The sequence below is a fragment of the Phyllobates terribilis genome, unplaced genomic scaffold (assembly GCF_046119375.1).
Source record: "Phyllobates terribilis strain yellow unplaced genomic scaffold, ASM4611937v1 Scaffold_2__4_contigs__length_985480577, whole genome shotgun sequence".
Taxonomy (NCBI): Eukaryota; Metazoa; Chordata; class Amphibia; order Anura; family Dendrobatidae; genus Phyllobates; species Phyllobates terribilis.
In genome coordinates, this window is record NW_027362762.1 from 896,390,768 (window position 1) to 896,534,946 (window position 144,179).

At 45.6% G+C, this 144,179-nt stretch overlaps 1 long non-coding RNA gene across 2 annotated transcripts; it reads right to left on the bottom strand.

The window, feature by feature from the left end:
• Positions 1 to 13,894: 13,894 nt before the first annotated feature.
• Positions 13,895 to 97,126, bottom strand: LOC141253047 (uncharacterized). Of its 2 annotated transcripts, XR_012314202.1 has the most exons (5): positions 96,917 to 97,126; positions 96,784 to 96,834; positions 94,647 to 94,774; positions 14,794 to 14,861; positions 13,895 to 14,101 (listed from the first exon to the last, which is right to left on the bottom strand). It is a non-coding gene; the product is annotated as an uncharacterized lncRNA (long non-coding RNA). The 2 variants fall into 2 exon arrangements; XR_012314203.1 differs by lacking the exon at positions 96,784 to 96,834 and having other exon boundaries at positions 13,943 to 14,101.
• Between the last annotated feature and the right edge of the window lie 47,053 nt (positions 97,127 to 144,179).

Here is a 144,179-nt window from a genome sequence, read left to right on the forward strand (position 1 = left end):
GGGTTGTGTACTTTTTTCCTTGTATGACAGTGACTAATCATAAGCATGCAGCAAAATACAAGGGGAACAAAGGAACACAACCCCAGTAAAGCTTAGAACAGACTTTCACCTGTGTGATACTTATAATGTCGGGCAGTCTGTTCTCCCCAATTATCTCACTGCAGAGTGATTACAAATGGTGGAAGCAGAGCAGAGATGAGTTTGATTACTAACACTTCTTCATTCAGTGTGGAGGGAGGGGAGTACTACTGCACTGAAAGAACTATGTGAGGATAGCTGCAGCTGCAGGTGTGTTTGTAATGAGACAAAACTCAGCTCTACTGTACTACCTGTCCTCCACACTTACTGCTATGAGATGAAAACTTAAGGATGAAAGGTATATGTAATCACACTCATCACTCCTCTGCTCCTGGATAGAGATGAGCAAACCTTTCAATGTTCGGGTTCGTTGACTTTACCCGAAAATCAAAAAAATTTTCATATTCAGGCACCCGGGAAAACAGGGACTTTGATAGGCGGTAACATTGTTACTGCATGTCAGAGCACTGCGGGATCATGCTGTCAGATCTCAGCACGCTCCCACAGCTGTGACTGTGACCCGCGGTAAAAAGCTTATCATGGGTTACAAGCGTCAGTTGACGAGACTACTACCCCCATCAGCTGATGCCTGCTATCAATATAAACAGCGAGCACATGCGCCACTGATTGGAGGACTAGTCTCTCATCAGCCGGCGCCTGTGCTCCAAGTAAAAAAAAGTTAAACTTAATAAATAAATATTCAATTAAAAAAACACATTATACTCACCTACACCTAGTACCCAATGCCCTTGTCCCCTATTAAAAATAAAAAAAAACATATCTATAACACCATCTATAAGATACTCCATTACTAACCCCATAGTAGAATTTGTGACACAGCGAGAAAAAAATCCTTCATTTGAAATAAAAAAAACACACTTTACTTTTTTATTTAAATGTAACAAACACAGTTATACTCAACTAACGCCCATTCCATTTGAAGCCATTGTCACCTATAAAAAATAAAAAATAAAAAGCAACCATATCCCTCAACTGTTCGACGTGATTAAATAATCCATGCTGTCCCATGAAGGAAGATCTGGGTCAGTTGTAGAACAGTCATATCAGAAATCACTGATATGACTGTTCTACAGGACAGCCAGCTATAATATACACTAACAGGAGTGTAACCACTCCTGTGTAAGTGCATAGTGCTGAGCTGTCGTGAGTGAGGTCATATGAGTTCAATCAGATGATGAGCTCCGGTGACCTAATTTACAGCACCACCGCTGCGACAGAGCTTTCTCACGCAGCGGCAGTGCAGTAAATGAGGTCACCGGAGCTCATCAGCTGATTGAACTCCATTGACCTCTCTCCTGACAGCTCAGCGATAACACTCCTGTGAGTGTGTAACCAGCTGTTGGATAGAACAGTCACATCTCTCGATGTGACTATTCTACAAGTGAGATCGCTGTGGCACACTCGGGATTACATAGATTATGGTGGATAGGTGAGGATTATGGTGATTTATTATTTTTTCTTTTTTTACAGGGGACATGGGCATCAGGGATTAGGTGTAGGTCAGTATAATCTATTTTTTATTTTTAATTAAATTTGTATTTTTTTGTCTTGGAGCAAAGGCGCTGGCTGATGAAAGACTACTCTTCCCATCAGCGGCACTTGTGCTTGCTGTTTAAAGTGACAGAAAGCATCGGCTTATGGGGGTAGTATTCTCATCAGCTGATACCTGTGACCAGCGGTAAGCTTTTTACCAGCGGGTAACACAGCTGCAGGATCACGCTGACATCTGACATGATCCTGCAGCACTTTGACCCGCGGTAACAATGTTACCAACGACCAGAGCCCTGTTTCGAGCGCTGTCACACAGATGACAGGGTGGGAAACAACTGATGTATGGGTTCGGGCTCGGCTGACTTTTAAGCAAAAATGCTCGGGAATCCGAACATGAATCTGAATGTGCAGTGTTCGTGCAGACTTTGAGATTGGAAAACGTTTTATGAACATGTTCACTCATCTCTACTCCTGGAACTTTATAATCATACACAGTTCTGCAATGAGATCAGTGAGGAGATAAGATTGTCGGTCATTGCATGTTTCATACTGCGCTAACTGTTCTAAGCTTTTCTAGGGGTGTATTCTTTTTTCCTGCTTTACTGCTTATGATTGATGATCAACATGAACAGGAAGAAGTGCATGTCCCATAGACAAATCTCTGGTAAATCCCCCTTGAACTTAATATACAGTGCTGTGAAAAGGTGTTTGCCCCTTTCCTGATTCCTTTGCATGTTTGTCACACTTAAATGTTTCAGATCACTAAACAAATTTAAATATAAGACAAAGATAACACAAGTAAACACAGAATGCAGTTTTAAATGAAGGTCTTTATTATTAAGAAAGAAGAAATCCAAACCTACAGGGCCCTGTGTGAAAAAGTGATTACCCCCTAAACCTAATTACTGGTTGGGCCACATTTATCAGCAACAACTGCAATCAAGCTTTTGCGATGACTGGCAATGAGTCTTTTGCAATGCTCTGGAGGAATTTTGGCCCACTCATCTTTGCAAAATTGTTGTAATTCAGCCACATTGGAGGGTTTCCGAGCATGAACCGCCATTTTTAAGGTCATGCCACAGCATCTCAATCGGATTAAGGTCAGAAGTTTGACTAGGTCACACCAAAGTCTTTGAAAGCCAAACCAGAATTTCAATTCACAGACACAGTGTTTCAGGAAGTTGCTCCTTGTCTGTGCAAAGTATGAGATATGATTTCGCTAGGTGAGCGGCTTAAGGTTATGTGCCCACGATCAGGAAATAGCAGCAATTTGGTCGATAAACCATGAACAATGCAGATTTACTGCATCTAATGAATGGCTATGGGTGAAACCACGCAGCTGAGACTAGCGTTTCAGCTGCAGATAATTAACATGTTGCGGCTCGTAAACCTGCACCGCCGGTGAGGTTACGCAGTGGTAAATAGATGCACAGTGGGTATGGGATTTCTATAAATCCCATTCATTGTGCTTGTAATGTAGAATGCAGCATTTTGGATGCAGTGCAGGTGATCTGCGTCCAAAACACTGCTCTTTCTGATGGTGGGCACATACCCTAAAACTTGAATCTAAGGGGTAACATTTCTCCTTGTGGAGAGTGACATGCCAGGACTGGTATGTCATAGTGAGAAGACTTATACACCATGCATGCTCCACTGTGAAATTAAATATGCAAATTTCCTCTTGAGAGGAAGAGGACTTGAACTCTAGTGCCACCTATTGGAAGTAGCAATCCTACAAGTCAATATTGACCCTTTAACAAGCCTTGCGATATGGCTTAAAAGCCAAGCCTACTTTCAATAGGTGGCACTAGAGTTCAAGTTCTCTTCCACTCTGAAGAAGCAATTTGCATATTTAACTTCCCAGTGTAGCATGCATGTCGTACTACTCTGACATGCCAAGCCTGGCATGGCACTCTCCACAAGGAGACAAGTTACCCCTTAGATCCCAGGTAAGAACCTCCCATTTATAAGAATAGTCTAAATGCACAACAGTAGTGCAACTCATAATTTATATATTCAATTTTTGCATATATCTTAGCACTGATCTGCAGGGATCCTGCTTTCATTCCCCCATAATCAAACCAAAAGATAGCCTGTTAACAATAGTAAAGTCCTAGAAAACCTCATTACTATCTTTAATATCACATAGTGGTTTATAAAATATCATGGTTTATAAAATATGACTATAACCTATAATAAGACGATTTTATACTATAATTATCACTAACATAATTTTTTCGGTGTGTATGAACGTTTTTTGAGCAGTAAGTATATATACTATATTTTTAAATGTGTATATATGTATGATATCTCTGTACTTTTGTGCTGAAATAAATGAACATCCATAGTTGTAGTTACGACAGCTAATAAAGCCATGTACACTATGCACCACTGCAATACTGACCTCATCTGTTTACATGCAGTATACAACAAAGCAAATATGTGTCTGGCTTTGTGTTTTCGTGTCCTTACAATAAATCATGCTGTCTGAATATTAATTACAGCATAGGACAAATGAAAAATGTTATACACAGCTGTTTCTCGCCATTAGTACACTCTCTATTGGCTTGTAACACAAAGGAATCTTTCATGGTGCTTTATGCATTGCTGTCTAGTTACACATAGGAATATACTCAGTTTATTCTAACTTTAGTATGTTTGATCATTGCAAACAACAACATTTGCATTTATATGCAAACAGGAACCTTCAAAGCCAACATTTTGCTGAGCATGGGTATGGAAAACGGCTGCTCCCAAAGGATCGGTAATGTTTTTCATTTTACATTTTCTTGTACAAATGTTTTCATTGTTTTATTCTCATGTATTTATTCCATGTCATTGTGTATTTTTATTTTCATTGCCGTTAGAATCTCTCTCAGACAGCGCTCTCCATTGGTAGGATATGGGTTTACACGTTTTTTCCAACCGATCATAGTGTGTGAGACATTAACTTCTACTGTATTTCTTTTCAGGTCATTGACCAGGTTCTCCCATATAGTTCTGGGCTGATTCCTGACCTTTCTCAAAATCATACTTACCCCATGAGGCGAGATCTTGCATGAAGCCCCAGACCGAGGAAGATTGACAGTCATCTTGTGTTTCTTCCATTTTGACAGTCATCTTGTGTTTATTCCATTTTCTAATAATTGTGCCAACAGTTGTTGCCTTCTCACTGAGCTGCTTGCCTATTGTCTTGTAGCCCATCCCAGCTTTGTGCAGGTCTACAATTTTGTCCCTGGTGTCTTCAGATGGCTTTTTGGTCTTGGCTATGGTGGAGAGGTTGGAGTGTGATTGATTGAGTGTGTGGACAGGTGTCTTTTATACAGGTAACGAGTTCAAACAGGTGGAATTAATACAGGTAATAAGTGCAGAGTAGGAGGGCTTCTTAAAGAAAAACTAACAGGTCTTAAGGGGCCAGAATTCTTGCTGGTTGGTATTTCATCAAATACTTATTTCATGTAATAAAATGCAATTTAATTATTTAGAAACCATATAATGTGATTTTCTGTCTTTTCTTTTTAGATTCTGTCTCTCATAGTTGACGTGTGCCTACGATAAAAATTACAGACCTCTCCATTCTTTGTAGGTGGGAAAACTTGCAAAATCGGCAGTGTATCAAATAGTTATTTTCCCCACTGTAGATAGATATCCTGCAGATATATAATTTCACAAGCCTCCTACATATTATAAACTTGCACCCTTTAGTGCCTTTCATGTGGAGTTTATTGTTCAGCTTTTAAGGCTTTGTTAACCTAATAAATAATTAAATAAATGTAAAAAACAATGTGGAGTCCCCACCTATTTTATGTAACCAGCAAAGGTACAGCAGACAGCTGTGATCTGATATTATCAGGCTGGGAAGGTCCTTGGTTATTGGGCCCTATTCATCTTACCAGCCTGCAGCCGCCTCAGAAGTGACGGATCACATTAGATGCAACAATTCTGGCGCTTTGCCTTTCCTCTTCCCGATAACCCTGGTGAGTTGACAATTGGGGTAATGGGGCTTAGGGTTGATGTCAGCTGTGAATTGTCCAAAAACACAGCTGACATCAAGTCCTGGTGTTAATAATGGAGAGGTGTCTATCATACACCCCCATTACTAACCCAGTAACAAAAAGTAAAAAACACACACACAAAAATACTTTAAAAAAAACACTCCGACACTTTCCCTGTTTCACCATATCTATTCTATCTATTCTATCCATCCATCTATCTATTCTTAGGGTTCTAGCTGTGAACTTACTGTACTTTGCTGATGCAATTTCTTCGTTCCTTTGAGATGTGTGCGTAAAAATCGGATGGCATACACAAGGTCCATATGCCGTCCGTTTTTTTTCTCGCACCCATTGATGAGTTTCATCCGATATACACTGCCACTCGCACCATGCTGAGATTTTTCCTCAGCCCAATTCCAGCTGAGGAAAAACTCACAGATGAACACTGCCAAAATTTTGCTCTTTCACAGGAAGCAAGGGACAAAAATTGCAGAGTAATGAGTAAAGAGACTAAAAGGGGTGAAAATTACTCTGGAGAGTGTAATTTTGCAATGATGGTGAAAGTACCGTATTTTTCAGACTATAAGACACACTTTTTTCCTCCAAAAATGTGTAGCACTGAATATTCATTCTCCTTAATAGCGTGCACAGTGTCACCCATCCGCCGGCTTCCTGCAGATGCTCAGCGGTCACGTGTGCCCGCTATTAAAGCGCACAAATATTTACTACTCCCCACTCTCATGGCATGGGGAGTAGTGAATATTCATGCTCTTTAATAGTGGGCACACGTGATCGCCCGGCTGCTGCAGGAGCCGCGACTGGGCTGACGCTGTGTGCGCTATTAAAGAGAGTGAATAGTCACTGCTCCCATGTCCATAGTCCCGGCGTGAGGAGCAGTGACTATTCCAGCAGCTGATCTCAGCATCTGAGGGCACATGGCAGTGACATCATGCGTGGCTTATTTTTTTGTGCACGGTGATGGGGATGGGGGTGCCATGCATACCAGTATGGGGGTGTCATGCATACCAGGCTGGGAATGCCATGCATACCAATATGGGGGTGCCATGCATACCAGGATGGGGGTGCCATGCATACTAGGATGGGGATGAGGGTGCAATGCATACCAGGATGAGGGACAATGTATACCAGAATGGGAATGGAGGCCACATATGACAGGAAGGGAGGGGCCATATATATCAGGATGGGGGGCCCTGCATACCAGGATTATGGATACTAGTACAGAATTGGGGGACATTACCCCATAACAATGTCAGCAGCAGACTCCCTCCCCCATAACAGTGCATCATGACCACATTTTTTGCTTTAATTTTTTTTTCTATTTTTTTCTACTTTGCGTTTTATAGTCTGAAAAATACACTAATAATGTGCCAATCTTTTTGTTTTTTTCATCTCGTGAAATAAGGGGGTGTGACCTGTGCTACCATACTCATTGTTCAAACTGGAGGGAAGGCCAGCAATGGCCTTGTGACTGCCATAAATTTTGCTATTAAGGCCACATTCACAATTTCAGTACTTGGTCAGTATTTTATCTCAGTATTTGCGAGCCAAAACAATGAGTGTGTCCGAAAAATGCAGAAGTTATGCACGTGTTTCTATTATACTTTTCATGTGACTGTTCCACTCCTGACTTTGAATTACAAATATTAATGTAAAATACTGATCAAATACTGAACGTGTGAATGTGGCATAATACTAAGGCATCTCTTCTCTCTTCTCCCACTTCCGGCTGCTTTTGGGTCTTCTCTCTCTACTGCGCACTAGACCCCATATGGTTACATGGCACACAATGCATGGCATTGATGTTAAAGACGTATGTTGTTGCCTGTGTGACTGGGTAGTGCCTTGTCAACAGCAGTGCCAGAAACAGGAAGACTGAAAAGTGGCCAGAAGAAAAAGATAGCCGAAGAGCAGCTGATTGGAGGACAAAACAGCAGCAGGACAAGTATGGGGAGGACCGTGAAGAGGTGAATATTATAATTTAATGTTTTTTTAACCAATTGCCGTCTTCCGAATGTAGCAAAATAGCAGCTAGGTGGCTCTCAATTTGCTGTATTCACACCAATTGAATCCCCAAAATAAGGATTTGTTAGAATCTGAATTTTTGTTGAAATTTATAGCAAGATAAATGTAATCAAAGCATAAGGATCTGAGAAAATCCACTCCAAACAGCATGGAGGAATACAAGAAAAAAAGGAGTTTTCAGGATGGGAGTATAAAACTATATACTTTATTAAATGCATATGGTATAATTTATACATACATCATATAAAAGACAGACGTGTGCAAAAGTATGAAGATTCTGAAGCAGATGGGGTGCCAGATAACTGGGGAGCAAAACAAGCCGAGTAAGTACTAACAGCTAGATTGAGAACAACGGGTGCAGTATATAGAGAGTCATATACAGGAAATACTTGTTGGTAAATAACCATATAGACCACTTGATTGATTTGAATCAGTATATGATATATTCAAAAGGGTAAGTAGCCAGTAAAAGGACCTGAGAGGCTAGTGTCAGCAATGCATAAAAGTTAGATGTAAATAAGGACTGCACCGTTTATCCAGAGATAGACAGGCACCAAAGGGGTATCTGATGGGTGGCTGAAGTCCAACCACGTGGTATACCACATGGTCGATCACCTGGCCTTTTTAAACTTCCTAGAAGCACACCCTTTTACCTTTCCTTGAGAATGCCTGCCTGAAACACTCCACGCGAAACGTGCATCGGTAAGCGAGGTACATCCACACAGATACCCCTTTGGCGCCTGTACATCTCTGCGTAAGCAGTGCAGTCATGACTTGCATCTAACTTTTACGCATTGCTGACACTAGCCTCTCAGGTCCTTTTACTGGCTATTTACCCCTTTGAGTATATCACATACTGATTCAAATCAACCGCTTGGTCTATATGGTTATTTACCAACCAGTATTTCCTGTGTATGACTCTCTTTATACCGCACCCACTGTTCTCAATCTAGCTGTTAGTACTTACTGAGCTTGTTTTGCTCCCCAGTTATCTGGTGCCCCATCTGCTTCTGCATTTTCATACTTTTGCACACGTCTGTCTTTTATATGATGCATGTATAAATTATACCATATGTATTTAATAAAGTATCATTTTATACTCTCAACCAGAAAACTCATTTTTTTCTTGTTTTCCTCCCTGTATTTCTGAACAGTAGCTGCAGAGATCATTGAGGAGAGGAGTGCATGTTCTTTTCTCCCCTGTATGAAGCTGCCTTCTTATGATTTGTCAACCTTATGCAGGGGAAGAAGTGCACACACCTCTAGAGACAAATCTCTGTTAACACAGAGTTGAACTTTAGCATAAATTATAACCTAAATTTTACAAACTAATATCTATTCAATGTGGAGAATAAGTTAAAAATAAAAACGAGGTTTTCGTTAGCTCTGCAGCCACTATTCCATCATGTGGGCAGCTTAATCATAGAATAGAATGGTAGAGTTGGAAGGGACCTCCTGGGTCATCTGGTCCAACCCCCTGCTCAAAGCAGGATTCACTAGATCATCTCAGACAGATGTCTGTCCAGCCTCTGTTTGAAGACGTCCATTGAAGGGGAACTCACCACCTCTCGTGGAAGCCTGTTCCACTCATTAATCACCCTAACTGTCAAAAAGTTTTTTCTAATATCTAATCTGTGTCTCCTCCCATTTAGTTTCATCCCATTGCTTCTAGTCTTTCCTTGTGCAAATGAGAATAAAGATGATCCTTCTACAATGTGACAGCCCTTGACATATTTGTAGACAGCTATTAAGTCTCCTCTCAGTCTTCTTTTTTGCAAGCTAAACATTCCCAAATCCTGCAACCGTTCCTCATAGGACATGGTTTGCAGACCAATCACCATTCTGGTCGCTCTTCTCTGAACTTGCTCCAGTTTGTCTATGTCTTTTTTAAAATGTGGTGCCCAAAACTGTACACAGTATTCCAGATGAGGTCTGACCAAAGAGGAGTAAAGACCGATAATGACTTCACGTGATCTAGACTGTATGCTTCTGTTAATACATCCCAGAATTGTATTTGCCTTTTTTGCTGCTGCATCACACTGTTGACTCATGTTCAGTCTATGATCTATTAGTATACCTAAGTCTTTTTCACATGTACTGTTGCTTAGCTCTATTCCTCCCATTCTGTATATGCTTTTTTCATTTTTATTGCCCAGATGTAGTACTTTGCATTTTTCCCTGTTAAAAAACATTCTGTTGTTTGCTGCCCACTGCTCCAGTTTATTTAGGTCTTTTTGAATCCTCTCTCTCTCTTCTCTAGTATTAGCTATCCCTCCTAGCTTTGTGTCATCAGCAAATTTAATCAGTTTACCCTCAATTCCTTCATCTAAATCATTGATAAAGATGTTGAACAATACAGGTCCCAGGACGGAGCCCTGTGGTACCCCACTTGAGACATTCATCCAGCTGGATGTGAAGCCATTTACAACCACCCTTTGAGTCCGATCACTAAGCCAGTTATGAATCCACCTAACAGTTGCCTGGTCCATTGCATACTTGGTCATTTTTTCAATAAGGATGGTGTGAGATACTTTGTCAAATGCTTTGCTGAAGTCAAGATATACTATATCTACAGCATTTCCCTGATCCACCCAGTCAGTGATTCTGTCATAGAAGGAAATTAAGTTAGTCTGACATGACTTGTTAGTTACAAACCCATGCTGACTCTGGTTAATCACTTCATTCTTATCCATGTACTTACATACATGTTGTTTAATAATTTGTTCAAAGATCTTTCCTGGTATAGAAGTCAGACTCACCGGCCTATAGTTCCCTGGGTCCACCTTCTTCCCCTTTTTGAAGATAGGAACAACATTTGCTCTTCTCCAGTCTTCTGGGACTTCTCCTGTTCTCCAAGAATTTTCAAAGATTATGGAGAGTGGTTCTAAAATTTCTTCTACGATCTCCTTCAGTACTCTGGGGTGTAATTCATCTGGACCTGGAGACTTGAACTCATTGATGTTAGCTAAATATTCCCTCACAATCTTTCTGTTTACAGATAACTTGGATTCCTCTATTCCTTTAAAAGGACAGTGAAGATCAGTTGATGTTACATTTTCTTTCTGAGAGAAAACAGATGCAAAATAGGAATTAAAAAGTTCGGCCTTCTCAACATCCTCTCTTACCATTTCTCCATTTTCATCCTGTAAAAATCCTATAGCATCTTTGACTTTTCTTTTACTTTTGACATACCCCCAAAATCCTTTTTTATTGCTTTTGACATCTCTTGCAAGCCTTAATTCATTGTCAGCTTTAGCTAACCTGATACGTGCCCTACAGGATCTGCAGACTGCATTATAATCTTCTTTAGATATGCCTCCCTCTTTCCATTTAATAAACATTTCTTTCTTTCTTTTTAGCATGTGTTTAAGTTCTGTGTTCAGCCATCCTGGTTTCCTTAAATGCTTCCCATTCTTCCTACTTTTCGGGATTGTTAATGATTGTGCTTTGAGAATCTCATTTTTAAAAATTTCCCATCCTTCCTGGACATTTTTGTCCTTAAGGACATCCAGCCATTGGATCCCTCCTATTCTCTTTCTGAGTCTCTTAAAATCTGCCTTTCTAAAATCTAACCTTGAAGTTTGAGTCTTCACATGTCTTCCTCCTCTAGTTATCCAAAATTCTATAATAGCATGATCGCTGCCTCCTAGGGTCCCAGCCACCTTTACCTCCTCAACCATTTCCTCCCTGTTTATAAGGATTAGATCCAAAGTAGCAGATCCCCTTGTTTTCTCCCCTACCTTTTGGAAGATAAAGTTGTCAGCAAGAGAGGATAAGAATTTGCTTGACCTGTTAGTTTTACTTGAGAGAGATTCCCAACAAATGTCTGGATAGTTGAAATCTCCCATGACCACTACGTCATATTTTTTGGAGAACTTGGTCATTTGATACATAAAGAGTTCATCCATATCTTCAGCTTGCCCAGGTGGCCTGTAGTAAATGCCTACAATGGTGTCCTTTCCGTTGTTCTCTCCTTGTATTCTTACCCAAACAGTTTCCACAGAACTCCCAGTCTCTGAAGCTTCAATCTCTGTGCAGATATACGCTTTTCTAACATACAATGCAACACCTCCTCCTCGTTTATCAAGTCTGTTTCTTGCAAATAAGTTGTATCCTTTTAGCCTTTTATTCCAATCATGTGTATCGTCCCACCAAGTTTCCGTGATTCCAATGACATCATATTCCTTTTCCTGCATTAGTAGTTCCAATTCTCCTTGTTTGTTGCCCATGCTTTGTGCATTTGTATAAAAACATTTTAGTTTGTGATTGGTTTCTCTTCCTCCCATATTTTTATTATTTAAATTGTTTTGTCTTTGTTCTTCCTTTCCACTTCCAGTAGCAGAGATCTCAATAGTATTTGTCAGCTGTATGGCTTTTTCTGGCCTTTTGCTTCCCTTCCCACATTGTTCTAGTTTAAAGCTCTTCTGATGAGTGTAGCAAGGCAACTTCCAAATACATGTTTTCCAGTCTTCGTAAGGTGCACCCCATCTCTAGCAAGTAGTCCATCGTATAGGTAATTCATTCCGTGATCCAGAAATCCAAATCCTTGTTGATGGCACCATCGACGTAGCCAGTTGTTCACCTGTAGAATCTTATTCCACCTCATTGTTCCATGGCCATCCACTGGGAGGATGGATGAGAAGACCACCTGTGCTCCCAATTCTTTCACTTTCTTGCCTAAGTCTTCAAAGTCACTGCAGATGGTTTCCAGGTCCTTTCTTGCGGTGTCATTTGTCCCCACATGTATTAGCAGGAATGGGTAGTGATCTGTAGGTCTGAAGAGTCTTGATATCCTGTCAGACACATCTTTAATTTTTGCTCCTGGAAGACAGCACATTTCTCTTGAGGTTATGTCTGGTCTGCAGATAGCGGCCTCTGTTCCTCTTAACAGGGAATCCCCCATGACCACCACTCTCCGTTTTTTCTTCACAACATTCTTCTTTCTGCATCCAGGAGGATTCTGAGGGCTTACAAGGTTATTCATTGCTGGCAAAGTCTTATTTTGCTGTATTTCTTCATGGTTCTCCTGCGTGAGAGCCTGGTACTGGTTCCTGAGCAGTATGGGTGCTGACTGCCTCTCGATCCTCCTGCTTCTGTGGGTCACATGCTTCCATTCCTCTGTTTCGTCAGGTGCAGTTCGAATTTCTTCTCTTTCTGAATCATAAAGAGATAATTCTGCTTTGTCTAAGAACTCTTCACCTTCCTTAATGATTTTCAAGGTAGTTAACCTCTCTTCTAGATTTCGCAACTTTTCCTCCAACAGGGACACAAGCTTGCATTTCTGGCATGTGAAGTTTAGCTTTTCCACTGGCAAGTGTGTGAACATGTAGCAGGATATGCAGCTCACCAAATGGCTCCTGGACTCTTCCATGTTCTTATTGTTAATGTTCTGAAAACAGTGAAAAAAGCTTAAAAAAAAAGCTTCAAAATGGTTTACCGATGTCCTTTTTTTAGCTCCAACAGCCAAAATCCAGTGTTCTTTGAGCTCGCGGAGACTCTTCACTTACCCAAAATGCAGTGGGAATATGCAAATTATATCCTCAGGACTCCTCCCCTGGTTTACCGATGTCCTCTTTTCAGCTCCAACAGCCAAAATCCAGTGTTCTTTGAGCTCGCGGAGACTCTTCACTTACCCCAAAATGCAGTGGGAATATGCAAATTATCTCCTCAGTACTCCTCCCCTGGTGTTCTCAAACTGGTGAAAGGTCCTCTTTAAAGGGAACCATCAGCAGGTTCTTGTGCCCCAAACTGATATAATCTATGCTAGGTCACTGTAATGCAGCATGTATACCTATGTTTTATCAATCCTTAACTTAATTGCGGAGAAATCTCTATTGCAATATTTATGCTAATGAGATGGAAGTGCAGATAGCTTAGCCTTGCACTTACAGCTCTCCAGCCTCTGTCCCGCCTTCTCCACCTACCGCTGGCCTCCTATCACTGATTAACTAATCTTTGGAAAGATTCTTAAAGGATCTGTTTAGGTATTGGGGCAGGTGTCGCAGGACACTGGGGGCTTCCATGCCCTGATTGATCAAATCTGCTTTTGAGGTACATAGTGAGCCTACAAAGTATTAGTGTAGGTCCTAATATTATGACTGATCATTGTATTTAGTATGTCGTATATAGGAACTTGTTGTTTTTTAGGCAAAATTGTTGGCTGCTTGTTATCTACTCTGCATAGCATTTTAAAATAAAATCTAATTTTCCGAACACCAAGGTAACTCCAACATTTTTTTCTTTTTGACGTTTTATTTTTTTAGTAGGCATATGTTTTGTGCTTCATTGTACAAAGTAACTCTTAATGGCACCTGTCACATTGGACTTATGCCTGCAACCTACATTCTAGTAAGACACTCACTTCTTTTCTCTTAATTCATTGGTTCTGGCTGTTTTTGTTCCCATAATAAGACATTCCATATTGCTTCTCCATCTGTTCTTCTGTTTTTTCTCTACCAGTCTCTTTTTACCTTCTATTGAATGAAAATAAACACAAGGGGTAGAGTTGTAAAACTGCAGAGGTAAAACTGCAACATAAGTAGATGGAAATATGCCAGTTCAAAATAATAATTTCAAGAAGCAAAAAGGGTCTAACTCTTGGTTTCCAAAATGTAAAATTAAGGTAGAGTCTCCTGTAATGAACCCTGAAATGGTCACTAAAGTTCCAACAAACTTTACAAAAATGAAAAAACAGAAACAGAGCACATAGAGTTCTAGCTAAAAATATATACTTTATTTCTTCTATCAAAAATTATATTACATGATTACATACATAATTATAAGTACCAAATTTTATATCAGGCAGAACAGTGTTGAACCCAATGGTAAAGCTGGAAAGAACACCCTTACACCAGACCAACTGAAAGGGATAATATTAAAATGCACACCACAGGGAGTTTTAGATGAATAAATCCCATTAATCTAAATGGTCTAGTGGTCTGTGCTTAGAAACAGATAATGAGCCTACCATGGTCAATGGATGGGACCAGAAGAATAATCACATAGTGTTATCAAGTGCCTTCTCAGCCTAAACCCTATGACTTTTGTGATGACATATGCCAGATAATACTGGAAAGTGAAAATAAGTCCAAATGAGGCTGTATTACCCAGTGCCTAATAGTGTGTCAGTCCTCACATAATCATTGTATATAGACAAGTTTCTTACCCATAGTCTAGTGCAGTGGTGGCTCCCCAGCTCCAACCCCAAAAGCACGCTTTCGCCACTTGCTTCCTCTTTACAAAAATGTAGAGTACAAGAAAATATATTATATACAAGAACCAACAACCTTAATAAAGAATTATTCTTTATTTTCCACTTATTAATTCACAATTAATTCTGAAAACTGTTAAAATTTACCGCTCTCTGAGGTAAAAAAGATTACTGTTGCCTATTGAGAAAAACTTGGAGTACCTCCTCTTGGAGCAGGAACAACCCCCCTGAACAGGTGGGTTACCAGAGTCACGATATCCGAAATCTACAAGATTCCCTCCCTTGTCCTTGAGTCCTGCCATTGAGATCTTTGTACGCCTAGTGACTGAGGATTTGAGGCATCTCCCCACACGGAGGCGATATGATAATCTCACCTACTCTCAACGCACGGCGATACATCAGCTGAAATCCCTTTGTGATATTGTTATCAAGCCGGCAGACAAGGAAGGGAATATTGCACTGTGGCCCTGCTCCAAGTATGAGAAGGAGGCTTTATGTCAATTGAGAAACACCAAGACATATTCTAGACTATCCTATAATCCTGCGGCCTCCTTCTCTGCTGCGCTCCAGGGGATCCTGGCTTGTACCTGTGAGCAGGGCCTTATTAATAAGCAGATAGTTAAGGCCCTTACTGTTTGTTTCTCAAAGACTGCTACCTTCTACCTACTTCCTAAAATCCACAAGGACGCCCTCAACCTGCCAGGACGTCCGATCGTGTCAGGATTGGGTGGTTTGTGTCGTTCCATTTGTCAATATATTAACAGACACCTCCGTCCTCTTTTCAAAATTCTTCCATCATATATCAAGGACATGACGGAAGTCCTCACGTGGGTTGATGGCGTCCTTGTGGCGAATGGCACTCTCTTGGTCAAGGCCGATGTTGAGAGTCTTTATACCTGCAGCAGGCATTATCTGGGCCTGTCAGCGGTCCGCCTCTTTCTGGGGACCTCCGACCTGGACGGCCCATCATGTGAGTTCATCCTTGAGCTCCTCCACTTCATCCTCTGCCACAATTATTTCTTATTTAAAGATACAGTGTACCTACAAAGGCGTGGCATGACGATGGGGGCGGCCAGTGCGCCCTCGTACGCCAACCTCTTCCTGGGGGCCTGGGAGAGGGACCATTTTGGCGACGAGGGCGTGCAGGGCGCAGACCACGTTGTGTCATGGTTAAGATGCATTGATGATATTTTATTTTTCTGGCAGGGGACGGTGGAGGAGCTTGACGATTTCATGTTGCGACTCAACTCTAATACTCGCGGTATCAGGTTGACCCACATGTATTATCATAAACGGATTGACTTTCTGGATGTCACTCTTGAGGTAGACTCTGATTCTTTTATTCAGACTGACATTTTCAGAAAAACTACCTCAGTCAATTCTCTGATACACGCAGCTTCCACACATGACTCATCGACGATTCAGGCCGTCCCGGTCGGACAATTCCTCAGGGTGAGGCGGATTTGCTCTACAGATTCCAACTTTGAAAGACAGGCCTCAGATCTGGCTGAATGCTTTAAACAACGCTAAGTAACCGCTGCATCGGCCGTGGCTATGGGATGGCAAGGGACACCCCATATAACCATCTGATATATCCCTTCAATTTGCAAAAATGGGGGACACCAGAGAGGATCCGCTACATTTCAATCATGAGTGGGGGGCAATGCGGCAGATCCTCTCTCGACATTGGAGCATTCTTGACACGGAGCCCTCCCTACGGAAATCTATAGGAAACTATCCACTAATGACACCTCGGCGGGCTAACAATCTTGGCGAATTTGTTGGTCTCTAGCCACTACATCCCTCCCCTGCCTAACTCCTTTGGGTCCTGTGGACCCACGGTGGGTTCCTTGTTCCTTTCCTTGCGGCCACTGTGCCGCCTGCACAAATGTCCTGCACAGCACGTCATTCACGTCCTCAGAAGGATCTCGTCAGTTTAAGTTCTGAAATTAAATCTCTTGTGGTACAACCCATGTTGTGTACTATGTCACATGTGGTTGCCAACTGATTTATGTGGGACTTACCACAAGAGAACTAAGAATCAGGGTCCGTGAACACGTGCGGGACATTGGGGTGGCCCGGACGGTGGTCGACCCCCTGGGAGCTAAAAACTCTGCCACGCCACTTCAGGGCAGTACATAATTTTGATCCTCGAAAACTGAAGGTGCGTGGCATTGATGTCATACATCTTGGCTCCCTGGGAGGAAAGGCTAGCGTCTTCTGGCTGAAAAAGAGGCCAGATGGATTGTCACTTTGGACACCGTGGCTCCACAGAGCCTGAATGAAAACTTCGGGTTCTCATCCTTCCTCTGAAATTGGTTCATTTATTTATATAAAAAAAAATTCTGTTCTCCTGCGGATCCTGTTTTGTGACTATATATGGGATTACGGGTTATGGCCATATGTTTTTAGACTCTCTGATATTATTAGTTTTTAGTGATTTTTCTCCACTTTTCTTTCTTAGCGACTGTGCTAAAAGGACTCTTCATTACGCCCTATTAATTTGTGGAGGTGACTTATGCTTGTGGATCTTTATCAGCCTGACATCTAAATGGACTAGACGGACAGAGAACATATATGAATACATCTCTCAACAGTGTGTGCCCTCTCTCTCCTATTATTATATAGCCTTCCGCATATATAAGACTGTTACTTAGTAGTGATGAGCGAGCACTAAAATGCTCGGGTGCTCGAACCTCGGGTCAAGCACATTGGAATACTAGGGTGCTCGACCAGAGCAACGAGCCCAATGTAAGTCTATGGGAAACTCGAGCATTTTTCTGGTGGTCCCCCCGGCGGTCTGCAGAAAGTCAAAAATTGCCCAAATCGATGGGAACGGTGCTCAATTAAATGTCAGGCAGGCAGAATATATAGGCTGACAGGCAGGCAGGGTATATAGGAGGGTGCATGAAAAACATAGCAGGGCACTTGGAACACACTAGTGACCTCCGATTTTCATGCACCCATCTCTTTAAAAAAGCCGGCCGGCAATTCATCAGCAGCAAACACCGGTACCAGACAATTTAGAACAGAAAGAATAGAGCATCACACATAGATTAGATAGATAGAAACATGTTAGTCACATATATAATAAGTACAGTGATAGTGTTGATTACTGTACTTGTCATTTAGTGTTAAAATAAAGGATTTATTTAAAAAAAAATTGGCGTGGGGTTCCCCGTAATTTTAGTCTCTAGCAGAGGTTAAGCAGATGGCTGGGGCAGATGTTTGAAGCCTGGGAAGGGGGTAATACCCACGGAGCTTCCCAGGCTACTAATATCAGCCCCCTGCTGAATACCTAGCCTTTACTAGCTATTAAAATGGGGGACCCAAAAAATAAATGACGTGGGGTCCCCCCTATTTTAAAAGCTAACAAAGGCTAGGCAGACAGCTGGGGGGCTGATATTAATAGCTCAGGAAGGGTGCCATGAATATTGGCCCCCTCCCAGGCTAGAAACACCTGCCCATAGGATGCGCCAATTCGGGCAGTTAGCCTCGCTCTTCCCACTGCCCTGTAGCGGTGGCAGTGGGGTAATAGGGCTGGGGTTGATGTCAGCTTATAATGCCAGCTGACATCAAGTCCAGGTTAGTAATGGAGAGGCGTCTATAAGACACCCCCATTACTAACCCCATAGTCAAAGTTAAAAAAAACACAAACACCCAGAATAAAGTCCTTTAATTGAAATAAACAAACAATTCTTTAATGTTCTAAAATAAAACCATACTTACCATCATGCCCATTCCAGCTGAAGCCAACGATCTCCTGAAATAAAAATAAAATAATAAACCAACCTCATGGTTCCCAGTTCCCAGGACTTGCGCTCCTCAGTGTCTGGCTGTGACGGCATCCAGATGAGCCGAGTTCATGTCCAATGAACTCAGCTCACCTCATGCATGTCACTGACAGCGTGGGAGAATTCTCCTGCGCATGCGGTTCCTGAAATTCATGAAATAATTTAAAAAAAATTATCGTGGGGCTTCGCCCTATTTTTGTGTCCAGCCAGGTACAGCATCCAGGAAGGGGCTGCCCCCAACCACCAGCTGCCTATTTGTACCTGGCCGGACACAACAATATAGGGAAGCCCTTTTTTTTTTTATTATTTCATGAATTTCATGAAATAATTAAAAAAAAAAATATGTGGGGCTTAGCTATATTTTTGTGTCCAGCCAGGTACACCAGGCAGGAACGGGCTGCCCCCAACCCCCAGATGCCTATTTGTACCTGGCTGGAAACAAAAATACAGGGAAGCCCTTTTTTTTAATTATTTCATGAATTTCATGAAATAATTAAAAAAAGGGCTTCCCTATATTGTTGTGTCCGGCCAGGTACAAATAGGCAGCTTGTGGTTGGGTGCAGCCCGTTCCTGCCTGCTGTACCTGGCTGGACACAAAAATAGGGCAAAGCCCCACGTCAATTTTTTTAAATTATTTCATGAATTTCATGTGTGGGAAAATTCTCCTGCGCTTGCAGAGAATTCTCCCATGCTGTCAGTGACGTTCATGAGGTGAGCTGAGTTCATTGGACATGAACTCGGCTCATCTGGATGCCATCACAGCCAGACACTGAGGAGCGCAAGCATGCCTGCGCTTCTCAGTGTCTGCGGCATGGCAAGCTGGATGGCAGCTTTCGGCTGCGATCCAGCCTGTAATGTGAATGTAGCAGAGCTGGAGCCATCCTGGGAACCATGGAAAGGTAAGGATGAGGTTGGTTTGTTATTTTATTTTTATTGCAGGAGATCGTTGGCTTCAGCTGGAATGGGCGTGATGGTAAGTATGGTTTAATTTAGAACATTAAAGAATTGTGTGTTTATTTCAATTAAAGGACTTTATTCTGGGTGTTTGTGTTTTTTTTTAACTTTGACTATGGGGTTAGTAATGGGGGTGTCTTATAGACGCCTCTCCATTACTAGCCTGGGCTTGATGTCAGCTGTCATTATAAGCTGACATCAACCCAAGCCCTATTACCCCACTGCCACTGCTACAGGGCAGTGGGAAGAGCGAGGCTAACTGCCAGAATTGGCGCATCCTATGGACGCTCCATTTTTGGGGCGGCTGACGGCTGGTGTTTCTAGCCTGGGAGGGGGCCAATATTCATGGCACCCTTCCTGGGCTATTAATATCAGCCCCCAGCTGTCTGCCTAGTCTTTGCTAGCTATTAAAATATCAGTTTTTGGGGGGGTCCCCCATTTTAATAGCTAGTAAAGGCTAGGTATTCAGATGGGGGCTGATATTAGTAGCCTGGGAAGCTCCGTGCGTATTACCCCCTTCCCAGGCTTCAAACATCTGCCCCAGCCATTTGCTTAACCTCTGCTAGAGACTAAAATTACGGGGAACCCTACGCCAATTTTTTTTTTAATAAATCCTTAATTTTAACACTAAATGACAAGTACAGTAATCAACACTGTCACTCTACTTATTATATATGTGACTGACATGTTTCTATCTATCTAATCTATGTGTGATGCTCTATTCTTTCTGTTCTAAATTGTCGGGTACCGATGTATGCCGCTGAAGAATTGCCGGTCGGCTTTTTTAAAGAGACGGGTTCATGAAAATACTATTATTATTTTTTTTAATAAATCCTTTATTTTAACACTAAATAACAAGTACAGTAACCAACACTGTCACTGTACTGGGTTCATGAAAATACTATTATTATTTTTTTTAATAAATCCTTTATTTTAACACTAAATAACAAGTACAGTAACCAACACTGTCACTGTACTTATTATATATGTGACTGACATGTTTCTATCTAATCTATGTGTGATGCTCTATACTTTCTGTTCTAAATTGTCGGGTACCGGTGTATGCCGCTGATGAATTGCCGGCTTTTCATGTTTCACTGTGAGCACTGTTCCCATCTATTTGGGCAATCACTGTAATGCCACAACCACCATAGCTGTGACATTACTGTGAGTGGCAGGCAATCCCTGTATGATTGGTGCTCTAAATAGCGCCAAACATGCAGGACGGGGACCCGAGCTCCCGCCCGAGCATCTCAAAAGTACTCGGCGAGCTCCGAGCATCTCGAGTACTGAGATGCTCGGACGAGTACAGAGCAGTGGCGAGCATGCTCGCTCATCACTATTATTTAGTAAAGGTATATTTATATTCCTATTGGATATTTGGACCATGTGATAGTTACCTATTGTGGTTGTATGAGCGCTTATTAGACTCATTGATGCTGATTTTCTATGATTATTTACTTATGACACTTTGAGGGACTGGTGTCTCCCTGTGTGGCCATATGGATACTATGTAATGTTCCACTTTGTGCTTCCCCCTCCACCTATTTACCTATATATGCGGTGCGCCTGCACCTGGTCTCCTCCGCTCCATGACCGCACTCAGCTGTCAGCTTGCCCTCTGCGTGCCCTCGGGAGTAGCGCTTACCCGCACCCTCGGACACGCGCCGACGTCATGACGGCTTGGGTGCGCGCAGGGAGGCGGCAGTAGCCCTGATGCATGTGCCGTTTGCATTTTACGCTGGCAAGATGGGCGTCCACACTAGAGGAGTCACGTGATAACACATGTGACTATCCGGGGGCGTATTTAAAGGTTCTGGCAGCACACTCACACATGCCTCTTGAGTAGGCCACGGTATTCTACCGGCGAAACGCGTGTCGAGGCTCCTTCTGGCCACCGCTCCGCTCCTGTGCTGTCCCACCCTGGATTGGGCACCTTTCTACCTGGTGAGCTATGTGCTAAATACCCTTTAGATAGAGTTGACCTCATGAATCTTACTACACTGGCATTTGAGGTTTAGGATCATTTGATCCTTCTCTTGTTCCTCTATCGTTGTCTATTGAGAGCTTTTGGGCACTGTCCAGAGCTCAGCAATGGATTATGGCTCACTATTCCGCATGTCTTCAGCTCTGTAATACTATATATATTAGTTTTTTCTACTAATAAAGTTTTTTATGCCATTATACTCATGTGTTCTCCAGTTGGTATATGTTTCTGAGTAGGCATGTTTGTGTGGGGATGGAGAATGAGTTTTTTCTACCAGACCCCTAATTCGCACTCTATATGATATTGGCCGCAGTTTGTTCTATTGAGAAAAAAGTAGGGGCGAAGCAGAATATGTTTTAGTTTTTTGTCTTTTAAAGGATAAATAATAGTAGTAGTAGTAGTAGTAGATAGTAGTAGTGGCGGCGGTGGTAGTAGTAGTAATAGTAGTTGGCATTTTTTTAAATACACATTGTAATATTTTTTATTATTATCATCTTATCAGTAGACTAAGTGTATGTAGAGACCATGTAACATTAACCATGTTGTCCAATCTACTATTGAAGATATTAGCAATCAAAACATTTACCACCTAATTAATTAACTTTTTTTACATCCAAGTGGGTGTTAGACAATTTTTACTAGGGGCGTATACTTCTCTCTTTTTGATGCTGACAAATCATAGGCAGGCAGCAACACTCAAAGGAAATCAGTACATGCCCCCATTATAGCTTAAAGCAGATTTCTCAAATTATAAGATGTACAACAGATAAACCTAATCTCCTAGTCTAACCTCCTGCATGAATAGAAAGCACAAATAACTAACACCTTTCAGATGAGGTCCTTTTGTGGAGAGTAGTAGCACAGCTGAGTTTAGCTATGTCACAATACAAACCCTTCTATCAGCTCTCCTTCTCTCATAGCCCTGTCAGCTCTGCTGCCACTCCCCATTACATATCCAAAAAACGTATCAGTATCACACTTATTTCTGTTTTGCCCAACTTTTAATCACTTTGCAGTGAGATCAGAGCAGGGTGCTATTATATCTCACACTGGAGTACTCCAGTACAGACTGGTTACTCCTGTGTGAGACATAATGACAGCCCTGATCTCACTTCAGGCCGAGTACAAGTAGTTTGAACATAACAGACATAAATGTGATTACTGCCACACTCAGTAAGCAGCAGAGCTGATAAAAGGGTTTGTAATGGGACCCTGTGACATACTGAAGCCCATCCCCACACTGACTAAATAAAAAAATATATTTATTCTTCTCTGCAGCCAAAATTAAATCCTGTGTCCAGATTTCAAGCGAAGGACACAGGATAGATGTTTTCCATTTATAATCCTTTTCTGATTTTGTCTTCAAAAACTACATATAAATCCTAAACTTGGAAACGTAGTATAAGCGTGTTATGCGAACATTGAGTTTTTTGCTGAGTTTTAGGAGCAGAATCTCAGCAGAAACTCCAAGTTTTTGAAAAATTTTGAGGTAGATTTGGAGACTTTCCACTCAATTTCTGTTCCAAAATCTCCTCAAAAAAGGTATGCACACATACCTTTTGATGTGGCTTTTGTTACCTCATTTAATTGCTCTTAAAAAATATTTTACAGAAACGTGCATGGAAAAGTCAAGAATTAGCCTAAATCAATGTAAATTGGGCTAATCCCCATATATTCTTTCATCAATCCTGCACCAAGTTAGTTAATCCTTTTTGGAAAAGTAACAATCAATTATAGCATAACAGAGAAATGCCATATGTGTAGTAGTTTGCTGCTTTAATAAGTAGAATTTGTGTGAGAGGTAAAGTTTTGGAATATTCTAAAATAATTTCTGCTATACAAAATCAGAATACATTTGGAAGAACAAGTTTGACAAAACACACGGAAGGGGAATGGTCTCTTTGTAGATTGCAATCTCATTCTCCAATATAACCTCCATACCATCACTTTAATCAAACATTAGACACAGTTCCAATTCAATAACCTTCTGTGTCACTTGGGGATAAGAAAATTTGTAAAAGCACAGGTTTCTTCTTGTAACGAAATATCTACTTTCCCATCAGTCTATCTGTCAATAGAACAATGTCACATTTTTTTAAGGGAAAGTTTTAGATTAGCAAAGTTCATTGAGTTTTCCCAAATCATTTTTGATAGAAAAAGAAGGAAAGCAATATAAGTTCAATAATAAAGTCAATCTCTGCCACTGGAATAAACATGTGTGACTCTCGTGTGTCCATCAGTTTTTCATTTGAAAAATAATGGAAGAGAAATTGCCACATTCACTAAACAGAAGGTGTCAACCTCCAGCATGAAACGGGAAGAAGGTGACTTGTCCTCTTAACTTTTCCTGGTTGGTTTTCTCTTAAATAAGTATATGCCCAAAAAAAGAAAAAAATCGAAATAGCATTTTTAGAAAATCCCAGAAAAAAATAAAAATAAGTTTGTTTAATAAAAAAAGTATGTTGAACTTACAATGTGATGTAATTATGAGGCAAATTCCAAAATCAGTTAATGGAATGGAAAAAAGATTTCAGAATAAAATTTTAGTCTTCATATCTGGTTTAAAAGAAAAAGGAATGCAAAAGAAATTTTCAACTTATGTATAAAGATTTTAGGGCTGATGTGGTGAGGTAGATTAATTAAGTCACAAATCAGGGTGAACACATTGACTGAGGGTGATGGCACAGTGATCTGTACATTCCAGATGACATGTTGAACTACAAGGAACAGGACAGCAGGCAGACAATCAGAGCAGGACACACCAGAAGACACAGAGCCAGTCATGCAGAAAAACACAGGAACTGAAAATGTATAAACAGTTCAGAAATAGCAGCAGTGTTTATAATGTGGACCAATACAAAAGTAAGTTCGTAAGTCTTCCAGCAGACAAAGGGTTAATAAAAACAATGAATAGATGCTGGTGGCAGATGTGAAGAGACAAATTTGTTAATGGAAGAGAAACACAGTACCAATGATAATATTAACAGTCTCTCTAGGGGAATTTGTCATACTTGCAGCAGAAGATAGGTTAATGAGCAGGTCTGAGCCAGAAAGCAAATGTAGATTGTAGAAGCAAAGTGGAGACTGTAGGGATGATTCCAACTGAGTAACCTGGCGAGGGGAACTCCATGGTAGAAGGTAACAAACCCAAGACTTACTTAAAGTGGTGATCTGAAGTCCAAAGCCTTTTTCCTCCTAAATCCCTATTTATTTAGTGCCATATTCTAAACTATTTTCTAATATACTTGAATTTAAAAATCACTATCCTTCCCTAACTAGACTATCTAACTACTTTTCTATTTTCTTTCACCTCTTTTCTGATGATGCTTTATTTGAGAATCCCAGTGCATGCTAAGAAACTCAAACAAAGCATCATCAGCGGGCAGAGGTTGCGGTCACTGCCACAGCCCCTGGCACCTCCCTGAAACAAAGCATCATCGGTGATGCTCATTTCAGGGTCTGGGCTAGTCCATGTGCAATGTGTACAATGACAGCCCGCTTTCTGTTGCGGCCTCAGATAAGCAATAACGGGTCAACAACAGAGCACGTTGCCAGAATACTTAGCATGCAGACACCAGTGATGTCACTTGAAGGAGCTCCTGTCCCCTGATGACGCTTAATTTGAGTATCCCAGCATGCTCTGGTATTCCCAAATGAAGTGTCATCAGAAAGGAAGTGAATAAAAAAATAGAAAAGCAGTTAGATACTCTAGAATATAGGGAATTTTTAATTCAAGTATATTAGAAAATTGTTTAGATTATGGCTCTAAGTAGATAAGAATTTAGGAGTAGAGATGAGCGAACTTCTCAAAGTTCGATTCATTTAACCCCTTAAGCCCCGCGGGTGGTTTGCACGTTAATGACCGGGCCAATTTTTACAATTCTGACCACTGTCACTTTATGAGGTAATTACTCTCGAACGCTTCAACGGATCCCCCTGATTCTGAGATTGTTTTTTTGTGACATACTGTACTTCATGATTGTGGAAAAATTTCTTCGATATCACTTGCGTTTATTTGTGAAAAAAACGGAAATTTGGCGAAAATTTTGAAAATTTTGCAATTTTCAAAATTTGAATTTTTAAGCCCTGAAATCAGAGCGATATGTCACACAAAAGAGTTAATAAATAACATTTCCCACATGTCTACTTTACATCAGCACAATTTTGGAACCAAAATTTTTTTTTGTTAGGGAGTTATAAGGGTTAAAAGTTGACCAGCGATTTCTCATTTTTCCAACAAAATTTACAAAACCATTTTTTTAGGGACCACATCACATTTGATGTCACTTTGAGAGGTCTTTATGACAGAAAATACCCAAAAGTGACACCATTCTAAAAACTGCACCCCTCAAGGTGCTCAAAACCACATTCAAGAACTTTATTAACCCTTCAGGTGCTTCACAGGAATTTTTTGAATGTGGAAGAAAAAAATGAACATTTAACTTTTTTCACAAAAATGTTAATTTAGACCCAATTTTTTTTATTTTCACAGGGGTAACAAGAAAAAATGGACCCCAAATTTTGTTTTACATTTTCTCCTGGGCACGCAGATACCCAATATTTGGGGAAAAAATACTGTTTGGGCGCACGGCAGGGCTCGGAAGGGAAGGAGCGCTATTTGACTTTTTGATTGTAAAATTTGCTTGAATAATTAGCGGACGCCATGTTGTGTTTGGAGAGCCCATGTGTGCCCAAACTTTGGAGCTCCCCCACAAGTGACCCCATTTTGGAAACTAGACCCCCCAAGGCACCTATCTAGATGCATAGTGAGCACTTGGAACCCCCAGGTGCTTCACAAATTGATTCGTAACAATGAAAAAGTGAAAAAAAAAACACTTTTTCATTTGTATGAATCAATTTGTGAAGCACCTGAGGGTTCCAAGTGCTCACTATGCATCTAGATAGGTGCCTTGGGTGGTCTAGTTTCCAAAATGGGGTCACTTGTGGGGGAGCTCCAATATTTGGGCACACAGCGGCTCTCTAAATGCAACATGGTGTCCGCTAACAAATTTAACGCAAAATTGGCTCAAATTGTTAGCGACACCATGTTGCGTTTGGAGAGCTTCTCTGTGCCCAAACTTTGGAGCTCCCCCACAAGTGACCCCATTTTGGAAACTAGACCCCCCAAGGCACCTTTCTAGATGCATAATGAGCACTTGGAACCCCCAGGTGCTTCACAAATTGATTCGTAATAATGAAAAAGTGAAAAAAAAAAACACTTTTTCATTTTTACGAATCAATTTGTGAAGCACCTGGGGGTTCCAAGTGCTCACTATGCATCTAGATAGGTGCCTTGGGGGGTCTAGTTTCCAAAATGGGGTCACTTGTGGGGGAGCTCCAATGTTTGGGCACACAGGGACTCTCTAAATGCAACATGGTATCCGCTAACAAATTGAATGGAAAATCGGCTCAAATTGTTAGCGGACGCCACATTGCGTTTGGAGAGCCCCTCTGTGCCCAAACTTTGGAGCTCCCCCACAAGTGACCCCATTTTGGAAACTAGACCCCCCAAGGCACCTTTCTAGATGCATAGTGAGCACTTGGAACCCCCAGGTGCTTCACAAATTGATTCGTAATAATGAAAAAGTGAAAAAAAAAACACTTTTTCATTTTTACGAATTAATTTGTGAAGCACCTAGGGGTTCCAAGTGCTCACTATGCATCTAGATAGGTGCCTTGGGGGGTCTAGTTTCCAAAATGGGGTCACTTGTGGAGGAGCTCCAATGTTTGGGCACACAGGGACTCTCCAAATGCAACATGATATCCGCTAACAATTTGAGCCGACAATTTGTTAGCGGATATCATGTTGCATTTGGAGAGTCCCTGTGTGCCCAAACATTGGAGCTCCCCCACAAGTGACCCCATTTTGGAAACTAGACCCCCCAAGGCACCTATCTAGATTCATAGTGAGCACTTGGAACCCCAGGTGCTTCACAAATTGATTCATAAAAATGAAAAAGTGTTTTTTTTTTCACTTTTTCATTTTTACGAATCAATTTGTGAAGCACCTGGGGGTTCCAAGTGCTCACTATGCATCTAGAAAGGTGCCTTGGGGGGTCTAGTTTCCAAAATGGGGTCACTTGTGGGGGAGCTCCAAAGTTTGGGCACAGAGGGGCTCTCCAAACGCAATGTGGTGTCCGCTAACAATTTGAGCCGATTTTCCATTTAATTTGTTAGCGGATACCATGTTGCATTTAGAGAGTCCCTGTGTGCCCAAACATTGGAGCTCCCCCACAAGTGACCCCATTTTGGAAACTACACCCCCCAAGGCACCTATCTAGATTCATAGTGAGCACTTGGAACCCCAGGTGCTTCACAAATTGATTCATAAAAATGAAAAAGTGTTTTTTTTTTCACTTTTTCATTTTTACGAATCAATTTGTGAAGCACCTGGGGGTTCCAAGTGCTCACTATGCATCTAGAAAGGTGCCTTGGGGGGTCTAGTTTCCAAAATGGGGTCACTTGTGGGGGAGCTCCAAAGTTTGGGCACAGAGGGGCTCTCCAAACGCAATGTGGTGTCCGCTAACAATTTGAGCCGATTTTCCATTCAATTTGTTAGCGGATACCATGTTGCATTTAGAGAGTCCTGTGTGCCCAAACATTGGAGCTCCCCCACAAGTGACCCCATTTTGGAAACTAGACCCCCCAAGGCACCTATCTAGATTCATAGTGAGCACTTGGAACCCCAGGTGCTTCACAAATTGATTCATAAAAATGAAAAAGTGTTTTATTTTCACTTTTTCATTTTTACGAATCAATTTGTGAAGCACCTGGGGGTTCTAAGTGCTCACTATGCATCTAGATAGGTGCCTTGGGGGGTCTAGTTTCCAAAATGGGGTCACTTGTGGGGGAGCTCCAATGTTTGGACACACAGGGGCTCTCCAAACGCAACATGGCGTCCGCTAACAATTTGAGCCGATTTTCCATTCAATTTGTTAGCGGACACCATGTCGCGTTTGGAGCGCCCGTGATGTGCCTAAACAGTGGAGCTCCCCCACAAGTGTCCCCATTTTGGAAACTATACCCCTCAAAGATTTTATTAAGGTGTATAGTGAACATTTTGAACCCAGAGGTACGGCACATTATTTGTTTACATTAGGTCATCATATTGAATTAGTTTTCATTATTCTTGAGCGCAAGTGCTCGCTACTTGAGTTTGCATCGGGTACTCAGGTATGCACCATGTACAGCGTGTGCTCGAGTGACATGCTCGAGTCCCTGCTCCGCATGTTTCACGGTTATTAGACACCCAAAAAAAAACATGCGGGGATCGCTCGTGCATGGCAGGCAATCCCCGTAAAGTTTTTTGGCCGCGAAGCATATGGGGCAGAGACTCGAGCATGTCACTCAAATACCCACGATACTAAATGCATACCAGAGCACCCGATGCAAACTCAAGTAGCGAGCACTTGCTCTCAACACTAGTCGCCATATCGTCATCTTTTTTTCTTACTTTTGAAAAAAATCCCAACCCCAGCCCTAACCCTAGCACAACCCTAGCCCCAGCACAACCCTAGCCCCAGCACAACCCTAGCCCCAGCACAACCCTAGCCCCAGCACAACCCTAGCCCCAAACCCAGCCCTAACCCTAGCCCAATCCTAACTCAAGAGTTTATTTTTGACGCCGTTCCTTGTGCGGTATAAGTGATTAGACCACTTTATTCTTCGGGTCGGTGTGATTACAGCAATGCCAGAATCATATGGGGTTTTTATGACTGACAGCTGTCACACACTAAAAGACGCATTTTTTGTAAAATCTAGTTTTTGCATCGCCATATTTTGAGAGCTATAATTTTTCCAAATTTTGGCAGACAGTCATGTGACGGCTCGTTTTTTGCGGGATGACTTGACGTTGTTATTGGTGCCATTTTCAGGCACGTGACATTTTTTGATCGCTTTCTATTCCGATTTTTGGGAGGCAGAATAAACAAAAACCAACAATTCAGGAATTGTTTTTTTTTTTTTTTTTTATTCTGTTCCGCGTGTGGTAAAATTGATGAGGCAGCTTTACTCTTCGGGTCAGTACGTTTACAGCGGTACCACATTTGTATAATTTTTCTATGTTTTGGCGCTTATACACAATAAAAGCTATTTTATAGAAAAAAATATTTTTTAGTATCGCTTTATTCTGAGAGCTATAACTTTTTTATTTTTCGGCTGATGGAGCTATATGGCAGCTTGTTTTTTGCGGGACGAGATGACGTTTTCAGCGGTATCATTTTTATTTATATGCGTCTTTTTGATCGCGTGTTATTCCACTTTTTGTTTGGCGGTATGGTGATAAAGCATTGTTTTTTGCTTGTTTTTTTTTTTTTACCGTGTTCACTGAAGGGGTTAACTAGTGGGACAGTTTTATAGGTCAGGTTGTTCCGGATGCGGCGATACCAAATATGTGTACTTTTATTCTTTTTTTTTCATTTTTTTTATAATAATATTTATTGATGGGTACATTATATTTTTATTTTTGGTGTATTATTTTTTTTATTTTTTTATAATATTTTTGCACATTTTTTTTTTTTTTTTTTCCACTTTCACACAGTTTATACACTTTATTACTTTGTCCCACTCTGGGACTTTCACTTTTTTTTTTCTGATCGCCTGCATGGCACAGGAATGGAGCACCATCCCTATGCCATGAAGACTGTCAGAAGTGCACAGTGTGAAGATTGCTTGGAGATGCACTGCGCATGTCCAAGCAATCTTCCTGCTCTCTGGTGACCCGGATGTTGTCATGACGACATCGGGTCGTCATGGCAACACCCGGGAAGCCTTTGCAGACTGCGCTGGAAGCCGGAAGAGGAGGTGAGTATCGCCGATCACCTCCCCTTGCCCCCGCAATGCCGCGATCGACTTCGATCGACTTCGATCGCAGCATCGCGGGGGTTAATGTGCTGGGAGCGGTGCGTGACCGCTCCCTGCACATAGTACCGGGTGTCAGCTGTGACAATCAGCTGACACCCGGCGGCGATCGCGCCCGCACAGCCTGTGTGCGGGCGCGATCGCGATGACGTACTAATACGGGTCTGGCTCTTAAGTCCCAGGGCACAGACGCGTATTAGTACGTCAGATGTTATTAAGGGGTTAAGATCGGTGAACTTCCCGATGCTCTCTGAACAATTCGACGAACATATTCAAATCCCATTGCAGTCAATGGGAGGCAAAACCAAAAGCATACACAACACCTTCAAACGGGACCAAAAGCTGCCAAAAAAGCTCAAATTAGGGCCAAACACCAGGAAAAGTGGCATCAATTGACCCACTGTACAAATTTTATAAAGGCACAGCAGCAGTCAGCCATGGGCCATGCATGAGGTATCAGGGTCTGGGCGAGCATTTACAGTTTTGAATTTAACTTCAAATTAAGACCAGGTGGATGAGGGATCGGTGTAGGCCTGCTGTGCTGGGAGCCCTGATACCACTTGCAACAGCTCAAACTGCTTTTCTGCTCTGCCACACTCAGTTGGCACAAACATCAGTTTCATAGAGTATTATTGGTACAAAAATTTAAGGATAGTAACACAGGTAGTTGACTGGAAGTAAGTGGAGGCCTGCTGCTCTGGGAGCCCTACTGCTACAGGCAACACAAACAAGGAGACCCAATCAGGAGTCTCCACATTTCCAAAAACTAGGGGCAGACACCACCAAAGTGGCATCAATTTCACTAGAATAGAAATAGTCAAATGGGGACTGACAGCTCTTCCACTACAGCCAACCCAGCGGATGGAGATCCTATCAGGAGTCTCCACATTTCCAAAAATTAGGGGCTGACACCACCAAAGTGGCATCAATTTCATTAGAGTAGAAATAGTATAATGGGGACCGACACCCCTTTTACTTCAGCGAACCAAGCTGATGGAGATACAATCAGGAGTCTCCGCATTTCCAAAAATTAGGGTCTGACACCACCAAAGTGGCATCAATTTCATTAGAGTAGTTATAGTATAATGGGGACCGACACCCCTTTTACTACAGCGAACCAAGCTGATGGAGATACAATCAGGAGTCTCCGCAATTTCCAAAAAGTAGGGGCAGACACCACCAAAGTGGCATCAATTTCACTAGAGTAGAAATAGTATAATGGGGACTGACACCTCTTCCACTATAGCCAACCCACCAGATGGAGACACAACCAGGAATCTCTGCATTGCAAAAAATTATTGTTAGCATCTGAAGCAGCAGCACAGAAGCCACAACAAAGATATCACATACTGCAATTTTGCAAAATTAATGCAGCACACTAAAAACTACACCATCGCCTAGTCTGCAGAGTCTGCAATTGGGGTGCAAAAGTTCTTGGAGATCCATGAACTTGTTCATCTTGATGAAAGTTAGTTGGTCTACACTTTCAGTGAACAGCCAGCTGCATTTATCCATCAGGACACCACCAGCAGCGCTGAAGACACGCTCTGAGAGAACGCTGGCTGCCAGGCATGATAAAACCTGCAAGGCATGACAGGCGAGCTCAGGCCACTCTTCCATGTTTGAAGACCAAAACGAAAAAGGGTCCAAACCCTCCATGATGATATTGATATTGAGCTTGAGATACTCCTACACAATCCTCTCCAGTCGTTAACAACGTGTCAGAATTGTACTCTGTTGTGCTGGTGCACAAGCTGGACTAAACAATGTGTGAAAGGACTCACAGAAATTGCTTCTTCCACTTACACTGCTGCTGCTAATGTTTTTGCATTGACGAACTGACGTTCCTGAGGTTGGAAGTCTAGAGCTGTGATGCACACTGTGTGCCTCACTGCTGTCTTGGGGAAAACCTCTCAAGGTTGTATAAAAGAGTGTTTCAATACTCCAGCATGCTCGGGTCCCTTTCCAGGGCAGGAAGCATCTGGCAAAATTTACTCTTGTAATGTGGATCTAACAGAGTGGCAACCCAGTAGTCAGCATTATTTTGAATCCTAACTATACGGGGGTCATGTTGCAGATAGTGCAGCAAGAAGGCACTCATATGTCTGGCTCTTCCATGAGGTTTAAGCCCATGGTGGTTTGGTGGCTGGGTAACACTGATGCTTGTTTCCTCCGTCCCCTCCCGCCAACCAAAAACAACAGAAAGGGGCAGATTATCCTCTTCATCTCCTGACTTTTGCTTGCCCATCACCTCTTCCTCCACCATTTGTTCCTTTCCTCCTGCACCTTCACTAACAGTTTGTCTGGTGTCACAGCCCCTCTCGATTGCTGTAATCCACTCTCTTTTGGCACCCGACTGTGTGTCTGGAACTTAGAGACATTGTTATCCCTTCCATATTCTCCTCTGCTTCCTCCTCTTCCTCTGGGACCACCAGCTCCTCTCGCAGACTATTCAAAGTGTGCTCCAGAATGTAAATGACCAGAATAGTGATGCTGATGACAGCATCGTCAGCTCTAACCATCTTAGTAGCCATTTTAAAACTGTGCAGAATGGTGCAGAGGTCCTTAATCTGTACCCACTCCGCAAGTGTGATTTGCGTTTGCCCAGGCTATACGACATGAGATACTGCGTCAGGGCTCATCGCTGCTGCCACAGTCACTGCAACATGTGCAGAGTGGTATTCCACCATGTCTGCACATTACATATCAAACGGTTAACTTGCATGGACAAAGACCTCTGTATCAATGCAAGTTGATGACCTGAGGGATGCGAATGGCGGAAGTGAGCACACAACTTCTGCACTTTCTGCTGTAGCGCATCCAGGCCGGGATAGTGGAGGAGAAATTGCTGTACCAACTGGTTGAGGACGTGAGCCATGCAAGGCACGTGTTTGTGAGCTTGCCCTGGCGTAGGGCCGCCACCAAGTTTGCACTGTTATTATCTCTCAAGGTGTGGGAAAGACTAAGTGAAACAGAAAGGAAAGAGGGGGAGGAAGTGCAATCATTTGGGAAAGAGGGAGTGGAGACCCCTAGGCAGATCTAATATCACCCTGCCTACCCTAACATCCGTATATAGGTTCCACACCTATCGCCGAGCAGGACCCCAAACACTGGATGACACTAGAGCTTGGCCCTAGATAGGGAGGGGGAGGGGTGAGCACTGGTCAGGCCCCATTACAAACTAAAGACAACAAGGTAGACAAACAAAGCGGATTAACTTAGCTTGAGCAGACACCAGAGGAGTAAAGCCAACAGCCCTCCAAGGGTACCAGAGAAGACGCTAGCCAACAGCTAGTGCTCCAAGCCTGTACATAGAAGTATCACTGGCGACAGCCTGGAGCAAACTCAGGGTTTTTAACTCCCATGCAAGGGTGTTTCAATAAGCAGGAGGAGGGAGGTCTCCGCTGGGACTTAAAGGAAGAAGGACTAAGAAGGTCTCTGCAATGCCAAACGCAGTGACCTTCTACAGCCAGATCCAGAGCGACTGTCTATCACACCTTACACTCCCGTGACAGTACCCCTCCTTCTAGGAGTGGCCTCCGAACACTCAGGACCAGGTTTCTCAGGATAAGAGGTGTGGAATACATGAACCAACCTGGGGCATTCACCTCTGATGCTGAAGCCCACATCCTTTCTTCTGGACCCTTCCAGAGTACTGTAGGGAACGACACTGGAGATGAGAATCTACAATCCTCGAAATCTGAAACTCCAAGTTACCATCAACCATGATTGGGGGCAGCGGTAAGAGAGGACTCAAGAGGTTCTACATATTTCTTGAGCAGACACCTGTGAAAGACATTGTGGATCTTAAGGGCCTGTGGTAACTCCAGATAAAATGCTACCAGGTTAATGATGGCGGTTGTTTTGTAGGGACCAATAATTCTAGGTCCCAGCTTCCAGGAAGGAACCTTCAACTTGATATTCCTGGTAGACAACCACACAAAGTCATTCACACTCAGGTCCGGACCTGGCGAGCGTTTCTGGTCAGCCATACATTTGTATCTGTCTCCCATGAGTTTCAAATTATTCTGAACCCCCTGCTACACAGAAGAAAACGATAAAGCAGAAAGCTCCTCCTCATGAACTCCCGAAGCCCTTCCACCACTAAAGGTATCAAACTGAGGATGAAAACCGTATGCACCAAAGAAAGGTGATCTGGCAGTAGACTCTTGGTGAAGATTGTTTATAGTGAACTCGGCCAATGGTAAGTAAGATGCCCAATCCTCCTGGTTCTCAGAGACAAAGCACCTGAGGTAAGTCTCCACATTTTGATTTATGCGCTTAGTCTGTCCATTCAACTGAGAATGGAAGGCAGAAGAAAAAGATAACTGCAACCCTAGTCGAGCACAAAAAACTTTCCAGAATTTAGAAAGAACTGGGTGCCCCGATTTGACAACACATTGGAAGGAATCCCGTGAAGCTTCTCAATCTCAGCCAGAGCCAGAGTCTTGGCATTCAGAAGTTCCCGTAATGCGATGAAATGTACCATTTTACTGAACCTATCCACAACCAACAAAACCAAAGTCTTGCCTGCAGATACCAGTAAGTCAATAATAAAATCCATGGAAAAGTGTGTCCATTGTCTACTAGGAATAGGCAGCGACAGAAGAGAACCAGACGGACGAGTATGCGATACTTTAGAACATGCGCAAATACTGCAAGCAGACACAATGTCAACCACATCCTGATGCAACCCCAGCCACCAAAAATGATGGGAAAGGAGGTCCACAGTTGCCTTACTAACTGGATGACCAGCAAGCACAGAGTTGTGATGTTCCCTAATTACTTTACGGTGCAGATTAGATGGCACAAACAACCTCATCGAAGGACAGGAGACAGGGGTGTCCCCCTGAGCCTCCAACACCTCTCCTTTCAAGTCTGGGTACAAGGCCAAAATGACCACCCCCTTCTGCAAAACAGGCACAGGGTTCTCCTGGTCACTACCCCCAGGGAAACTCTGGGACAACGCATCAGCCTTGTTGTTTTTATCCCCTGGACGGAAAGAAAATTGAACCTAGCAAAAAACAAAGACCATCTAGCCTGCCTAGGGTTGAGACGCTTAGCAGACTGGAGATATGACAGATTCTTATGGTTCGTGATAACAGTAATAGAATGCACTGCCCCCTCAAACCAATGTCGCCATTTCTCGAAAGCCAATTTAATCACCAAAAGCTTCCTATTACCCATGTCATGATTTCTCTTGGTCGAAGATAGCTTCTTGGAAAAGAAAGTGCATGGATGCCATTTACCAGGGGACAGACCCTGAGAAAACACAGCCCCAACCCCCATCTCAGATGCATCAACCTCAACCACGAAAGGTTGAGAAACATCGGGTTGACTGAGTATAGGTGCGGTGGAAAAACATCTCTTTAAAGAGGAAAAAGCCTGCTGGGCACCATCTGAGCAATTAGAAAAATCTGACCTCTTTTTCTCAAGTCAGTTAGCGGTTTCTCTATTACCGAATAATTTTGGATTAATTTCTGGTAAAAATTAGTAAACCCCATAAAGCGCTGCAATGCCTTCAAATTATCAGGATGATCCCAATCAAGTACAGCACAGATCTTCTCCAGATCCATCCGAAAACTCGATGGTGACAACAGATACCCCAAAAATTGCATCTCATGGACAACGAAAACACATTTTTCCAGTTTGGCATAAAGTTTGTTATCTCTTAAAATCCATAGTACCTGTTTAACATGATCCTGATGTGTCAAGGGTGTGTCAGAAGTGACAAACAGTCGCCGTGCAGTTGGTTGCAGGAGAACTCTATGTTTGGCATTACAGAGACCTTCTTAGAGGCTGTCTCTCTAGGACCCAGTGGCTACCTTCCTGTGGCTAATTAATACCCTGGCCTGGGTGTATAAATACCTGGTGTCTGCTAGACGAAGGTGCCAGCGACACTCAAATTAACCTTTGTGAAGGCTCGGAGCAAGTACATTACTTCATCCTCTCTGGAGCTATGAGGACGGGTGTTCATCTCTCTGAAGTCGACTAAAAGCTAAGCTATCTTCCCTTGTTTGTTCCCCCTTGTTGTCTTTAGTGGTCAGTAGGGATCGATTAGCGCTCATCCTCTGCCCTTCCCTAGCCAGGGCCAAACGCCGGGGAAAGACAGGGCGAAGGTTCGTGTGGGGCGATTGGTGAAGAGCCAATATAGGGAGGTTAGTGGAGACAGGGTAATACTAGATCAGCCTATGAGGTCTCCACTCCCCCCCTTTCCCTAGAGTCTGGGCTCCCTTTCCCTCTTCCCTTTGTTTTGCATTAGGTCTTTCCCACACCTTGCATCACATGATGTGTCTCTAAATCAGGTGAGTAAATCAAAATATCATCCAAATAGTCCACCACAAACCTGCACACTAAATGGTGGAAAATATTGCTTACGAAATGCTGGAAAACAGCATGTGCATTGGTGAGACTAATAGGCATAACTAGACTCTTGAAATGCCCCACAGGGGTATTTAAAGCAGATTTCCATTCATCCCCCTCTCTAATTCTAACCAGATTGTAGGCTCCCCTTAAATCCAACTTGGAGAACACTTTAGCTCCAACAATCTGGTTGAATAAATCCGGAATCAGAGGAAGAGGATACGGATCTCGGATGGTAATTTGATTCAAATCCTGGAAATCTAAACAGGGATGGAGACCTCATCTTTCCTTTTAATGAAGAAGAACCCTGCCACCATGGGCGAAGAGGAGGGTCTGATATGTCCCTTCTCCAGACTCTCAGCAATGGAATCCTTTATGGCTTGTCTTTCAGGACCAGAAAAATTATACTGTCTGGACTTGGGTATTTTAGCTCCGGGCATCAGGTTAATGGGACAGTCATACGCACGATGAGGAAGCAAATCCTGACACCTCTTCTCAGAAAATACGTCCTCAAAACCAGACAGAAATGTAGGTAAGGCCTCCATAGAGACCGCAGAAAGAGAAGTGTTTAAGAAGTTTTCATGACAGTAATCTCCCCATTCCACAATTTCCTGGATTGCCCATCCACTACTGGATTATGTTTCACCAACCAGGCTGGACCCAGTACAACAGCAGTGGGAAGACCATCCAGGTCCTAAAAAGGAATTACTTCATAATGAAGGGGCCCCACCCTCAGTCTTATATCATGTACAATCTGTGTCAGACATCTCTGAGCAAGTGGCGCTGAGTCGATGGCATAAATGGGGATGGGCTTTGTTAACGTACTGCAAGTAAGCCCATGAGTTCTCACAAACCCAGCATCAACCTTGCTGACTCCAGCTCCATTGTCTAAAAACACAGACAGAAATTTTCTCATTCCTGCTCTCTAGTACCACTTCTGTTGTCAGGAAAAACCGAGAGCTGCATGTAGAATGCAAACACACCCCCTGATTATCCAACCAAACACTACCAAGGGTCAATCAAGTTCCAGATGTACCTTTTTGCTTAGGAACCGAGGTACAGACCCCAATAAAATGTCTCATTTTACCACAAAAAAACACACCCCTTTTCTCTTGCGGGTTTCAGGGGAAATATGCGACGTAGTAACTCCCCCTAACTGCATAGGCTCCTCCAAATCCATGAGTACAGGTTCATCCCTAGACCACTCCCCCAGCACTGGGGTGTTTACCCAAAAAAGGTGCTCCGGAGAAGATTGTTTCACCATTCTATCCCGAAGGCGTCTATCTATGCATATAGCCAACGACATGGCAGCCTCCAAGAACCCAGGGGTTTTTTAAACTGCCAAGGCATCCTTTAACATTTCTGAAAGACCCTGACAAAATTGGCTTCTAAGAGCCGGGTCATTCCACTTGGTATTGGTTGCCCATCTATGAAATTCTGAACTATAAGTATTCACTGACCGATTCCCTTGCTGACGGAGACACAGCCTGGATTCAGCCTAGGAGATTCGGTCAGGATCATCATAGATGAGGGCCAAATCCTTCAACCGATCGGAGGCAAGCAGAGCCCTGTGGCAAAGAGAAAGCCCAGGACTGAGGATCTCCTTGTAACAGTGAGATCACAATCCCCAATCGCTGCTCCTCATCTCCAGAAGAGTAGGGTCGAAGTTTAAAGTACAATTTACAAGCTTCATTAAACACAAAAAACTTGTCTCAATCTCCTGAAAATCGGTCTGGGAGGGCAATTTTGGGTTCAAGCTGGACATGCCTACCCACAAATTCCACAACATTAGGAGTCTGCAGCCGCTGCTGTTGCTGGTGAACAGCTGATCGAAGGTCAGTAACCTCCAGTGACAAACCATAAAGCTGCTCCGCCAGCACCGAAACGGGATCCATAACAACACAGCAAAAAAAACGAAAGTCATGTTTTTTTTTTTAACAGACAGGTGATAATGTCACTCTAGGTATGGAGAGAACCCAGTGCATAATGATGGGAATAGGGGAGGTAGCCCTACAACTAGGGAAAGGGAGAGTGGAGACCCCTAAACAGATCTAAACAACAAACCCTGGCTCCCCTATAGACCCTAAATAGGTTTTGTACCTAGCGCCAAGCAGGAGACCTGGCCCTAGCTGACACTAAGGCTAGGCCCTAGGTAGGGAGTGAGAGGGGTGAGCACTGAGTCAGCCTTACTAACTAAAGTACACACAGTGAAACAAACAGGGGAATATATTTAGTGTTATGATCTGCAACATGTACTAAGGAAAGATAGGGGAAAGCTGTCCCTACAGTAAGACTAAGCTGAATCCCTACGATGTAGCGGACTGCCTGTTCCTAGCGAACAGACACGCCTTAGTCCTCGGCTAGTCTGAACGAAGACCTATAGTATAAAGGGAGGGGTCCCTAAAAGGACTGGGACAAAAATGGGACACCTCCTAAACAGAGAAGCTGTTGCAGAACACAAAAAAAACAAACTGACAAAAGGTACTAGAGGTCCCAGAAGGACCAAGAGAACTGACAAAGAAAGTCACCGAAGCACCAGGCTAGAGAAACAGTCAAACACTGAAGTCCAGCACAGCCAAAAGGGTGGAGCTGGAATATAAAGGCAGATGGTCACGTGACTGTAAAACACAAGAGGGAAAACAAACAGGAGGGTTCTAACACTTAGCTCCAAGATGACACCGGAGAAAGCACAGCAACAATCCACAAAGGAACTCCAAGGAAATTCTAGCCGACTTCTAGAATCCCAAGCCTGAATAGGTATAACACGCTATCACCAGCAACTCTGAGCAGACTGAGTGTATTTTAGTACACAGCAAGGAAGTGCTGATTAATAGTGATGAGCGAGCATGCTCGCTACTGCTCGGTGCTCGCCCGAGCATCTCACTGCTCGAGATGCTCGGCGCTCATCGAGTATTTCCGGGGTTCCTCGGCGGGAGCTCGGGTCTCCTCCCTGCATGTTTGGCATTCTTTACAGAGCCAATGAACATGCAGGGATTGCCTGCCACTCACTGTAATGCCGTAGCCATGTTGGTTGTGGCATTACAGTGATTGGCTGGCCGCATAGCGTCATCGGGTCTATATCAGACCTGGCGCCGCCATGCTCGTCACGGTCACTCCGGAATCAGGCAGTGTAGGGAGAGGTGCTGCTGTGTCAGGAAGAGATTTGATTGTGTATTAGGTAGTATAGGGAGAAAAACTATACATTGCACATATCCATCTTAAAAAACAGTCATTCTGAGGACTAATCCATCTGCAGAGATATCAGGCAGGCAGGGTGTATAGGCAGGCAGTGTATATAGCAGACTGCAGTGCATATAGCACAAGAGGCTCCATTCCAATTCTGCCTTCTGCTGCTGTTAGATATTTCTATACAAAGGCCCAGGTCTTAGGGGCCAGGCATACTTTTCTTTGGATCTTAATCCTCATTATTTGCTTAAAAAGCAATCCAGAGAACACCGTTTTTCTGTGCCATTTGCTTGTTGGCACTGCAGAATACAGCCAGGTCCTTTCCATATTACAGCACTAGAAATCCAGCTATTTAAAACTGTGTTTTCCCCTTCAAACGGATCACATATTCGTTGTCAGAAAATACTGTCATTTCTGGCCTCCATTAAAAAATTCCTTTAGTGTGTCAGTGAAGCAATTAACACCAGTTTGCTGTTCAAACTACTTACCTGCAGGCCAGGTATTTAAAACTCTGTTTTCTCCATCACATGGATCACATATAAGTTCACTCCAAACTCAGTCATTTGTAGTGAGCATGGAAGATACTGTCCTCCATTTAAAATGGGCAAGGCACGTGGCAAGGGACGGGGAACAGGACGTGATGGTAATGGTGCATGCAGAGGCTGAGGACAAGGCCGTGGGCAAGCTGAAATTGTGCCACAACAAACACCCACATTTTCTCGCCTGACCTTCCTGTCCCAATTTCTAGGGGACCGCAGCACACCACTATTGAACCCAGAGCAGTGTCAAATGGCTGTTGGTTGGATAGCAGATAATGCTTCCAGTCACTTAGCCGCCACCAGCACCACACGGTCAAATCTCAGTAGCATATTCCTCACCCTGATCCTCCTTCCTCCCACCATGCCGAGTACCTAGAGACAACTGATCCCACACTTGGACACTCGGAAGAGCTGTTCACTTTTCCATTTATAGATTTTGGTCTCTCGCCTGGTCCACTTGAAGCGGGGCAAGAGGAGATCGCGTGTAGCGATGCCCAAATATTTGAGCAGCCACACGAAGGCGACAGTGGGAAAAGTGTCACAAGAGGTGGACGATGATGAGACACAATTGCTAGAAAGTCAGGAGGAGGACCAGGGTGCAGAAGTGGAAGACGAGGAGGTGGTGGATGATATAGTAACTAACCCAACCTGGCAGGAGGACATGCAGAGCGAGGACAGCAGCACACAGGGGGAGGGAGGCAGTGCACCCGAACAGGCAGGAAGAAGCAGTGTGGTGGCCGCAGACAGAAGGAAACCGTTCCCCGTAACACCAACACGAAGGAAGTTGCCAGTACAACTGTTAGGTCTTCCCAAGTCTGGTTGTTTTTTAAAGACTCTGCCGATAACCCCAAAAAGGCCATTTGCACCACCTGCCAGACCAGCATCCGCAGGGGTGGCAAAACGACCAGCCTGACCACCACCAGCATGATCAGGCACATGGCAACAAAGCACCCGACTTTGTGGGCCAAACCCCATGGTCCAGGAACAGTGTCTGCAAGTGGCACCATTGCTTCTTCCGCTGTTGTGCATGCAAGCCAATCCCCTGTCCATGGTGCATGCGAAGATGCCTCCTGCCCTGCACCTGTCGTTGCACACTCTCAAGTAGCAGCATCAGGAAGCACGTCGATGTCCTTGTCCCAGCGCAGCGTTCAGTCATCCATATCCCAGTCCTTGGAACGCAAGCGCAAATATGCAACCAACGCCACACAGGCCACACTACTAAATTGTCACATTTCACGACTGCTTGCGCTCGAAATGTTGCCTTTTAGGCTCGTGGAGACGGAAGCTTTCCGCAACCTGATGGTGGCGGCCGTCCCTCGGTACTTGGTCCCCAGCCACTATTTCTCCCAGTGTGCCGTCCCCGCATTACCCAAGCACGTGTCCCAAAACATTAGCCGTGCCCTCAACAATGCAGTTACCGGGAAAGTCCACCTAACCACGAACACGTGGACAAGTGCTTGTGGGCAGGGACGGTACATCTCACTGACGGCACACTGGGTTAACATAGTGGAAGCCGGGACCAAGTCGGACCATGGGACGGAACACGTTCTCCCGACGCCAAGGATTACGGGCCCTAGGTCAATCAGGGTTGCCCCCACTGTCTACAGCTCCTGCACCTCATCCTCCTCAGCCTCCTCCTCCTCCTCAGCCCCCATCTCCGAAATGACCACATCAGTCACATGCTGGAAGCACAACAGCACTGCCTCCGCCAAGCTGCAACAGGCTGTGCTAAAGATAATACGCTTAGGTGACAAACCGCACAATGCCGAAGAGTTGTGGACAGCTATGAAAGAGCAGGTAGATCTGTGGCTCACACCGCTGAACATACAGCCAGGCATGGTCGTGTGTGACAATGGCCGGAACCTGGTGGCGGCTCTGAGGCGAGGCAAGCTCACAAACGTACCATGCCTGGCCCATGTGCTTAACCTCGTGGTTCAGCGGTTTCTCAAATCCTACCCAGAGCAGCAGGATCTGCTTGTTAAAATATGCCACCTGTGTGCCCATTTTAGAAAGTCAGCTACAAGCTCCGCCGCCCTTGCCATGTTTCAGCAGCGTTTGCAGCTTCCGGCTCACAGACTGGTGACGCTTTGGAACTCTACACTGCAGATGTTGGGAAGGATTTGTGAGCAGAAGAGGGCAGTTGTTGAGTACCAGCATCAACAAGGCCGTCGGTATTCAGTTCAGACTCCACACATAAGACCTCAGTAGTGGACATGGATGTCAGACATATGTACCATCCTCCAAAACTTTGAGGACTCCACCTAGATGGTGAGCGGCGATGACGCCATAATTAGCATCACCATTCTGCTTCTCTGTCTTCTGAAATGCTCACTGCTCACAATCAAAGAGGATGCATTGCAGGCGGAGCACGATGAGATGGAGCAAGGAACCATGCAGGGTGATTACACACAGCCAAGCCTCCTCTCATCCCAATGTGGATTGGGTGACAATGAGGAAGAGGAGGAGGAGGAGGAAGGACAGGAGCTAGTTTCATGCACTATAGATGGTACTACATGCACAGCTATCATACTGTCTGTTCAGCATGGATGGAGGAGGAGGAGAGCAAATGCAACATGGTGTCCGCTAACAAATTGAATGGAAAATCGTCTCAAATTGTTAGCGGACACCATGTTGTGTTTGAAGAGCCCCTGTGTGCCTAAACATTGGAGCTCCCCCAAAAGTAACCCCATTTTGGATACTAGACCCCCCAAGGCACCTATCTAGATGCATAGTGAGCACTTGGAACCCCCAGGTGCTTCACAAATTGATTCGTAAAAATGAAAAAAAAATTTTTTTTTCACTTTTTCATTTTTACGAATCAATTTGTGAAGCACTTGGGGGTTCCAAGTGCTCACTATGCATCTATATAGGTGCCTTGGGTGGTCTAGCTTCCAAAATGGGGGCATTTGTGGGGGAGTTCCAATGTTTAGGCACACAGGGGCTCTCCAAATGCAAAATGGTGTCCACCAGCAAATTGAATGGAAAATCGGCTCAAATTGTTAGCGGACACCATGTTGCGTTTGAAGAGCCCTGTGTGCCTAAACATTGGAGCTCCCCCACAAGTGACCCCATTTTGGAAACTAGACCCCCCAAGGCACCTATCTAGATGCATAGTGAGCACTTGGAACCCCCAGGTGCTTCACAAATTGATTTGTAAAAATGAAAAAGTGTTTTTTTTTCACTTTTTCATTTTTGCAAATCAATTTGTGATGCACCTGGGGGTTCCAAGTGCTCACTATGCATCTAGATAGGTGCCTTGGGGGGTCTAGTTTCCAAAATGGGGTCATTTGTGGGGGAGCTCCAATGTTTAGGCACACAGGGGCTCTCCAAACGCAACATGGCGTCCGCTAACAATTTGAGACGATTTTCCATTCAATTTGTTAGCGGACACCATGTTTAGTTTGGAGAGCCCCTGATGTGCCTAAACAGTGGAGCTCCCCCACAAGTGACCCCATTTTGGAAACTATACCCCTCAAAGATTTTATTAAGGGGTATAGTGAACATTTTGAAACCAGAGGTATGACACAGAATTTGATAACATTAGGTCATCATATTGAATAAGTTGTCATTAGTCTTGAGCGCAAGTGCTCGCTACTTGAGTTTGCATCGGGTGCTCAGGTATGCGCCATGTACTGCGTGTGCTCGAGTGACATGCTCGAGTCCCTGCCCCGCATGTTTCACGGTTATTAGACACCCAAAAAAAAACATGCGGGGATCGCTCGTGCATGGCAGGCAATCCCCGCAAAGTTTTTTGGGCCGCAAAGCATATGGGGCGGAGACTCGAGCATGTCACTCAAATACCCTCGATACTCAATGCATACCAGAGCACCCGATGCAAACTCAAGTAGCATGCACTTGCGCTCAACACTAGTCACCATATCGTCATCTTTTTTTCTTACCTTTGAAAAAAATCCCAACCCCATCACAACCCTAACCCCAACCCTATCCCCAACCCCAGCCCTAAGCCTAGCCCAACCCTAACCCTAACCTCAACCCTAACTCCAAACCCAGCCCTAACCCTAGTCCAACCCTAACCCTAGCATAAACCTAACCCGAGAGTTTATTTTTTACGCCGTTCCTCGTGCGGTATAAGTGATTAGACGACTTTATTCTTCGGGTCGGTGCCATTACAGCGATACCAGAAACATATGGGGTTTTTATGATTGACAGCTGTCACACCCTAAAAGACGCATTTTTTGTAAAATCTAGTTTCTGCATCGTCATATTTTGAGAGCTATAATTTTTCCAGATTTTGGCAGACAGAGTCATGTGATGGCTTGTTTTTTGCGGGATGAGTTGACGTTGTTATTGGTGCCATTTTCCGGCACGTGACATTTTTTGATCGCTTTCTATTCTGATTTTTAGGAGGCAGAATAAACAAAAAACAACACTTCAGGAATTGTTTTTTTTGTTTTTTTTTTATTCTGTTCTGTGTGTGGTAAAATTGATCAGGTAGCTTTATTCTTTGGGTCAGTACGTTTACAGCGGTACCACATTTATATCGTTTTTCTATGTTTTGCACTTTTACATAATAAAAGCAATTTTATAGAAAAAATTATTTTTTAGCATCGCTTTATTCTGAGAACTATACCTTTTTTTTTTTCGGCTGATGAAGCTGTACCATGGCTTGTTTTTTGCGGGACGAGATGACGTTTTCAGCGGTACCATTTTTATTTATATTAGTCTTTTTAATCGCGTGTTATTCCATTTTTTGTTTGGCGGTATGGTGATAAAGTTTCGTTTTTTTTTTGTTTTTTTTTACCGTGTTCACTGAAGGGGTTAACTAGTGGGACAGTTTTATAGGTCAGGTCGTTCCGGACGCGGCGATACCAAATATGTGTACTTTTATTGTTTTTTTTTTTTTTTTTTTAAATAATATTTTTTGATTGGTACATTATATTTTTATTTTTGGTGGATTATTTTTTTTATTATTTTAAAATATTTTTACAATTTTTTTTTTTTTTTTTTTCCACTTTATGACACTTTTTTTACTTTTTTACTTTGTCCCACTCTGGGACTTTCACTTTTTTTTCTCTGATCGCCTGCATGGCACAGGAATGGAGCACCATCCCTGTGCCATGCAGGCTGTCAGCGCTGGATAGGGAGAAGATAGTTTGGAGATGCACTGCACATGTCCAAAAAATCTTCCTGCTGTCTGGTGACCTGGATGTTGTCATGACGACATCGGGTCGTCATGGCAACATCCTGGAAGCCACGGCAGACAGTGCTGGAGGCCAGAAGAGGAGGTGAGTATCGGCGATCACCTCCCCTTGCCATCTCAATGCTGCGATCGACTGCAATCGACTTCGATCACAGCATTGCGGGGGTTAATGTGCCGGGAGCGGTGCGGGACTACTCCCTGCACATAGTACCAGGTGTCAGCTGTAACAATCAGCTGACACCCGGCAGCGATCGCGCCCGCACAGCCTGTGTGCGGGCGAAATCACCAGGGCGTATAAATACGTATCTGGTCCATAAGTCCCAGGGCACAGATACGTAATAATACGCCCTATGTCGTAAAGGGGTTAATAATAATTTTTAGCTACATCTTGTCTGGAAAATAATTTTGGGCATAGTAGTAGTGTGTGGTACTCGTTGTATTAGGCCATCTATACCAAGCTCCACCAGCTTTGAAATTAATAATTTTTAGCTGCACCTTGCCTGTAAAATAATTTTGGGCATATTAGCAGTGTGTGGTATTCATTCTATTAGGCCATCTATACTAAGCTCCACCAGCTTTCAAATTACTAATAATATTTAGCTGCATCTTGCCTGGAAAATAATTTTGGGCATAGTAGCAGTGTGTGGTACTCATTGTATTAGGCCATCTATACCAAGCTCCACCAGCTTTGAAATTAATAATAATTTTTAGCTGCATCTTGCCTGTAAAATAATTTTTGGCATATTAGCAGTGTGTGGTATTCATTCTATTAGGCCATCTATACTAAGCTCCACCAGCTTTCAAATTACTAATAATTTTTAGCTGCATCTTGCCTGGAAAATAATTTTGGGCATAGTAGCAGTGTGTGGTACTCATTGTATTAGGCCATCTATACCAAGCTCCACCAGCTTTGAAATTAATAATAATTTTTAGCTGCAACTAGCCCGGAAAATAATTTTTCTTCCCAATAGTGGTAGCAATAGAAATATGGGGCGCGCGCCTGGCTAACAAAAATATACCCTTCATAACAAAAAACACCAGCCTAGCGCACTGCATTAATAAGATGGCATCATCGTCTCTCCCAGTGCTAGGCCTACTACGCCGGCTAGCATTACTGTGCCTAAAACACAATGTATGGGTCCGCGCTAGACACGATGCTGAGGGGTCTAAAGCTGCTGCTAACGCTTTATCACAATTCAATTGGCAGATTTTCACAGAGCTCCTCCCAAACGCCCACCCATCGGGCAACAGTTGCCCACCCTCCCTATGGGATCTAGTGGCGAATAGTTGATGCCATTAATCAGAGCGTCAGTTGCCCCATCGACGTGGCAAGCATACGGTAAGGCATGGGAAGAGTGGACACGACTAGTAGCAGGCAGACGGGTTGACCAATGTGAACAAGCCAGTTTACAAGTCACAATAGAATTTCTCCACCAGCTAATGATGAGGGGCATATCAGGGGCGTCAGCGCAGCGGTGTCTCACCGGAGTAGCATTTCACTTCCAACTACTGAATTGGGGAGATGTGACAAAGAGATTCATCATCAGACAATCCATAAAAGGGTGGAAAAGGGGTCTGCCAAGTCAGGAGAGTAGACGTCCCATCCTGTGTCACTAAAACTGATTTCTCACATCATATCCCTAACACCATTAACATGACACACAATTTGAAGCAACACTACTGTCTACTGCATTTGCGATCGCCTTCTTCAGGGCGCTATGCATAAGCGAATTAGTCCCTCAATCCAAAATTACCACCAGTTGATGCTTATTACACCAGGACGTAGTCATAGCCAATAATGCAATGCGTCTACGCATACGCCAATCGAAAACGGTTCCAGCGGGCAGGGGCACTTGGGTACTTCTACAACCCACAAACGGTACACTGAGTCGGGTAACAATAGTAAAAACATATATAACAATCAGATCACAAAGTAATTTCTTCCTATCACACATTGATGGAGAGCCATTATCAAGATACCAGTTCCAAGCTATATTTAATAAATGGATAACATCGGCAGGGAACCACCCCAAATATTACGGGACACACTCATTCCGCATAGGCGTGGCCACGGAAGCAGTAAGAACAGGACTGTCAGAAACGGAAGTTCAGAGGATAGGGAGATGGCGATCCACGTGTTTGGCGAGATACATAGGACCGGACTTGTTATCCTTACGTGGTTTGTTTCTTTTACAGGTGACGCTAAGCCAACAGTGTGGGTGATAGGCCACTCGTATATATATTGGGCAGAAAAAAGGGCGAAAGTCCGCCCAGGCGGGAGAAAATTAGAGTTTCATAACACATATTTCAACTGGAGAGGTATTACAGGCCTGCTATGGCCACAGGTATTAATGGAGGTAATCAAGGTAGGGAGAGAGGCAAGAGCGCATAACTAATGGCAATAATGAAACTAGACACTGAGCGCTTCAGAGAATTTTTCACAAAACTAACTATAGTATGGTCAGAGATTGTGCCGATAGCGGTATGGCAAGGTGCGCGAGACATCACGGCCATCGAACGGACAGGGTGGGTAATAAATATTCGGATGGCAAAATTTAGAAGAGACAGAGGTGGTGTAGTGATACAACACCGACAACTGGAAGGAGATAAAGAAGGCCTCATACGGCCCGACGGTGTTCACTTAATGGATATTGGACTCGACATATTCCTGTCAGGACTCCAGGACGGAGTGGAACAAGCGTTAAGAGTGATGGAAGGGGGTCAGAATCCTGCATACGAGTACACAGGATCCTCCGTGGCCTGGAAATAGAAAGGGCATGTTGGAGAGTTACACTTGTTGGCCAACTTGCCGGTGTGGAGACCCAGGGCATGCTGCACCTAGCTGAATTATTTTAGAAATAAAATGCCTTTCTAATGGAATGAGTATGAAGAGTTAATAAAGCTGTGACCGATCCTCACCCATCCAGTTGTAAGAGTTACATTATTGTATTGTCAAGGAAAGGGGGGCGGTAGTGGGGCTGAGCGTCTGGGTTGGGTTGGGGATCCCCACAGTCTGCCTAGGCTAGATGCATTTAAAAATTCTTATTAGATACACAGGCGGTGCAGCTTGCTTCACAACTGGGCTACTACACCCAAAGTATTGCCTAGGCTAGATGCAGTTAAAAATTCTACGCTGACTAGCAGACACTGAAGCTTTGGAGCAGACCTCTGAGTAAACAGCTGTTCAAACTCAACCATCTGTGTTACCCCAAGCCATAGTGTATGTAGTTTCTTACAGTTAAAAGGGGGGGGGGCGACCCAACCCACCTGGAATTGACGATGCCAACATCACGTAAAACACAGCAAGGGGACTCCAAAAAGAGTCTCCATTTTTTCCAAAAATTGTGGCACAGACACCAAATAAGCGGCATCAATTGCCCCAGAGTTGCTTAAAACGGTTGGTGAGGTGATTTTACCAAATCCTCAAACCTTTAGTCTCCCCAGGATGACACAGGGGTAGAAAAGTCCTTGCGGATCCATGATTTGTTCATCTTTATGAACGTGAGTCCGTCTACATTCTCAGTTGACAGCCGCGTGCACTTATCTGTCAGCATACCACCAGCAGCGCTGAACACACGTTCAGAGAGAACGCTGGCTGCAGGGCATGACAAGATCTCCAAGGCCTGAGTGGCGAGCTCCGGACATTTTTCCAGATTGGAATCCCAAAATGAGCAAGGGTCCAGTGACACAGTCATGGCTTCGATGTTCACTTGGAGATACTCCTGTACCATCCTCTCTAGGCGTTGACTATGTGTCAGACTTCTTGTCTCCTGTGGCCTTGCAAAGGATGGTCTAAAAAAGTGGTGAAACGATTCCGCAAAATTGCTGTTACCAGCAGATACTGTGTTACTGTTACTGTTTGAGTGATGAAGACTCGACAGTCCCACGGTAGGCAAGTTAGAACTGTGAGATTCACTACGTGCACCACTGGTGTTTTGTGGAAAAGCACATGTAAGATTCTGGAACAGCCTCTGCTGATACTCCAGCATGCGTGAATCCCTTTCTATTGCAGGAATTATTTCGGCAAATTTACTTTTGTACCGGGGATCTAAGAGTGTGGCAACCAAGTAGTCGGGATAACTTCGAATTCTGACAATCCGAGGGTCATGTTGCAGGTAGTGCAGCAAGAAAGCACTCATGTGTCTTTTGCATCCAGGAGGACCAAGTCCTTGCTGTGTTGGTAGCGAGGTAAGAATCATGCTTCCTTCCTCTGCCCTCTCCCACCAACCTCGCACAACAGAAATGTGATCAAGGTCTTCCTCATCTGATGAGTCTTACATGCCCATCGCCAGTTCGTCCTCCACTTCTTCTTCAGCTCCTGCACCTTCCTCCACAGTTTGGCTGCTACCATGCGCCCTGGTTAATCCCTCTCCCCCACCCTCCCATGCCTGCCGCCTTGGTGCTGCCGACCGTCTGGACCTTGGAGATGTTATCCCTTCCGCATACGACTCCTCCTCTACTTCCTCCACCTCCTCTTGTCCCACCACCTGACTTTGAATTCTGTTTAACGTGTGCTCCAGCATGTAAATCACTGGAATAGTCATGCTGATAATGGCATCGTCGTCAGCACTAAACATCTACGTCATCATTTCAAAACTGTGCAGAAGGGTGTGTGGTGCCCCTGAGGGTTCAGTCGCCGCAGAGGTACTGCATCTCACCCAGAGGTGTGGCATCTCACCCTCTGGTAAGGAAGGAGTATGGCTCGGGACCCTAACACCTGCATCCAACACATACCCGCAGTGGGGGTAGGGCGAGATTGATCCTAAGGGAGAGCACAGTCCCAGGTCCCTAGCTGGCGGGAGGGTCCTATGTAGTTTGTGTGGGTGGAGAAAGCAGCTTAGGGGAGCACATGACAGGGAGAGTATAAATAGGAAGCCATCTTAGAAAGAGCAAGCCAGTCAGAGGAGGAGAAGTGACAGGAGCAGAGGCTCTGCATGAGCTCTGCTCCAGAGGCGGGCCTAGCCTGGGAGGCCCAGGACTGAAGGAGAGAAGAGAGGAGTGGGATCAGGATGGCTCCAGGAACCGAAGGGACCCTAGGGGTACGGGCCGTGCAGAAGGCCACCCATACGCCTGCTGCTACCAGGAGGTAGAGGGGTCAGGCCAGAAAAGGGGAACCGGTCTCTCAACTAGCGGAGAAACAGCAAGGCTCAACTAGAAACCAGAGGCTGCAGCATTTCATGTACTGCAGACCAAAGTCAACACCAGTCTCACTAAGAAGGTAGCCACGTAGGACCCAGGGGACGGAACACACGTCGCCCACCAAGGCCCGAGGATACCGGATAGAAGTGTCACTGGGTGTGAGGTGCAGGGAGAAGGCCAGAGAAAGGACACACAGAAGGGGGTCCTGCTAAGTACTCCGGAGCTATCTGGGGGTGGACTGAGCCCGCACAGCACGACGGGGGAGATTGCTCTGGTACCTGTAATCTGCACTGCAACAACTGTGAGTAAAGATCTTGGGAATGCATCACACGGTCTCTGTGTTCATTGCTGACTCCCTGAACTACAACCACCATCATCCACCCACACTGCCCTGAAGCTACACTCTTCCTGTGGGGAGTAATAATACCATTGCTGCAAAACCACCAGCTTCAGAGGACTGTTACGAAGCGGCGGCCCCTTTGGCCGCACTCCACAGGTGGCGTAGTCGGACATTATAAAACCCATATATACAAATTACCCTTGGATTGACCGCTCTGGGTCACCGACCGGGTCACCGCCACAGTGACTACAACACCCAGCGTCTACTGGCCTGGCTCCGGGTACCCCACGGCCCAGGGGGCGCGTCATCTTCATAGGTCCCTGATCTGAGACCACTCCTGCAGCGTGATTTGCCCCACCTCTGGAACTCGTTGGCCCAGGCTTTACGTCAGAACGTATTGCACCAGGGCTTGTCGGTGCTGCCACAGTCGCTGCAACATGTGCAGAGTTGAATTCCACCATGTCGGCACATCACATTTCAGCCGGTGAACTGGCAGGCCCAGCGACTTCTGTAGTGATGTAAGTCGTTGAGCTGCGGGATGCGAACGGCGGAAGTGAGCACACAGCGACCGTGCCCTCTGCAGAAGGCCATCTAGTCCGGGATAGTGGGCTAAAAATTGCTGGACAGCCAGGTTCAACACGTGAGCCATACAAGGCAAGTGTGTGACATTGCCCCGGCGAAGGGCCGCACCCAGGTTTGCTGCATTGTCGCACACGGCCTTACCTGGTTGCAGGTCCAGTGGAGACAACCATTCATGAAACTGGGTCTCCAGAGCTGACCACAACTCCTCAGCAGTGTGACTCACATTTCCCAGACATTTCAAAGTAAACACCGCCTGATGCCGTTGAGCCCTACTGCCAGCATAGTAAGGAGGTGTGCAGGATTCCTTCTGCGCAGTTACAAAGCGGGTGGAATTACCAGACAGGCTTTGGGTGCAGGTGGAGGACTGAGAGGAGGTTTAGGAGTAGTGTTGAGCCACCCCCGTAGTGTTCGAGTTCGGTTCGGTTCGTCGAACACCCGTGTGTTCGCCGAACTGTTCGTCGAACTGTTCGTCGAACACCTTCGATCACCGTTAAAACCAATGGCAGGCAAACAAAAACACATAGAAACACATAGAAAACACCTTCAAAGGTGTCCTAAAGCTGACAAAATGCTCAGAAGACACAACTAACACATGGAAAAGTGACAAGTACATATAGTCATGCGAAAAGAAAAGAGGTGGAGGAGTAAAAGGAGGGGTAGACACAAATATAGGCATGTCATGCCCTTCTAAAATCCAAAAAGTGAGAAGCCGACACGTTCAGTCTGCTCCTGCCCGTGCCACCTCCGTGTCGCCGGGTTTGTGCCAGAGCCGCGGTGAACCCTGACGGCCAGCCCCCCTCTCCCAATACTGGTGCCTGTCCGCTGGAGGGTCGAGCGAGCCCCCCTGTGGTGGAGGCAGCTCTAAGCTTTTTAATTTAAATTGTCTCTCTAATTTGAATGAATACACTTTAAATCCATTTACAAGGATCTATTGGAGGGCAAGTCTCATGCCAGCAGCCGCGTAATTCCAGCTCCAGTAGCGTCCACTAAAGCTGCTGCAGTTAAAAAGCTTTTATAAGGATCGAGCTCGGCTGTCCACCGCAAGGCATCCTACTGCCAGTCCCAGCCCCTATGCCTTGGGGTGCCTCCTGATGCTCTTCACTGAGTATCCCGTGGTCCCGAAGCATTTCCTTTGAAAAAATTAAGTGTCCAAACTACAGGTGGTGTAGCTTGCTTAACAGCCGGGATAATCCGCTGACTAGCAGACACTTCTACTAGGCACAAAGTATTTCCTGGGCTAGATGCAGTTAAAAATTTGTAATTAGATACTCTCGTTGGATGCTGAGAAAGCATTCCATAGAGTCTCCTGCCACGCCATATATGATTCTCTTAAAAAGCTTGGGGTAGGGGTCTAGGGGACCCTTTTATAGCCAAAATCACGGCCCTGTATCACAATACGTCACCTAGGCTGAAGATAAATGGAACTGTAGCACCCTGAGGGCTCGGTTGCTACAGAGGTATTGCACCTCACCCAGAGGTGTGACATCTCACTCTCAGGTAAGGATGGAGTGTGGATCAGGACCCAACACCTGCATGCATTACACCACATTGCCGTGGGGTAGGGCGACCAATATGCCTCTGAGATGGGCACGACAGTCCCTGTCCCTGGCTGGAGTGGGGGGAGGGAACACTGAGGAAGGGGAACCCTGTAGTGCAGGAGCAGGGAGGAAGCAGTTCCTGGGTGCATTGAGAAGGGAGTATAAAAGGTGGGCACCATCTTAGTTCAGTGCAGAGAAGTCTGAGCAGAAGTGGCAGGGAGCAGGGGCTCTGCAAGAGCTCTGCTCCGGAGGCGGGCATAGTAACAGAGGCCCAGGCCTGGAAGAGGGAGAAGGAAGGAAGAGGAGCAGAGAAGGCTCCAGGAACGAGGAATGAAGGGATCCCAGGGATGCGGACGGGCGAGTCGCCACCGCACGCCCGAATCCACCTGCGTGGAGGGGTCAGGCCAAAGGGGGAGACCGGTCCCCGAAACTAGTGGAGGCAGGAAACGACCCTCAGCTAGAAACCGGAGGCTCTGACATTTTATGTGGCGCAGCCCCTCGCTACACCCGCTAGGAAGGCACCACATAGGGTCAGGGAAACTGGCGCCAAGTTTACCAAGAGGAGGCCCGAGGCAGCCGGACAGAAGGGTTGGTAAGAAAGGCCAGACAAAGGACACACAAAGGGGGTCCTGTGAAGCGCTCCAAAGTTATCTGGGAGTTGTCTGAGCCCCTCACCTGGTGAGCACAGTACGACGTGGGCAGCTGTTACCTGCAGACGTGGTCTGGATAATAAGAACTGTGAGTAAAGGCCCTGGACTGTATCACTGACTCCGTGTCATTACTGCTGCTGCCCTACACCATCACCCCCATCCTCCGCATACACTGCCCTGAGGCTATACTCCTCCCGTGGGAAGTTATGCTACGCTCTGCTGCACCCACAACACCAGCCTCAGCGGTCTGCCCTGCAGCGGCGGTTCACTCTGACCGCAATCCACGGGTGGCGTAGTCAGACATTTAAACATCAAAACCACATAAATAGTTCCGCCACTGGTTTGACCACCCTGAGCCACGGAACAGGGTCGCTGCCACGAAGACTACAACCACCAGCATCCACCAAAAGGGGTTCGGCTCCGGGTGTCCCAAGGCCCAGGGGGTGCATCAGAACATTTTCATCACCTTTCACAATCACCAATGGGACAAGGCAGGGATGTCCTCTGTCCCCTCTCTTATACACCCTAGTGACGGAGCACCTGCTCTCATCAATTCGCCATAACCCCAATATTAGGTGGATTGAGGTGGGAGGCACCGAGTACAAGTGCTCTCTATTTGCTGATGATGTCCTAGTATATATCACTCAATCACATATATCCATCCATGCTGTTATGGCTGAAATAGATCACTTTGTTACATGGTCAAATTTTAAAATCAATGCAGCGAAGTCTGAGGCCCTCGATGTCTCCCTCCCCAAATCCATATAGGATTCCATCCAGTCCAACTTTCCCTTTGCCTGGCCCTCACAGGGTATCAAATACTTAGGAATTCCTATTCATAGAGACCTCTCCCATCTATGTTATCTTAATTTTGGGCCCTTTATTGAACAACTCCATACAGACCACGGTTGGCAAGTTAGAACTGTAAGATTCACTACGTGAACCACTGGTGTTTTGTGGAAAAGCACATGTACACTGTGTTCCAAATTATTATGCAAAAAGTGTTTAGGAGTGATAAGGGAAGAATTTGTTTGTTTGTCAGTTAAACTCATTGATGGTGATGTGTGTCAGGGCTCTTTATATCACTGTAAGCAATTGCAGACACCTGTGCTAATTAGTTTGGCAGGTGTGTCCAATGAAAGGCAAGACTACTTAAGAAGGCTGTCTCACATTATTAAGCAGCCTACATTTTCTGCCAAAATGGGAAAGAAAAAGGATGTGTCGGCTGCTGAGAAGCAACAAATTGTGGAGTGTCAAGGCATGACTACAATCAACATTGTGCGATGATCAGGATGAAGTGTCTTGGCAATCAAGAAGTATGTAGCTGATTCACAGTACACACGTGTGCGTGCTGATAAGGGCAAATTGAGGACTCTTTCCTACAGGCAATTACGTCAGGTTAAAAAAGCAGCGGCAAAAAAGCCTTGTCATAGCAGCAGACAAGTTTTTGAAGCTGCTGGTGCCTCCAACGTCCCCCGAACAACAAGATGCAGGGTCCTTCAGAGGTTTGCAGCTGTGCATACGCCATCCTGTCGACCTCCTCTATCCACTTCACACAAGCAGAAACGGCTCCAGTGGGCTAAACATTACATGAAGACTGATTTCAAAACTGTTTTGTTCACGGATGAGTGCCGTGCAGCGCTCGATGGTCCAGATGGATGGAGTGGAGGATGGCTGGTTGATGGACACCCCACGCAAACACGGCTACAGCGCCAACAAGGAGGAGGTGGAGTAATGTTTTGGGCTGGAATCATGGGGAGAGAGATTGTCGGCCCCTTTAGGATCCCTGAAGGCGCTAAAGATGAACTCCATAATGTATGTGGATTTTCTCAAACAGCACTTCCTGCCATGGTTCAAGAAGAAGAACCGTGTATTTCACAGCAAGATCATTTTTTTGCATGATAATGCACCATCTCATGCTGCACATAAAACATCTGCATCTCTGGCTGATATGGGCATAAAAGGGGACAAACTTATGGAGTGACCCCCATGCTCCCCTGACCTCTACCCCATTCAGAACCTCTGGAGCATCATCAAAAGGAGTGTCTATGATGGCGGGAGGAAGGTCACATCTAAGCAACACCTCTGGGAGGGTATTCTGTCCTCATGCAAAACAATTGAAGCAGAAACCATCCAAAACCTGACAAATTCAATGGACGAGAGAGTTCAGAAGCTCCTTTCGAACAAGGGGTCCTATGTGAAAATGTAACATCACCTAGAATAAAGTTTTGAGTTGAAAACTGTTTGATTTCAATTTCTAATAACCTGCTAATGCTTATAATTTCAAAAATGACCATTTTTTTGGTCTTTATTAAAATGAAAAGGTTGATCGAAAAGTTTGGGGGATCTAAGAGTGTGGCAACCCAGTAGTCATGATTACTTCGAATTCTGACAATATGAGGGTCATGTTGCAGGTAGTGCAGCAAGAAGTAACTTATGTGTCTTGCGCATCTCGGAGCCCCAAAATTATTTTCCGGGCTAGATGCAGCTAAAAATTATTATTAATTTTAAATCTGGTGGAGCTTAGTATAGATGGCCTAATAGGATCAGTGCTGCACACTGCTACAAAGCCCAAATTATTTTCCAGCCAAGATACAGATGAACATGATTAGTAATTTTAAATCTGGTGGAGCTTATTATAGATGGCCTAATAGAATCAGTGCTGCACACTGCTACAAAGCCCAAATTATTTTCCAGCCAAGATACAGATAAACATGATTAGTAATTTGAAAGCTTAAAACGGTTGGTAGGGTGATTTTAACCAATCATCAAGCTTTTACTCTCCCCAGGATGACACAGGGGTAGAAAAGTCGTTTCGGATCCATGATTTGTTCATCTTTATGAACGTGAGTCTGTCTACATTATCAGTGGAGAGCCGCGTGCGCTTATCTGTCAGCACACCACCAGCAGCGCTGAACACACGTTCAGACAGAACGCTGGCTGTGGGGCATGACAAGATCTCCAAGGCGTAAGTGGCTAGCTCCGGCCATTTATCCAGATTGGAAGCCCAAAAAGAGCAAGGGTCCAGTGACACAGTCATGGCTTCAATGTTTACTTGGAGATACTCCTGTACCATCGTCTCTAGGCGTTGACTCTGTGTCAGACTTCTTGTCTCCTGTGGCCTTGCAAAGGATGGGCTAAAAAAGTGGTGAAATGATTCCGCAAAATTGATGTTACCAGCAGATACTGTGGTTCTGTTACGGTTTGAGTGCTGAACACTTGACGGTCCCACGGTTGGCAAGCTGGAACTGTGAGATTCACTACGTGCACCACTGGTGTTTTGTGGAAAAGCACATGTAAGATTTTGCAACAGTCTCTGCTGATACTCCTGCATGTGTGCATCCCTTTCTATGGCAGGAATAATTTCGGCAAATTTACTTTTGTACCGGGGATCTAACAGTGTGGCAACCCAGTAGTCAGGATTATTTCTAATTCTCACAATTCGAGGGTCATGTTGAAGGTAGTGCAGCAAGAAGGCACTCATGTGTGTTGCGCATCCAGGAGCACCAAGTCCCTGTTGTGTTGGTGGCGAGGTAACAATCATGCTTCCTTCCTCTGTCCTCTCCCCCCAACCTCGTACAACAGAAATGTGATCAAGGTCTCCCTCATCTGATGAGTCTTCCATCAGTTCGTCCTCCACTTCTTCCTGGGCTCCTGCACCTTCCTCACTAGTTTGGCTGCTACCATGCGCCCTGGTAAAACCATCTCCCCTCTCCCGCACCCTCACATGCCTGCCGCCTTGGTGCTGCCGACCGTCTGGACCTTGCAGATGTTAGCCCTTCCGCATACAACTCCTCCTCCTCTCCTTCCTCCACCTCCTCTTGTGCCACCACCTGACTCCGAATTCTGTTTAACATGTGCTCCAGCATGTAAATCACCGGAATAGTCATGCTGATAATGCCATCGTCAGCACTAAACATCTTCGTCGCCATTTCAAAACTGTGCAGAAGGGTGCATAGGTCCCTGATCTGAGACCACTCCTCCAGCGTGATTTGCCCCACCGGGTAGGCACATCGCATTTTAGCCGGTGAAGTGGCAGGCCCAACGACTTCTGTAGAGATGTAAGTCGCTGAGCTGCGGGATGCGAACGGCGGAAGTGAGCACACAGCGACCGTGCCCTCTGCAGAAGGCCATCTAGTCTGGGATAGTGGGCTAAAAATTGCTGGACAACCAGGTTCAACACGTGAGCCATACAAGACACGTGTGTGACTTTGTCCCGGCGAAGGGCCGCACCCAGGTTTGCAGCATTGTCGCACACGGCCTTCCCTGGTTTCAGGTCCAGTGGAGACAACCATTCATGAAATTGGTTCTCCAGAGCTGACCACAACTCCTCAGCTGTGTGACTCACATTTCCCAGACATTTCAAAGTAAAAACCGCCTGATGACGTTGAGCCCTACTGCCAGCATAGTAAGGAGGTGTGCAGGATCCCTTCTGCGCAGTTAGAAAGCTTGTGGCATGACCAGACAGGCATTGGGTGCAGGTGTAAGACCGAGAGGAGGTTGAGGAGGCAGAAGCAGTGGAGGAACTTTGACATAAAGAGGATTGACGCACAACTCGTGGGGACGGCAAGACTTGGACAGCAGCCCCTTGTCCTGCTGTCACCATAGTTACCCAGTGCCCAGTCAGCGACATGTAACGACCCTGTCCATGCCTACTCGTCCAAGTGTCTGTGGTGAAATGCACCCTGTCACACACAGAGTTTCTCAAAGAAGCGGTGATGTTGTGTGCGACATGCTGGTGGAGCGCAGGCACACCTTTCTTTGAGAAGTAGTGCCGACTGGGCATCTGGTACTGGGGCACTGCGACGGACATAAGGTCTCGAAAATCCTCTGTGTCCACCAGGCGGAAAGGCAGCATTTCTGTAGCCAAGAGCTTGCAGATGGTGAAATTCAACCTCTTAGCTTTCTCATGGCTAGGAGGAAATGGTCTTTTACTTGTCCACATCTGAGAGACCGAGGGCTGGCTATTGTGCTTAGACGGGGTTGATAAGGGTGTCCCCGGCAAACTGCCGGTCTGTGAGGAAGATGCAGGCGGACATGTTAGATTGCCTTGATCCAAAGGTGGTGCTATCGATGTCGGACAGCGCTCAACACCAGCTGGTGTTACCACCTCCAAAGAAAATGATGACCTGCCAATCACGCTGGCTGTTGCGGGTAAAGAGGTGGCAGGTCTGCGCCCCAAAACAGGTGTGACTGCTGTCCCCCCAGTCACAGAGGATGAAGAGGCCGCGGATGCACAAGATATTGCAGACGGTGGTTGGCCCGGCCGGCTAGGCCGCATTGTAGCACACTGAGCTTCCCACTGCAACTTATACTTCATGTCCATGTTCCGGTTCATGCATGAAGTACTCAAACTATGTATTTTTTGGCCTCTACTTAGCTTTTGGTGACAACTGTTACAGATAACACGAGTTGGGTCATCTTTATCGATCTGAAAAAATGCCCAGGCTATGCAAGGCTTAGCACCCATGCGACCTGAAGAGCCACCACGACTTGTGTTGAGAGGCAGAGTTGTGTTTGAGGATGCAGTTGTTGACGTGCTTCCAGTACTACGTCTCTGTCCAGGAAGGCGCAACCTGACCTCGTCATCACTAGCATCTTCCTCCACCTCCTCTGCTGACCTCATCTCTTGGCTGACTGTGGGTTGACAGTAAGTGGGATCTCCAACCTCATCATCATCACCCTGTGCATTATCACACCCGTCGTCCTCAGAGCCAACCTGTTCCTGCCCTGACAAAAAACTAAAGTTGTCGCTCCAATCAGGTATTTGAGTCTCATCATCGTCTTCCTCATTGTCTCCACCAACAGGAGTTACAGTTTGGGAATGAGGGTCTACATTATGGTCAGAACCTTCTGCGTCTGGTCCTGGATCCGACTCATAAAGATTCTGGGCATCAGTGCAGATCATTTCCTCGTCTGGATTCACAGAAGCGCTGGAGTCGACCTCTGATTCCCAGGCTATAGTATGAGTAAACAGCTCTGCAGACTCAACCATCTGTTCTACCTCATACTCAGACGGGCAGCTGGAGATTTGGGAGCTGTGAGGAAGCAAGTGCGATTGGGGTGACACCTTTGAGGACTGGAGTATTTGTGATGTTGAAGTTGATGTGGAGGAGAGCCCACTTAAAGGAGCACTTGATATCCGTTGAAGCACCTGCTGTTTTTGTGCCTCATCTGGAATTTGTAGCGATTGGCGTGGCCGTAAGAAAGGGATCTTATCACATTGTCCGCTAAAAGAAGTAGACATTTTAGTTTGGCTGGAAGATGGTCTTTCTTCTGCAGATGTTACTGTTGCTTTAACACCTATCCCACGGACACAACCTTTTTTCCCCTTCCCAACACGCCTATTCCCCTTTCCACCAGCAGCAGGCCTTTTTCCACTCATTTTGGTGGTTAACTAATTCACAACTCTGGAGTTGTTTGCACAAAAAAACAATGGATGGGAACCGAGCAGAGCTGAGTGGCCAAACTGTGGTATTAAGCCAAAACTATTGGCTGGGTTAGATGTAGAGATGAGCGTTGTTCTACTCGAACTGTTCGCCAATCTCAAATTCGAGCTGTTTTGGGCGGTGTTCGAGCCGGTCGGCGAACACAAACAATTTGAGAAAAATTCGGCTGTTCGAGGTTATGTTCGATAACTGTTCGTGCACCAAAATCATAACTGGATTTTTTCTCAGTAATGATGAAAATTAATGTTAATACGCAGTTTGAGTGTACAGCGGGGCGGGGGGAGGGGCAGGGGATGGATCTCTGCAGGAACAATGAAGATCTCCATTTTTTTTTCTCTTTCCCGCATTTGCAGTGGGGAGGTGCAATCTGTCAGCCTATCAGCAGCGCACACACGGAGCGAAGTGCTTTTTTTCACACAAGCAAGGGCATGTGTGATTGGCAGTGTATGTCACATGTCCTTGCCCAATAAGACCAAGCCATTTTCCCCGTCGCCACCATTTTCTCACTGCTGCAGCTGCGTGTTAGACGGCACCGCTGTTGCTGTGTGCGCTATACCTTGTTAATTTCAAGCCAATTTTCGCACAAATATACAGATAGCTTGGGAGTAGTGAATAGTTGTGATTGCAGTCCTTTTAAGGACTAGGTTACAGCATTTCCTACGACTTTTATCAGGCAGGTCTGTGCTCTTAAATAGATAGATTGTGGGAGTAAAGATTAATTGTAATTGGAGTCCTTTTCAGGACTAGGTTACATCAGTTCCTATCAGTTTTTGCCAGGCAGGTCTGTGCCAGTGCTGTGCAAGTTTTTTTCACAGCATTTGGCTGAATCTAGCAAAGCTAATCCTTTTTGGCCTATTGCAGAGTGTGTTAGTCAGTGGAGTAGCCTATCTGTGTTGCAAGATATACCACCTGTGTATAGAATACCAATTTTTTTACTGCACCTAGTGAAGTAAAATCTTTTGGGCATAGCATCATTCTATTAGTCCATCTATACTGACCTCCATCAGGTTGCAAACTGAATATAATTTTTTTCTGCATCTAGCTCTGAAAAAATATTTGGACTTCTAGCAGTGTGTGGGACTTGGTCTATTAGTCCATCTATACTGACCTCCATCAGGTTGCAAATTAAAAATAATTTTTTTCTGCATCTAGCTCTGAAAAAATATTTGGGCTTCTAGCAGTGTGTGGGACTTGGTCTATTAGTCCATCTATACTGACCTCCATCAGGTTGCAAATTAAAAATAATTTTTTTCTTCATTTATCTCTGAAAAAATATTTGGGCTTCTAGCAGCGTGTGGGACTTGTTCTATTAGTCCATCTATACTGACCTCCATCAGGTTGCAAATTAAAAATAATTTTTTTCTGCATCTAGCTCTGAAAAAATATTTGGGCTTCTAGCAGTGTGTGGGACTTGGTCTATTAGTCCATCTATACTGACCTCCATCAGGTTGCAAATTAAAAATAATTTTTTTCTGCATCTAGCTCTGAAAAAATATTTGGGCTTCTAGCAGTGTGTGGGACTTGGTCTATTAGTCCATCTATACTGACCTCCATCAGGTTGCAAATTGAATAAAAAAATTTTCTGCATCTAGCTCTGAAAAAATATTTGGGCTTCTAGCGGTGTGTGGGACTTGGTCTATTAGTCCATCTATACTGACCTCCATCAGGTTGCAAATTAAAAATAATTTTTTTCTGCATCTAGCTCAGAAAAAATATTTGGGCTTCTAGCAGTGTGTGGGACTTGGTCTATTAGTCCATCTATACTGACCTCCATCAGGTTGCAAATTAAAAATAATTTTTTTCTTCATTTAGCTCTGAAAAAATATTTGGGCTTCTAGCAGTGTGTGGGACTTGTTCTATTAGTCCTTCTATACTGACGTCCAGCAGGTTGCAAATTGAATATAATTTTTTTCTGCATCTAGCTCTGAAAAAATATTTGGGCTTCTAGCGGTGTGTGGGACTTGGTCTATTAGTCCATCTATACTGACCTCCATCAGGTTGCAAATTAAAAATAATTTTTTTCTGCATCTAGCTCTGAAAAAATATTTGGGCTTCTAGCAGTGTGTGGGACTTGGTCTATTAGTCCATCTATACTGACCTCCATCAGGTTGCAAATTAAAAATAATTTTTTTCTGCATCTAGCTCTGAAAAAATATTTGGGCTTCTAGCAGTGTGTGGGACTTGGTCTATTAGTCCATCTATACTGACCTCCATCAGGTTGCAAATTAAAAATAATTTTTTTCTTCATTTAGCTCTGAAAAAATATTTGGGCTTCTAGCAGTGTGTGGGACTTGTTCTATTAGTCCTTCTATACTGACCTCCAGCAGGTTGCAAATTGAATATAATTTTTTTCTGCATCTAGCTCTGAAAAAATATTTGGGCTTCTAGCGGTGTGTGGGACTTGGTCTATTAGTCCATCTATACTGACCTCCATCAGGTTGCAAATTAAAAATAATTTTTTTCTGCATCTAGCTCTGAAAAAATATTTGGGCTTCTAGCAGTGTGTGGGACTTGGTCTATTAGTCCATCTATACTGACCTCCATCAGGTTGCAAATTGAATAAAAAAATTTTCTGCATCTAGCTCTGAAAAAATATTTGGGCTTCTAGCGGTGTGTGGGACTTGGTCTATTAGTCCATCTATACTGACCTCCATCAGGTTGCAAATTAAAAATAATTTTTTTCTGCATCTAGCTCTGAAAAAATATTTGGGCTTCTAGCGGTGTGTGGGACTTGGTCTATTAGTCCATCTATACTGACCTCCATCAGGTTGCAAATTAAAAATAATTTTTTTCTGCATCTAGCTCTGAAAAAATATTTGGGCTTCTAGCAGTGTGTGGGACTTGGTCTATTAGTCCATCTATACTGACCTCCATCAGGTTGCAAATTGAATAAAAAAAATTTCTGCATCTAGCTCTGAAAAAATATTTGGGCTTCTAGCGGTGTGTGGGACTTGGTCTATTAGTCCATCTATACTGACCTCCATCAGGTTGCAAATTAAAAATATTTTTTTTCTGCATCTAACCCAGCCAATAGTTTTGGCCTAATACCACAGTTTGGCCACTCAGCTCTGCTCGGTTACCATCCATTGTTTTTTTGTGCAAACAACTCCAGAGTTGTGAATTAGTTAACCACCAAAATGAGTGGAAAAAGGCCTGCTGCTGGTGGAAAGGGGAATAGGCGTGTTGGGAAGGGGAAAAAAGGTTGTGTCCGTGGGATAGGTGCAGAAGAAAGACCATCTTCCAGCCAAACTAAAATGTCTACTTCTTTTAGCGGACAATGTGATAAGATCCCTTTCTTACGGCCACGCCAATCGCTACAAATTCCAGATGAGGCACAAAAACAGCAGGTGCTTCAACGGATATCAAGTGCTCCTTTAAGTGGGCTCTCCTCCACATCAACTTCAACATCACAAATACTCCAGTCCTCAAAGGTGTCACCCAAATCGCACTTGCTTCCTCACAGCTCCCAAATCTCCAGCTGCCCGTCTGAGTATGAGGTAGAACAGATGGTTGAGTCTGCAGAGCTGTTTACTCATACTATAGCCTGGGAATCAGAGGTCGACTCCAGCGCTTCTGTGAATCCAGACGAGGAAATGATCTGCACTGATGCCCAGAATCTTTATGAGTCGGATCCAGGACCAGACGCAGAAGGTTCTGACCATAATGTAGACCCTCATTCCCAAACTGTAACTCCTGTTGGTGGAGACAATGAGGAAGACGATGATAAGACTCAAATACCTGATTGGAGCGACAACTTTAGTTTTTTGTCAGGGCAGGAACAGGTTGGCTCTGAGGACGACGGGTGTGATAACGCACAGGGTGATGATGATGAGGTCGGAGATCCCACTTACTGTCAACCCACAGTCAGCCAAGAGATGAGGTCAGCAGAGGAGGTGGAGGAAGATGCTAGTGACGACGAGGTCAGGTTGCGCCTTCCTGGACAGAGACGTAGTACTGGAAGCACGTCAACAACTGCATCCTCAAACACAACTCTGCCTCTCACCACAAGTTGTGGTGGCTCTTCAGGTCGCATGGGTGCTAAGCCTTGCATAGCCTGGGCATTTTTTCAGATCGATAAAGATGACCCAACTCGTGTTATCTGTAACATTTGTCAGCAAAAGCTAAGTAGAGGCCAAAAAATACATAGTTTGAGTACTTCATGCATGAACCGGCACATGGACATGAAGCATAAGTTGCAGTGGGAAGCTCAGTGTGCTACAATGCGGTCTAGCCGGCCGGGCCAACCACCGTCTGCCATATCTTGTGCATCCGCGGCCTCTTCATCCTCTGTGACTGGGGGGACAGCAGTCACACCTGTTTTGGGGCGCAGACCTGCCACCTCTTTACCCGCAACAGCCAGCGTGATTGGCAGGTCATCATTTTCTTTGGAGGTGGTAACAGCAGCTGGTCTTGAGCGCTGTCCGACATCGATAGCACCACCTTTGGATCAAGGCAACCTAACATGTCCGCCTGCATCTTCCTCACAGACCGGCAGTTTGCCGGGGACACCCTTATCAACCCCGTCTAAGCACAATAGCCAGCCCTCGGTCCCTCAGATGTGGACAAGTAAAAGACCATTTCCTCCTAGCCATGAGAAAGCTAAGAGGTTGAATTTCACCATCTGCAAGCTCTTGGCTACAGAAATGCTGCCTTTCCGCCTGGTGGACACAGAGGATTTTCGAGACCTTATGTCCGTCGCAGTGCCCCAGTACCAGATGCCCAGTCGGCACTACTTCTCAAAGAAAGGTGTGCCTGCGCTCCACCAGCATGTCGCACACAACATCACCGCTTCTTTGAGAAACTCTGTGTGTGACAGGGTGCATTTCACCACAGACACTTGGACGAGTAGGCATGGACAGGGGCGTTACATGTCGCTGACTGGGCACTGGGTAACTATGGTGACAGCAGGACAAGGGGCTGCTGTCCAAGTCTTGCCGTCCCCATGAGTTGTGCGTCAATCCTCTTTATGTCATTTTTCCTCCACTGCTTCTGCCTCCTCAACCTCCTCTCGGTCTTCCACCTGCACCCAAAGGCTGTCTGGTCATGCCACAAGCTTTCTAACTGCGCAGAAGGGATCCTGCACACCTCCTTACTATGCTGGCAGTAGGGCTCAACGTCATCAGGCGGTTTTTACATTGAAATGTCTGGGAAATGTGAGTCACACAGCTGAGGAGTTGTGGTCAGCTCTGGAGAACCAATTTCATGAATGGTTGTCTCCACTGGACCTGAAACCAGGGAAGGCCGTGTGCGACAATGCTGCAAACCTGGGTGCGGCCCTTCGCCGGGGCAATGTCACACACGTGCCTTGTATGGCTCACGTGTTGAACCTGGTTGTCCAGCAATTTTTAGCCCACTATCCCAGACTAGATGGCCTTCTGCAGAGGGCACGGTCGCTGTGTGCTCACTTCCGCCGTTCGCATCCCGCAGCTCAGCGACTTACATCTCTACAGAAGTCGTTGGGCCTGCCACTTCACCGGCTAAAATGCGATGTGCCTACCCGGTGGAATTCAACTCTGCACATGTTGCAGCGACTGTGGCAGCACCGACAAGCCCTGGTGCAATACGTTCTGACGTATAGCCTGGGCCAACGAGATTCAGAGGTGGGGCAAATCACGCTGGAGGAGTGGTCTCAGATCAGGGACCTATGCACCCTTCTGCACAGTTTTGAAATGGCGACGAAGATGTTTAGTGCTGACGATGCCATTATCAGCATGACTATTCCACTGATTTACATGCTGGAGCACATGTTAAACAGAATTCGGAGTCAGGTGGTGGCACAAGAGGAGGTGGAGGAAGTAGAGGAGGAGGAGTTGTATGCGGAAGGGCTAACATCTGCAAGGTCCAGACGGTCGGCAGCACCAAGGCGGCAGGCATGTGAGGGTGGGGGAGATGATTTTACCAGGGCGCATGGTAGCAGCCAAACTAGTGAGGAAGGTGCAGGAGCCCAGGAAGAAGTGGAGGACGAACTGATGGAAGACTCATCAGATGAGGGAGACCTTGATCACATTTCTGTTGTGCGAGGTTGGGGGGAGAGGACAGAGGAAGGAAGCATGATTGCTACCTCGCCACCAACACAACAGGGACTTGGTGCTCCTGGATGCGCAACACACATGAGTGCCTTCTTGCTGCACTACCTGCAACATGACCCTCGAATTGTGAGAATTAGAAATAATCCTGACTACTGGGTTGCCACACTGTTAGATCCCCGGTACAAAAGTAAATTTGCAGAAATTATTCCTGCCATAGAAAGGGATGCACGCATGCAGGAGTATCAGCAGAGACTGTTGCAGAATCTTACATGTGCTTTTCCACAAAATACCAGTGGTGCACGTAGTGAATCTCACAGTTCCAACTTGCCAACCGTGGGACCGTCAAGTGTTCAGCACTCAAACCGTAACAGAACCACAGTATCTGCTGGTAACATCAATTTTGCGGAATCATTTCACCACTTTTTTAGCCCATCCTTTGCAAGGCCACAGGAGACAAGAAGTCTGACACATAGTCAACGCCTAGAGACGATGGTACAGGAGTATCTCCAAGTAAACATTGAAGCCACGACTGTGTCACTGGACCCTTGCTCTTTTTGGGCTTCCAATCTGGATAAATGGCCGGAGCTAGCCACTTACGCCTTGGAGATCTTGTCATGCCCCGCAGCCAGCGTTCTGTCTGAACGTGTGTTCAGCGCTGCTGGTGGTGTGCTGACAGATAAGCGCACGCGGCTCTCCACTGATAATGTAGACAGACTCACGTTCATAAAGATGAACAAATCATGGATCCGAAACGACTTTTCTACCCCTGTGTCATCCTGGGGAGAGTAAAAGCTTGATGATTGGTTAAAATCACCCTACCAACTGTTTTAAGCTTTCAAATTACTAATCATGTTTATCTGTATCTTGACTGGAAAATAATTTGGGCTTTGTAGCAGTGTGCAGCACTGATCCTATTAGGCCATCTATAATAAGCTTCACCAGATTTAAAATTAAAAATAATTTTTAGCTGCATCTAGCCCGGAAAATAATTTTGGGGCTCCGAGATGCGCAAGACACATAAGTGCTTTCTTGCTGCACTACCTGCAGCATGACCCTCATATTGTCAGAATTCGAAGTAATCATGACTACTGGGTTGCCACACTCTTAGATCCCCCAAACTTTTCGATCAACCTTTTCATTTTAATAAAGACCAAAAAAATGGTCATTTTTGAAATTATAAGCATTAGCAGGTTGTTAGAAACTGAAATCAAACAGTTTTCAACTCAAAACTTTATTCTAGGTGATGTTACATTTTCACATAGGACCCCTTGTTCGAAAGGAGCTTCTGAACTCTCTCGTCCATTGAATTTGTCAGGTTTTGGATGGTTTCTGCTTCAATTGTTTTGCATGAGGACAGAATACCCTCCCAGAGCTGTTGCTTAGATGTGAACTGCCTCCCGCCATCATAGACACTCCTTTTAATGATGCTCCAAAGGTTCTGAATGGGGTAGAGGTCAGGGGAGCATGGGGGTCACACCATAAGTTTGTCCCCTTTTATGCCCATATCAGCCAGAGATGCAGATGTTTTATGTGCAGCATGAGATGGTGCATTATCATGCAGAAAAATGATCTTGCTGTGAAATACACGGTTCTTCTTCTTGAACCATGGCAGGAAGTGCTGTTTGAGAAAATCCACATACATTATGGAATTCATCTTTAGCGCCTTCAGGGATCCTAAAGGGGCCGACAATCTCTCTCCCCATGATTCCAGCCCAAAACATTACTCCACCTCCTCCTTGTTGGCGCTGTAGCCGTGTTTGCGTGGGGTGTCCATCAACCAGCCATCCTCCACTCCATTCATCTGGACCATCGAGCGCTGCACGGCACTCATCCGTGAACAAAACAGTTTTGAAATCAGTCTTCATGTAATGTTTGGCCCACTGGAGCCGTTTCTGCTTGTGTGAAGTGGATAGAGGAGGTCGACAGGATGGCATATGCACAGCTGCAAACCTCTGAAGGACCCTGCATCTTGTTGTTCGGGGGACGTTGGAGGCACAAGCAGCTTCAAAAACTTGTCTGCTGCTATGACAAGGCTTTTTTGCCGCTGCTTTTTTAACCTGACGTAATTGCCTGTAGGAAAGAGTCCTCAATTTGCCCTTATCAGCACGCACACGTGTGTACTGTGAATCAGCTACATACTTCTTGATTGCCAAGACACTTCATCCTGATCATCGCACAATGTTGATTGTAGTCATGCCTTGACCTAAACACTCCACAATTTGTTGCTTCTCAGCAGCCGACACATCCTTTTTCTTTCCCATTTTGGCAGAAAATGTAGGCTGCTTAATAATGTGAGAGAGCCTTCTTAAGTAGTCTTGCCTTTCATTGGACACACCTGCCAAACTAATTAGCACAGGTGTCTGCAATTGCTTACAGTGATATAAAGAGCCCTGACACACATCACCATCAATGAGTTTAACTGACAAACAAACAAATTCTTCCCTTATCACTCCTAAACACTTTTTGCATAATAATTTGGAACGCGGTGTACATGTGCTTTTCCACAAAACACCAGTGGTTCACGTAGTGAATCTTACAGTTCTAACTTGCCAACCGTGGTCTGTATGGAATTGTTCAATAAAGGGCCCAAAATTAAGATAACATAGATGGGAGAGGTCTCTATGAATAGGAATTCCTAAGTATTTGATACCCTGTGAGGGCCAGGCAAAGGGAAAGTTGGACTGGATGGAATCCTATATGGATTTAGGGAGGGAGACATCGAGGGCCTCAGACTTCGCTGCATTGATTTTAAAATTTTACCATGTAACAAAGTGATCTATTTCAGCCATAACAGCAGGGATGGATATATGTGATTGAGTGATATATACTAGGACATCATCAGCAAATAGAGAGCACTTGTACTCGGTGCCTCCCACCTCAATCCACCTAATATTGGGGTTATGGCGAATTGATGAGAGCAGGTGCTCCGTCACTAGGATGTATAAGAGAGGGGACAGAGGACATCCCTGCCTTGTCCCATTGGTGATTGTGAAAGGTGATGAAAATGTTCTGACGCACCCCCTGGGCCTTGGGACACCCGGAGCCGGACCCTTTTTGGTGGATGCTGGTGGTTATAGTCTTCGTGGCGGCGATCCGGTTCCATGGCTCAGGGCGGTCAAACCAGTGGCGGAACTATTTATGTGGTTTTGATGTTTAAATGTCCGACTACGCCACCCGTGGATTGCGGTCAGAGTGAACCGCCGCTACAGGGCAGACCGCTAAGGCTGGTGTTGTGGGTGCAGCAGAGCGTAGCATAACTCCCCACGGGAGGAGTATAGCCTCAGGGCAGTGTATGCGGAGGATGGGGGTGATGGTGCAGGGCAGCAGCAGTAACGGCACGGAGTCAGTGATGCAGTTCAGGGCCTTTACTCACAGTTCTTATTATCCAGACCACGTCTGCAGGTAACGGCTGCCCACGTCGTACTGTGCTCACCAGGTGAGGGGCTCAGACAACTCCCAGATAACTTTGGAGCGCTTCACAGGACCCCCTTTGTGTGTCCTTTGTCTGGCCTTTCTTACCAACACTTCTGTCCGGCTGCCTCGGGCCTCCTCTTGGTAAACTTGGCGCCAGTTTCCCTGACCCTATGTGGTGCCTTCCTAGCGGGTGGAGCAAGGGGCTGCGCCACATAAAATGTCAGAGCCTCCGGTTTCTAGCTGAGGGTCGTTTCCTGCCTCCACTAGTTCGGGGACCGGTCTCCCCCTTTGGCCTGACCCCTCCACGCAGGTGGATTCGGGCGTGCGGTGGCGACTCGCCCGTCCGCACCCCTGGGATCCCTTCATTCCTCGTTCCTGGAGCCTTCTCCGCTCCTCTTCCTTCCTTCTCCCTCTTGCAGGCCTGGGCCTCTGTTACTAGGCCCGCCTCCGGAGCAGAGCTCATGCAGAGCCCCTGCTCCCTGCCACTTTTGCTCAGACTTCTCTGCACTGAACTAAGATGGTGCCCACCTTTTATACTCCCTTCTCAATGCACCCAGGAACTGCTTCCTCCCTGCTCCTGCACTGCAGGGTTCCCCTTCCTCAGTGTTCCCTCCCCCCACTCCAGCCAGGGACAGGGACTGTCGTGCCCATCTCAGGGGCATATTGGTCGCCCTGCCCCACGGCAATGTGGTGTAATGCATGCAAGTGTCGGGTCCTGATCCACACTCCATCCTTATCTGAGAGTGAGATATCACACCTCTGGGTGAGGTGCAATACGTCTGTAGCAACCGAGCCCTCGGTGCTACAGTTCCATTTATCTTCAGCCTAGGTGACGTATTGTGATACAGGGCCGTGATTTTGGCTATAAAAGGGTCCCCTAGACCCCTACCCCAAGCTTTTTAAGAGAATCATATATGGCGTGCCAGGAGACTCTATGGAATGCTTTCTCAGCATCCAACGAGAGTATCTACTTACAAATTTTTAACTGCATCTAGCCCAGGAAATACTTTGTGCCTAGTAGCAGTGTCTGCTAGTCAGCGGATTATCCCGGCTGTTAAGCAAGCTACACCACCTGTAGTTTGGACACTTAATTTTTTCAAAGGAAATGCTTCGGGACCACGGGATACTTAGTGAAGAGCATCAGGAGGCACCCCAAGGCATAGGGGCTGGGACTGGCACTAGGATGCCTTGCGGTGGACAGCCGAGCTCGATCCTTATAAAAGCTTTTTAACTGCAGCAGCTTTAGTGGACGCTACTGGAGCTGAAATTACGCGGCTGCTGGCATGAGACTTGCCCTCCAATAGATCCTTGTAAATGGATTTAAAGTGTATTCATTCAAATTAGAGGGACAATTTAAATTAAAAAGCTTAGAGCTGCCTCCACCACAGGGGGGCTCTCTCGACCCACCAGCGGACAGGCACCAGTATTGGGAGAGGGGGGCTGGCCGTCAGGGTTCACCGCGGCTCTGGCACAAACCCCGCGACACGGAGGTGGCACGGGCAGGAGCGGACTGGCCGTCTCGGCTTCTCACTTTTTGGATTTTAGAAGGGCATGACATGCCTATATCTGTGTCTCCCCCTCCTTTTACTCCTCCACCTCTTTTCTTTCCGCATGACTATATGTACTTGTCACTTTTCCATGTGTTAGTTGTGTCTTCTGAGCAGTTTGTCAGCTTTTGGACACCTTTGAAGGTGTTTTCTATGTGTTTCTATGTGTTTTTGTTTGCCTGCCATTGGTTTTAACGGTGTTCGAAGGTGTTCGACGAACAGTTCGACGAACAGTTCGGCGAACACATGGGTGTTCGACGAACCGAACCGAACTCGAACACTACGGGGGTGGCTCAACACTAGTTAGATGGAGAAAAAAATTATATTCAATTTGCTACCTGATGGAGGTCAGTATAGATGGACTAATAGAACAAGTCCCACACACAGCTAGAAGCCCAAATATTTTTTCAGAGGTAGATGCAGGTAAAAATTATTTTTAATTTGCAACCTGATGGAGGTCAGTATAGATGGACTAATAGAGAAAGTCCCACACACTGCTAGAAGGCCAAATATTTTTTCAGAGCTAGATGCAGACAAAAAATTATTTTGAATTTGCAACCTGATGGAGATCAGTATAGGTGGACTAATAGAACAAGTCCCACACACTGCTAGAAGGCCAAATATTTTTTCAGAGCTAGATGCAGAAAAAAATTATATTCAGTTTGCAACCTGATGGAGGTCAGTATAGATGGACTAATAGAACAAGTCCCACACACAGCTAGAAGCCCAAATATTTTTTCAGAGGTAGATGCAGAAAAATATTATATTCAGTTTCCAACCTGATGGAGGTCTGTATAGATGGATTAATAGAACAAGTCCCACACACAGCTAGAAGCCGAATATTTTTTCAGAGGTAGATGCAGAAAAAAAAATATTTTTAATTTGCAACCTGATGGAGGTCAGTATAGATGGACTAATAGAGAAAGTCCCACACACTGCTAGAAGGCCAAATATTTTTTCAGAGATAGATGCAGAAAAAAATTATATTCAGTTTGCAACCTGATGGAGGTCACTATAGATGGACTAATAGAAAAAGTCCCACACACAGCTAGAAGCCCAAATATTTTTTCAGAGGTAGATGCAGATAAAAATTATTTTTAATTTGCAACCTGATGGAGGTCAGTATAGATGGACTAATAGAGAAAGTCCCAAACACTACTAGAAGGCCAAATATTTTTTCAGAGCTAGATGCAGAAAAAAATTATATTCAGTTTGCAACCTGATGGAGGTCAGTATAGATGGACTAATAGAACAAGTCCCACACACAGTTAGAAGCCCAAATATTTTTTCAGAGGTAGATGCAGATAAAAATTATTTTCAATTTGCAACCTGATGGAGGTCAGTATAGATGGACTAATAGATAAAGTCCCACACAATGCTAGAAGGCCAAATATTTTTTCAGAGCTAGATGCAGATAAAAATTATTTTTAATTTGCAACCTGATGGAGGTCAGTATAGATGGACTAATAGAGAAAGTCCCACACACTGCTAGAAGGCCAAATATTTTTTCAGAGCTAGATGCAGAAAAAAATTATATTCAGGTTGCAACCTGATGGAGGTCAGTATAGATGGACTAATAGAACAAGTCCCACACACTGCTAGAAGCCCAAATATTTTTTCAGAGCTAGATGCAGAAAAAAATTATATTAAATTTGCAACCTGATGGAGGTCAGTATAGATGGACTAATAGAATGATGCTATGCCCAAAAGATTTTACTTCACTAGGTGCAGTAAAAAAATTGGTATTCTATACACAGGTGGTATATCTTGCAACACAGATAGGCTACTCCACTGACTAACACACTCTGCAAAAGGCCAAAAAGGATTAGCTTTGCTAGATTCAGCCAAATGCTGTGAAAAAAACTTGCACAGCACTGGCACAGACCTGCCTGGCAAAAACTGATAGGAACTGATGTAACCTAGTCCTGAAAAGGACTGCAATTACAATTAGTCTTTACTCCCACAATCTATCTATTTAAGAGCACAGACCTGCCTGATAAAAGTCATAGGAAATGCTGTAACCTAGTCCTTAAAAGGACTGCAATCACAACTATTCCCTACTCCCAAGCTATCTGTAGATTTGTGCGAAAATTGGCTTGAAATTAACAAGGTATAGTGCACACAGCTACAGCGGTGCCGTCTAACACGCAGCTGCAGCAGTGAGAAAATGGTGGCGATGGGGAAAATGGCTTGGTCTTATAGGGCAAGGACATGTGACATACACTGCCAATGACACATGCCCTTGCTTGTGTGAAAAACAGCAGTTCGCTCCGTGTGTGCGCTGCTGATAGGCTGACAGACTGCACCTCCCCACTGCAAATGCGGGAAAGAGAAAAAACAATGGAGATCTTCATTATTCCTGCAGAGATCCATCCCCTGCCCCTCCCCCCACCCCGCTGTACACTCAAACTGCGTATTAACATTAATTTTCATCATTACTGAGAAAAAATCCAGTTATGATTTTGGTGCACGAACAGTTATCGAACATAACCTCGAACAGCCGAATTTTTCTCAAATCGTTCGTGTTCGCCGAACGGCTCGAACACCGCCCAAAACAGCTCGAATTTGAGATTGGCAAACAGTTCGAGTAGAACAACGCTCATCTCTATTTAGGAGGCAGAAGCAGTGGAGGAACTTCTAGATAAAGAGGATATACGCACAACTCGTGGGGACGGCAAGACTTGGACAGCAGCCCCTTGTCCTGCTGTCACCATAGTTACCCAGTGCCCAGTCAGCGACATGTAACGCCCCTGTCCATGCCAACTCGTCCAAGTGTCTGTGGTGAAATGCACCCTGTCACACACAGAGTTTCTCAAAGAAGCGGTGATGTTGTGTGCGACATGCTGGTGTAGCGCAGGCACACCTTTCTTTCAGAAGTAGTGCCGACTGGGCATCTGATACTGGGGCACTACGACGGATATAAGGTCTCGAAAATCCTCTGTGTCCACCAGGCGGAAAGGCAGCATTTCTGTAGCCAACAGCTTGCAGATGGTGAAATTCAACCTCTTAGCTTTGTCATGGTTAGGAGGAAATGGTCTTTTACTTGTCCACATCTGAGGGACCGAGGGCTGGCTGTTGTGCTTAGACGGGATTGAGTGTGTCGCCGGCTAACTGCCGGTCTGTGAGGAAGATGCAGGCCGAAAAGTTAGGTTGCCTTGATCCAAAGGTGGTGCTCTCGATGTTCGAGAGCGCTCAACATCAGCTGGTGTTTCCACTTCCAAATGAAATGATGACCTGCCAATCACACTGGCTGTTGCAGGTAAACAGGTGGCAGGTCTGCGTTCAAAAACATGTGTGACTGCTGTCCCCTCAGTCACAGAGGATGAAGAGGCCGCGGATGCACTAGATGGGGCAGACGGTGGTTGGCCCGGCCCGCTAGGCCGTATTGTAGCACAGTGAGCTTCCTACTGCAACTTATGCTTCATATCCAAGTGACGGTTCATGCATGAAGTACTCAAACTATGGATTTTTTGGCCTCTACTTAGCTTTTGGTGACAAATATTACAGTAAGCATGAGTTGGGTCATCCTTATCGATCTGAAAAAATGCCCAGGCTATGCAAGGCTTAGAGCCCATGCGACCTGAAGAGCCACCACGACTTGTGGTCAGAGGCAGAGTTGTGGTTGTGGATGCAGTTGTTGACGTGCTTCCAGTACTACGTCTCTGTCCAGGAAGGCGCAACCTAACCTCGTCGTCAAAAGCATCTGTGACGCCCAGCTGCGCTTGGTATCACAGATCCTAGAAGAGTGCATTGATGGAATCCTCCGCAAGAGGCCCCCATAAACATTCACACATCTCCACCTTCCACCTCAGACCAGCAGAGGGAGGCTGTTAGGGATATAAATAGGGAAGGTGGAGCTAGGCAGTTCAGTTCCTCTGAAGAGATCCTGCAGTAGAGAAGCTTAAGAGAGGTCAGTCTGCAGTGGAGCTCAGTCTAGTCTAGAGAACTCAGTTAATAGTTCAGCAGTGGACCACGAGGCTCCTGCTAGCTAGATTCAGGGAGCCCAGTTAGAGATTAAGGTGTGCCGGCGCCATAAGATCGGTGAAGCGCGGCAAGCTGCCGTTAGTGTGTATAGCCTAGTGAGGGCCCGAGTAGGCCGAAGGCGAGTGGAGAGTTAGTACATAGGGGGCAGAGGAGCTTTACCAGCTCACCCCGAAGCATTTACCGGACACTGGATCCGAGCTTACCGGGATCTCTATGACCCAGTAAGGCATAACCGGAATCCCTGGAGAACTACAAGTCCCAGGATCACTAAGGTGCTGATACGTAACAGAGCCAGGAGATGCTTAGGCCCCGCATACTGGGAGCGTGAACTCCAAGACATGGCCCTACCACAAGGTCAGCCAACTCAGGACAGAGACAAAGTTAGGCCTAGCTCCAGGCAGGTCATAAACTTACTAAGCAGAGGAAAGAAACAGGAGGCCATACACCCGCTCATTGGGGAGGATCCTGATATGCATCCTTCACCCTACAGTGCTCCGGGATGTGCCTGAATTTCCACCAGTAAAAGGTACTGAAGTGACTACGGTGTCCGTTCCCGTTCTTGCTCTGACCCAGCTGTGTCTCGCCTGTCCTGCTTTCCCCCTGCATACGCTTTTCTGAGGCCTAGCTCCACCTGTGGGGAGCTATACCATCGAGCTGCCTTATCACCGGCCTCAGTGGACTGCTGCAGCGCTGGTGCTTCTCACCAGATACCACAGGTGGCATCATGAACTCTTATAAAATTAACAATTATCCACCCTTTTAAAGAGTGACCCCAGGGTAGGGGCCGGGAGCCGACCACCGCGACATCCCAAAGGCCAGGCAAAGGCCCGGGTACCGAGTCATTCCCATCCCCTGGGCTAGTCACATCCTCCTCCACCTCCTCTGCTGACCTCATCGACTGGCTGACTGTGGGTTGACAGTAAGTGGGATCTCCAACCTCGTCATCATCACCCTGTGTGTTATCACACCCGTCGTCCTCAGAGCCAACCTCTTCCTGCCCTGACTGAAAAGTCAAGTTGTCGCTCCAATCAGGTATTTGAGTCTCATCATCGTCTTCATCATTGTCTCCACCAACAGGAGTTACAGTTTGCGAACGAGGGTCTACATTATGCTCAGAACCTTCTTCATCTGGTCCTGGATCCGACTCATAAAGATTCTGGGCATCAGTGCAGATCATTTCCTTGTCTGGGTTAACAGAAACTCTGGAGCAGACCTCCGTTTCCCAGGCTATAGTATGAGTAAACAGCTGTGCAGACTCAACCATCTGTGTTATCCCATACTCAGACGGGCAGCTGGAGACTTGGGAGCTGTGAGGAAGCAAGTGCGATTGGGGTGACACCTCTGAGGACTGGAGTATTTGTGATGTTGAAGTTGAGGTGGAGGAGAGCCCACTAGAAGGAGCACTTGATATCCGTTGAAGCAACTGCTGTTTTTGTGCCTCATATGGAATTTGTAGCGATTGGCGTGTCCGTAAGAAAGGGATCGTATCACATTGTCCACGAAAAGAAGTAGACATCTTACTTTGGCTGGAAGATGGTCTTTCTTCTGCAGATGTTACTCCCCCCCCCACTGTGGGGGGGCTCGACCCACCAGCGGACAGGCACCCGTATTGGGAGAGGGGGGCTGGCCGTCAGGGTCCACCACGGCTCTGGCACAAACCCAGCGACACGGAGGTCGCACGGGCAGGAACGGACTGGCCGTGTCGGCTTCGCACTCCAGCATAGTCCCTCTGCCCGCTCACGCCCGTAACCTCAAAGGGATGCGCCAGCGGCTTTTCTTCCCAGGGCTGTTCCCTGCCAAGCAGGAATGTGGAGGAGCTCAGGTCGGCCTTCCACTGTACTCCCTTACCTCCCTCGCCCTCTTTCCTTCTTCCATTCTCCATCTAACCCCTCCGCTCTGTGGTGTAGGTTCTCCCTCCAGCTCTCTACTTCTCACAGGTGGACTATGGCGTGTATTCACACTGTGGCGAATCTTTTGGGCCCAGGCATAAGAAGTTGTCGAGGTAATGGATAATATGTGCCCCCTTAGAAACGTCCATTACAACCCATTCGAGGAAGCAACTAAATGCCTCAAATAGTGAGCAGGATCTGGAGCACCCCATGGGCAAACAGCGATCTATATAGTATGCTCCTTCCCAGAAGCAGCCCAGTAGGCGGACACTATTAGGAGGCACAGGTAGTAAGTAACCGGAACGCCGCATCAATGTCTGTTTTGGCCTTTAGGGTGACCCTTCCCAACTTCTTGATCCGTCCGATTGCCTTGTCAAAGGATGTACCGTATATACTACTGTACTTAGTTCCGCGTCGATGTTGTCGTTTACTGACCTGCCCCTTGGATATGACAAATGGTGGATTAGTCCGAATGCATTGGGTTCCGTTTTTGGCACAACTCACAACGGGGATACCACTACGTCTTGTAAGGAAAATGTTCTGAATGGAACCGCCATTCTACCTAAAGATATTTCTTTTTTTAATTTTCTTGTCACAACGTCTGGGTGTTGGTAGGCTGATTTTAGATTTTTACTCCAGCCTTTCTTGATTTTAGAAGGGCATGACTTGCCTATATCTGTGTCTCCCCCTCCTTTTACTCCTCCACCTCTTTTCTTTTCGCATGACTATATGTACTTGTCACTTTTCCATGTGTTAGTTGTGTCTTCTGAGCAGTTTGTCAGCTTTTAGACACCATTGAAGTGTTTTCTATGTGTTTTCTATGTGTTTCTATGTGTTTTTATTTGCCTGCCATTGGTTTTAACGGTGTTCGAAGGTGTTCAACGAACAGTTCGACGAACAGTTCGGCGAACATACGGGTGTTCGACGAACTGAACCGAACTCGAACACTACGGGGGATGGCTCAACACTAGTCCTGGCCTGCCCTGCCGCCAGCGTTTTATCAGAGCGGGTTTTTAGTGCAGCTGGTGGAATTATAACTGATAAGCGCATCCGCCTGTCAACTGAAAATGCTGACAGACTAACTCTTATAAAAATGAACAAGGGCTGGATTGGGCCAGACTTCTCAACACCACCAAATGATAGCAGCGTAACATAAACTCAAATCCAGTGTCTTTTCTTGGGAGGTGTATTCCCATGCACCTTTACACACCCACACATGGATATACGCTTCCTGATTTTGGTAATTTGCTCTTGTCCTCCTCCTTCTCCTCATCCTCCACCACCATATCATCAGGGTGACCGTGGTCCGTGATGCAACACCCACATAATTTTTTTAAAGGGTTTTTATGATGCCCGTAAAAAAAAATTTTTACAGTATGTTCATGTGTATCCCCCATACACTTAGTTCATGGGAATTACAAGTATAGGAGGCCAGCTACTTTCTAATGGAAACATTTTTTTATGAGGCCCTCCTCCACGTCTCTTCCAAGGGGCATTGAAGTGCCTCCAAATTTTTGGCAGCCCTTGCATTCACTGCATAGGCCAACACTATGGGAGACTCTCTCCTTTCTAATGGGAATTTGTCGTTACTGTGGCCCTGCTCTATGTCTCTTTAAATTGTTAGTGGGGTTTTTCCTAAATTTGGTCAGCCATTGGACTCATTGCATACTCTATAACTGTATTGCAGACTCTCTCTTTTCTAATGGGAATTTGTCGTTACTGTGGCCCTGCTCTATGTGTCTTTAGTTTCTTAGTGGGGTTTTACCTAAATTTGGTAAGCCGTTTCACTCACTGCATACCCTATAACTGTATAGCAGACTCTCTCCTTTCTAATGGGAAATAGTCGTTACTGTGTCCCTGCTCTATGTCTCTTTAATTTCTTAGTGGGGTTTTTCCTAAATTTGGTCAGCCGTTAGACTCACTGCATACCCTTTAACTGTATAGCAGACTCTCTCCTTTCTAATGGGAAAATGTCGTACTCGTTACTGTGGCCCTGCTCTATGTGTCTTTCAGAGTCGCTCCATCATCAATGAAGCAGGATGTGTATGATGATGTGTCACACACCACATTGCCAGATAACGTTGTAAAATATTAAAATGACATTTCCCGGTGAATGCATTTGCCTTAAAAAATAACGTAAAAACAAACAAACAGTAGGATCTTTCTTTAGTATAAAAACAGAGTCACCAATGTAACCTAAATGTAATCACATAGTTCAGCTCCTGCACCTCATCCTCCATCTCCGAAATGACCACATCAGTCACAAGCTGAATGCACTGCAGCACTGCCTTGGCCAAGCGGCAACAGGCTGTGCTGAAGATAACATGATTAATGCTTAGGTGACAAACCGCCCAGTGCTGCAGAGTTGTTGAAAGCTGTAACACAGCAGCTTGATCTGTGGCTCTCACCGCTGAACAAACAGCCAGGCATGGTTGTGTGTGACAATGGGCGGAACCTGGTGACGGAGAAATGACAGCCGGAGTAGATACGGTTTCCCTCTATGCCAGTCCTTTCACCGAGCTAAAGAATATGGCTGTGGTGAAATACAACTCCCACTGAGAAGCTGTTTCAGATTGAAAAACAACCTTTCTCCCCCGCTCAAGAGCCCCATAGCAGCTGCAAAGTTAGCGCTATCATGTACTCTCCTGATGTAGAAGCCATTCACCCTCTGATATCTAACAGGCTGGAGAAACTCGCACCTACTGCCACTCTATCTTCATCTCCTTTGTGATAAACTAATGTATTTGGGCAGCCACTCAGTCTACCAAATAAAATTCCTGAGAAGCAAATTGGGGAAGACTTCGCTACTGGTACTGGGGGCAGTGCTAATACCATGGTGTCGTACCATAGTTTACTGGAAATGTTCCAGGCTGGTAGGAGGCAAGCAGATTCTCACAGAAAAGTACCAGCAGCAATGTTCAGGGAACAGCGCTTGTAGAAGGCGGTGACAACACCGGGAGAAATAGTGGCGGCTGGGGACCGAGTATGGACACGAGGCATGAGGTTGTGAAAAGCTTCCGCCTCCATGAGCCTAAAAGTGAACGCATCTTTAGAGGACTTCCTGGGAGAAATGACAGCTGGAGTAGATATGGTTTCCCAAGTTCTTTCATCAAGCTAAAGAATATGGCTGTGGTGAAATGCAACTCAGCAAAAAAAGCTGTGGACTGGCTCCGTACAGTCCCTGGTCACATTCACTTGACCACATGTTTGTTGGTAGGCGGTCCTTCCCAGTAAGTTCACTGGGGAGGGCACGGGTAATGTTGTGGGACCCGTGCTTGTGGAAGGCAGAGTCGATACCGGGAGAAATAGTGGCGGCTGAGGACAGAGTATTGACACCTGGCCGCCACCGGCATGAGGCTGTGAAAAGCTTCCGCCTTCACGAGCCTAAAAGGCCCCATTTCAAGTGCAAGCAGCTGCCCGGAAATCTGGCAGTTTAGTATTGCAGCCTGTGGGTGAGTGGGTGGCTGGCTGCATACTTGCGCTTGCATTCCAAGTAACTGAAAACTAAGCAGATGTTGGCCTCATTATCATGGCCTCACCTCGGCACTATGAACTCTCCTGAAGGAGAAGCCAGGGCCCACCAGAGGAGTCTCCAGTTTTCTGGTGGGTCCGTCCAACCCTGCTGAGAAGCAGCCCTGGCTAAGAAAAAGTGTGGGGGAAGGTTCCCGGACACTCTATGGCTGTTTTTTAATGTGGATTGGACGTGCTTATGCATGTTATTTCTCAAACCGGATTGCAGATCAGGCCATTGCCAAACTCTGTAGTCATGAAATTAAATGCGCAAAGAAAGATGTTTGTGTGTCAAAGCACCACCAAGAAGTGCGAGTTGATGTTGGACGGGCTGCCATTGCTTCTGCAAAAGCTGCTTAATGCTATGTGCCCACGATGCGTTTTTGATGCGTTTCCGCAACAGCAAAAACGCTGCAGAAACGCTTCAAAATCGCATGGTAGAAGGCCTGAAATGTTCACCAATGATAACCCGCATGTGCTGTGTACATGCTGCTCAAATTCCGCTGCGGGTTATCATGGGAAAAAAAACGCAGCACTACCAATTAGTTTGCGGAAGCGCTGCGTTTTCACCGACATTGACTTGCATTGGAACGCTTGGATTCCACATCACTGCATCTGTAGTTGCAAAATCCAAGCGTTTCAATGTGCGGATGGTACCCGGGTGTGGAGGAGAGGAAACTCTCCTCCACACCCGGGTACCATAGAACCTGTTAAAAAAAGAATAAAATAAAAAGTAAATATTATATTTACCTTCTGATGGCCCCCGCTGCGCTTGTCCTCACTTGCCGGCAGCTCGAGGTAGACTGAAGGACCTGCGCTGACGGCATAGTCATGTGACGGCAGGTCCTTCAGTGTACCGCGAGCTGCCGGCAGCCAGGACGGAGCGAAGCAAGACTGCAGGGGCCATCGGAAGGTAAGTATAGATTTATTTTTTTATTTTTAAACATTATTAAAGGTCACACTATATAAATCCATGCCATTTACATGGATTTATATAGTGTGACCAAGTTGACAAGCACTTTCCAAGTGATGCTAAAATTGCTTGGAAAGCGCTTGTGGAAATGCATGTGAAGAACGCTTCACATCCGCATGTCCCTGGCAGGAAAAACGCATGTACAATCCACATGCGTTTTTTCTGCCAGGGAGATGCAGAAATGCTCAGGAAAAAATCCTGAGCATTTCTGCATCGTGGGCACATAGCCTTAGAGGACTTCCTGTGAGAAATGACACCCAGAGTAGATACGGTTTCCCTCTATGCCAGTCCTTTCACTGAGCTAAAGAATATGGCTGTGGTGAAATACAACTCAGCAAATAAAGCTGTGGACTGGCTCCGTACCATCCCTGGCCACATTCACCAGTCCACGTGTTTGTGGTTAGGTGGTCCTTCCCAGTAAGTGCACTGGGGAGGGCACGGGTAATGTTGTGGGACCCGTGCTTGTGGAAGGCGGAGACGACACAGGGAAAAACAGTGGCAGCTGGGGACCGAGTATGGACAACTGGCTGCTGCCGGCATGAGGTTATGAAAAGCTTCCGCCTCCACGAGCCTAAAAGGCCACATTTAAAGTGCAAGCAGCTGTCAAAAATTTGGCAGTATAGTATTGCAGCCTGTGGGTGGGTGGGTGGCTGGCTGCATACTTGTGCTTGCATTCCAAGGAATGGGGTAGGGACAACTGAACGCTGCACTGGGACAAGGACGTTGACGGTGATTGTTGCAAGTCTGCAATGACAGGTGCATGGCGGGAGGCATCTTCGCAAGCGCCAATGATCACTTATGATGGGCACACTTTTAGGCAGTGACCTGGGAATCAGAGATGCTTCCAGAGGTCTTCCCCATGCTGTTCCCATGTCTTTTCAGCACTGTATGCATGTGTCTGATGATGTGTCACACACCACATGGCAAGATAAGGTTGTAAAATGTTAAAATGACATTTCCTGGTGAATGCATTTGTCTTGGTTGAAAGCAATGCAAAAGTGCAAAAACGCATCGAAAACACTACGTGTGACCATAGTCCAAGGTGTGGAGGAGTATTTTTGTTTTTGGTTATTTATTTTGCCTTATATACAAGTCATTACCCTGGAAAGGATGTTCCTTAACATATTTCCCAGGAAAATCCATTTTGGTTTTGTTTTTGTATGTCTTATTGTGAGTCCGTAAAGGTGGCGTAATACTGTGACAATGTTGTTGACAGCAGTGATCTGGGAGTCAGAGATACTTCCAGGGGTCTTCCCCATGCTGTTCCCATGTCATTTGAGCACTGTTCCCATCGATTTGGGCAATTTATAGGCTCTCTGCAGACCGCCGGCGGGAGTCGCCTGAAAAATGCACGAGTTTCCCATAGACTTACATTGGGCTTGTTGCTCGGGTCGAGCACCCGAGTATTCCAATTTGCTTTACCCGAGCAACGAGTACCCGAGCATTTTAGTGCTCGCTCATCACTACTGATTAACAGCAGAAAAGTGAGCATACCTCAGTGTCCTAAAGGGAAAGGTATAATCCCCAAGCCAGGTGAGGATCACCGCTGGGTCCTAAAGGGAGAGGAAACATAAAAGGATCAGAGAGATGTTTGTAAGGCTAAACGCAGAGATTTTCTACAGCCGGATATCGTATGAATGTCTGTCAACCCTGACACACCCGTGACAGGAAGAGAATGAAACAGCATATGCAGTTGATGGGGCCACCAATGGTTGGTGAGGCCCTCTGGTCCGCATTTTATTGCAGTGAGATTGCCAGAGTAATGCAAGTTGATTGTGCATGTGATGGTTCATGCATGTAGTGATCAAATTATTGCAATTTTACCCTCTACTGAGTCATTTTTTGCAAAGTTGTCAGATAATGTGAGTTGGCTTATCCTTTGCGGTGTCAAAAAAGGCCCAGGCTAGGCAATTCTTGCAGCCCCTGTGTGCTGCAGACCTGCGACCACGGCTGGCCACAGCCATAGTTGTGGCTAAGGATGCAGTGCTCGTCGTGGTTGCATCACTCCGTGTCTGTGCCGTAACGTAACATCCTCCACCTACTCAGGTGAGCTACTCATCTGCGTGCTTCTGGGTTTACACCAAGTGGGATCTACAACCTCATCATAATCCTCTCTGTTTTCCCATTCCTTGCCCTGAAAGTCACCATCCTCCTCTTCTTGCCCTGACAGCACACTAAAGTCTGCGTGCACCTATCTGAGTATTATCAGGATCAACTCCCCCCACGGTGATTAACGTCGAGGGTCAGGATTCTGCTCTGACGCTACTTCATCCTACCCTGGATCCAACATAAAAAAAATTTGGGCATCGGTGCTGACGCTTTCCTCCTCTGGAGTCTGTGCATCTTTGGAGCAGACCTCTGATGCCGATGGCATAGAATGTGTGAACAGCACTGCAGACTGACCCATCTGTGGTTTCCTACAGTCAGTTGGGCGGTTGGAAAGTGGGGAGGAATTAATTATAGAGGAAAGTGGGGGGTGCGTCTTATAGTCCGAATACTATATTATTGTATGGCCGCATGGTGGTGGATGCGGGGGAGCGGCAGCGGGGGATCAGCGGGGCACAGGAGGCAGCAGCCGCCTGCTGCAGCCTAGCTGTGCCCGCTACTAAAGAAAATTAATATTCCCTGCTCCCCACGCCCATGGGCGTGTAGAGCAATGAATATTCATGTTTCATAATAGCCGACACACTGAAGCCCCAGCGCAGCTCCTGCTGCGCTCTGCGGTCTGTGTGCCCACTATTAAAGATCATGAATATTCCCTACAACCCACTCCCATGGGTTGTAGTGAATATTCATGATCTTTAATAGCAGGCACACTGACCACAGAGCGGCAGCAGGAGCCACCCTGCGGTACAGTGTGCGGGCTATTGAAGAGACTGAATGGTCACTGCTCCCCATGCAGAGAGTCCCGACGTGGGGAGCAGTGACTATTCCAGCACAGCGTCTCACATTGTGTGAGGGCGCATGGCACGGACGCCATGCGCTCCCTGCCATGCACGGCTTACACAGTGAGAGTGTCAGCAGCAGAGCGGGACAGCGCTGGAGGAGAGAGGAGGTGAATATGATTGTTTATTTTTTTTGTTGTAGACAGCATGATGGGGGCTCAGAGGGTGCCATACATACCAGGATGGGGGCTCAGAGGGTGCCATACATACCAAGATGGGGGCTCATAGGGTGTCATACATACCAGGATGGGGGCTCAGAGGGTGCCATGCATACCAGGTTGGGGGCTCAGAGGGTGCCATACTTACCAGGATGGGGGTTTAGAGGGTGCCATGCATACCAGGATGGGGGCTCAAGGGGTGTCATGCAAATCAGGATGGGGGCTCAGGGGGTGTCATGCATACCTGGATGGGGGCTCAGAGGGTGCCACACATACCAGGATGGGGGCTCAGAGGGTGTCATACATACCAGGATGGGGGCTCAGAGGGTGCCATGCATACCAGGATGGGGGCTCAGAGGGTGCCATACATAACAGGATGGGGGTTCAGAGGGTGCCATGCATACCAGGATGGGGGCTCAAGGGGTGCCATGCATACCAGGATGGGGCTCAGAGGGTGTCATACATCCCAAGATGGGGGCTCAGAGGGTGCCATGCATACCAGGATGGGAGCTCAGAGGGTGTCATACACACCAGGATGGGGGTTCAGAGGGTGCCATGCATACCAGGATGGGGGCTCAGAGGGGTGCCATATATACCTGGATGGGGGCTCAGAGGGTGCCATGCATACCAGGATGGGGGCTCAGAGGGTGCCATACATATCAGGATGGGGGCTCAAAGGGTGCCATGCATAACAGGATGGGGGCTCAGAGGGTGCCATGCATGCCAGGATGGGGGCTCAAAGGGGTGCCATATATACCAGGATGGGGGCTCAGAGGGTGCCATGCATACCAGGATGGGGGATCAGAGGGTGCCATGCATACCAGGATGGGGGCTCAGAGGGTGCTATGCATACCAGGATGGGGCTCAGAGGGTGCCATGCATACCAGGATGGGGACTCAGAGGGTGCCATGCATACCAGGATGGGGGCTCAGAGGGTGCCATGCATATCAGGATGTGGTCTCAAGGGGTGCCATACATACCAGGATGGGGGCTCAAGGGGTGCCATGCATACCAAGATGGGGGCTCAGATGGTGCCATGCATACCAGGATGGGGGCTTAGAAGGTGCCATACATACCAGGATGGGGGCCCAGAGGGTGCCATGCATACCAGGATGGGGGCTCAGAGGGTGCCATGAATACCAGGATGGGGGCTCAAGGGGTGCCATGCATACCAGTCTGGGGGCTCAGAGGGTGCCATGCATACCAGGATGGGGGCTCAGAGGGTGCCATACATACCAGGATGGGGGCTTAGAGGGTGCCATGCATACCAGTATGGGGGCTCAAGGGGTGTCATGCATACCAGGATGGGGGCTCAGGGGGTGTCATGCATACCAGGATGGGGGCTCATGGGGTGCCATGCATACCAGGATGGGGGTGCCATGCATACCAGGATGGGGAATCTATGGGTGTCATGAATACCAAGATGGGGTATAAAGGGGTGCCATGCATGCATACCAGGATGGAGATAAAGGGGTGCCATGCATACCAAGATGGGGGATGAAGGGGTGCCATGCATACCAGGATGGGATGGGGGCCACTTATACCAGGAAGGAGGGGCCATACATACCAGGGTGGAAGATATTAACAGAATTGGGGGACATTACCCCAATACCAGTGTCAGCAGCAGACCCGCTACCCCATAACAGTGCATCATGACCACATTTTTTGCTATTTTCCTCCTTTAAAACCTAGGTGCGTCTTATGGTAGGGGCTCAGAGGATTCAATACATACCAGGATGGGGGCTCAGTGGTGTGCCATACATACCAGGATGGGGGCACAGGGGGGTGCCATGCATACCAGGATGGGGCTCAGATGGTGTCATACATGCCAGGATGGGGGCTCAGAGGGTGCCATGCATACCAGGATGGGGGCTCAGAGGGTGTCATACATACCAGGATGGGGGTTCAGAGGGTGCCATGCATACCAGGATGGGGGCTCAGAGGAGTGCCATGCATACCAGGAGGGGGGCTCAGAGGGGTGCCATACAACCCAGGATGGGGGCTCAGAGGATGCCATGCATACCAGGATGGGGGCTCAGAGGGTGCCACACATACCAGGATGGGGGCTCAGAGGGTGCCATGCATACCAGGATGGGGGCTCAGAGGGTGCCATACATACCAGGATGGGGTCTCAGAGGGTGCCATGCATACCAGGATGGGGGCTCAAGGGGTGCCATGCATACCAGGATGGGGCTCAGAGGGTGTCATACATGCCAGGATGGGGGCTCAGAGGGTGCCATGCATACCAGGATGGGGGCTCAGAGGGTGTCATACATACCAGGATGTGGGTTCAGAGGGTGCCATGCATACCAGGATGGGGGCTCAGAGGGGTGCCATATATACCAGGATGGGGGCTCAGAGGGTGCCATGCATACCAGGATGGGGCCTCAGAGTGTGCCATACATATCAGGATGGTGGCTCAAAGGGTGCCATGCATACTAGGATGGGGGCTCAGAGGGTGTCATGCATACCAGGATGGGGGCTCAGAGGGGTGCCATATATACCAGGATGGGGGCTCAGAGGGTGCCATGCATACCAGGATGGGGGCTCAGAGGGTGCCATGCATTCCAGGATGGGGGCTCAGAGGATGCCATGCATACCAGGATGGGGGCTCAGAGGGTGCCATACATATCAGGATGGGGGCTCAAAGGGTGCCATGCATACCAGGATGGGGGCTCAGAGGGTGCCATGCATACCAGGATGGGGGCTTAGAGCGTGCCATGCATACCAGGATGGGGGCTCAGAGGGTGCTATGAATACCAGGATGGGGCTCAGAGGGTGCCATGCATACCTGGATGGGGACTCAGAGGGTGCCATGCATACCAGGATGGGGGCTCAGAGGGTGCCATGCATACCAGGATGTGATCTCAAGGGGTGCCATACATACCAGGATGGGGGCTCAAGGGGTGCCATGCATACCAAGATGGGGGCTTAGAAGGTGCCATACATACCAGGATGGGGGCCCAGAGGGTGCCATGCATACCAGGATGGGGGCTCAGAGGGTGCCATGAATACCAGGATGGGGGCTCAAGGGGTGCCATGCATACCAGTCTGGGGGCTCAGAGGGTGCCATGCATACCAGGATGGGGGCTCAGAGGGTGCCATACATACCAGGATGGGGGCTTAGAGGGTGCCATGCATACCAGTATGGGGGCTCAAGGGGTGTCATGCATACCAGGATGGGGGCTCAGGGGGTGTCATGCATACCAGGATGGGGGCTCATGGGGTGCCATGCATACCAGGATGGGGGTGCCATGCATACCAGGATGGGGAATCTATGGGTGTCATGAATACCAAGATGGGGTATAAAGGGGTGCCATGCATGCATACCAGGATGGAGATAAAGGGGTGCCATGCATACCAAGATGGGGGATGAAGGGGTGCCATGCATACCAGGATGGGATGGGGGCCACTTATACCAGGAAGGAGGGGCCATACATACCAGGGTGGAAGATATTAACAGAATTGGGGGACATTACCCCAATACCAGTGTCAGCAGCAGACCCGCTACCCCATAACAGTGCATCATGACCACATTTTTTGCTATTTTCCTCCTTTAAAACCTAGGTGCGTCTTATGGTAGGGGCTCAGAGGATTCAATACATACCAGGATGGGGGCTCAGTGGTGTGCCATACATACCAGGATGGGGGCACAGGGGGGTGCCATGCATACCAGGATGGGGCTCAGATGGTGTCATACATGCCAGGATGGGGGCTCAGAGGGTGCCATGCATACCAGGATGGGGGCTCAGAGGGTGTCATACATACCAGGATGGGGGTTCAGAGGGTGCCATGCATACCAGGATGGGGGCTCAGAGGAGTGCCATGCATACCAGGAGGGGGGCTCAGAGGGGTGCCATACAACCCAGGATGGGGGCTCAGAGGATGCCATGCATACCAGGATGGGGGCTCAGAGGGTGCCACACATACCAGGATGGGGGCTCAGAGGGTGCCATGCATACCAGGATGGGGGCTCAGAGGGTGCCATACATACCAGGATGGGGTCTCAGAGGGTGCCATGCATACCAGGATGGGGGCTCAAGGGGTGCCATGCATACCAGGATGGGGCTCAGAGGGTGTCATACATGCCAGGATGGGGGCTCAGAGAGTGCCATGCATACCAGGATGGGGGCTCAGAGGGTGTCATACATACCAGGATGTGGGTTCAGAGGGTGCCATGCATACCAGGATGGGGGCTCAGAGGGGTGCCATATATACCAGGATGGGGGCTCAGAGGGTGCCATGCATACCAGGATGGGGCCTCAGAGGGTGCCATACATATCAGGATGGTGGCTCAAAGGGTGCCATGCATACCAGGATGGGGGCTCAGAGGGTGCCATGCATACCAGGATGGGGGCTCAGAGGGGTGCCATATATACCAGGATGGGGGCTCAGAGGGTGCCATGCATACCAGGATGGGGGCTCAGAGGGTGCCATGCATTCCAGGATGGGGGCTCAGAGGATGCCATGCATACCAGGATGGGGGCTCAGAGGGTGCCATACATATCAGGATGGGGGCTCAAAGGGTGCCATGCATACCAGGATGGGGGCTCAGAGGGTGCCATGCATACCAGGATGGGGGCTTAGAGCGTGCCATGCATACCAGGATGGGGGCTCAGAGGGTGCTATGAATACCAGGATGGGGCTCAGAGGGTGCCATGCATACCTGGATGGGGACTCAGAGGGTGCCATGCATACCAGGATGGGGGCTCAGAGGGTGCCATGCATACCAGGATGTGATCTCAAGGGGTGCCATACATACCAGGATGGGGGCTCAAGGGGTGCCATGCATACCAAGATGGGGGCTCAGATGATGCCATGCATACCAGGATGGGGGCTTAGAAGGTGCCATACATACCAGGATGGGGGCTCAAGGGGTGCCATGCATACCAGTCTGGGGGCTCAGAGGGTGCCATGCATACCAGGATGGGGGCTCAGAGGGTGCCATGCATACCAGGATGGGGGCTTAGAGGGTGCCATGCATACCAGTATGGTGGCTCAAGGGGTGTCATGCATACCAGGATGGGGGCTCAGGGGGTGTCATGCATACCAGGATGGGGGCTCATGGGGTGCCATGCATACCAGGATGGGGGTGCCATGCATACCAGGATGGGGAATCTATGGGTGTCATGAATACCAAGATGGGGTATAAAGGGGTGCCATGCATGCATACCAGGATGGAGATAAAGGGGTGCCATGCATACCAAGATGGGGGATGAAGGGCTGCCATGCATACCAGGATGGGATGGGGGCCACTTATACCAGGAAGGAGGGACCATACATACCAGGATGGAGGATATTAACAGAATTTGGGGACATTACCCCAATACCAGTGTCAGCAGCAGACCCGCTCCCCCATAACAGTGCATCATGACCACATTTTTTGCTATTTTCCTCCTTTAAAACCTAGGTGCGTCTTATGGTAGGGGCTCAGAGGATGCAATACTTACCAGGATGGGGGCTCAGTGGTGTGCCATACATACCAGGATGGGGGCACAGAGTGGTGCCATGCATACCAGGATGGGGCTCAGATGGTGTCATACATGCCAGGATGGGGGCTCAGAGGGTGCCATGCATACCAGGATGGGGGCTCAGAGGGTGTCATACATACCAGGATGAGGGTTCAGAGGGTGCCATGCATACCAGGATGGGGGCTCAGAGGGGTGCCATGCATACCAGGATGGGGGCTCAGAGGGGTGCCATACAACCCAGAATGGGGGCTCAGAGGATGCCATGCATACCAGGATGGGGGCTCAGAGGGTGCCACACATACCAGGATGGGGGCTCAGAGGGTGCCATGCATACCAGGATGGGGGCTCAGAGGGTGCCATACATACCAGGATGGAGTCTCAGAGGGTGCCATGCATACCCGGATGGGGGCTCCAGGGGTGCCATGCATACCAGGATGGGGCTCAGAGGGTGTCATACACGCCAGGATGGGGGCTCAGAGGGTGCCATGCATACCAGGATGGGGGCTCAGAAGGTGTCATACATACCAGGATGGGGGTTCAGAGGGTGCCATGCATACCAGGTTGGGGCTCAAAGGGGTGCCATATATAACAGGATGGGGGCTCAGAGGGTGCCATGCATACCAGGATGGGGGCTCAGAGTGTGCCATACATATCAGGATGGGGGCTCAAAGGGTGCCATGCATACCAGGATGGGGGCACAGAGGGTGCCATGCATACCAGGATGGGGGCTCAGAGGGGTGCCATATATACCAGGATGGGGGCTCAGAGGGTGCCATGCATACCAGGATGGGGGCTCAGAGGGTGCCATGCATTCCAGGATGGGGGCTCAGAGGATGCCATGCATACCAGGATGGGGGCTCAGAGGGTGCCATACATATCAGGATGGGGGCTCAAAGGGTGCCATGCATACCAGGATGGGGGCTCAGAGGGTGCCATGCATACCAGGATGGGGGCTCAGAGCGTGCCATGCATACCAGGATGGGGGCTGAGAGGGTGCTATGAATACCAGGATGGGGCTCAGAGGGTGCCATGCATACCTGGATGGGGACTCAGAGGGTGCCATGCATACCAGGATGGGGGTTCAGAGGGTGCCATGCATACCAGGATGTGATCTCAAGGGGTGCCATACATACCAGGATGGGGGCTCAAGGGGTGCCATGCATACCAAGATGGGGGCTCAGATGATGCCATGCATACCAGGATGGGGGCTCAAGGGGTGCCATGCATACCAGTCTGGGGGCTCAGGGGGTGCCATGCATACCAGGATGGGGGCTCAGAGGGTGCCATGCATACCAGGATGGGGGCTTAGAGGGTGCCATGCATACCAGTATGGGGGCTCAAGGGGTGTCATGCATACCAGGATGGGGGCTCAGGGGGTGTCATGCATACCAGGATGGGGGCTCATGGGGTGCCATGCATACCAGGATGGGGGTGCCATGCATACCAGGATGGGGAATCTATGGGTGTCATGAATACCAAGATGGGGTATAAAGGGGTGCCATGCATGCATACCAGGATGGAGATAAAGGGGTGCCATGCATACCAAGATGGGGGATGAAGGGCTGCCATGCATACCAGGATGGGATGGGGGCCACTTATACCAGGAAGGAGGGGCCATACATACCAGGATGGAGGATATTAAGAGAATTTGGGGACATTACCCCAATACCAGTGTCAGCAGCAGACCCGCTCCCCCATAACAGTGCATCATGACCACATTTTTTGCTATTTTCCTCCTTTAAAACCTAGGTGCGCCTTATGGTAGGGGCTCAGAGGATGCAATACTTACCAGGATGGGGGCTCAGTGGTGTGCCATACATACCAGAATGGGGGCACAGAGGGGTGCCATGCATACCAGGATGGGGCTCAGTGGGTGTCATACATGCCAGGATGGGGGCTCAGAGGGTGCCATGCATACCAGGATGGGGGCTCAGAGGGTGTCATACATACTAGGATGGGGGTTCAGAGGGTGCCATGCATACCAGGATGGGGGCTCAGAGGGGTGTCATGCATACCAGGATGGGGGCTCAGAGGGGTGACATACAAACCAGGATGGGGGCTCAGAGGATGCCATGCATACCAGGATGGGGGCTCAGAGGGTGCCACACATACCAGGATGGGGGCTCAGAGGGTGCCACGCATACCAGGATGGGGGCTCAGAGGGTGCCATGCATACCAGGATGGGGGCTCAGAGGGTGCCATACATACCAGGATGGGGGCTCAGAGGGTGCCATGCATACCAGGATGGGGGCTCAGAGGGTGCCATGCATACCAAGATGGTGGCTCAGAGGGTGCCATGAATACCAGGATGGGGCTCAGAGGGTGCCATTCATACCAGGATGGGGGCTCAGAGGGTGCCATGCATACCAGGATGGGGGCTCAGAGGGGTGCCATGCATACCAGGATGGGGGGTCAGAGGGTGCCATGCATACCAGGATGGGGGCTCAGAGTGTGCCATGCATACCAGGATGGGGGCTCAGAGGATGCCATGCATACCAGGATGGGGGCTCAAGGGGTGCCATGCATACCAGGATGGGGGTGCCATGCATACCAGGATGGGGAATCAAGGGGTGTCATGAATACCAAGATGGGGTGTAAAGGGGTGTCATGAATACCAAGATGGGGTATAAAGGGGTGCCATGCATGCATACCAGGATGGAGATAAAGGGGTGCCATGCATACCAAGATGGGGGATGAAGGGCTGCCATGCATACCAGGATGGGATGGGGGCCACTTATACCAGGAAGGAGGGGCCATACATACCAGGATGGAGGATATTAATAGAATTGGGGACATTACCCCAATACCAGTGTCAGCAGCAGACCCCCTCCCCCATAACAGTGCATCATGACCACATTTTTTGCTTACATTTTTTTTCCTATTTTCGTCCTTTAAAACCTAGGTGCGTCTTATGGTAGGGTGCGTCTTATAGTCTGAAAAATACGGTATATGCGCCAAAAAAAATCAAGCTGAAATGTGGCCTGCTATCACATGAGTAGCAGAAGAAATTTTTTTTTTTTAACTGTGGACAAGGCCTGTATACAGCAGAATATATGCACCAAAAAATTTCAAGCTGAAATGTGGCCTGCTGTATGTATCACGGTAGTAACAGAAAAAAATAGATCTTTTACTCTGGAACCCTGGATAAGCTGAATCTCAGCGCAAAAGAATTACAAGGTCAGATGTGGCTTGCTTAATGTAGCACGGTAGGAACAGAAAAAATTAGAGTTTCAAAGCAGTTCTATGCTGAAATGTGCCCTGTTGTCTCTGTCTGGACCTCACTAATAGCAAAAACAATTGATCTGTTGGAAGGCCGATTTCCCAGCCACACAGGATGCTATCTAAACTATCTGACTTAGAAACTTAGAAGCAACCGCCTAGCAAACTATTTAAAATCTCTCAGTATCCAGGACCAGCATCAGGAGCAGCCTCTCTGCGCTATTATACTGACAAAATGGCGCTAAAACAACATGTCCACTTTTTATATGGAGAGGGACATGTGACTTCAGCAGCCAATGGCACAAGCCCTTGTGTTTGGACATTGTAGATGGTTCCTGCACCCTGATTGGCTTGCTGGAATCTGCACACATTAAGTTAAGAAAAAGAAAAGAAAAAAAAATTAGATTAACAGTACGCCGCTACTCTGCTTCCTCCCCTTCCCCTCCCCTCATCAAACACATACCCCCCGCTCATTATACAGCACCACTATCCTCGCCAAAGTGATAAAAATACTATAGTGGAAACACTATCATTTCCTTTTACCAATTTTTGCAGATTTTAAGTAAAAACGCTTAAAATCACGAATCCGAATGAGCAACGTTCGTGCCAAATTTTAAATTTCCGAACATGTATGCTCATTTCTATTTAGAAGGAAAATAACTTTAATACTCAGAAAGACATGTGTAGTCAAGTCCACCTTAGGTGATTATGCCTTAGGTGATTAGGCCTTAGGTGATTATGTCACTGAAGTTTGCTGATTAATTTGTGAAACCCTAAATGAAACACAGCAATGGGTAGCGACCATAGGGGAAGAGAACCAAGCCTGGTACTGCAGCAGAGATAGGTGCATAACAAAATAAAAAATAACAAAATAAAAGACTTTTTACAGTTTTTCATACTAGAAGGTATGGGTAATAATTTTATGATATAACATTTATTCAATTTGTATTGTTTAAGCAGCTTAGTCGGATATGACGCCAGGGCTGGCTTGAGGAGTGTGCAGTACAGGTGCATCAGATGATGGAGTTAAGACAGATACCATGGAAAACAAGTGTTGTGATCTTTATAATCTATATCCAGACTTTAAAAGCGTAATAAATGTACGCTGAAAAAAATAATAATACACACCTCACCACTCAATTGTCTGGCCACACCTGATGCTTGCTGTCCAGTCCTCTGTGCCTCTTCTATTGGCAGCATCTCCGGTCGTTTAACTCTTGGCTGGAATATTCGGGCGTGACAAGGCCTTGGCATCCCTGCACAACATAGGGTCATGACATACTTTGTAACATTATGTCATCACAACATGTGCAGAATTGTTAAGGCATGCATGGATGTCTGAGGCATGGTCCTGCTTGGAAGTCCCAGGCTAAACTGAAGTAACTGGAGACGTGTTTCACGACAGTGGAAAGGCCGGATGGCAGGCAGTAAGCAGTGGGAAAGGTCGGACAGGTGAGCTGTAAGATTAATGTTAATTTTTGGATTTTCTTTACCTTTTGCTGACCCTCTACAGTTCAGCAAAAATGGAGCCAGCTGGCTGCCATGTTGCTGGATTAGTTGGATTAGTGCAGAAGGGATTAGAAAAAAATCCATAGTCCAAATTTTTCTAAAATTCGAAGAGAATTCAATGGCATTATGTAGCACTGCTCTTTAGATATTCTTCTGTAAATCATTTTTCCCTTCCATGGTGATGATGCTATTGAAAATTTGCATTGTGGTAATTGTATGAAAGTCAGTCATTTTATGGCACTTATGTTTTTGCAGTATACTATATGGATTTTATCATTGGGCACTGTATAAAAGAGCATCATTTTATGGGAAAAGGGGTGTACACAGAAGGTTCCACACAGTTCATTTTCAAACTTAAGGCAAAGCCTTACTTAAAGTCCATTCTTCTACATAATAGCTGCATAACCTCCCTAAAATAAAATAACTGGAACATGATATGAAATATAATGTCTTTAGAAAATAGCAATAACAGAAAAGTAATAAGGTCCTTTTCTTATCAAATTAAATCAATCAAAGTGATTAGATAATTTGTCTAGTTTCTCTAAACTCCTAATGTGCTCATTGAAATATAATATTTACCAGTATCTAACACAATGAATGTATTATGATTGTTGGAACCCAACATGGACAATATCTAATTTCCTGTATTCAATGGCAAATCATTGTAATGTAGATTACACCACATGGGTCGCTCTAAGGAATAGCAGCTCCTATGGAAACTTTGTGAATATACTTAGGGACTGGTGTAATGAGTCTAAGGAGCAGTATGAAACATCCACCAATGTATCTGCTGTACATAGACCTAGGAAGAAGAAGATATGTTAGGTATTGTTATGAATGTGGGAGGTCTGGACATATTAAATGGTATTGTAATACACCTTACATCTACCCAGAAACAAATATCCATTTGTTTCACCAGGAGATTGATAGTATTGAGTCTGATGAGGGAGAATCTACCACTAATAACACAGAGTTCACAGAGACATGTGAGGAGATAGGTAATAAAGAAGCTGACCCTGCTACATCTGCACCAAAAGCACAAACAATGCAGAGCCCAAATGCTGATAAGGACAACACTGGAAAACAGCAGGATACCCCATATTATAGACAACAAAAGGAAGGTGCTAATATCCCTGTGATTGATCCATGGGCAACTCTACCATTCTGGCTATTTTGGAGTTGGTCACAGATGGCCCTACCCCTGTTGCTAAATAGCACAGCGCAATGCGCCAATATGGTTGGGTAAACATGCAGGGACTTTGGCTATCATAGTAGATGTGAATCAATTAGCATACGGATAATGGACAGGATAAAATTATGTTTTGTGTTTGGTTTGAATTTGTATTCTAATTATGTCTGTGTTTCTTTTTATATAGATAAAACTACCGCACTCCTGGAGTAATGGTGGTGCCCAGGTAGGGTTACAAGCCCGTAATCATATAGAAAAGTAACCTGGCACTCAGAAGACTCTTGGGTTCTTTTATAATTTTTAATAAAGTAGTGCAGAAAATAAACAACAGACGTTTCGGTCACATTAGACCTTCATCGGTGTACTACAAAAAGTGAAAAAACGGTAGTGAGTAACATATAGCAGATTATACATAATAAAACCAAAATATATATGGTCAATTACCACATAATATGTCATGGGGAATGCATCTATGGAGTACAACAGGGGGAAAAAAGGGGGAAGGGAAGAGGATCAGGATTGAGTAGGGGACAATGGTGAATCTTAGAGTATATTAAATGAACCTACCAATATGTGGAAGTGGGTGTATTTAAGCAGTGGCCTATAGAGTTCTGCTTGCTGTGGGAATAAAATATAGGTAAAAGTGTTATAGAAATGGACTCTAATGGTAAAAGGAAAAACCATCACTGAAAAGAGTTACCTGTAGATGTCTGCTAGCCGGACACGGTGTCCACCGTTTGTCAGGAGGTATGGTGGAGGGCTAAAGACCTACTACCTCTTAAATATGAAGTGGAGGGGGTTAAAGGTCGCTCATCAACTTAATCATTGGTGCCAGTGGGGTTTTAGCGTGCATATAGAATGTGGAACAGGACCTAGAAAGAGGAAGTAGCATCATATGACGCTCTGAAGGTCCTGAAAGGAGAAAACCCGGTCACGTGACCGGAAGTGACGTGTGAGTGCGTTCCACAATGTATTGTATGTATTGTATGCGTTCCACTGCGTGTGGGGAGCGCTGGAGCCAGAATGACAGGGTGGAGGAACGTTAGGGAAGCAGGATAGGAGTCCAGGAGGGTAAGGGATCAGGAGGGAGGAACATCACTTAGGATTGGATCTAGAAGAAATCAAAAATACATTTTAGAAACAAATAGGTGTAATCAGCAAGGTATCACATATCTTAGAACATCAGAGGGTTAAAATATATTTAAAAGAGTATCACATATAGACAATTATGGTCATGTTATCCAGATTAATAGTCCCAATAATAAAGGATAATGGTCCCTACAAAATACCATGATGGGATATCCGTGCAAGTTAACATAAATTCATATGTGTCAATGAACAAGAATGTCACAATTAGGGATACATTAAGTGAAAGAGCTGATGTCATATTCCTTATTGAGTCCTTTGGGGGATAATGATTGTAGCTCGTGGATCCAAAATGACTCCCTGTGTTTTAATAAACAAATGCGGTCCCCTCCGCGTCTGGGAGGGGGGACATGTTCAATCACCTGAAATTTTAGTTGTGACACTAAATGACCGGATGCCACAAAATGTGAGGGAACCGGTAAGAGTAGGTTTTTGCAACGTATTGTGGATTTGTGCTTCGAAATTCTATCCTTGATGCACTGAGTTGTCTCGCCGACATAAATTAAGCCGCATGGGCATTTTAAGATGTAGACCACGTAGGAAGAATTACATGTGAAGTAATCCTTAATCTTATATTGTTTGCCTGATTGTGGGTGATAGAAAGAGTCTCCCCGAATGATGTTATTGCACTGGTGACATTGTAAACATGGAAACGTCCCATGTTTAGGGGTGGATAGAAATCTCTGTCTAGATTGAGTGTTGGCGGTTCCAATGTCGGAATGGACGAGGCGGTCACGGATATTGGTAGATCTTTTGTAACATGGTAGAAACGGGACTTTATTAAAAATTATAAAAGAACCCAAGAGTCTTCTGAGTGCCAGGTTACTTTTCTATGTGTTTCTTTTTAGACTGGAGACCACTTAGCCCGTGATATCAGAGCAAGGAGACTAACCAATGTGTTTTGTTCAACAGATTACATACAATACTGTGTCCATAGATGAAACTGGTTATTTCTCTCTACAGCTATTAATTCTGTGTATACATTGGCCAATATGTGATTAAAATCCACGTGTTTTAGACAATGAGCTCAAAGTTATAGGTTTAAATAATTGTTTGCTAACAATTAAACAAGTAATCATCCCATTGTGATGTATCGGTATTGTATTTGCCTAATGGTTGCTTGGTTGCTTTGTATGTATGTTCTTAATCTTGTTTCACAGGTAATAGTCTTCAATCAGGGCCTGAATTGGATAGATAATTTATATGATAATGTCAACCAATGCAAAGCTGTAGTTTCTGTGTGAGATCTGCAGCATCAGCTTGACCACTTTACCAATATCTATTCATCATGAGACAAAGTTGAGTTACCCCTAATTGTTTTATGTTTGTCTGTTTTTTTTTTTATTTTAGTTTTTTATTGTTTGGCATCCTGTACAATGCATTGAGTCACAATTTTGCTTTTCATGTTCCTAGTGTTCAGGAATATTATTTTTTTCTATATATATTTTTTTTTCTTCTTTAATGGCTGCATTCAGAGTTTTATATATATATATTTTCTCTCTTACCTCACGTTCAATATTTTGTTTTCCCCCTTGTTTTTGTTTGGTACAATGTCTAAGTACCAAAGGGGCATAAGGGTAAGAATTATAAGAATTACAATCTATATATATAATGGTCTTATCCCGTCAGTCTGTCTGTCTGTCTTTCTGTCTGTCTGTCTGTCCTGGAAATCCCGCGTCGCTCATTGGTCCGGCAGCGGCCAATCAGCGCCGCGGGATTTCTGAAAAAAGATGGCGGCCGTTAGCAGATCATCTGTGGGACGGAGATGCAGCCGGGAGATGACCGGCACGAGGCGCTCATCTCCCGTCTTCTCGCAGCGGAAGTAGCCGCACAGGCAGCGGCGCTGACATCTATGCGGCTAGGGTGTCAAGGGAGGACCTGGGAGCGGCGCTGCCGGTCGGGATACTTCTGCTGCGAGCAGTCGCTCATCTCCCGGCTTCTCGCAGCGGAAGGAAGTAGCCGCACAGGCAGCGACGCTCCCCGGTCCTCACCAATAAGATTCCGCTCCCCGGTCCTCACCAATACGATTCGATGATTGGTCGCGGTCTCCGGACGCTACTAATTACTGATCTTGCCGCAGAAGTTAAACACCGCTGTTCTGATTGGTCACAGACGCTGCCCGCGACCAATCACCGATTTGGGCGCCACATTTAAATAGTGGCCGCGACCAATCACCGATCTTGCCGCCACATTTAAACACTGCTATGCTGATTGGTCGCGGACGCTGCCCGCGACCAATCACCGATTTGGGCGCCACATTTAAATAGCGGCTGCGACCAATCATCGATCTTGCAGATACATTTAAACAACGCTGTGCTGATTGGTCGCGGACACTGCCCGCGACCAATCACCGTTTTGGGCGCCACATTTAAATAGCGGCCGCAACCAATCACCGATCTTGCAGACACATTTAAACACCGCTGTGCTGATTGGTCGCGGACGCTATTTAAATGTGGCGCCCAAATCGGTGATTGGTTGCGGGCAGCATCCGCAACCAATCAGCACAGCGGTGTTTAAATGTGTCTGCAAAATCGGTGATTGGTCGCCGCCGCTATTTAAATGTGGCGCCAAAATCGCTGATTGGTCGCGGGCAGCGTCCGCGACCAATCAGCACAGTGGTGTTTAAATGTGTCTGCAAGATCGGTGATAGGTCGCGGCCGCTATTTAAATGTGGCGCCCAAATCAGTGATTGGTCGCGGGCAGTGTCCGCGACCAATCAGCACAGCGGTGTTTAACTTTTGCGGCAAGATCAGAGATTGGTTCAGCACAGCAGTGTTTAAATGTGTCTGCAAGATCTGTGATTGGTCGCGGCCGCTATTTAAATGTGGTGCCCAAATCGGTGATTTTGGACACAAATGTCCGGTCCTTAGTAACACCATGCGGCTAGCGTGTCAAGGGAGGATCGGGGAGCGGCGCTGCGGGTCGGGATACTTCTGATGCTAGCAGTCGCTCATCTCCCGGCTTCTCGCAGCAGAAGTAGCCGCACAGGCAGCCGCTCCCCGGTCCTCACCAATACGATTCCCTGATTGGTCGCGCACTCCTGCCGCGACCAATCAGAGATTTTAACGCTAAATTCAAACACGCTGTCCGCTCCTTAGTATCATGGCGCGCGAGATTTAAAACCCGCTTCTACGATTGGTCGCGGACGCCGCCCGCGAGCAATCACAGATTTTCGCGCCAAATTTAAACACACTCTCCGGCCAATTACCGCAACATTTCAAATAGCTACGCCACCTTCGGGAGATAACAGGGCTAACTCCGCCCATGTGGTCATGTGACTCACAAACTGCTCATAACGTACAGAGCAGGTTTTCTCAGTCACACTCTGTGAGGGACTTCAGTCAGACTGTGCGAGGGACTTCAGTCACACTGTGCGAGGGACTTCTGTCACACTGTGCGAGGGACTTCAGACAGGTTTACTGAACACGTTCTGCCATTGACAGCGCGCTGAAGAGATACTTCTTTACGCTTCCTGTTTTATAATGGGTCGTAAGCGAAAATACGCCATGGAGGAAGACAGAAAAGCAGCAGAAGCAGCAAGAAAACGACAATGTCGAGAGCAACAGACACCACAACATACTGCCGCCAGACAAGCCCAGGATGCGGGATCTCACAGACAATGTCGGAAACGGGAGACACCGCAACACACTACTGCCAGACAAGCCCAGGATGCGGAATCTCACCAAAAATGCAGGAAACAGGAGACACCGCAACACACTGCCGCCAGACAAGCCCAGGATGTGGAATCTCCAAAAAAACGCCGAGAACAAGAGACACTGCCACACACTGCCACCAGACAAGCCCAGGATGCGGAATCTCACAAAAAACGCCGGGAACAGGAGACACCGCAACACACTACCGCTAGACAAGCCCAGGATGTGGAAGCTCACCAAAAACGCCGGGAACAGGAGACACTGCAACACACTGCCGCCAGACAAGCCCAGGATGCGGAATCTCACAAAAAACGCCGGGAACAGGAGACACCGCAACACACTACCGCCAGACAAGCCCAGGATGTGGAAGCTCACCAAAACCGCCGGGTACAGGAGACACTGCAACACACTGCCGGCAGACAAGCCCAGGATGCGGAAGCTCAACAGAAACGCCGGGAACAGGAGACACCGCAACACACTGCCGCCAGACAAGCCAAGGATGCAGAATATCGCCAAAAACGCCGGGAACAGGAGACACCACAACACACTGCCGCCAGATAAGCCCAGGATGCGGAATATCACCAAAAATGCCGGGAACAGGAGACATCACAATACACTGCCGGCAGACAAGCCCAGGATGCGGAAGCTCACAGAAAAATTCGGAAGCAGGAGACAACACCACACACTGCCGGCAGACAAGCCCAGGATGTGGAAGCTCACAGAAAACTTCGGGACCAGAAGACACCACAACACACTGCCGGCAGACAAGCTCAGGATGCAGAATCTCCCTGAAAATGTCCAGAACAGGAGACACCACAACACACTGTCGCCAGACAAGCCCAGGATGCAGAATATCACAGACAACGTCAGGAACAAGAGACACCACAACACACTGGCGCCAGACAAGCCCAGGATGCGGAATCTCACAGACAACGTCGGAACGGAAAACACCGCAACACACTGCGGCTAGACAGGAACACGATGCGGAATCCCATAGACAATGTCGGCTGAATGAATCTCCAGAATACAGGACAAACCAAGAACAACACAATCGACAAATTTATCAAAAACGAATGCTCTACCAACTAAGGCAAACCCAGCAGAACATTCAACAACTTGCACGTTACGTAACAGACAATGAAACTATAATTATTCAACACTACTGTGGGAAGATGAATGTAGTTTGCTCATAATGCGACTCTCTGACTTTCATCGAGGAAAAACCATCTGACAATCAGTTTACTCAATGCTGCCAAAAAGGAAAAGTGATGCTACCAAGGTGTCACTACTCAGATCTGTTTGAGCAGTTGATGAAAGGAATGCATGAACACAGTAGAAATTTTATGGAAAATATCAGAAGTATCAACAGTTCTCATGCGTTTGCTTCATTTGGTGCCAACATTGCACCGCCCCCTGGATTCGGACCGTATTGTTTTAAAATTCATGGCCAGATCTACCACCGCACTGGAACACTTCACCCAGAACTAGGACAACCACCAACATTTGCACAATTATACATCTTTGATCCAAATGAGGCTACAGAACAAAGCATGAACCGAAAAGAAAATGAAAAGTGTAATGCAGAACTGATGAACCAAATTGCCGTACATTTACAAACAATCAGCCCATTTGCTGCCGCATATCGCATGCTAAAAGACGTCGAAGCTGAGGAGGAACAGAGAGCTATACAAAATGGGATGGAAATGCCTTCTATTATCATGGCCATTAAACAAGAGCGTCAACAAGATCCCCGATGTTACAACAAACCACGTGTAAGTGAGGTCGCAGCTGTTTTTCAAAACGATGATGGAGAGCCTCCTTTTCAAAGAGATATATTAGTCCATCTTAAGCCAGACAAAAACAACCCTTTCATTCCTAAAACACAACGTATTAGCATTTTGCACAGCAACCTTTATGCTCTTCTGTATCCGCTATTCTTTCCAAGCGGTGATCAAGGGTGGCATGAAAACCTACACCAGCAGGGAACTTCAAGAAGAATTACACAACTACAGTACTACAGTTTTCTTCTGTCTGTGCAAAATTACTTCAATCCTATTTTAAACGGTGGAAAACTGACACAACAGTACTTAGTCGACGCATACTTTAAAATTGAAGCTAATCAGCTCAATTTCATACAAATGAACCAAAAGCAACTTAAAGTTGAAGACTACTGCGTTCTTCAAGAACATTTGCAAAAACAATCCATTCAAAAAGGAATTCCAATTGGAAAAACAGTAATTCTCCCGTCGTCCTTTGAAAGTAGCTCCTGCAACATGCAACAGCGTTATCAAGATGCAATGGCAATAGTAACAAAGTATGGAAGACCTGACATTTTTTTAACAATGACCTGTAATCCTAAATGGCCGGAAATTACCAAAAATTTACAACCCTGGCAGCAAGTTGAACACAGGCCGGACTTAGATGCACGTGTATTTCGACTAAAACTCAGCAGCCTTTTTAAAGACATCTAAAATGGGCTTTTTGGAACAGTCGTAGCAATGGTACACGTCATAGAGTTTCAGAAACGAGGTCTCCCACACGCACATATACTAATTATTTTAGACGCGGATTCCAAGGACGAAATTGACAACATAGTGTGGGCTGAAATTCCTAACCAAGAAAAGTATCCTGAATTGTATAATATTGTAATCTGTAATATGGTTCATGGCCCATGCGGTGTAGCAAATCCAAAAAGTCCATACATGGAAAACGGAAAGTGTACAAAAGGGTTTCCAAAGCAGTTGAAACAGCACACTGTTAAAGATTTGGATGGCTACCCATCATACCGGAGACAACTGATTGATAACATTGTACACAACAAAAAGATTATAAATAACTCATGGATAGTTCCATACAACCCGTACTTAATAAAACGTACAACTGTCACATCAACGTTGAAATCTGCGCTTCAATAAAAAGTGTTAAATATCTTTTCAAGTACATCTACAAGGGGCATGACAAAGCTAATGTCGAAATACAACAAAAAGCAGTCAATCACGATGAATCATCACGGTTTGTTGACTCAAGATATGTCAGTGCTCCAGAAGCTGCTTGGAGAATATTTGCATCTCCAATGCATTCACAGTCCCATGCCATTATACGTTTAGCTATTCATTTACCAAATCAACAGCAGCTTTATTTCTTTGAAAATGCTCAAGTCGAAGATGTCTCAAAAAATGTAAGCACAACGTCAACATTAAAGGAATGGTTTTTGCTGAACCAACGTGACGAAAACACAAAGCAGCATTTGTAGCGAGAGATTCCAGAGCATTACGTTTGGAATAAAATTTGGAAGCCAAGACAACGAGGACTTAGCTGAATAATTGGACGCATGTATACTGTTAGTGTCAAGGATCAAGAAAGATATTGCCTTCGGCTGTTACTACTGCATGTCAAAGGAGCTAGAAGTTACGAAGATTTGAAAACAGTTAATGGAGTATTACACGATACATTTAAAGCTGCAGCTTTGGCTTTAGGACTTCTATTGGATGATACTATGTGGACACTTACTTTAGAAGACGCAGTTGCCCTACATATGCCTAAGAAACTTTGTGAATTGTTTGCCTACATTTGCGTGTTTGGACCGCCTACAAATCCGGCTCAACTTTGGACAAATTTCAAAGAACATATAATTGAAGATTACTGCTTACGTCTTCACAACAAAAGTGGAAATTGTCAAAATTGCGAATCTTATGCCATGCAAGATGTCCAAAATGTCCTACTACTGCATGGAAAAACGTTTTCAGACTTTAATTTGCCACAGCCTGCAAGTCAAGTTGCACAAATTCAAGAGTATGACGAAGCTTATGAATTATTGTTGGCAACAGAGAAGAAAAACTCCTTAAATCAACAACAACGGATTGCATATGACACTATTGTGAGCGCTGTAGAAAACCAAGCCGATCCAACGCCAAAATGTTTCTTTATTGATGGTCCTGGAGGCAGCGGTAAAACATACCTCTATGAAGTTTTAATGCATCATGTTAGAGGGTTGGGAAAAGTTGTATTGACATCGGCTGCAACAGGTATTGCAGCAAACCTTTTAAGAGGAGGTGGCACTATGCATTCACTCTTTGGGATACCAGTTCCAGTCAATGAAATCTCCATTTCCAGAAAAAAACAAGACACATTTGCAGGAAAACAGTAAAACAGTGCAAATCTTTTGATACTTGATGAGTGCACCATGGCACCCAAATATGCTTTGAGCTTAATTAACAGACTTCTGCGTGAAGTTATGACTACAAATATTGCAGAAAAAAATGAAATTACTTTTGGAGGTAAAGATTTTGTCCTTGGCGGAGATTTTAGACAATGCCGTCCAGTTGTACCAAATGGAACAAGAACAAATATTATCGAGTCCACCTTAAAAATGTCAGACCTTTGGAAAGAGTTTAATAAACTCCAACTAATTAACAACATGCGATCTTCTGACCCAGAGTACAGCAACTGGCTTCTTAAACTTGGTAATAGTGAACTTAGCAATGAATATAACCTTGGAGAAGACATTATTGAAATACCAGAAGACATGTTGTGCACTGTCTGCTTCGTAAGTGATGTTTTTGGACAACGCGTTGAAATAGATGTGAACGACCAAAGCAGTGTTGAGAGGGCCTCTTCCTATGCAATTCTCTGTCCCAAGAATGATGACGTAGCTCTGTTAAATTTCCGTGTGATGGATAGAATGCCTGGAGAGTATAAATTGTACAAAAGTGATGATTCGGTGGATGTCGACAATGAAGATGAACGAGAGCATTATCCAGTTGAATTTTTAAATAGTGTTACGCCATCAGGAATGCCATCCCACAGACTACAACTTAAAGTTGGAGCAATCGTAATGTTGCTGCGGAATCTAAATACAAGAAATGGTCTATGTAATGGAACTCGCCTTATTGTTACAGGACTCCATTCCCACATCATTCAATCAAGAGTGATCACTGGATCTGCAAAAGGAGACGAAGTGTTCATTCCACGCATTGATTTATGTCCTTCAGACACCGGTCTTCCATTTAGGCTTCGACGTCGACAGTTTCCAGTAAAACCAGCATTTGCCATGACAATAAACAAGTCACAAGGTCAAACTCTACACCGTGTTGGCATATATTTACCAGAGCCCGTTTTTGGTCATGGACAACTCTATGTTGCATTTTCAAGAGTTAAAATGAGATCCAATGTCAAGGTGCAAGTTTTGGATACCCATTTACAAGGAAAGTTGCTTACAGATAGTCTAAAAGTATTCACCAAAAATGTCGTGTACAAAAATATTTTAGGTTGATATTGTTAAGAAATATATTCTAGGGTCGTACTTCTTTTGTCCGATGATTTATTTTAAAATATTGTTAGATGTTTATGGAATAGTTTATATATTTTGATCATCTGTTTAATAATTTTGTTCAGTTGTATTAAGTTGTATAACCAATAATAGTTAATAATAAAGTATTATTCATTGTATTATTCTTAAATCTTCATAGCGACATCTGCAGCATCTGCTACTAAAGTGAATGCAGATTTGTGCCTCTCCACGCACTTAGTCCCAGCGTGGAAAGCAGCGAATCTACAGACAGCAGCTAATCACAGCAGTATCTGAGAGCGCGTGCTGTGCCTCACATCCTGCGAGGAGCTGCTGAAAACAGGACAGACAGCGCTGGAGCAGAGAAAAGGAAACAAGGTGAGTATTAGGGTTTAGTTTTTTAACTATGCTGTGGAGATGGGGGAATGAGTAGGTCATACAAAACCAGGATAAGGGAGCCATACAAGCCATACAAGCTAAGATGAGGAAGCCATACAATCCAAAATAAGTCAGCCATACAAACCAGGATTAGAGGAATGACGGAGCCATACAAACCACATTGACAGACCGCGCTGTGGATGCTGGATGTGACACGATGGGGGATAAACCCGCCCACAGCCCGTCATTCACTGTGGTGTGGGGAACAGCAGACCTCTGGCTGCAGCGGCAAATAGTCGTGATGTAAACGGAAGCAAGATCCGGCTGCAGGCGGGAGAATTACGTGCTGGCTGTGCGTCGTCAGCGATGTTGTCACAAGCAGGATTGACAACATGACGTAATGACAAAATTCATTAGGGGCACCGAGGGGATACATTGTGAAGTTAATTAAAAGTAGTGCACAACCCATTTAAACACTGCTTCGCTGCTTCGTCGCGCCCGGTCGGCCGCATGTATGTTCTAGAATACCCGATGCATTAGAATCGGGCCACCATCTAGTGCAATATATATAGCTAGGGAGATTACAATTTTGTTTTTTTTTTGCAATTGTTATTTTTGTTTTCTCTTCAAGCTATTTTTGCTGACTACAAGTGCTTTACTTGTAAATAAAGTCAGATGCTCGAGTTAAATTTTGTATTCTAAAGAAACCATATATAGATTACCTTTGTGGAGCATTTTGTTGGGATTTCTTGATGGATTTACCTGTCACTTGCTAATATTTTGTAAGAGAGCATCAATCAGCCAGTGTGATCTCCATATATTCTAATAATTTTCATAGTCATGAAAATACAGAAAAATCTTTAAATGAGAAGGTGTGTCCAAACTTTTGGTCTGTACTGTATATATATATATATATATATATATATATATATATATACAGTACAGACCAAAAGTTTGGACACACCTTCTCATTTAAAGATTTTTCTGTATTTTCATGACTATGAAAATTGTACATTCACACTGAAGGCAGAATTATATAGTTAACAAAAAAGTGTGAAACAACTGAAAATATGTCTTATATTCTAGGTTCTTCAAAGTAGCCACCTTTTGCTTTGATGACTGCTTTGCACACTCTTGGCATTCTCTTGATGAGCTTCAAGAGGTACTCACCGGAAATGGTCTTCCAACAATCTTGAAGGAGTTCCCAGAGATGCTTAGCACTTGTTGGCCCTTTTGCCTTCACTCTGCGGTCCAGCTCACCCCAAACCATCTCGATTGGGTTCAGGTCTGGTGACTGTGGAGGCCAGGTCATCTGGCGTAGCACCCCATCACTCTCCTTCTCGGTCAAATAGCCGTTACACAGCCTGGAGGTGTGTTTGGGGTCATTGTCCTGTTGAAAAAGAAATGATGGTCCAATTAAACGCAAATCGGATGGAATAGCATACCGCTGCAAGATGCTGTGGTAGCCATGCTGGTTCATCAACAGTGTCACCAGCAGAGCACCCACACACCATCACACCTCCTCCTCCATGCTTCACGGTGGGAACCAGGCATGTAGAGTCCATCCGTTCACCTTTTCTGCATCGCACAAAAACACGGTGGTTGGAACCAAAGATCTCAAATTTGGACTCATCGAACCAAAGCACAGATTTCCACTGGTCTAATCTCCATTCCTTGTGTTCTTTAGCCCAAACAAGTCTCTTCTGCTTGTTGCCTGTCCTTAGCAGTGGTTTCCTAGCAGCTATTTTATCATGAAGGCCTGCTGCACAAAGTCTCCTCTTAACAGTTGTTGAAGAGATGTGTCTGCTGCTAGAACTCTGTGTGGCATTGACCTGGTCTCTAATCTGAGCCGCTGTTAACCTGCGATTTCTGAGGCTGGTGACTCAGATAAACTTATCCTCAGAAGCAGAGGTGACTCTTGGTCTTCCTTTCCTGGGGCGGTCCTCATGTGAACCAGTTTCTTTGTAGCGCTTGATGGCTTTTGCTACTGCACTTGGGGACACTTTCAAAGTTTTCCCAATTTTTCGCACTGACTGACCTTCATTTCTTAAAGTAATGATGGCCACTCGTTTTTCTTTACTTAGCTGCTTTTTTCTTGCCATAATACAAATTCTAAAAGTCTATTCAGTAGGACTATCAGCTGTATATCCACCAGACTTCTGCACAACACAACTGATGGTCCCAACCCCATTTATAAGGCAAGAAATCCCACTTATTAAACCTGACAGGGCATACCTGTGAAGTGAAAACCATTTCCGGTGACTACCTATTGAAGCTCATCAAGAGAATGCCAAGAGTGTGCAAAGCAGTCATCAAAGCAAAAGGTGGCTACTTTGAAGAACCTAGAATATAAGACATATTTTCAGTTGTTTCACACTTTTTTGTTAAGTATATAATTCCACATGTGTTAATTCATAGTTTTGATGCCTTCAGCGTGAATGTACAATTTTCATAGTCAAGAAAATACAGAAAAATCTTTAAATGAGAAGGTGTGTCCAAACTTTTGGTCTGTACTGTATATATATATATATATATATATATATATATATATATATACATATATTTTTGTTCTATACCTTATTTGTGCTCCTGTACATCTGTCACAAATTGTATAATTGCTGAAGTATAAAATGCATCTAGATAGGTGTGAATGAGAGTGAATGTTGTGACTCCGGCAATTTCTATGCCTTGTCCCTGTTAGTTACTTCGCATTGATGGTGCCCTGACTCAGTTACATATGGAGTAAATAGATGATGATCCTGGAGCAGAGCGCTATTTTATCATGCCCTGGTCATAAGTTAGTGTGTCATTCAGACACAAAGGGGCATAATTTGGAACCCAACATGGACAGTATCTATAGTACGTGTAATATGAATGATTGAACTCACAATTTGATCCACAAAACTCTGCATAGCACTAAAGTTCATCAAGGGACTACATCAAAGAGATTGACCATGTGCTGTGGAGTCATAAAACCTGTGAGGCGGGAAGGCAATTGTGTGTCCTGTGGTGTGGTGCCTTTTGTTCTGTTGATAGCGTAAAGAGAGCACCTACATGGGAGATGGACATCTTGTCTGGCCTCTTGAAAGGTACATAACCCCTGTGGTGTTTGGATTACAAACCATTGTTCTTCAAAATTCAGTTGAACCTGTCTTCAGGCCTCTTGATACAAAGACCTTTTGGCTCTATGCCAGATGCCATCTGCAGGAAGATGAAGACCACTGCAATCACGTATGGCCCCTGACCCCCTTAACCATTCTGGACCTAAAAGCGCCACCTTCAGAAGACTGTCCTCATTAGCAGTCATGTGCATGTTTCTGGAGAACTCCAAAGACTGTGACCTGATTGGTACCATTGGTACCATTATGTGGAGGTGTTACAGGGATGGGCAATGTATGGGCCATGTCTGACTGTGTAACTGACATAAAGGCAGCAAATAAAACTAGTAGTGTTGAGCGAACATGCTCGACACTGCTCGGTACTCGCCCGAGCATCACGCTACTCGGGATGTTCGGCAAGCACCGAGCATTTCCGGGTTACTCAGGCGGGAGCTCGGGTCTCCGCCCTGCATGTTTGGCGCTCTTTACAGAGCCAATGAACATGCAGGGATTGCCAGCCAGTCACTGTAATGCCGCAGCCATGTTGTTTGTGGGCATTACAGTGATTGGCTGGCCGCACAGCGTCACCTCGAGTATTTAAAACCGGGCGCCGCCATCTTGGACACAGTCGCTCCGGATCAGACAGTGTAGGGACAGCGCTGCTGATTTAGGGAGAGATATATCCTGCAAAATAGTTAGTGTAGGGTCTGTAAAGGCTGCCAGATCAAACAAACAGTCCTTCTCAGGACTAATATCCATCCCAGGTATATCAGGCAGGCAGGCAGGCTGTATAGGAGACGCAGTGGTTATACCAGCAAACGCTGCATTACAGTCCTGTGTGCTGCTCCTGTTGCTGAAATTGCTGGACTTAGCTCCAGGTCCCGGGGGCCAGGAAAAATCCTTTTTTTTTATCTAAATCCTCTTTTTTTTTTCCTCCTTCACAATGTACAAATACCCATCTTATTAACCTTTTGGTCCCCCCCCCCCCAAAAAAAAGTGTGCCTCTGATCTTTCAGACACAAATATATCTGTTGAAAATAGTCTGGTGTAGGCCAGAGAAATAGAAGTGCGGTTTTGCAGTTCTATGGGCCATTTGTATCTAAAAAAAACAGTTTGAGTGTGTCGCTCACTGTTCAGCCGCAAATATATATATATTTTAAAAAGCCTGGTATACACCAGTAAATTATTACTGTGGTTTTGATGTTCCACGGTAAACATCTCTATTATCCTGTTTTTGGCATTTTTGGCTGTATAAAAATAATAAGTGTCTCCCTGATTTTTCAGACACAAATATATCTGTTGAAAATAGTCTGGTGTAGGCCAGAGAGACAGAAGTGTGCTTTTGCTGTTCCACGGTAAAAAATCTCTATTATCCTGCTTTTTGCATTTTTTGCTGTAAAAAAAAAAAAAATAGTGTCTCCCTGATTTTTCAGACACAAATATATCTGTTGAAAATAGTCTGGTGTAGGCCCGAGAAATACAAGTGTGGTTTTGCAGTTCCACGGTACAAACCTCTGTATTATCCACTTTTGGGCCATTTGTATCTAAAAAAAACAGTTTGAGTGTGTCGCTCACTGTTCAGCCGCAAATATATATATATTTTAAAAATCCTGGTATACACCAGTAAATTATTACTGTGGTTTTGATGTTCCACGGTAAAACATCTCTATTATCCTGTTTTTGGCATTTTTTGCTGTATAAAAATAATAATAGTGTCTCCCTGATTTTTCAGACACAAATATATCTGTTGAAAATAGTCTGGTGTAGGCCAGAGAGACAGAAGTGTGCTTTTGCTGTTCCACGGTAAAAAATCTCTATTATCCTGCTTTTTGCATTTTTTGCTGTAAAAAAAAAAAAAAATAGTGTCTCCCTGATTTTTCAGACACAAATATATCTGTTGAAAATAGTCTGGTGTAGGCCCAAGAAATACAAGTGTGGTTTTGCAGTTCCACGGTACAAACCTCTGTATTATCCACTTTTGGGCCATTTGTATCTAAAAAAAACAGTTTGAGTGTGTCGCTCACTGTTCAGCCGCAAATATATATATATTTTAAAAAGCCTGGTATACACCAGTAAATTATTACTGTGGTTTTGATGTTCCACGGTAAAACATCTCTATTATCCTGTTTTTGGCATTTTTTGCTGTATAAAAATAATAATAGTGTCTCCCTGATTTTTCAGACACAAATCTGTTGAAAATAGTCTGGTGTAGGCCAGAGAGACAGAAGTGTGCTTTTTCTGTTCCACGGTAAAAAAAATCTCTATTATCCTGCTTTTTGCATTTTTTGCTGTAAAAAAAAAAAAAAAATAGTGTCTCCCTGATTTTTCAGACACAAATATATCTGTTGAAAATAGTCTGGTGTAGGCCCGAGAAATACAAGTGTGGTTTTGCAGTTCCACGGTACAAACGTCTGTATTATCCACTTTTGGGCCATTTGTATCTAAAAAAAACAGTTTGAGTGTGTCGCTCACTGTTCAGCCGCAAATATATATATATTTTAAAAAGCCTGGTATACACCAGTAAATTATTACTGTCGTTTTGATGTTCCACGGTAAAACATCTCTATTATCCTGTTTTTGGCATTTTTAGCTGTATAAAAATAATAATAGTGTCTCCCTGATTTTTCAGACACAAATATATCTGTTGAAAATAGTCTGGTGTAGGCCAGAGAGACAGAAGTGTGCTTTTGCTGTTCCACGGTAAAAAAAATCTCTATTATCCTGCTTTTTGCATTTTTTGCTGTAAAAAAAAAAATAGTGTCTCCCTGATTTTTCAGACACAAATATATCTGTTGAAAATAGTCTGGTGTAGGCCAGAGAGACAGAAGTGTGCTTTTGCTGTTCCACGGTAAAAAATCTCTATTATCCTGCTTTTTGCATTTTTTGCTGTAAAAAAAAAAAAAAAATAGTGTCTCCCAGATTTTTCAGACACAAATATATCTGTTGAAAATAGTCTGGTGTAGGCCCGAGAAATACAAGTGTGGTTTTGCAGTTCCACGGTACAAACCTCTGTATTATCCACTTTTGGGCCATTTGTATCTAAAAAAAACAGTTTGAGTGTGTCGCTCACTGTTCAGCCGCAAATATATATATATTTTAAAAAGCCTGGTTTACACCAGTAAATTATTACTGTGGTTTTGATGTTCCACGGTAAAACATCTCTATTATCCTGTTTTTGGCATTTTTTGCTGTATAAAAATAATAATAGTGTCTCCCTGATTTTTCAGACACAAATATATCTGTTGAAAATAGTCTCTTGTAGGCCAGAGAGACAGAAGCGTGCTTTTGCTGTTCCACGGTAAAAAATCTCTATTATCCTGCTTTTTGCATTTTTTACTGTCAAAAAAAAAAAAATAGTGTCTCCCTGATTTTTCAGACAGAAATATATCTGTTGAAAATAGTCTGGTGTAGGCCCGAGAAATACAAGTGTGGTTTTGCAGTACCACGGTACAAACCTCTGTATTATCCACTTTTGGGCCATTTGTATCTAAAAAAAACAGTTTGAGTGTGTCGCTCACTGTTCAGCCGCAAATATATATATATTTTAAAAAGCCTGGTATACACCAGTAAATTATAACTGTGGTTTTGCTGTTCCACGGTAAAAAATCTCTATTATTCAGGTTTTGGTAGTTTTTTCCGTAAAGAAAAACAGTAGTGTCTCCTGACTGTTGTGACACAAAAATATATCTGTTGAAAATAGTCTTGTGTAGGCCCGACATCCCAGTGTGGTTTCGCAGTTCCACGGGTCAAATCGCTGTACTATCCAGTTTTGGGCCTTTGGTATCTAAAAAAAAGCAGTTTGAGTGTGTCGCTCACTGTTCAGCCGCAAATATCTCTATTTAAAAAAGTGTGGTATACCCCAGTAAACAATAACTGTGGTTTTCCTCTTCCACGGTTCTAATCTACTCTTTATTACCCTTTTTCCATTGATAGTGCAAGTGTAAGCTATTTTACTTCATTTACAATGGGCAAGGCGCGTGGCAAGGGACGTGGAAGTGGACGTTCTGATGATGGTTCATGCAGAGGACGGGGCCGTGGCTAAGGTGAAAATGTGCCACAACCAACAGCCACATCTTCTCGCTCCCACTTCTTGACCGAATTACTAGGGAAGCACAGAACAACACCAGTATTGAGAACTGATCAGTGTGAACAGGTTATTAATTGGATAGCAGACAATACTTCCAGTTACCTGGGCACCACCACCTCCGGTCTGTCTTCCACACGGTCAACTCTTAGTAGCCGTGAGTCTCGACCGCATACTCCTCCTCACCCTGATGCTCCTTCCTCCCACCATGCCGAGTGTCGTCAGACAGCAAGTGATCCCACACTTGGACACTCTGAAGAGCTGTTCACTGGTCCATTTCCATATTTGGGCCCCTCGCCTGATACGCTTGAAGTGGTGGAAGAGGAGATCCCATGATGCCCAAATATTTGAACAGCCACGGCCACAGGAAGTCGACGTTGGCAATCTGTCACAAGAGGTGGACGATGACGAGACACAATTGCCAGGAAGTGAGGAGGAGGATCGTGGTGTGCAAGTGGAAGAGGAGGAGGTGGTGGATGATCTAGTAACTGACCCAACGTGGAAGGAGGACATGCAGAGTGAGGCCAGCAGCACACAGGGGGAGGGAGGCAGAGTACCCCAACAGGCAGGAAGAAGCAGTGTGGTGGCCACAGACAGAAGGCAGGCAACCGTTCCCCGTAACACCAACACGAGGGACGTTGCCAGTACAAGTGGTAGGTCTTCCAGAGTCTGGAATTTTTTTAAAGACTCTGCTGATAACCCCAAAAAGGCCATATGTTCCACCTGCCATGCCAGCATCAGCAGGGGTGACAAAACTACCAGCCTGACCACCACCAGCATGATCAGGCACATGGCAGCAAAGCACCCGACTTTGTGGGGCGAAACCCAGGGTCCACGACCAGTGTCAGCGGGTGTCACCACTGCTTCTTCCACTGTTGTGCGTGCAATAGAACCCCCTGTTGTGTGTGCAAGGCAATCCCCTGTCTATACTGCATGTAAAGATGCCCCCTCCTCTCAGTCTTCACTTGTTATGGCAGTTTCTCAAGAAACAGCATCAACGTCCACATCCACGTCCCACCGCAGCGTTCAATTGTCCACATCCCAGACCTTTGAACGAAAGCGGAAATTCGCAGCTAACGCCCCACAGGCCACAGTTCTAAATTCACACATTTCACGACTGCTTGCATTGGAAATGCTGCCTTTTAGGCTGGTGGAGACGGAATCCTTCCGCAATCTTATGGCGGTGGCCGTCCCTCGGTACTCGGTCCCCAGCCGACACTATTTTGCCCGGTGTGCCATCCCCGCACTAGACAAGCACGTGTCCCAAAGCATCTGCCGTGCCCTCAACAACGCAGTTACTGGGAGAGTCCACCTGACAACGGACACGTGAACAAGTGCTTGTGGCCAGGGACGGTATATCTCTCTGACGGCACACTGGGTAAACATAGTGGAAGCCGGGACCCAGTCGGACCTTGGGACGGAACACATCCTCCCCACACCGAGGATTGCGGGCCCTATGTCAGTCAGAGTTGCCCCCACAGTGTACAGCTCCTGCGCATCCTCCTCCTCCTCCTCCTCCTCATGTTCAGCCTCCATCTCAGATATCACCACATCAGTTACAAGCTGGAAGCATTGCAGTACTGCCTCCGCCAAGCGGCAACAGGCTGTGCTGAAACTCATAAGCTTAGGTAACAAACCTCACACTGCTTGTGAGTTGTGGACAGCTGTGAAAGAGCAGGCAGATCTGTGTCTGAGACCGCTGAACCTACATCCCGGCATGGTCGTGTGTGACAATGGCCGTAACCTGGTGGCGGCTCTGAGGAGAGGCGAAATCACACACGTACCATGCCTTGCTCATGTGCTTAACCTCGTGGTTCAGTGGTTTCTTAAATCGTACCCCGAGTTGCCAGATCTGCTCGTGAAAGTATGCTGTCTGTCAGCTCATTTTCGCAAGTCGGCTACAGCTTCTGCTGCCCTTGCTGTGTTGCAGCACCGTTTGCAGCTTCCGGCACACCGACTGGTGTGTGATGTCCCTACACGTTGGAACTCTACCCTCCACATGTTGCAAAGGATTTGTGAGCAGAAGCGAGCAGTTGTGGAGTACCAGCTGCAACAAGGCCGTCGATATTCAGGTCAGACTCCACACATAAGACCTCAGGAGTGGACCTGGATGTCTGACATATGTACCATCCTGACAAACTTTGAGGAGGCCACCAAGATGGTGAGTGGCGATGATGCCATCATTAGTGTCAGCATCCCACTTGTCTGTCTTTTGCAACGCTCTCTGCAGAGAATTAAAGAGGAGGCATTGCAGCCAGAGTATGATGAGATGGATCAAGAAGCCGTAGCGGGTGATTACACACAGCCCAGCCTCAACTCATACCAACGTGCATTGGGGGACAATGAGGGAGAGGAGGAGGAGGAGGAGGAGGAGGAAGAACAGGAGCTGCTATCATGCGTTGTAGACAGTAGTACCTGTACAAGTGTCATACCGTCGGTTCAGTGTGGGTGGCCTGAGGACAGGGGGGAGGAGGAAGAGGAGGAGGAGGAGAGCATGGTCAGTCGTCATCTTGGTGAGGACACGGAAATCTTGCCCGTTACCAGTCTTGCACGCATAGCTGACTTTATGTTACGCTGCCTTAACCGTGACCCTCGCGTTGTCAAAATGTTGGGTGACAGTCATTACTGGTTGGTGACACTTGTAGACCCCCGCTACAAGGAGAACTTTCACTCTCTTCTTCCTGAGGTGGAGAGGTCTACAAAAATGGGGCAATACCAGAATGCCCTTGCTGCAGAACTCTTAAAAAAATTCCCATCTGAACACGCTAGCGGCAGAGGTCACAGTTCGTTGCCCAACCAAGGCGTACAGGCGAGAGAGATGCAACTCCAATCCAGCAGAGGCAGGGGAACACTGTCAACGTTCTGGGACAGTTTTCTGACACCCGCCCAGCTTACAGGCCCTGAGGCGCGGGGTACTCTCACAAGGAGTGGAAAGTTTCAAAAGATGGTGAGGGAGTACCTTGCCGATCGTACCAGCGTCCTCCGTGATTCCTCTGTGCCTTTTAATTATTGGGTATCCAAGCTGGACACTTGGAATGAACTCGCTCTGTACGCCTTGGAGGTCCTGGCCTGCCCTGCCGCTAGCGTGTTATCGGAGCGTGTTTTTAGTGCCGCTGGGGGAATTATAACTGATAAGCGCACTCGCCTGTCAACTGACAATGCTGACAAGCTGACCCTTATCAAAATTAACAAGGGCTGGATTGGGCCAGACTTCTCATCACCACCAAATGACAGCAGAGTAACATAAAGTCAAATCCACTGTGTTATTTCGGGAGGTGTATTCACATGCACCGCTTCACACCCACACATGGGTATACGCTTCCTCATTTCGGCTGTTTAATCTTCTTCTCCTTATTCTCAGCCTCCACCACCACTATACCACCGGGGTGCCAGCATTGCAAGTTCCTCTGTCCTAATTTTTGGCAGCTTTTGCTGGGAAAGCATAAGCAAATACCATGGGACACCCACTCCTCAATAATGGGACTTATGTTTGTAATATGCTGTACTGCATGGCTCTTGTAAGGGGCATTGCAAGTTGCTCCGTCCTAATTTTTGGCAGCTTTTGCTGGGAAAGCATAAGCAAATACTATGGGAGACCCACTCCCCAATAATGGGACTTATGTTTGTAATATGCTGTACTGCATGGCTCTTGTAAGGGGCATTGCAAGTTGCTCCGTCCTAATTTTTGGCAGCTTTTGCTGGGAAAGCATAAGCAAATACTATGGGAGACCCACTCCCCAATAATGGGACTTATATTTGTAATATGCTGTACTGCATGGCTCTTGTAAGGGGCATTGCAAGTTGCTCCGTCCTAATTTTTGGCAGCTTTTGCTGGGAAAGCATAAGCAAATACTATGGGAGACCCACTCCCCAATAATGGGACTTATGTTTGTAATATGCTGTACTGCATGGCTCTTGTAAGGGGCATTGCAAGTTGCTCCATCCTATTTTTTGGCAGCTTTTGCTTGCAAGGCATAAGCAAATACTATGGGACACCCACTCCCCAATAATGGGACTTATGTTTGTAATATGCTGTACTGCATGTGACGCGCCCCCTGGGCCGTGTGTAGACGTGTGTGGGATACCCGGTGCCGGGTCTCTGGGGTCTGTAGTCTCCGTGGCGGTGACCCGGTCCCGTGGCTCAGGCTGGTCAAACCAGTGGCAATCTTTCTTAGGTTTTGAGGTTAATTGTCCGACTGCGCCACCCGTGGATTGCGGTCAGGGAGTACCACCGCTGCGAGGCAGACCGCTGAGGCTGGTGTTGTGTGCGCAGCATAAAATGGGATAACTCCCCTCGGGAGGAGTATAGCCTCAGGGCAGTGAGTGTGGATGATGGGGGTGATGGTGCACGAGCGCAGCAGGAATGACTCAGAGTCTTTGCAGTGCAGTTCAGGGTCTTTACTGATGATTATAAGGTAGACCCTCCTGGGAGTACTGGCTAGCATAAGATGCCTGGTCAGTCTGTGAGCAAGCAGGAGTTCCCCTGGCCAGGTGGAGTTGTAGGCCTCCCCGTCTGTCTGCACTCTTCCTGGCTACCTTGCTGTAAGCGGGTAGAAGTAGCCCACGTCCCTGAATGTACCGTGTAGTGCTCACCCGTATGGCTGGTGACTTGGGGCCTTCTGTTAGCCTTCGCTCCACGACAGCGGTGCTGGTCCCTTGCTTGTGACTGAGCCTCCGGGCTTCTATGGCCAGAGGACCTGAAATCCCCTGCCGGCTGGTTTCTGCTGCTGGATATATAAGTCCTCACAGCTTCGGACTCCTGTGCCCTGTTCCTATTGTCTTCTGCCAGGGCGAGCTCTGCTCATCTTCCAGCCCCTCATCTTTAGCTCCTAGCTCCTACAGAGCTCCTTGCTGTTACTTTCCCTTGCTCTCACTCTGACTCTGACTGTTCTCTGTTCTCTGACTCACTCAACCCCACCCCAGATCCAGTTTATAAGGGCAGAATTCTCCCCTCCCAGGACTGGGGCAGGAGGATGTTGCATGTTTAAGGGATCCTGACCAGGAAACCGCCCACTTGCTCTCCGACGTAATCTCTATTACTGTGGTGACCAGACCCCTGGGGTGCCACACATGGCTCTTGTAAGGGGCATTGCAGTACCTCATAATTTTTGGAAAGCATTCCATTCACTGCTTAGGCCAACAGTGCACAGGAGACCCAGTTGCTATAAATGGAAAAAAAGGTTTAGTTAACGCCCTCTGACCTCCATGTCATTTCCAAGGGGCATTGGAGTGCCTCGAAATTTTTGGTAGGCATTGCACTCACTGTATGCCCTATAACTGTGTAGCCGAACTGCTCCTTTTGTTACAGAAACATATCCTACAAGACTTATCTGGTTGACTGGCCTGATATTGATGTGAATGGTCCCTGTTCCTCCTGCTCTTTCTCCTTTGCCACTACCTCATCCATCATTTATCACCTGAAGCTTTGTTTTAACGGGAGTCATAGAACTTGGATAGTAGCAGGAAAACATCCAGCAATCCTCGGAGGAGGTAGAATATGCGCCAAAACGCTGACATCCTCAGGCCTAGCTGCTACTACATACATGCGCTTGCATTACAACAAAACAAAGCAGATGCTAACTTCTATCATCCTCATCATGCTCCTCACCTTGGCACTCTCAACTCCCCTGATGGAGAAGCCAGGGCCCACCGGAGGAGTCTGATAGTCCGGTGGGCTCGGCCAATGCTGCCCTAAAGCAGGCCAGGCTAAGAAAAGTGTGGGAAAGGTTACCGGTACAAATACGGGTGGCTGGGGACCGAGTATAGACACCCGGCCACCCCCTGGAGGCTGGGGAGCAAGTGGGGACACCCGGCCACCAGGTGGCTGGGGACTCAGTATGGATACCAGGCCGCCGACACAGCCATGACGTGGTGGCCAGATTCCGCCTCCACATGTCGGCTGGGGACCGTTTATGGACACCCGACTGCCCCCAGGCGGCTGGGGACCATGTGGACACTCGGCCGCGGGGCGGCTGGGGGCGGCTGGGGACTGAGTATGGACACCCAGCCGCCGGGTGGCTGGGGACTGAGTATGGATTCCAGGCCGCCAACACAGCCATGACGTGGTGGCCAGATTCCGCCTCCACATGCCTAAAAGGCCCAATTTCAAGTTCAAGCAAGCAAGCAGTATGGTATTGCAGCCTGGGGGTGGGTGGGTGGCAGGCTGCATACTTGCGCTTGTATTGCAAGGAATGGGGGAGGTACAATTGAACACTGCCCTGGGACTAGAACTTGCATGGGGATAGTTGCAAGTCTGCATCTTCTGATGCGGCAAGGATCACTTATGATGGGCACACTTTTAGACAGTGACCTGGGAGTCAGAGATGCTTCCAGGGGTCTTCCCCATGCTGTTCCCATGTCTTTTCAGCACTTTATGCATGTGTCACACAGCACATGGCCAGATAAGGTTGTGAAATGTTAAAATTACATTTCCCGGTGAATGCATTTATCATAGTTGAAAGCAATACAAAAGTGCAAAAACGCATAAAAAATGCTACTTGTGAACATAGCCGAAGGTGTGGAGGAGTATTTTTGTTTTTGGTCATTTATTTTAACTTATACACAAGTCTTTTCCCTGGAAAGGATGTTCCTTAACATATTTCACAGGAAAAAAGTTTCACTTTCGTTTTATTGTGAGCCTGTAAAAGTGGCTTAATACCTCTGACCACGTTGTTGACAGCAGTGACCTTGGGGTCAGAAATGCTTCCTGGGGCGATCCCCATGCTGTCCCCATGTCATTTGAGCACTGTCACTATCGTTTTGGGCACTTGTTAGGCTTTTAAAAGACTGCCGGGGGTGCCACCGCAAAAATGCTCGAGTCTCCCATAGACTTACATTGGGCTCGTTGCTCGGGTCGAGCACCCGAGTATCACGGCGAGCTCGGCCCGAGCTTCGAGCACCCGAGCATTTTAGTGCTCGCTCAACACTAAAAACTAGTTAGGCATTCTTCTTCTTCCCACTTCCTATCGTCTACCACCCTCTCCTTTTACCTTTTCCCTTACATTGTTCCCTTGTCCCTTAGTTAGGTTTTCCTTATGTATGTTATTGTAAATATCCTATTTGTAATAAATCCCCTTTTAAAGATCCAGTAACTATTGTTAATTAATATTAACGGGTACCCCAAAACTCAGCAGATTCCACAATGATTATACTCCATTCCTAGAGAGGAGTTTCTGATACTTACAGCAAACGATAAGTTAATCACCAGGTCTAAGCCAAGAAGCAAATGTAGATTATAAAAGCAAACTGTAGTTTGAATTGATGAATTCAGATGATTAAATTGGTGGGATAAACTTCAAGGCAGAAGGTAACTAATACAAGATTTACTTAAAACTGAAAATCAGAATGGAATTCCCTGATAGAGAATAGCAATCTTCATCCATTTAAAGTGGTTGCCTTTTATCCGGATAATGGATTACATGGCAGGTGTAATGAATTAGACAGATCGAATAGGCTACCGTAGGCAGACTCCATTTAGCAGTTCCTAAGGCTATTCACCTTTTTACCTCTATACAGAGATCTCAACTTTGCTGAAGAGGCCTTGGGTTGTGTCCATAGAATAGCTTCTGGCCATTGGAAAACATTGAGGTTGGAGCCTTCAGCAAATTGTGTCACAACCACAGAGATGGGACAATGGGTTCCATCAGTTACCAAAAGCAGAGTCAGATGGGGAGAACATTCCACTCTATGCTGCCCAACAGATGGTGAAAAAACTCTACATTCACCATTGAGTATGCCAAGAAGAGAGCACGCTGCCAAGTAACATTGTCACAATTGCCTTCCCCATTGTTAGCACCACCCTCTGGAATGGGAAGGATGGGAGGAGCCAAAAGCAGAGGCAATCGGAACAAGGACAAGTGAGTCTGTCACAAAAGGCTTATTCCCCTAATTAAGCAAGAGTGCTTTAGCAAATTGTCCCTTTTATTTGAATAGCCAGCAAATAATACTAAATATACAATGTATCTCTAAACGAACCCGCTTCCTATATGGAGATGTTTGCTTTGTGAGACCCCAAGATTCAAGCTCATGGCAATTAGAGAAGAGGTAGTCTTCAAGAGTTTTTTGGGTAGAATATTATACCAGTAATAAATAAAATATGATACATCTACACTATCCCACTTGTTAATATGCTAAACTTTAATTTATAGAACAAATAATTGTTAAGATTGCATTTTTATGTTATACTATGAGCTTGAATGTATTCACATATGAACACTGCAGTGCCTCCACTATGAACTGTGATAAGTGCTATTATGTTACTGAGGCAGACATTAGAAGAGATGATTTAGGCATCTTCGTAGTTGCTCAGACATTCTTACTGTGAAAATATTCCTATCACCAAACGCCCATAGACACACAAGTATATATAATTGGTTGCATACTGAAGACTACCTGTGGTGTTTTGTATTCTTTCAGAAAAGACCTTCTAGTTCTAGTAGACCTTTCTGAATATTACCACAGACAATGACAATTTACATTTCCCAAAATGAATTGTGTGGCTTTGCAAAAAAAAAGTAGAATCACTTGCTGTTTTTAACAATCCTGACATGATAATAGGAGTATAAATAACAAGGTATAAGCGAATAAAACATATAATAACATGTGCAACTGAGCCTGTCTGCAAAACAATACGAAAGAATATAGTGGAAAGAAATTCTGTGATTCCTTTACGGCACCGTTTATTTAATCAATCTAAATTGTACTTGTATTGACGGTCAGTTTTCAGATTTTGGAAATAATATAATACAATAATTGCATTTAAAGAAGACATGAAAATACAATGGAAAATAGAAAGATAAATTGCTGGTTTATATGTTTATAGTATTTATTTTGCTAAAAACTTTATATGTTTTTAGCATAATAAATACTATAATTTAATCTTGAAATACAATAAATTGTGAAATGACAACCTGACAGATGAAGTAAAATAGAAGTCAATTAGAAGCCTATTCTGTATATTAAATATGTTTTTATATGTGTATCTGAATATTATGAAAGTGATTCAAAGTATAAGATCACCCTTACTTTCTCATGTACTGTAGTATTGGATCAGGGAAGAAAGATGACAGCCAGAAACTTGCACACCCTCGCAGAAATCTCAAACACCTCGACCTACACTCACTCTCCGAATCCCTCCTCCCTTTTACAAACATAAATTGCTTACACAATACAGATGCTGCTGCCGCTTTATATAACACCACAACAGATGCAAAGCTTGAATCGGTCTCCCCCCTCATACATACCAAAGCTTGCACAATCAACAGGCAACCCTGGCACACCAGCCTGATTAAACAACTGAGACGAGCTTCCAGGGTTGCTGAGCGGAGATGGAAAACGTCGCACTCCAACAAGCACTTCATTGCATACAAACAAGCCCTCACTACTTTCAGGTCCACACTCACTGCAGCAAAACAACCATACTTCTCATCTCTCATATCCTTCCTGTTTCACAACCCTAAACAGCTATTCAGTACTTTCAATTCTCTCCTCCGTCCCCCAGCACCTCCTCCCTCTCCACTCATCTCAGCTGAAGACTTTGCCTCATTCTTGAAGCAGAAGATTGACACCATCAGACAAAGCTTTTGCCATAAGTCCCCCTCCTCCTCCAAACTCTCCTCCTCCAAAAACAGCTTCTCCGCCATCACGGAAGATCAACTTTCCTCTTTACTCTCCAAGTCATATCTCACCACCTGCGAACTTGACCCAATCCCATCCCACCTCATCCCACACCTTACCGCAGTCTTCATCCCAACCCTACCCCACCTCTTCAACCTGTCACTAGCAACTGATGTCTTCCCCTCATGCTTCAAACATGCCTCGATCACACCCATCCTCAAAAAGTCATCCCTTGACCCATCCTCTCTGTCTTGCTATCGCCCCATATCACTTCTTCCCTATGCCTCAAAACTACTGGAACAACACATCCATCTTGAGCTGTCCTCCCACCTCTCCTCCTGCTCCCCTCTTTGACCGCCTGAAATCTGGCTTCTGACCGCACAATTCTACTGAAACTAAATTCACTAATGACCTACTGACCGCCAAATCCAAGCGACACTACTCTGTCCTTCTCCTTCTGGACCTGTCATCTGCCTTTGACACAGTAGACCATTTCCTCCTACTACACACTCTCATCTCTCGGCATCACAGACTTGGCCCAATCTTGGATCTCCTCATACCTAACAGACCGAACATTCAGCGTCTCCCACTCACACACCACCTCCTCACCTTGCCCCTTATCTCTTGGTGTTCCCCAAGGCTCATTTCTAGGACCCCTGCTCTTCTCCATCTACACCTTCAGCTTGGGACAGCTCATAGAGACTCACGGCTTTCAGTATCACCTCTATGCTGATGACACACAGATCTACCTCTCTGGACCTGATATCACCTCCTTACTAACCAGAATCCCACACTGCCTGTCCGCTACTGCATCTTTCCTCTCTGTTAGATTCCTAAAACTTAATATGGATAAAACAGAATTCATCATCTTTCCACCATCTTGCTCAACCCCCCCATCTGACCTATCTATCAAAGTCAATGGCTGTCCACTCTCCCCAGTCCCGCAAGCTTGCTGCCTCGGGGTAACCCTTGACTCTGATCTCTCCTTCAAACCTAATATCCAAGCCCTTTCCACTTCCTGCCGACTGCAGCTCAAAAATATTTCCCGTAACCACTCATTCCTCAACCATGAATCTGCAAAAACACTAGTGCATGCCCTCATCATCTCCCGCCTCGACTACTGCAACCTCCTGCTCTGTAGCCTCCCTTCTACCACTCTCTCACCCCTCCAATCTATTCTATCCTGCTGCCCGACTAATCCTTTTGTCTCCCCGCTATTCCCCGGCTTCTCCTCTCTGTCAATCCATTCACTGGCTCCCCATTGCCCAGAGACTCCAGTTCAAAACCCTAACCATGGCATATAAAGCCATCCACAACCTGTCTCCTCCATACATCTGTGGCCTAGTCTCCCGATACTTACCTGCACGCAACCTTCGATCCTCACAAGATCTCCTTCTCTACTCCCCTCTTATCTCCTCATCTCCTCTTCCCACAATTGCATACAAGATTTCTCCTGTGCATCCCCCCTACTCTGGAACTCTCTATCCCAACACATCAGACTCTCGTCTACCGTGGAAACCTTCAAAAGGAACCTGAAGACCCACCTCTTCCGACAAGCCAGCAACCTGCAGTAACCCTCGATCCACCATACCGCTGCACGACCATCTCTACTCTCACCTACTGTATCCTCACCCAGCCCTTGTAGATTGTGAGCCCTCACGGGCAGGGTCCTCTGTCCTCCTGTACCAGTCGCTGACTCGTTTTTGTTCAAATTATTGTACTTGTTGATTGCTATGTATACCCCTTTTAAACATGTAAAGCGCCATGGAATTAATGGCTCTATAATAATAAATAATTAATAATAATTGTTAGGTGTTCCATAAATTGCCTGTAAGTTCTGAAAAATGTAACTGACTATTTTGGGATATTAAATGTTCCAAGGACTGTCATAATTCAAAAACTTCTGCAGCTTAGTAGAATATTTACCACCTTTCCATGAACCAGTACCATTCTCCTGCTCCTCTCAAGCAGCTCTGCTCTTTGTGCTTGTTCACTTCAGCTTTGTCATTCTATAATATAACGACGGATGTGTCCGTCTGTCTAAAGCATCTATAGACTGAGCATGCTCAGTATGGTGCAATAACAACATTATGTCTAGGACGAGAGAGAGAGAAAGAAAGAGAGAGACAAATTCGTCAGTGAGTACACCCCTGTATTATCAGTACATTATATATACAAAGCTAAGCATAAGTGAGTACACCCCTGTCTTATCAGTACATTATACTGTATATAAAGCGCTCAGCTTAAGTGAGCACACTCCTGTATTATCAATACATTATATATACAGTGCTCAGCATAAGTAAGTACATCCCTGTATAGTCAATACATTATTTATACAGCGCTCAGCATAAGTGAGTACACCCACTGTATTATTAGTACATTATATATACAGTGCTCAGCATAAGTGAGTACACCCCCTGTATTATCAGTACATTATATATTCAGCGCTCAGCGTAAGTGAGTACACCCCTCTATTATCAGTATATTATATATACAGCATTCAGAATAAGTGAGTACACCCGCTGTATTATTAGTACAATATACACTGTGTTCCAAATTATTATGCAAATAATATTTTCTCAGATTTTCCCAAATTACCTACATGAATTGCAGTCATAGTAATTTTCCAGTCAAATAACTATTAGAGTACAATTGAAAGGTTTTTGTACAAACTGCCTATGATAACAGTATATTTTTAAAAAACTAAAAAACTCAAACTGCACTCAAAATGCATGTTCCAAATTATTATGCACAGCAGAGTTTTCAACCTTTTCATTTTAATAAAGAACAAAAAAATTGTCATTTTTGAAATTATAAGCATTAGCAGGTTATTACAAACTGAAATCAAACAGTTTTCAACTCAAAACTTTATTCTAGGTGATTTACATTTGTACATAGGACCGCTTGTTCGAAAGGAGCTTCTGAACTCTCTCGTCCATTGAATTTGTCAGGTTTTGGATGGTTTCTGCTTCAATTGTTTTGCATGAGGACAGAATACCCTCCCAGAGCTGTTGCTCAGATGTGAACTGCCTCCCGCCATCATAGACACTCCTTTTGATGATGCTCCAGAGGTTCTCAATGGGGTTGAGGTCAGGGGAGCATGGGTGCTACACCATAAGTTTGTCCCCTTTTATGCCCATAGCAGCCAGAGATGCAAATGTGTTATGTGCAGCATGAGACGGGGCATTATCATGCATGAAAATGATCTTGCTGCGGAATGCACGGTTCTTCTTCTTGAACCATGGAAGGAAGTGCTGTTTGAGAAACTCAACATACATTATGGAGTTCATCTTTACCCCTTCAGGGATGCTAAAAGGGCCGACAATCTCTCTCCCCATGATTCCAGCCCAAAACATTACTCCACCTCTTCCTTGTTAGCGCAGTAGCCGTGTTTGCATGGGGTGTCCATCAACCAGCCATCCTCCACTCCATCCATCTGGACCATTGAGATCATTTCATGCATGATAATGCCCCATCTCATGCTGCACATAACACATCTGCATCTCTGGCTGCTATGGGCATAAAAGGGGACAAACTTACGATCCACCTCCTTGGAGATCACTTATTGTCGGGCCTCTGGAAATCGATAGGGCTTCATGTTTATGCACACATGTGGCTCAGCCAGAACTTTTGTGCACCCCGGCAATTCTGAGAACAGGTCCCGGTTTGTGGAGCAACTCATGGCACTGCTGTTTTTGGGCCTTCAACAGCGTCTCGGCTATGGCGACACCTCCAACCTCGCCTTCTTACCATACAGGAGTTTGAATGGTGAGAACCCTATAGAGGCCTGTGGAACCTCTCGAATGGAGAACAACAGATACGGGAGTAGACAGTCCCTCTCTCTACCGTTCTTTTCTATGGCCTTCCTCAGCGTACTCTTTAGCGTTTTATTAAACTTTTCCACAAGGGCATCTGTCTGAGGATAGTACACTGAAGTCCTCACTTGGGAGATTTGCAAGACCTTGTGTAACTCTCTCATCACCTTACTCATAAAAGGTGTTCCCTGGTCGGTCAGGATCTCCCTTGGTAAACCTGTCCGGGAAAAAAGTGGATCAATTTGCAGGCTTTTCTTTGTGGAGGAGTTTCTCAGGGGAATTGCTTCCGGTTCGCGTGTAGAGTCCAGGATGTCTAAGATATATTGATGCCCACGAGCAGATTTAACCTGGGGACCAACCAAGTCCATGGCAATTCTCTCGAACGACACTTCAATAATGGGCAATGGGGGCGGTTAAGTGGCACATAGGGCAGGACCTGCAATACTTTAATATTTCCCGGTGACACTTGGGCCAATAGGACCTCTGCATAATCCGTTCCTGCATTTTTTCCATCCCTAGATGTTCCCCCAAGATATGCAAATGCGCCATGTCCAACACCTTCCGTCTATAGGGACCCAGCACTATTAACAGTTCCACCAGCTATCCCCTCACTTTTGTGACCCAGTACAACAATTCCCCACTTATTATAAAATAGGGAAACCTTGTGTCAGCCCCTGGCTCCTGAGCCACCCTAATTATGACCATGACATTATTGAAGGCTTCCTTCAGAGTTAGGTCGCTATGTTGGGCAGACTCAAAATTCTTGCTGGTCACCCATAACTCTGGAACATCAGACTCAGGTGACCCTACCTCTTTATCCCCCACAAGGACACAAAAGGGAAACCCATCTGACTCTGGGTGTGGTGATATCTCTTCAGGATTACCTGGTTTCTTAACCACGCCAGTGAACCCTGAACCCTTCCCCGACAGATCCCAAAATAAATAAAAGTCCCGGCCCATAATGATAGGGTGCAACAAGTCCTGAACAACACCGACCTCGTGGGACTCAGTACCATGGGCCATTTCAATGTCTACTCTGACCATAGGATAGTCCTTAGCATCACCATGAATGCACAGTACACCGACTTTTTCCCCAGGATCAGTTGGAGAGGAATAGTGGCCCTCAGAAGGGTCACCCGACTCCCAGATTCTAGCAGTGCCATTACCTGCCGCTCATTCACCTTCCTGGGACACGCTTGTGGCTCCTCGCTGGGTGGACAGTTCACACTACAGGCCAGATATGCATAATATGAACAGCGGCATCCTATGCTGCAGTACATATGCTTGGGGGTCAGGGGACAACTGGCGACTATATGGTCTGGGCCGTGGCACCTCCAGCAGATCACATCACCCGTAGGGACCTTGGGCGCCACCTCCCCCGCTACTTTTAACCTTGGACGCCCCACCCCCTTTTGGGCCCCCACCCCTGTTGGAATACCCAGTGTGAAGTGGGCTGCCTTCCCAAGGAACCCTCAACCCTCTGGTATCTCTTGACCAGTCCAACCAGTACATCTGCATTCCGGGGATCAACCTGTGCAACCCAAGTCTGTATGGGCCTCGGTAGGGAGTGTACAAACCTGTCCATTACCACTCGCTCTACCATCTGCGCAGGCATAGAGGACTCCAGTTGCAGCCACTTATGGACCATGTGCAACAGGTCAAACATCTGGGAGCGAGGGGGATTGCCCCGGTAATACGCCCAGGGGTGGACCCGCTGTGCCCTGACAGTCATCATCACCCCCAAGAGTGTCAGAATTTTGGTTTATAATTTACCATACTCCTTGGCGTCCTGCAGAGCTAAGTCATAATAAGCCTTTTGGGGCTCCCCCGTCAAGTATAGTGCCAGCACCTCTGCCTACTGCTGTGGCGGAAGTTTCTTCCTCTCAGCGACCCTTCCAAACACTGTCACAATGGCCTCTATATCATACCCCGGGGTCATTTTCTGCTGGGCTCCCCTTACCACCTTCTGGATGGAAAAGTCGCCCACTGACCGTGTCGTCGGTGCTGTTGCCGAGCCATGGATCACCTCTGCGAGCAAATCGATCTGCTGCTGCTGTTGTCTGCACTGGTTCTGTTGAGCTTGCTGCTGGAGCTGGAGCTGCTGCATAAGCAATTTGGTGGTCTCCTATTGCTCCATATGCTGTTGCTGTAGCATCTGCTGCTGCTGCGCTTGCTGCTGTTGGTGCTGCGCCTGCAACAGATGCTTAAGCAGGTCCTCCATATTTTCCGGTGTCACTTGCTGGCTTAAAGAAGACTTCATCCAGGACATGCAGTCCTTCTTATAGCAGTCATACGTGTCTGCTGTGAACGTTGCCCGCACGTCTAACACCAATTGTAGGGATTGTACTGGAGGCATGGTCCTTTAAATGTCCATAGCGGATTATTGGTTTCATAAATAGGTCAAAAAGTAAATGCAAACAAACAGCCTTCAGTGCAGGCTAAAGCAAAAGAAAACAGTCCTTTAACCCCTTTAACCCTGACGGTGGTTTGCACGTTAATAACCGGGTGTAACATCCCTGGCGGCGTGCTGGCATGGCTTACCATCTCCCACCATGCAAGACCGCCAACTTACCTACCAGTCCAGGCTGCTCATTATGCTCCTTTACTTGCTGTGTGCTTGTCTCTTGTCTGCTGGCTTAGGGCGGCGGCGCTGGAGCTTCCTGATTCTTAAAGTTACAGTATGTGCAGTCCTAATGCGTCCCCAGCCTATTGCTGTTAATCACTGGATACTTAAACCTCCTCCACCCAGTGGGAGGGGCCTGAGCAACACTTTCTTACAGTGTGTTCTGTGCAACTGTTAGTTGCCAGGTGCTGTCCTGAATCTTGTCTGTTTCAGCAACCCTGGGGGCTGAGTACCCAGGCCCGTTACCTGTATCTGTGACTTTAAGTCTGTTTCCGCCACCCTGGGGGCTGAGTACCCAGTTTCGTTCCTGTATCTCGTTCCTGTGTCAGCTCCTGTCTGTACTGTGTCCTAGCCTGTTACCTGTTTGTCTCTTTGTCCGATCCTTCCCTTTTCCTCCAGTGTCTGAACCAGTACCTAACTTCTACTTGTTGTCTTTGTACTTCTGTTTGTGAGTTTTGTGTCCACTCGGTACTTCATAGCAAGTATTTTGTGTGTATCTGGTTCTGCTTGTCCCGTTTCCCTGCCTCCGTATCTACCTCCTTTGTTCTGGCTATCTTCTTGTGTTTCCCAGTCCCTGTCTGTTCCATGTGAACAGAGGCCTGTCCTGTTTGTCAGCTCCTGCTGCTATGTCCTGCTCCGCTTCCCATCTGCACCTGTGGCTCTGCTCTGCCCTGCTCCACTTCTCCTCTGCACCTGCAGCTCTGCTCTGCCCTGCTCCGCTTCCCCTCCTCACCTGTGGCCCTGCTCTGCTCTGCTCCGCTTCCCCTCCGCACCTGTGGCTATGCTCTGCTCTGCCCTGCTCTGCTTCCCCTCCCCACCTGCAGCTCTGCTCTGCTCTGCCCTGCTCCGCTTCCCCTCAGCACCTGCGGCTCTGCTCTGCTCCGCTTCCCCTCCACACCTGCGGCTCTGCTCTGCTCTGCCCTGCTCCACTTGCCCTCCGCACCTGTGGCTTTGCTCTGCCTGCTCCGCTTGACCTTCGCACCTGCGGCTATGCTCTGCCCTGCTCCGCTTGCCCTCCGCACCTGTGGCTCTGCTCTGCTCTGCTCCGCTTGCCCTTCACACCTGTGGCTCTGCTCTGCTCCACTTGCCTTCCACACCTGCAACTCTGCTCTTCCCTAATCTGCTTGCCCTCCGCACCTGAGGCTCTGCTCTGCCCTGCTCCGCTTGCCGTCCGCACCTGCGGCGCTGGTCTGCTCTGCCCTGCTCCACTTGCCCTCTGTACCTGCGGCTCTGGTCTGCTCTGCCCTGCTCCGCTTGCCTGTGTACATGCGGCTCTGCTCTGCCCTGCTCCGCTTACCCTCCACACCTGTGGCTCTGGTCTGCTCTGCCCTGCTCCGCTTGCCCTCCGTACCTGCGGCTCTACTCTGCTCTGCCCTGCTCCACTTCCCCTCCGCACCTGACGCTCTGTTCCTGTATCCCTGTCTGTACTGGTCCCTATCCAGCCTGTTTACCTACCTGCCAGTACCCACCTGTCTGCATACCAGCCGTGCCTGCCAGTACCTGCCTGTCTGCATACCAGCCGTGCCTGCCAGTACCCGCCTGTCTGCATGCCAGTCAAACCTGCCCATTCCTGCATTCCCCGGTGTGGGTCAACAGCTGTGACCGGGGTCTGACCTGGAGTAGCACCTGGGCCACCTCCCATGTCCCTCCTCGGACCACGGAGTCGATTAAACCGCCATGCGTCCATGGTCGGATCTGGCGAGGTCCCTAGTCACGCCCCTCCAGGCACTCCTTGATTCGTGGCCCAGTGGGACCACTAACCACGCTCACACCAAAAAGTCAGGGCGTGAGCGCAACACCAGGCCAATGTTTACAATTCTGACCACTGTCACTTTATGAGGTAAGAACTCTGGAATGCTTCAATGGATTCCCCTGGTTCTGAGATTGTTTTTTTTGTGACATAATGTACTTCATGATAGTGGTAAAATTTCTTCAATATGACTTGCGTTTATTTGTGAAAAAATCGGAAATTTGGCGAAAATTTTGAAAATTTCGGAATTTTCAAACTTTGAATTTTCATGCCCTTAAATCAGAGAGATATATCATACAAAATAGTTTATAAATAAGATTTATGACTACTTTACATCATCACAAATTTGGAACCAACATTTTTTTTTGTTAGGAAGTTATTAGGGTTAAAAGTTGACCAGCGATTTCTCACTTTTACAGCAAAATTTACAAAACCATTTTTTTAGGGACTACATCACATTTGAAGTGACTTTGAGTGGCCTTTATGACAGAAGATATCAAAAAGTGACACCATTTTAAAAACTGCATGCCTCAAAGTGCTCAAAACCACATTCAAGAAGTTTATTAACCCTTCAGGTGCTTCACACAAATTTTTGGATTGTGGAAGAAAAAAATGAACATTTAACTTTTTTCACAAAAATGTTACTTTACACCCCATTTTTTTTATTTTTGCAAGGGTAATAGGAAAAAATGGACCCCAAAATTTGTTATGGTATTTCTCCTGAGCACGCCAATACCCCATATGTGGGGGCAACCACTGTTTGGGCGCACAGCAGGGTTCGGAAGCGAAGGAGCGCCATTTGACTTTTTGAATGTAAAATTTGCTTGAATAATTAGCGGACGCCATGTTGCGTTTGTGACTAAACAATGGAAACCCCGCACAAGTGACACCATTTTGGAAACTAGACCCCTCAGGGAACTTATCTAGATGTGTGGTGAGCACACTGAACGTGAAAATAAAAAAATCAAACTTTTTCCACAAAATTGATGTTTTAGCCCCAATTTTTTTATTTTCACACGGGTAAGAGGAGAAAATGGACCCCAAAAACTTTTGTTCAATTTCTCTAGAGTACGCCAATACTCCCATATATGGGGAAAAAACAGTGTTTGGGCAGACGGCAGAGTTCAGAAGGGAAGGAGCACTGTTTGACTTTTTGAACACAAAATTGGCTGGAATTGAGAGCGGACGCCATGTCGCATTTGGAGAGCCCCTGATGTGCCTAAATAATGGAAACCCCCCACAAGTGACCCTATTTTGGAAACTAAACCCCTCAATGATTTTATCAAGGGGTATAGTGAACATTTTGAACCCAGAGGTATGACACAGAAATTGATAACATTAGGTTATCATATTGAATAAGTTGTCATTAGTTTTAAGCGCAAGTGCTTGTTACTTGAGTTTGCATCGGGTACTCGGGTATGCACCATGTATAGCAGGTGCTGGAGTGACATGCTCGAGTCCCCGCCCGCATGTTTCACGGTTGTTAGACACCCAAAAAAAAACATGCAGGGATCGCTCATGCATGGCAGGCAATTCCTGTAACTTTTTTTGTCCGAAGCATATGCGGCGGAGACTTGAGCACCCACGATACTCGGTGCATACCCAAGCACCCGATGCAAACTCAAGTAGCGAGCATTTGCGCTCAACACTAGTCACCATATCATCATCATTTTTTTTACTTTTGAAGAAATCCCAACCCTAGAACAACCCTAACCCTAGCACAACCCTAACCCTAGCACAATTCTAACCCTAACCCTGGTACAACCCTAACCATAAAATAACCCTAACCCTAGCACAACCCTAACCCTAGCACAACCCTAATCCTAAACTTAGCACAACCCTAACCCTCAACCTAGCACAACCCTAACCCTAGCACAACCATAACCCTAAGCCTAGCACAACTCTAACCCTAAACCTAGAACAACCCTAACCCTAGAACAACCCTAATCCTAGCACAACCCTAACCCTAGCATAACCCTAACCTTAGCACGACCCTAACCCTGACCCTAGCACAACCCTAACATAACCCTAACCCTAGCACAAACTTAACCCTAGAGTTTTTTTTTACCTCGTTCCTCATGCTGTCTAAGTGATTAGACGACTTTATCCTTTGGATCGGTGCGATTACAGTGATACCAGATTCATATCAGGTTTTTATGATTGACAGCTGTCACACACTAAAAAACTATTTTTTTTGCAAAGACTAGTTTTTGCATCGCCATATTTTGAGAGCTATCATTTTTCCATATTTCGGCCGACAGAGTCAGGTGATGGCTTATTTTTTGTGGGACAAGTTGATGTTTTTATTGGTACCATTTTCAGGCACGTGACATTTTTAGATCACTTTCTATTCCGATTTTTGGGAGGCAGAATAAACAAAAACCAACAATTCATGAATTGCTTTATTGTTTTTTTTTATGCCGTTCTACGTGAGGTAAGATAAAGCAGCGCTATTCTTCGGGTCAGCACTTTTACAGCGATACCCCATTTATATTGTTTTTTTATGTTTTGGCGCTTTTACACAATAAAAACTATTTTATAGAAAAAATAATTTATTTTGCATCTCTTTACTCTGAGAGCTATAACTTTTTTATTTTTCGGCTGATGGAACTGTATGGCAGCTTGATTTTTGCGAGACAAGATGACGTTTTCAGTGCTACCATTTTATTTACATTTTTTTTTATCGCGATTTCTTCCATTTTTTGTTTGGTGGTATGATGACAAAGCACAGTTTTTTGCTTCTTTTTTTTTTATTTTACCTTGTTCACTAAAGGAGTTAACTAGTGGGACAGTTTTATAGGTCAGGTCATTCCAAAAGTACAATATCAAATATGTGTACTTTTATTGTTTTTTTTATGTAATAATATTTATTGATGGGTACATTATATTTTTATTTTTTGGGGATTATTTTTTTCATTTTTTTTATTTATTTTTTTTTAAAAAAAAATTCACTTTCTTACACTTTTTGGACTTTTACACATTGTCCCACTATGGGACTTTCACTTTTTACATTCAGATCGCCTGTATAGCACAGGAATGCAGCAGCATCCCTGGATGATACAAGCTGTCACAGCTGCAGAGGGAGAAGATACTTTAGTCATGCACTGCGCATGACCAAAGTAACTTCCTTCTTCCTGGTGACCCAGATGTTGTCATGACGACATCGGGTCGCCATGACAACATCCGGTACCCGGCCACAGACACAGCGGGACACCGGAGAGGAGGTGAGTATCGGCGCTTACCTCCCCCCTTGCTGCCGCAATGTTGCGATTGTCTTCAATCGCAGCATTGTAGGGGTTAATGTGACGGGAGCGGTGCGGGACCGCTCCTAGCACATAGCACTGGGTGTCAGCTGTAACTATCAGCGGACACCCGGCGGCGATCGCCCCGCACCGCTTGTGCCCAGGGCACAGGGATGTACTATTACCACAAATGTCAGAACAGGCTGCTAAGCATCTAGCACAAAGCTCAGTCTGGAGATAACACACAGGAGGCCTTCTCCCTCCAAACACAGACCATGTGCCAAACAACAGCCTCCATTATATAAGCTGTCAACCACACCCAGGGGTGAGGTATGTGGGTAGCTAGACCAGCTCATCTCTCTAAACTACCCGTAACTCGGCTCCCAGGTGCACCAAATGATCCTCTTAGTGCTTACATGCACTAGAGAAACATTCCGGGTTACATCACAGAGACCAGCCATCTCTGTGACACATACCTCCCATCGACTATGCGACCATTAGCCACCTTACAATATATATAGCGCTCAGCATAAGTGAGTACACCCCCGTATTATCAGTACATTATATATATATATATATATATATATACAGTGCTCAGCGTGAGTACACCCCCGTATAGCAGTATATTATATATAAACAGCACTGAGCATAAGTGAGTACACCCCCGTATTATCAGTGCTATATATACATAGATATATCTATATATATATATACAACGCTCAGTCTAAGTGAGTACACCCCTGTATTATCAGTACATTATATATACAGCGCTCAGCATAAGTGAGTACACCCACGTATTATCAGTATTTTATATATACCTTTTCCCCATAGACTGTTTATCCCTATGGGGAAAAGGCAGTTGCTGTAGAATCGTAAGGTCTATTAAATGTTGTATCAGAAAAGTTATATAACTTTTCAATATACTTTTTATACCCAAAATGTACTATAAGTTCTAAGTGCAGAAGGAGTGACTGCTTTTCTTTGACACTTGTTTTTGCACATCTTCAGCCACTGTAAATTAATATGCATGCAAAATCCTAACTAAACATTTTTCTATTTTTTTAGAGTAATTCTTATTAAAAATAGGGACTGGAAATTCAGAGATAAACAACTTGTGCAAAACTCCCTCTTGATTGAAATGTTGCACTACAGGTTTTAAACCACATATAAAATGTAAACCATACTTTCACTTTCAGCAAATATTAGGAAGAAAGTCAGCTCACCCACGTGGGAATCCAATGCTCGAAACCAGTAGTGCCGCAGAGGTCCAATGGGAGAAAAGATTTGTTCCAGGGTCAGGATATAAAAACTTGAAGTTTATTAAAAAAATTGTAAAAACATCACCTTAGGTCACTTCATTGCAATAATTAAAGACGCATCATCTGAAACGCATTTGCTACTATAATACTATCCTGGTTGGTTGTGACAGATGGTGATGTTTTTACCATTTTTTTAATAAATTCAAGTTTCTTCATCTTGACACACCAAAGCATCTTTCTTCCATACTTTCACTTAAAATTTCCAGAAAAATATGGCCTCTACCAGGAGTATATCTTAACATGTAAGGTCTTTTGGTACTATTTATAATGACTTGTTATTTGAGGTGGATTGTTTTCCTTCCCTTAATGAGGAACCTCAATTTACTACTATTATTTAACATGTATTTAATAGGCGGATTTAACTATACTAGTTATACCTCTACATTACATGTCTACTAGACATTTTACATTTACGCAATATACAGTTGGTGTATGTAGATTTTTCATCTATTTCTTGGCTTAAATTGACCATTGTGCACTTGCGCTTTATATTACTCTGACATAAAAGGGAATCTGTCACCAGGTTTTTGTTATGTAATCCAAGAACACCATAATGTAGTGGAGGATTGCCTTATTCAATCGATGAGTCACTTATTAGGTTGTGTTTTTCTGTTTTAATACAATGAGTTTTTTATCAGCAGGAGATTATCATTCAGGACAACTAGCCTTGGGCATCCTAGTCGAACCACGCTGCCAGTACCGGTAAGAAACTTTCTGTCACTGGTGGTGTGGCCGCGGTTCTACATATTTCAACAACAGAGCACTGCTAAATTTATAAATGAGAAAACTGTGATTCTATCACAACTGCTGCCCCCCGTAAACTAAGTGACGCGCTGAAATCAGCATGTCTGTTCCTACATCATGCAGATGTCAGATTACATAGCAAGAACCTTCTGGCTGATTCTCTTTAACTGGCCTTTATACATTATAATCATGGTCCTCATTTTAAGTTTGGTTTTAGATTAATGTTACATATAATATATATATATATATATATATATATATATATATATATATATACAGTACAGAGCAAAAATTTGGACACACCTCATTTAAAGATTTTTCTGTATTTTCATAACTATGAAAATTGTACAATCACACTGAAGGCATCAAAACTATGAATTAACACATGTGGAATTATATACTTTACAAAAAAGTGTGAAACAACTGAAAATATGTCTTTTATTCTCGGTTCTTCAAAGTAGCCACCTTTTGCTTTGATGACTGCTTTGCACACTCTTGGCATTCTCTTGATGAGCTTCAGGAGGTAGTCACCGGAAATGGTCTTCCAACAATCTTGAAGGAGTTCCCAGAGATGCTTAGCACTTGTTGGCCCTTTTGACTTCACTCTGCGGTCCAGCTCACCCCAAACCATCTCGATTGGGTTCAGGTCTGGTGACTGTGGAGGGCAGGTCATCTGGCGTAGCACTCCGTCACTCTCCTTCTTGGTCAAATAGCCCTTACACAGCCTGGAGGTGTGTTTGGGGTCATTGTCCTGTTGAAAAATAAATGATGGTCCAACTAAACGCAAACCTGATGGAATAGCATGCCGCTGCAAGATGTTGTGGTAGCCATGCTGGTTCAGTATGCCTTCAATTTTGAATAAATCCCCAACAGTGTCACCAGCAAAGCACCCCCACACCATCACACCTCCTCCTCCATGCTTCACGGTGGGAACCAGGCATGTAGAGTCCATCCGTTCACCTTTTCTGCGCCACAAAAAGACACAGTGGTTGGAGCTAAGGATCTCAAATTTGGACTCATCAGACCCAAACACAGATTTCAACTGGTCTAATGTCCATTTCTTGTGTTGTCTCTTCTGCTTGTTGTCTGTCCTTAGCAGTGGTTTCCTAGCAGCTATTTTACCATGAAGGCCTGCTGCACAAAGTCTCCTCTTAGCAGTTGTTGTAGAGATGTGTCTGCTGCTAGAACTCTGTGTGGCATTGACCTGGTCTCTAATCTGAGCTGCTGTTAACCTGCGATTTCTGAGGCTGGTGACTCGGATAAACTTATCCTCAGAAGCAGAGGTGACACTTGGTCTTCCTTTCCTGGGGCGGTCCTCATGTGAGCCAGTTTCTTTGTAGTACTTGATGGTTTTTGCAACTGCATTTGGGGACACTTTCAAAGTTTTCCCAATTTTTCGCACTGACTGACCTTCATTTCTTAAAGTAATGATGGCCACTCCTTTCTCTTTACTTAGCTGCTTTTTTCTTGCCCTAATACAAATTCTAACAGTCTATTCAGTAGGACTATCAGCTGTGTATCCACCAGACTTCTGCACAACACAACTGATGGTCCCAATCCCATTTATAAGGCAAGAAATCCCACTTATTAAACCTGACAGGGCACACCTGTGAAGTGAAAACCATTTCTGGTGACTATCACTTGAAGCTCATCAAGAGAATGCCAAGCGTGTGCAAAGCAGTCATCAAAGCAAAAGGTGGCTAATTTGAAGAACCTAGAATATAAGACATATTTTCTGTTGTTTCACACTTTTTTGTTAAGTATATAATTCCACATGTGTTAATTCATAGTTTTGATGCCTGCAGTATGAATGTACAATTTTCATAGTCATGAAAATACAGAAAAATCTTTAAATGAGAAGGTGTGTCCAAACTTTTGGTCTGTACTGTATATATAAATATATTCCTTATATTTGTTCTATCATTCATTGGTGCTCCGTTAGTGCCTCGTAATTTTACTTATCTTGTATATATTAAATTTTAACATGTTAATAAAATGAATTTATATTTTTTTGAGAAACTTAATTTTGCTTTTATTTGTTGGCTGATATTTGATATTGTTAATGCACATCTACAGTGAATTATATCATAAATGTAGAGGTCCCTTGTGGCCCTTATGCTGGTATTTGCCTCTGTTATGACTATGCAATTTGACAGGCAAGAGAGCAGGAGCAGAGAGACAAAGACTCAAACCCACTGCCTGTAATACATCTTGGCATCTCTGGTGTAAGAAACAGATGACACTTGATAACAGGCAATGAGCACCATGTTAAACAGATAATGCTAGATAAAAAAAAAAATCGCAACAGGGTTTTATCCAAGTAAATGAGTGAGGATAAAAATAAGTTTAAGCTCATCTGAAAAAGTTGTGTGTGACACAACCACTGATGAGGTGAAAATTGTCAGCTGCAGCAATATCCACAAATGTTTTCAGAGAGATAACAGGGTAGGGTGAATTTTGACATGCGCTGCAGATTTAAATACAATCCAAAATATTTCAGGAACAAATGGGGTTTATTGTCAACGCATTTCAGAGTCCATCTGACTCCTTCCTCAGGACAACCACATGTAAAGGACAAATGTCGGTGTCCTGAGGAAGAAGTCAGATGGACTCTGAAACGTATTGACAATAAACACAATTTTTTTCTTGAAATCATTTGGATTATATTTAAGTCAGCAGCACATATCAAAATCCACCCTACCCAGGTAACTCTATGTTACACAGGTAGATGTTTAGTAGTTGGCACTTTGGAGTCATATGTCGGGGCGGGTAAAACAAGTGATTTGCAGATTCTCAATCACATTATGTATCAAATGAGATCAAGTAATGTGACCATTTAGGATTCTATAACATGAATGACAAAAAGCTACAGAGAAGTGATGAGCGAATTAGTTCGAAATCCGAACTTACAACTTAAATTCGACACGAATATGGCATATTCGGATTCGTGATTGTAAATGTGAGTAAAATTTCTTAAATTCGGGAAAAATCTGCAACGTTCGGCGAATAAATGTGGGAACATGATGGCAGGGCAACTACACTGTATTGAACAGTTTGGCTAGCATAGTGCTTGTGTATGATGAGCGAGGGGATGTGGTAGATGAGTGGGGGGGCTGGTGATAGCTCAGAACAGGTCATATCAGCGGCGTGCTTGTCATTTTTTTTTCCTGTAGGCGGTAACTTTAAGTCAGGAAAGCGCGGCTAGCCAATCAGAGCGCAGGAAGCATCCACAGTGTCCAGACACAAGGGTTTCTGCAATTGGCATCTGAAATAACATGTCCTCTCTTTATAAAAAGTGGCCATGTTCCCTCAGAGTCATTTTATCCATGGCACTGCTGGAGACAGATGCTGCCCAGTGTGCGCCCATACTGTACTGAGAGATATTAGCTAGATAGATGGGCGCTTGTTTGGAAGTCAGGAAGTGTAGATAAGTCCTCTGCTGTGTACCTGTTCAATCGACCTTGCAGCACTTTTTTTTTTCTTGTGCAATTATTGAGATTCTGACAGAAAGAGCAGGGCCCATGCCATAGAACAGTGTTGTGCATCGGTTGTATCATGCTCCATGCAGGAGTATACCTTCAATCTATTTTTGCACTTGCTAATGTGATAAAGCAAGCAAGCCCTTATAGGCCACTTTTTGATTTTGTGGGGTTGAAATTCAGCTATCTGCAGAGCTTGTCAGTCCAGAGCTTCTGAGTGTGGAGCACAAAAATCTTTTATTTTCATTTGCTAATGTGATAGTGCAAGCTGTGTTGGCCCAGTTTGTTATTTTTTTGGTGGGTGAACTTCAACTGTATGCACAGTAAAACAAATATATTTTTTCTGTTTTTCTGATACACTTTGCTAAAAGCCACCCACTATCTTAGTAGAGGTAAACCTCAGCTGTTTTCAGAGTAAAACAAAATATTTTTTCTCTTGCTAGGCAGTGTCCACAAAAGATTTTTTGTGTTGCAAATGTGATACACTCTGCTAAAAGCCACCTACAATATTAGTGGTGTTGAAGTTCTGTCATTTTCAGAGTTAAAAAATAGATTTTTTGTCTTGCTAAGCAGAGTCCACAAAAAAAAATGTTGTGTTGCAAATGTAATACACTCTGCTAAAAGCCACCCACTATCTTAGTGGCGGTGAACCTCATCTCTTTTCAGAGTAAAAAAAAATGTTTTTTTTCTCTTGCTAGGCAGAGTCCACAAAAGATTTTTTTGTGTTGCAAACATGACACACTCTGCTAAAAGCCACCTACAACATTAGTGGCATTGAAGTTCTGCTGTTTTCAAAGTTAAAGAATACATTTTTTGTCTCGCTAGGCAGAGTCCACAAGAAATCGAATTTTGTTTTGCTAATAACATGCTCCTACCACAGTATCTGAGCTACATGAGTGGGAAAAAGAGAGGTCATGGTGGAAGGGGGAATAGGCTTGGTGTTCAAGGTATACGTGGGGTAGGTGGTAATGTTAGTGAAAGCACAAACAGGTCCTATCCAAAAACAACTGACAACTTCTGTTACTGGGCGGCCTACTCCTCTCCCTTTCTTTGGCAGCCACACAGCGATACGCCTTGTTGATAAGGGTAAGAAAGAGCAGGTGCTCCAGTGGATGGCAAGCGCTCCTTCAAGTGGCCTCTCCTTTTCTTCATCCACCTCAACATCACACACAGTGCAATCCACAGAGGTGGCACCCCAATTACCCTTGTTCCCCCCCCGAGTCACAAATGTCCAAGTGCCCAACTGACTGTAGCAAACCACAGATGGGTGAGTCTGTAGAACTGTTCACCCATTCTATACCATGGGCATCAGAAATGTACTCCAAATATTCACATAGTCAAGAAGAGGAGGAAAACATCTGCACTGATGCCCAAAACACTTTTAGGCTGGATTTGGGGCAGGATGGAGTAGGGTTCGAGCAGGTTCCTGACCCTCGTCATCAGACATTAACCACCGGGGAGGGAGGTGATCCTGATGAGACTCAGATACCTGAGGCTCATGCAGACTGTACTGTACTGTGCTGTCAGGGCAACAAGAGGAGAAGGGTCATTTTGAGGGCAAGGAATGGGATAACACATTGGATGATGATGAGGTTGAATATCCTACTTGGTGTGAACCCAGAGTCACGCAGCCGAGTAGCTCAACTGAGAAGATTGAGGAGGAAGACGAGGAGATTACCTTTCACCCTACGGCACAGACGCAGAGTAAAGCAAGCATGAGGAGCACTGCATCCTTAGTCACAACTGTGGCTGTGGCCAGCAGGGGTCGCGGGTCTGCAGCTCGCAGGGGCAGCAAGAGTTGCCTAGCATGGGCCTTTTTTGTCACCACAAAGGGTGAGCCAACTTACGTTATCTGCAAACTTTGCGATAAAAAACTCAGTATAGGGAAAAACTGTAATAATTTGACTACTACATACATGAATGTTCACATGCACAAACAACATGCATTATGCCGGGAATCTCACCGCACTGAAATGCGGACGAGAGTACGTCAACTGCCCCATCAACAGCATCCGCTGCTTCTTCCTCCTCCTTTGTTACTGTGCCAAGTATTGGCACGCAGGACTCCCACCGCAGAACTTACGATTCTCTACTAGCTCCATTCAGGCTGAGTGAGAGCCTGTCAGATGTAACTGAAGTGGATATGTCTGCTGTGTTTGTTTCACTGAGCACACCACATGTTTCTCAATCCACCACAACATCTGCTCTTGCACCTCACTCACGGTCCAGCAGTTTGCCCATTTCACCGCACTCTGCCCTCTCTCAGCACTGCCGCCAACCCTCGGTCCCACAGTTGTGGTCATGTAAAAGATTGTTTCATCCAACACATGACAAAGCTAAGAGGTTGAACTCCACCATCTCCAATCTGTTGGCCACGGAAATGCTGCATTTCTGCCTGGTAGATACAGACGGTTTCCGAAAGCTGAGGGCCGTCGCAGTCCCCCAGTACCAGTTGCCCAGTCACCATTATTTCTCTAAGAAAGCTGTGCCTGCACTACATCAGCATGTCACAGACAACATCACCCGCTCCTTGACTAAATCTATGTCTGAAAGGGTGCATTTCACCACAAACACCTGGACGAGTAAGCATGAGCAAGCATCTCGCTGACTGGACACTGGGTGACTCTGGTGGCTCTGGGGGCAGACGGGGAAGGGGCTGCACCACAAATCTTGGAATCCGCAAGGCTTGCAGAACAAACCTCTGTTTTTACCACTTCCTCCACTGCTTCTGCCTCCTCTACCACCTCTAGGGCCTCCACCTGTGCAATCAACCTCTGCTTTAACGAGACAGGTGTTCCAACACTGCAGAGTGAATCTACACCACCTCCGTACTGCGCAGCCAGGGCAGTCTTCAAATTAATATGCCTTGGAGATCGCAGTCATACAGCTGAAGAGTTGTGGACAGCTCTCCATGCTCAGTTTGAGCAATGGCTGTCTCCGCTAAACCTGGAGCCAGGGAAGGCCCTGTGCTATAAAGGTGTGAACCTGTTGGCAGCCCTATGCCGAGGCGAGCTCACACATGTGCCTTGCATGGCTCACATTCTCAACCTGGTGGTACAGCAATTTCTCTGCCACTATCCTGGCTTGGATGAGCTGCTTCAGAAAGTATGGAAACTGTGTGCTCACTTTCGCTGTTCTTACCCCTTATGTCATCAACTTGCATCGATACAGAGGTCTTTCTCCAAGCCAGTTAACAGGTAATTATCCGATGTGCCTATGTGGTGGAATTCCACTCTGCACATGTTTTAGCGACTGTGGCAGCAGCAACGAGCCCTGACGCAGTATGTTATGTCGTAAAGCCTGGGCCACCACAGTACGGACGTGGGGCATATCACATTTATGGAGTGGAAACATATTGAGAACCTCTGCAACCTTCTGCACAGTTTTGAAATGGCTACTAAATTAGTTAGCACTGACGATGCCATCATTAACATCACTATTCCGGTCATCTACATTCTGGAGCAAACTTTGAATAGCGTGCGGCACGAGGTGGTTGTCCCAGAAGAAGAGGAGACTGCAGAAGGGATAAGAATGTCTTAAAATTCCAGACTGTCGTCACACATGCGTGTGCCAAGTGATCTTGGATTTCTGCGATCAAGGGGGTTTGGTGACACCAGGCATACTGTTAGTGAAGGTACAAGAGCCGAGGAACAAATGGAGGAGGAAGAGCTGATGGGCGAACAACAGTCAGAAGATGAAAAGGATAATCATCCCCAAACAAGTATCAGTG